Raw genomic sequence first — 141,211 nt, forward strand, 5'->3', positions numbered from 1 at the left:
AAGTCCTTATTACAAACATAATTCATTTATTTAACAATAAACAATAAACTCAAGCAAAGGAATCAGCCCAGCAACGGAATTTTCCAAGCCTTGAGCTATTTAGTATACAAGAGTCATTCAAATGCATTAGTGCTAATTCAATCAGCCTGACATTATAGCCCAGACCTTCACATTTTCATAAAAACAAAACGCATGGCTGTGCCTTGAGCTTAGCATTCATTGGACTTCTTGCTTGGTCTTCTTGGAATGTCATCATTACCTCAAAATGTAAAACACAATTTAGTTTTTCAGGTGATGCTATGCCAGAGTATAGGTTTAGCATATCTTAAACAGATTCTTAAATTTGTAATCCTTCAGACTGTTATTCTTACATTAGTTAACAGAGCTTTCCTAATATAGAGGTTTTGTGTGTGTGTGTAAAGATTACATTTACTTTACAAGCTTAGGCTGTTCAGCAGAGGAATCAGGGACCCCGGAAGCCAAGAATGACACAAACACAAATGAGTGCAGTTCAAACTAGACTCAAAGTTTAGTAAGAATAGAAGAAGTGAAATCATTCCAGTTTGAGGATGTGAGCTCGTGATCTGTTTATGCAATCTTCCATCGCCTCTGGGTAATAATGCAAGACAGACAAAAAGTATATAGTGTAACTGTGTACACAGAAGACAGAAAGGGGTTATGGTAAGTCTGGTTGTGGACACTAGGTCACAAGATACACAGCACAGAATGTTCATTTTGAATCTCATCTCACATATAAACAATACATTTTCTACCATTATTGTTCATTAATATGTTTTTTGAAGAAGGAATTAGGGAAAGAGGACAAAAGTAATTGTTTCTAACTGCTTAAAGATGTAAGGGGATAAACTAAAGCTTTCACGCAGGTACATATGATGAAAGGAAGTCGTCTATTCATTTAATTTTCAACTTTGAAAGCATTTGTTCAATGTGTAATTTTACTGAATAAATATTCTGTTTTGCTTAGAGCTCATTTCTGTAGCTCTGTAGTATTTTAGTTGTAAGACAGTCTCCAGTCTCTTGTAAGACAGTCTCTAGTCCCTAGACTTTTATTTCTTATTATGTTCTAAATGTTGTTGTAATTATTTCTTTTCAATAAACTGAGCTGTTTTCGGTCTGACTAATTTCTGCAATTTCAAAAATTCCAACATTTATTACAGAACAAGAACCTAGGCCTATTTAACATTTTAACATTTTCTACATTATATTCTAAAGTTCTATATTCTTTTTTTTGTCTAAAAGTGATGATATAACATCATGACACATTCAAAAGCATTATCTTCACTTGCATGCTAAATGTACTTTCAGCTTCACAATAGTTTTTCTGACTCTCTCATAGCATATACTTAAGTATTAACTTTACATTTTATATTCACCAGGATAATAAATCAGAGAACAGAAAAAAAAAGAGAAAACATGGTGAGCGTGATTTCACCAAGTACAAGATCTTCCTGAATCAACATTCTTGTTTATCCTGAAACAATATTTCATTTCAAATTTCATTTTTAGGCTTACGATTAGGGTGCCAAATCTATAATTTCTCACTGATTTTAGGAATAAATTTTGGGTAGGGTCAGTTTTAGTGGTAGGGATTGGAATAATTCTATATTTTTGGACAGTAATGTTGATCCAGGATCGTGCCTTACTTGGCAAAATCACATCAACCCCCCACAATATAAAAAATCTCAGGTTTTACTGTTCCTGTACTGTCCTTGGGACATTTAGTCCCCTCAGTGTAACATAAACAAGTAGAGTTATTGTAGTACAAAAACAAATTCCAGAAACATATTAATGATATTATTATCATATTTAATGTATTTATCAGGTTGCACATTTTGCTCAAAGCTGGCATGGAGGTATCGTCACTATCTATGACTGTTATTTATTTCTAAAGTAAGCTACTCAGATAAAAGTATTTGGCAGCATGTTTCTGTGTCTGTGACACACTGTGTGTAATATGTCAGTGAAATCTTTATTTTGTTCATTCCTTGTTGTTATATTTCATTCAGCTTCTATGCGCTGTGGAAAACTTCAGGGATATTTAAGGCATGACATTTTGGTTTGTGTGGGTGAAGAGACCTCAGCTTTTGTGCCAGCTTCACAAACTGAATATAGCCTACTGTAAAATGATATTTCAAATAATAAGTATATTCCTAAATAATGTTGCTACAATAAACTGACAATGGGCGAGAGCTGCCACTATAAAGCTCAACTATAATGTCTATAATGTAGCCTATGCATGGTGTAAAAATGTTTTCCTTTTATAATTTGCAGAACACAAAATTGTCGCTCATGCTTTATTAGTGCTGGGACATTTTTTATTGTGTGCTGTAAACAGATCAGAGGAGAGACTGTGTGGAAACAGAATTAGAGATTACTACGTGAGAAGACTAAACAATGTTTAGAAAGGTCAGTGACAGTAAATCATCTTTCTGAATGGAACACTGACAGATAATTTCATTGACACTTGAGATAAGATGACATTAGTGAACATACATTTGAGCAGACATCATTGAAAGTGCATGCTTTGATAAATACAAACCCTGCTTACCATTAACAGAAACAATTGTTTTCAGACTATTAATGCAATTGTTATTGCTATATCAAATGATTATATTTTCTTAAGCTGTGATTGCTCTTGCCATCTTTTCTGTTTGATTTACTGTTTTCAAGGCACTTTCAATTGACCTACGTATGTTTTATGTTTTTTTTTTGTTTTGTTTTTTGCCTTTGCCGAGTCTTCCATATCAACTGAATATCAAACTGAATTGAGAATTCCTCTTTTGATATCTTATTATAGCTCTACTACTGTAACAAATAAGTTGTGTGTTAATAATTAACACATATTTGCATCAGTGGTAGGTAGATCAAAATATAAAGTATATCAGGATATTTCATAGAATTCTGTTATTTATTTTACACATATTGTAGTACTTTTGTAGCATAATCAGATAAATTCTGTAGTCATTTATTGCTAATAAAATTCAGAAACCATAATAAAATCATCACACATTCACACATTTTTTATTGCTTTTTTTGTTTGCAATGATCTTTACTAAGTGCTTTATTGCTTTTTGGCTCAAAAAAGTGTTTGATTGGAGTGTTTTGAGTTGCAAAAAATAAAACAAATCTATGTTTCTTATAACCTTGAACCTTATCAGTGTGCAAAACTACCCAGTACTGTCTTATAAATGTTACAAAGTTATTTCAGTAGTCCTTTCATCTTTCATTCATCCATCCATCCATTCATCTAAATACATCAACACCCTTTTATTCGGGATTATTTGATCCACTCCATAAAAATCTACATACACTTACAACAACAGTTTCAATGAAACCATATTAAATGCTCTGATACAGATTCTCTCTCTGTCTTACACGTTCCCATTACCCTCCCATTCGTGCTGTTCATGCCTTTCCTATCCCAAATAAATGAAATATCCCATATAGTACCAGCACTCAAGAATACTCACACACATACACACACAAGCATGCACACCTCTAACATCCATATCTCTCATCCTAAGGCTAGTTCACACTCCAAGCTTCTCATCTCTTGGACAGCCCTGTAACCCAACCTACACGGCCAGATCACCTGGTCTGACTCGGTTACTACTAGTCCCACTAGTCTTGCTAAGCCGACGCTTGTCTCTGAAGCAGCCTGGTTGGGAGGATGGTGTGGAGGGGGCGCTGGGTGTCATCTCACCCGGGACTCGAGCCTCGGGGCTCTGGTAGCTCATCTGCAGGAAGTCCACAGCCGGCTCCAGATCATCGTGGCTGTGATGATGCCGCTCGGTGGCCATGTTGACGGAGTTCTGCTGGTGGGCCAGGCGGTCGGTGAAGGGTTGGCAGGATTGATGGATGTGATGAAGATGGTGGTGATGAAGATGAGGGGGTGATGTTGGACCTTGGCTTGATGCTAGGCACTGGTTGAAATCTGGGGGTGGGGTGCAGGTTTGGGAGGGACGTGGCTGAGCCGTCGCAGGCAGATCCATTGGAATACTTGTGTTGCTGTGTTGGACCATGGAACCAGTTTTGTTGGTTTTGATGTTGACATCGTTGGCGTGTTTGTCAGCATATTTTCGAAGGCATTGCTTGCACTGTTTCCATCCAAGGTGGAACAGTTCTAGCACGCTCAGAAGCAGTGATACGGCCGCCACCACCAGCATGAACACAATAAAGACGTTTTTCTCAGTTGGACGGGACATGTAACAATTGACACGGTTGGGACAAGGTGACATTTCACAAGGATACAGAGCATTCAGGAATATTCCATACAACATGTACTGGATAACAATGAAGGTGACTTCCATGACCAAGCGGATCACGATGCTCAGGACGTACGTCTGCAGCAGCGCCCCCTTTAGGCGGATCTTTTTTTTTTCATCTTCAGATCTTTCTTTCTGTTCCAAATATTCCTTCTCTCCTTTGCCCTCCTCACCCTTCTCCTCCTGCTCCCTCTGTTTCCGCTTCTCCTCCATGCGGACGGTGTGCATGGCATGGCCCATGTAGATGAGGGACGGTGTTGATACGAAAACGATCTGCAGCACCCAGTAGCGGATATGGGCAATGGGGAAAGCTCGGTCGTAACAGACGTTGGTGCAACCGGGTTGTAGGGTGTCACACATGAAGTCAGACTGCTCGTCGCCCCATGATGACTCCGCCGCTGTGCCCAGCACCAGGATACGGAAGATGAAGAGCACGGTCAACCACACCTTCCCCACTGATGTGGAGTGCTCCTGCACCTCCTCCAGAAAATTACCCAAGAGACTCCAGTCCCCCATCACTCCACGCCAATGCTAAGAGAGAGCACAAAAGGAAAAACAATTTTGGTATTAGTATACCTACTGAATAGGCTATATGATGACAAGGGAGGTTTGTTCTCCATTAATAATTATAATTATTATTATTATTATGCACATGCTCGACACACAAATCCAAGTATTGCACACACAAAATTAAAAAATTACTCACATCTCGTACAAAATGTAGCACTGCATTTAAAAAATCACAAACAGATATCACAAAAGCACTTTTGCCATAATATTAAGCCCTGTTAAAATTTAGTTTTGCGATTCAATTGTAAATTGTGCGTCGTGAAAGAGAAAGTTTATGAAATTTAACTGAATTAAAGGCCAAGAATTAGCGTGTGGTTTTGCAAATTTGGTGTATGGTTTTGTTGTTTGAGTGTCAGGTTTCAGAAATTGTATGACAATCAAAAAAAAACAAAACAAAAAACATTTTGTGTGTAACCAGTTAAAAACCCCGCTGTAGTACATGCACGTATAAATGGACCAATCTGAATGGACATTTAAATAACACAAGGAAAGGCACGAAGATACAAGTAGGCGTGATATTATTTTAAATCCTGCCTTCAAAAAAGATTTTTATATAATATTGTATTTTTGTATTGTAAATGTATTTAGTTTTTTCTTTTATTAAAACGGTTTAAACATAGTTTGCTGCTCCTATATTTGCCATTCACTAAAAAACAAAACAAAATAAATAAATAACAACAAAAAAAACTATTTCATAACTAATCAAAGTGAGCGGTAAGCATACGGACCAATCAGCTTTTAGAATAGTTTGTATCGCGTCAAGCCTACTGCTCTAATCACGTGGAGAGTAGTTTTAGTCCGAATGGATGAATTCCAAATCAAAAAAGAATCTGAAACCAAGTCAAGTGAGACTGAACGACAGGGATTTGTTTTTCCTGCGTGGAGAATGGAGTTCCTCGAAAGCATGTGAGTAGACGTGCTTGATGGAATAGGGCTTCGTTTCCTGATGTCTATTAAGTGTTTAGTCTGCAGGTGGCACTGCTCTGTTGGCTTTATATGCGGGCCGTGTCTCAAACACACTCGCATTTGTAGGCTGCATGCGTTATAAAGAAAATGCGTTATATTTTAGAATAATAACAGTTATACATTTGACTATAATTCTTAATTCAGTGAAAAATGTTGTATTTTGCTTATGACTCGCGAATATAACGCTCAGTTAACTGAAATAAAGCCATTGTGTTGTTAACTGGAGAGATAATAATGCGCCATTCCTCAATCAATACTTTTTTTTTTTTTTATGTCAAAGGGAGTCTTCCCTCACGGGCCTACAAGTGTCTACAAGAGTAATTGAACTAAATACATCTACAAACTTAGAATTGTTATTATAGCCTACCTTAAAAGAAGGAAAAGAAAAAGACATACTTTTTGTATTATTGTAGTTCAATGTTAGAATATAGCCTATATATAAGCGTCTTAACTTCAGTTTTAAAAGTCATGAGCATTATCCACAGTCCACGTTTGACAAAACGTGTCCATATGCTTTTTTGTCTTTCTTTTGAATTATATAGCTTATTATTTATTAAAAAAAAAAAAAAATATATATATATATATATATATATATATATATATATATATATATATATATATATATATATATATATATATATATATATTTACAAGCCTTTTTTGTGAAAAAGTGTGCTTGCTGTTAATGACGCAGCATCTAGACTGTTCTTGTGATCCACTTAAACATTTCACACACCGTGCGTCATGTAGTATTGTATATTTACAGTAGGGCCTGAGAGGGGACCACTGCTCTAATTTTAGTCTGGCCTGCCCCATTTTTTTGGGGCAGGATGGGAACAGTGGTCTTGGCAGGGTAGATCAGGGCAAGGTGATGCCAAGGGCCCTGAGAACTGCCACTCTGAATGACCCTGTCCAGGCCTAGATAGGGTGAGCATTTTACCACAATACAGATGTCTGCCAGCTACATCACGTGTGCCAGCCGTTGTGCTTCTGTTTTTGTTTCTGGGTGAATAATGAAGCTGTTAGGATGCTGCATGAACTAACTGAACTTTTCAACACAGAGACAAATCAAACAAGATGACGGGGTCAGTGTTCCATGTTCAGACAGGCTGAGAAACCAGACCAGTTTTTACACGTAAACTTTCTTTGCGATATTCAAAATCTGTGTGACGTAGCAAAAATGTAGGGAAAAAAGTACACTCTCAGAAAAGCTAAAAGTCTATTTTGGAACCTGAAAGGTCAATATTCCTACTTAAAGTGTACATGTTCCAAACTAATATATAACCTATATGAAATAAATGTTAATATATATTTAAGTTTTCTTAAGCTATTTTGCACATTTAATAAAAAAAAAAGGTTTTTTCATTTCGGGAGCACAAAAACTTTGCTAAAGAAATGCTTTTTATAGTATTGTATATACTATATTACCTAAATGGAGTAAATACTCAGAATAAACTCCTTGACAAGTTTCCTCTCTGTTGCTCTAAAAGGTGTCAAACATGAGCTCAGGTGTATTAATCTTTGACATTAACATTAACACAGTCCAGTGATGCTCTGCTTCCCAAAATAACATCAGCGAGCACTGCCTCGTTTCCGTAAATGCCAGTCCAGCCACGTCAATCTCACTTTGAATAAATCGCTCTAAATTCCAGTCAATCCCTAAAGCGTCTTGTTCGTATCTCTTAAAAGAAATTGATACAACAGCGTAAAAGGAGTAAAAACAATGCGAGAGTGTGTTTTGCATATTTTGCTCTCACACACACCTTTTCTTAGGGTCTCAATGTGCCTGTTTCAGTTGTTTTCTTTAGCACCAGTTAAGGTAGCCTCGGAAAGGGCTTTCGATTTAATGCTATTTACAGGATGCTGTCACTCGAATATCCACTAAACCTCACAGGTTTCATGAAGCACAAATGCAGCCTCACTAGAGAGTTATCTTTTAAAGTGTGTGTGTGTGTGTGTGTATGGGTCTGTGCCTGCTCACACCCATCCTGTACCAAACCCTGTTTTGCTAGTACCGTTCTCGATAATCTCCTGTAGAATGGCCAAATATGGACAGACAGGTTTGAGGAGAAGCTATCCTATTTTTTGAGCAGAAGTATAATAGTCCAAATGTCTGATTACAAGTGGGCACTCACTTTAATGTATATAATTTACAGATTTTTTCTATCTTGTTCTTTTTCTTTTATCTTTTGGGAAATATATTTACGGAAGTTTAAAATTGTCCCGAATGTATACGTATTCTTGACCTGATCAATTTCTTGAGCGTGTCCGATTCTGAAAAGGGCAGTGAGCAGCTAAATGAACAATTAAATCTTACTATTTGTCAAATCTCATAATGAAAATTGATCATAAGCAAAGAGGAAATTCAGTTAGCTGTCTTAAAGGGATAGTTCACCCTTATGTTGACCTTTATTCATTTTTGGAACACTAATTAAGATATTTTTAATGAAACCCGATTCTGATCGTTCATGGACAGCAAGGAAACTAATGGTAAAAAACTAAAAGTAAAAGGACATCATTAAAATAGTCCATGTGAATGTGGTTCAACCTTAATTTTAGGAATTTTGCAAGATTGCTTTTTGTGTGCAAAGAAAATAAACATAAGGACTTTATTCAACAGTTACTTCTCTTCTGTGACAGAATTTGACAAGCGTGTGATTTCCTCCGTTTGGAAACAAGCCACAGGTTGTACATCAGTAGCAGCACGCGTATGCATTGTGTTGATGACTGGTGTGAATGCGCAGCAGAAACGGACATGGAAGAAAATAAATTGTTGAGTTTCATTGTTTGGGTCATATAGTGCATTAAAAATTAAGATGCCATGAGAAAAGTTTGTTAAGAGCCAAACTCTTAAAGGGCATTAAGATATATACTTTTAATACTTTTTTGAGTTACAGGCCTGTAAACGTTGGAGGAAAAAATTTACAAAGTACCTTTTCTCCATTTTGAACGGTCATCATTAGCACATCATGCATCAAAAATGGCTAAAGTCAACAGATTTTACTAATAGACCTACTAATCTTTCTGTAAAAGTAACAAAAACAGTTTAATCAAATTTAGGTTGAACCACTGATGTCACAACCACTTTTTTAACAATGCCTTTCCTTACTTTTTGGGTCTTGTATACTCTCGGAAATAAAGGTACAAAAGCTGTCACCGGGGCGTTACCTTTTCAAAAGGTACAATTTTTGTTCAAATATGTACACTTTAAGTGCTAATATATAACGTTAAGGTACCAAAATGGATTGTTTAGATACATACTTGTACCTTTTGTAAAGCTACCGCCCCAGTGACAGCTTTTGTACTTTTATTTCCGAGAGTGTATGTGGTACATGAGGTGAGTAATTAATGAGAATTTTTGGGTGAACTGTCTCTTTGACCCTATGTGAAGCAAAGCACAGGCTTTATGAATAATACTTTCTGCTGGCATGTAAAGTTAAACATTTTTCACAAATTTCTTTTATATTAGAACATGCACATTTGTCAAACATGCAGCCTGGTTCATTTTTTTGTTCAGTTATGATGTTGCTTATGCATGCCGTCCCAAAAAGGTTTTTATGTGGCAGTGGCACGGTCTCACACAAGATGCTTTGGATGTGCCATTCATTGAGGGGACTCAATAAACTCGTGTGTGTATGTTATGTTGGCAAAGGCTGTTAGGAATGGCATCGGTGGGAACGGAATCTTAAACATTCAAAAAAGAAAAAAAACAACAAATGAGGACGGAAATACCCGTCTGATTCACACTGACTGGGCGATCTCTGTCGCCAGTGTGCTCTCTCTTTTTCATTCTGTCACTCCATTTTCCTTTTTTTTTCCATCTTCCTTTTCTTCTTCTCTTAGGAAGCAATTTCAAACAATATGATTTCCTCCAGACTTGCTACTTTAAAGGAAACAAGTCTCTTAGGGTCTACAAGTGCAAGGGTGTTTTCTTTCCCAAACAGAGCGAAAGAATGATAAGAGTTCATTTGTGCTGCTTATTTTGCATCTGGTTAATGCACAAAATCATAAAAACGCACAAACTCTTATCATGAGGTATTATTAGAGGTCAAAGACTGCTGTATTTCTTGAAGATAGCAAACAATGGGACACATACAAGGGTTGGTGAGATGAATGACTAGCAGGAAGAACTTTCACCTGCTCTCATATGATTTTCTGCGTGTAAACGGAAAGAGCTGACATTGGTAACTGACCCTAAAGGACCTTTAATGTATATTCTCATACACTATTGTTAACATTAAATTGAGGGACGTTTACCCCTCAGTACACAAAACCAATGTATGCTTAATTTTAGATTAATATTAATTAATTTATTTATTATTAGTATTTAGTTATTTTTTAGATTTTAATAGCTTAATAGATTCGTAATGTAATGATAATTTATGTAAACTTTTAAATAGATACCGAATTTATGGAATTTAAATATAAAGCAAGAAAATATAAACAGGGTTTAAATCACAAGATGAGTAGTGACTTGGCCTTTAATAATTTGATTTCATTCTAGTAAAAAGCCGCTTATGGATGAGGATCTGAGAAACTCTTCTTGAGCTTCTTTTAAATTGTTTGTTAGGAATCATCAGAGCTTCCCTTAGCCCTCAAGGATTCTTCGTCTGTTCTTTATGACTGTAAGCCACTGTCAAACATTCAATAACAAAAATAAACTTAGAATAACATGCAGCCTTGTACTCCCATTTGCATCAGTTTAACAAGCTGGGAACATTGCCACAACACCTTTGAAACATTCTAGTAGCACTTCACAAAGGTGCCAGGCACTGTTGGCAAGTGATGGCATGCTGGTTTTTGTCACAGTGATCATGTTGCTGTGGGCACACTGATACTCACACCATAAGAGGCTCTGCAATGCCCACGCAGGAGACCGACCCCTTAACTCTGAATAAATATTTATTTAAACCCTTTCCCCTCACCCTGATGTCAGGGACTACCAGAATCAGCCCGACACTACAGACTGTAGTCACATCTTTGTCCCAATATACCAGAAGCGTAAACTAGGCAAGACACAAAGACAAACACTGTGGTTTATATAGTTATAAGTTTATCCTCTGCAGTATCTGCATGATGTTTATCTTTTTTTCAAATAAAAGGGATCATAAAAATTGCATATATGAATATATGAAGGATGAAGCTATTGGCATAAATTTACAGTTTAAAAGTTTGCGGTTAACTATTTTTTAAATCATTTTTGAAAACAGAATAGCTTTATTCAGAAGAGTAAAACATTTATAAGGTGAAAAAAGGTTTATAGCTCAAATATGTACTATTCATCATAGAAGCATGAAAAAAACAGCACAAATGTTTTTAACATTAATAATAATAATAATAATAATAATAATAAATATTTAAAACTCTGAATAAGAATATCTGAAGGATTGTGTGACTCTGAAGATAAGAATAATGGCTGCAGAAATAAATTACATTTTAAAATATATTAAAAACAGTTACTTTAGATTATAATAATATTTCGTAATATTGTTTTTTCTTTATTTTTAATTGATTAAATTGTACTAACCCATTAAATTGTAAAACTTTTAAATAGTTTAGCCTAGTAAACAAGACAAACTAATATATTATAAACACAAATATGTGTATTTACCCCTGGCTATTAATATAATGTGTTACTTCCTTAAACATTTGTTTTTCTGGTAGGAGAAAGTATACACAATTAATAGAATATTAATTTAAACATGCTTCTGTTTTTTTAGTATGGTGTATAAATACATACATTTGGTATATTTTTCTTTGTGAATCAATGCAGTACGTAAACGTTACAACCAATCATAACCTGCCTCTGCGTACCTCATTCATCATGCATCATGTGAACTATTACTGGACAAAGAAAACAATCATCATTTCCAGCTGAAGGCTAAATGTGTATACGCTAAATGTGTTACTGGACTTAAACTTGCATACCGACGCTAAACGCATGCTTTAACAAAACAAAGGACAGAACAACTGTTTAAGCCAGGCATTCCAGGACCGACACAGGGCATTTTAATGGACGTAGAGGTCAAGGATGAGACTCAGAGTTTAGCCATATGAAGTGACTCGGCCCAATGCAGAACCCCATTATACAAAGACCTGCCATCCGGTGGGATCCCTCACATGGGTCATGAAGGCGATCCTTTCTCTGCCTGTCAGGCTGCTAACAGGGTGATGTGTTTCCTTACATGGCGGTTCTGTTTCTCTCTTCACTGTCAAAGCATCTGTACTGGTCAGCCAATGTCTTAATCAAGACAGGCACCAGTTGACATCACATACAGGTTTTTTGCCCTTTACTCTTAAAGTGTATTTGGACACTCAAGCCACACTCGTATGAATGCTACTGCATTAAGAAACAAAAGCAAAAATGGAATTAGGTTTAAAAATTTAATTGAACATCAAAGCATTTGTAAGTATAGGTTAAGTGGGGCCACTGTTTCTAGTTATGTGAGTGAAACTTGCACAAATCTTTGCACAAGTGATCTTATTCACTTTATACTTAAAGTAGACGTCTTTGGCTTTAGTACTAACTACCAAATCGGCTGATTTAATTCTTTTAAATACAGAACTGTACAATGTGCCTCAAAATTATTTCATAAATAATTGAATATTTACATATAAATGAACACATCAATTAGTAATAAATAACAATAAATAAATAATAATAGTACCAAATCATCTGTTGTTTATTTTTAAAATGACAAACTTTTGCACTACTTATCAAAAATTAAACATGAGAAAATGAAGGAAATGGGGAAAGAAAAACTCCCACAGACCTCCTAAACAATTAAAGTAATAGTGAATTACCTGTCTGACGCCTGACTTATGAGACGGTCTTTGGTTGAGTCTTCTGTGGTCTTGTCCTCTTCAGATGAATGAGCGGGCTGTTATTCTGTGGCCCGGGGGTCCTGTAGATGTAGCCCAGCTCTGGTGTCTGTATGACAGTGGGGATATACTGAGCAATGGAGAAAAATGGCAGCGTATCTCTATAGAAAACACTCCAGAAATTTCTGGAGATCATATAAAGCACAGACCCCCTGTGCCCGTCCCACTGTGGGAATAGAGCACAAGTGTGGGACACTCTGAGAAATACTGGGCCATCTCAGGGAGTGTTTCAAACCCCCCTCCACTCTTCCTTTTCCTCCTCCCCCTCTCTTCCTCCTTCCCACCCTCCTCTCTCTCTAGTTGCCCCCCATCCCCATCTCCACCACGCCACCCGCTCCCCCCTCAGAATGCACTTGGTGGCACTCTATTTCGGTGAGAAGAATACCACCGTGTAGAGAGGAAGTCAGATTGTAATAGAACACAATGGCTTCTTCTCAAGCTGTTTGTTGGTGATGTGATGCTTGTGTCACTATATGTGTTTGTTGAAGCTTGAAGTTTTACCCCCTGCCCTGATCAATAAACCTTTTCATGCAACTACCATACAAACATATCTACACCACACATGCGCTTCCACACGTAAGCTATGGTCTCCATTTTAACAAGTAGTTCTCTCTCTCTTTCTCTTTCCATTTTTCTTTGTGTATATATTCATAATTGCTTTATGAAATAGCATTGTAGTGCAGTTTTTATATAGAACGCAAAGGCACACTAGTTCGACTCAAATTAAATTAAAATGATTTTTAATAGATAAGGAACATTTTATCTGAACCAGATAACCAGTGTTTACTGTTTGATATTTTGAACAGTTTATAATTTCCGTGTTGTAAAAAATGTTTCTTTACAAAAAAATAACTCTATTGTACTCATTCGAAAGCATTCCACAATACTGAGGTGAGCTACTGAGCAAGTTTACTACATCAAAAAAGTGTGAACCTTACAGAAATAAGAATTTACTGATTGATAATCGGGTCTGTAATCATAATACGTGTGGGAAAGGGTCAAATTTATGTTTTACTGCAACTGGTTGACCTTTCAGCTGGAAGACTGCAGTGAATCGTGTGTGAATTCTTTGGAGTTGTAGATGATTTTGGAGCTTTAAAAGGTAGGTAGAGGCCTAGGTTGGCCATTATGACAATTAAAGCAGATGTTTTTGCCACCTGAATCCAGTAGACAAACATGGGTTGTTTTTGGGATCAGTTTGGCAGTTTAAAAACATATAAATAGTATAGACTAATTGGTGAACAGACAAGCCCAAGTATCCATGTCCTGCATCCAATCAGTCATCTTGACGTTACTGAACACACACTCAAGTTGATGTTGCTTCTCAGATCTGGTTTTGAATGTATATCTGTATAAGGACCAAAATGGCTAAATAAAAGTTACATGGTAAAGAGTGGGAGAGTGTTTTAACTCTCAAAATGTGAAGTACACCTGTTTAGGGAGAGGTATAAATACCACTGAAACTACGAAATCAGAGCACAGTTGAATGATTTAATCAAAATCTGTTTATATTTATATTATCCTGCCTTTTGCAAAGTTCAAAAATGATCAAATTACATTAGCTGTTCTATTCATTGTATTTTGTTGTCATTATTTCATTTTAATGATTTAAAGATGGCTCTTATCAACCTTGATTGACAAATTAAATCAAATTATTTTGACAGTTAAGGTTTTTTGTTGGAGTGGGCGGGTTTTTGTGAGCTTTTGGACTGGAAATCATCTATCCAATTTGGCAACACTGCCTAACTCACAAAATGGACATTGAGTTACACTTTGACAATCCCCACAGCATCCTTACATCCACCCACATTATATACACAAAATGCACAGGTGTAGTAGTTTTTCTCCATGAGCTTAACAATATCATGCATCAGAATTCAATGTACCATCAATGATTGTATCAGCATATATAGAATATAAAAATGTTGTACCTGATTACATGATCCCTTTCTCTTCTTCATCCAGGTGTCCTTCTCTCTCTCCTTCACACAGTCTTGGTAGGCTACTGTATCCTAGTGAGGATTTAACCAACTTCACTAATTTAAAGAGAAGCTTGAGCTATAACATCTCTCTCTCTCTCTCTTCACTTCTCTTTCATTGCTTCTGCTGCTCATCAGCTGAGAGCCGGAAGATGTATGTCAGCTTTATATAATGGCAATCTTTTAGGTTTTGTTCCTCCTTGCTCAAGGGTCTGTGTGTGTTTGTGTGCATGCTCATGTCTGTGTGTATGTGTGTGTTGTGGGAATCCTTTATATTTGAGAACTCCTTGCTGCTGGGTCTGTGTTTGTGTGTGCGTATATATATATATATATATATATATATATATATATATATATATATATATATACATCAATGCGCACAATGCTGCTAATTTGGTATAAGTGACACCAAAGGTTATTAAGGGCTGATGATGACTTTGTGTCATTTAAAGGATTAATTCACATCTAGAATAAAAAAAACCTGATAATTTACTCACCCCAATGTCATTCTTCAGTTCAAAAGAACATTTCATAATTACGTAAAATATGTTTTTGAGGAGAACATTCAGGGTTTTCTCGATATAGTGTTCTTTGGTGGGAGCCAATGGGTTGAAGGTTCAAACTGCAGTTAAATACTTCAAAGGGCTCTTGTTTAACCAAAAATGCAAGGCAGATCATTTTACTAGATAAGACCCTTATTCCTCAGCTGGGATCGTGTAGAGTCCCTTGAAGCTGCACGAGTTTAGTTGTTGATTTTGGCTGTTTCTCTCTCTTCACACACATAAAACCAGGATTAATTTTTCTAGTTTCTAGTTTCTAGTCAAGAGATGAGAGGTTGCTCTGGGATTTAAACAGGGCATTGAAGGCATCCTTGGCGCTCTCTCTCTTTTTTTTAAATAATTCTGTTTGGGCATGTTTAATGTTTGTTTGAGATTCATCCCAAAGTTGTTTCAGTATAAAAAAGCATTTTAAAGCTGTGAGGAAATCAGTGAAAAATACAGTGAACTAGCTATTTGTATTTGTATAACTAACTTTATTTCTTTTTCAAATAAACAAAAAAAATTGAGTTTCCATAAAACTAATAAACAGCTTTACCAACATAAATAATAGTTTCTTAAACAAGAAATAAGCAAATTTGAATGATCTCTAGATGATCGTGTCACACTGAAGAATGGATTCTTATTTATTTTGATAACTAATGTGATATGTAAATAATAAATAATATGTATTGTATTATGAATGCTGATTTAGTCTGAAATACCTTATGTTTCTTAAATTCACAATGTCGAAAGTCAGAAATTTAAGACCTAATAAATTTGTTGGATTCTGTTTGTATCTATGCTGTGGTGCGTCACTAAGCAAATCCTCATTGCCATCAGCAGACTGATGATAACTGTTGCACGTCGTACTGATGTCTGGAGAGTTTCTGTGAGCATCATTAAAATGGGTTACACGAGCACATGACATAGATCGTGCTTTGTTCCAATTGCTAACACCCACCAATCACTGACTGAAACTGAAGTCACGAGGGCATTATGCGTGTGTGATAGATAGATTTGTTATATTACACAAATGTGCTGATTTTTGTTTTTTTTCTGAGCAACACGATAAATGTACATCAAATGCATCTGTTTTATGTGTCAGTCCCTTCAATTTGTTGAAGTAATTTCTGCATCCCCTTTTTTTGTTTTAATTCTGTCATCATTTACTAACCATTATGTTGTTCGAAATCTGTATGATTTATCGTTGTTTTCAGAAGAAGATATTTTAAAAAAGTTCTCAGACTTTTTTGCCCATACAATGGAAGTCACTGGACTCCACTGTTGTTTGGTTGGGAACCATAAAGAAGAAGGTATGGTCATTAAAATAAATTTCCACAGAGTGCCTAATTCAAGCCTCTTCTGGTCAGCTTTAATCATCCCTATTGCTATTCTGAATATGCTGAAACCTATAGGCAAAGCAAACAGAGATGTATAAAGCACTTTTAAAAGCACACTCCACCGCAACAGAAACACCACAATCAACACTTTCAAAACCGGCCCAGGAAAGGAGACTGACAGACGTTATTCTGAGAGAAAGGGGGAAGTTGGACGTGTAGATGTTCTGTTTTTCTGCACTGGAGCTGAAACGTTGATTTTGGTGGACAGACAAACACAGGAAAGGAGCCACCCTGAGACAGCGACCCCAGACATGTCAAAAAAATGTGTGCATGTAGACTTTAGCTAATTTCATTGTCAGTTCAGCTAATTTAATCAGAGAGTACTCTACAACTATTAAAGAATGGCACCGGCCATGCCAAGGTCATGGGTTCGATGCCTAAGGAGCAAACAAACAGACACAATATATACCCTGAATGCACTGTAAGTCACTTTGCATAAAAGCATCTGCCAAATGCATAAGTGTAAATGTCAAATGAACAGGCCCTGCAGGCTAGTTTATCCTGATTGTAAACTTTCATTTCCACAAAGGTTTTACCTTTTTTAACTAAATTAGTTTTATTTCAGTAGAAATTTTTTTTTAAGGTGCAAGAACTATAAAGACATTTTATGAAAGACAGAGACAGAATGACAGAAAGGATAAGTGAGAAAATAAGACAAGAAGTGGAGAGAGAGAGAGAGAGAGAGACTGTGCGAAATGGAGAGAAAGATGGAGAGTGTTTTTCATGGCATTAGTTTGTCACATCCTCTGATAACATTGTTTTCTGCAGTGGTCCAGTAGTGGGATGAAATCATATTTTGACGCTCAGCCTCTTTTCCTTGTATATCCTCTACCACTCTTTTGACCCTTCTCCAGCCGTTATTTATATTCTCTATTTATTCTCTATTATTTATAATTTCTAAAATAAACATCACTGTTACAACTCATATTGAATATTTGGGGTTTGTTCCAAAGAGCTATAATGACTATTCACAGTCGCTTCCACGTTAGTCTCAATGATCACACTGCAGCTTCCAGTTAAGAGCAGTAGATAAAACTGTGGCAAAGTTGAGCCCAAAATTAATTCTTGAGAAAGTCTCTTGAAGATGCGATCCACCTTCAAACTAAAGTTTCTTGAACAAATATTCACATTGTTGTGATTTAATGTGCTAAAATGTTTTATTTAAGTTACATTTTAGTTACGTTTAAATTATGTTTATGTTTAAGGCTACAACAAATTACTTCCCAGGAAACTATTTTATTGCTATGAGAAAATACTATGCCAGAAGCTTATGTGCATTAACTTTTTTTTCCATACTATGGAAGTCAGCGGCTACTTCAATTGTTTGGTTAACCACATATTTTCTTTTTAGCTCAGAAGAAATAAACTCTAATGAGTAAATCGACAGAATTAAAAACTAGGGGTAAACAATACCATTAAACCCCTACTAAAATGTAAAATTTCTACAGCTTTTTATGGCTTTATGTAGTCAGTGTTTCTTGTTGCTCTTCAGTACTTTCTTCTGCTTATTCTGTTCTTGATTCCCCCCCCGTCCCCTCATCTTTTGCTTCATCCATTGTTTCAACAGCATCTCAGCATTGGCTCCCTAGAGTGACCAGTGCTATGCTTACAGGAAATCCAGCGTCTGTTTCCTGTCAGGTTGAAGAGAACAATCAATCATTTCCTCCTTTGACCTTTACAAATACATTTTGCCAGTTTATGTGATTGCATGTTTATAGTAGTTTGTACATAACAGGGCTAGAGAACATTTACACATCTGAACCAGACTTCTTGACCGTTTACAGGTGGCTCTTATTGTACCTGGTAACCCACTTTTTTTTTCCTGTTGAACAGCAGTCAAGACAGATGTATGATAATAAGCAGGGTTATATGTCACAGTCTGACTGATAAAGTGTAAAAGATAATTTGGGTAAAAGACAATCGGTTGAATTTTATTTTACAGTATGTGTACTTGCACTGTAATGTGTTTAGACCAGACCGTGACTGTTCAGACCGGACTTGAAAAGTGACCAGTGACTTGCTGGAGCAGGGGGAGAGTTTGCTTAAGGATCATAAAAGGCCCTTGCAGACTATACCAGCTATCTGAACAACATGCTCTGCTCTTTCTGTGATACAAACCTTAACACCAAATGGAGAGCGCTGTCCTCCGAAGATGGTCGTCGAGCAGAGTCCTGGACTCTGCCTCCAGTGTCCTCTCCACCATGACCTGTCAGTCCACCAGCTCCTTTGTCCCTCCGGCTCCACCTTGGTATGTTGTCGACTATCAGCCGCCTCAGGATTCCACTCCTGCAGCTACGCCTACGTGCTCCTTCACTCCAGCTTCAACTCAGTCCTCTGTCGCTCTAGATTCACTGCGGCCTTCCAGCTCTCCATCTCTGCCTTGGGCTCTGCCACCATTGGTCAGCCCCCTGGAGTCGGCAGCAATTCCTCCACAATGGCTTATCATTCCGTTGGCTCCACAATGGGCCACCATCATGACTGTGGCCTGGGTCCCACCTGGCTCCTCCTGGTCCAAGTCCCTCCTGTCACCTCCCTAGCTCCTCCCTACATTTGAACTACCCTGAACTTTGTTATGGACCCAGGTGTCCATCCTCCACTAGAACCTTCTCCAGTGTTGTCTACCTACCTTCCTGCCAGCCCTTCCTGGTCCCCTGTCACCATCCCACATCTTCTCCTTTTTTCTCCTCCCTATTTCTCCTCGGTCCCACCCTTCCGGGAGGGGGATGAAATGTCACACCCCTGGACTATTTTGTGTGTGTTTTCATTCCCTATGTTGTCAGTGTGACCAAGTTTCTGTCTTGTGTTAATCAGTTTATTTTGTTTAGTTGTGTCATCATTTAATTAGGTCATTACCTTTACTCTGGTTAGTTTGTTCAGTGACAAATTGTCTGGTCTTATCGATACTACCCAGTCTGCCAATAGGGAGTTTACCCTATTGTGGATTATTAAAGACTAATAATTGTGATCGATCCTCATCATGTACTCCTTCCCCAATCACACCATGACAGTACACAAGGAAAAGAACTGTAAAATAAAGTGCTACCAGATAATCATTAGATTTGCAAAGTTTACGGGATTGGCTGCATTAAATCTTTTTTTAATTTAAATTTTTTAATTGGTGTTAGCAAAACAAAAAATATTAAATATTATAATTTGTCATTATATATTTGCTATTTTATTTATATTATGAAATATTTTTTTGCATTTACAAATATATTACTTATTATGGCTGTAAAAAGTGTTTACTTTTGTAGCACCACAAACCATACAAATTAAGTCAGACGTTAAAAAACTAAATTAACAAAAATATGATAGCTGTATGACCCATCAAGTACTTTAAAGGGTCACACACACATATAATCTCTAACAATTCAAAAATTCAAAAGACATGAGAAGTCGTAATATTATAAAATTACCGTTACTGTAAATAACTGTTAGTCTCCTCTGTGCAAATGCAAAATGAGATTACCGGAATGAGCATGTACAAATTCAGAATGCACTAACATAAATGTTAAAGTAAAAAGCCACACGCAAAGATCTTCCTCAACATTAGAATAATTGTCAAAATTGTGTTTTATAAATTGTAGCTAAATATTGACCTAGCATTTTATTTTTTTATTGTCTTATAAAGTATGTGACAAAACAAATCAGTACAAGAAACAACTTTTCAAACGAGTCAGATGGCTCAAAATGAGATGAGTCAAAAACATCTTCAGTTGTGTCCCGAAGATGAACGAAGGACTTGAGTAATAGTCAACACAGTGGTGGACTGATGACAGCTCACTCAGGGCGGTCTAAAGCCCCATTCACACCAAGGAAAAAAACTATAAAGATAACTATAAGGATAACTGCAAAAGTGAATTTAGCATCCGATGACCCATTTAAAATCTCATGAATGCCCACAGATGCAATATTTATCAAATACACGAATGTGTAGTTTAAGCAACAGAAACATTTTTCCTTCGATACATTATGTACTCTTACAGTTCACATTTATAGATTAAAGTTTAATATAAGCCTATACGGTTTATGTACTATTATAGTGAGGTCTATTTTTTCACTTTTTAAAAGTGCCTTGAAGGCATAGATCACAGTAATGTAATGCTGGTGCCTTTTCAAGTCACATTATTAGCGAGTGGCTATATTGTTGTCTCACATTTCATATCAGTAGGTTCAGTTAAACACATTGGTCCGAGAGATCAGCATATCAGCAGGTCAGCAGAGGTGAGGGTGTGTCAAATCTGTCTAGAGGAAGAACGGAGAAGGCCAGGCCTTTCACCTCCGTCCAAAATCAACATTTGCTCCTGTTGCGTACACAATTGCGGCTGGGCAGCGCCGGCTGTCACACCCATCGAGGTGTTCTTTATGACCACAACCGGTCGACCAGCACAATGACCTCAGTGCAGTTACCTGCTCCATACACCCATAAACACGCCACACGTAATCATGCGAACACACACTTATCGGGAGTTTAGGTTGGCTCGGACTGATGTCCGCTTGGGTGAGTGAAAAACTCAGTGTGTATAAACTGTGATCGCTGAGAACGGTTTTGTGTACACGGAGGGAAGTGAAGAGAATGCTTTGTGTATTCGGATAAATTAATTAAACAATCATTGGAAAGGCTCGAAAATATAATTCCCAGAGGAAGTGAAGCTCAGTTCAGGAATAATGAGGAGAAATTAAGAGATGTTCTGTAGGTGTGAACAGGGCTGAGTTCATAGGGATTAATGCCCATTATGTTTTAAAACTTTAAGTTTTAAGTGCCCCTGTTATGAGTTATGAGAGGTTTGTGATTTGGTTTTTAGAGTCCCAAACAACAGGCTGACACGCATGCAAGGTCAAAAAACACTTAATTCTTTTATAATATACATTTATTATAATATGTATTTATACAATTTAATTTTCTAGACCCTTCCAGTGATTATACGTTTTCATTTAAAGCAGTTTTTGTGAGCTTCTAAGGCTCCAAAAGCGGCACCTAATGGCAAACTATGAATTTGCATTTTCATTCAGACCAGTGGGTGGGTAATATACTCATTTTCTAATTTTGAGGTCTTGGTAGTCGTTTAAAAAACAGCTTCAATAATTCAGAGTTGGCTCTTTCTTTTAGATACGGTGCACTTTCAGATTTAAAACCTTGCAGGATAAAGTTAAATTTCAAAAATCAATACGGGGCACTTTAAAGGTTTTAAAAAAATATATGTATAATAGGTCTGCTTTTCCTTAACGTCCAAAAGCAGGACAAATATGACAGAATTTCTGCTGAAAGTTTTAAATAAAATCTTTACTTTTTCATTTTCACTTCATCATCCAGTGTCTTTTTAAATGATAATTCTATTTAAGTCATCCCTCCTTAGCATCCTCATCCTCTTTAGCAATGAAGAAATGCTGAAGTCTGGATTCATTCAGCTGTAGGAGATTTGTCATGTTAGACAGAGCAAAAAATTGCTTTGACTTAAACTCAAATGGTTGTATGACACTTGAATGTTGTTAGGGGATATTTAAGGCTTCATTTACTAATCTTCAAGCATACTTAATGTTCTCTTTAGCCTGGACTGTGTGTATTATCAGGCACTGTACTGTACCCAAAGTACATTGGTTTAAAATGCCTAATTCAACTTTGGAGTGCCCCAAAATATCATTTGGCACTTGAGTCTTGCTTGTCAAAGATGCAATTTAATACATTCAATAAAACATCCAACAAAGTTTCATTTGAAAACAAATAATGCCAGACTGACTTTTTGTTGAGTTTCTAACAGTAATTGTGTTAGCAGAATTCAATGTTTTAGAAAAGTAAATACATATATTTTCATTACATCTAAGCATAACTGTTCTTTTTAAGGGAGAGCAGGAAATGTATTGCGAGCCGATTAGCATTTAATAGTTGTGTTATAGCTTCATGAGTGTCTGCTGCATTGGCACAATGTGAGCTCACGCCTGACTGCACATGCTCCATAGGCTCAATGCTCTAGAATGACATCATGTCTTTCTGTGTCATCCTATCACTATTCACGTGGCTTATCCTGACAGTGTCCACTATATCAACACACAAACCCCTCTAGGGCAACATTACCAGGGTCTGAAATGCAGAGTATACCATGAATGAAGGCAATGAAATATTATATAGCATTAGTCTTTCCCAGTTTGATATTAAGACTTTTTAGTTTTTAATGAATTAAAGATGGGTTCATGTGTGTAAAATTAGAATATTATTTTCTTCCTATCACAAATTACATTATTACTATTGTATTGATATAATTCTAGTTCAACTTTCGGGAGTCTCAATAAAAACCAAATCCATACAAGGCACACTTTTTTTTTCCTGTGCACATAAAATAATTTATTTACTTTTAACTGAAGAAATCACATTTTTGATTTGCAACATACTATATTTAATGGCAGATTATGATTAATAAGATGGCAAAATAGAACAAAACTTGATGGCATCATAATATCATTAAAGATTTAATCCACTAGGAAGTTTATTTTTATATAGCCTTTCACACACACAAGGACAAAATAAGTGACACAGACTTCAGTCTTCTATTAAGCGGTTAGTTAATTATGCTCTTCTCTTTATCTTGATGTTTAGTCCTAATGTACACAGCAACTAGTCAAATGTTTATGAGAGATACTGTGCAGAATGGGGAAATGAATTGTGTAACGTGGAATAAACTCTCTGTCTATGTGGCATATAACATTGCCCATTGACTGTCAGTCATATTGTTTTGCCTCTGAAAATTGTAGCACAGATTGTTTCCCTTGACAACAATAATTCAACAGTTTAGATAAGTGCTAAACAATGCCGCACTTTAAATAAACCATTCCCGAGTCGATAGGGATTTGTCAGCTCGCTCAGGACCGCTACATGCTAGCATGGTAGTAATTTTGGGGTCTCTGAGACCCCGAACAGGACAAATACACACATTTTCTGACCTTTAACTATTTGGATTTGTGTAATGTTTAAAATCTTGGTGTGAACCAACACTGACAAGAATGTGTCTGGCCAATGATTCAGCTGCGCAGGAAGTTTTTTAACAGGGTATTGTTGAAGTTTATTCATGTGTGTATGTGTGTTGGAGCTTCCTGGCCGATATCATAAATATGCCATTGCACTGTTCTCCCGTTATCACAAACCATTAAACCTTATACCTCCAACACCCAGCTTTCCTGCATGTGTACGTTTCCTAAGGCTGTCTCCCTTGTGAAATATCGCTGTTGTCGTAAGGTCCTTGGTCTCCAATATACCAACAACTTTTTGTTGAAGATTTGTGGATGGATAATTTACTGTGTGTATCCCACTACAGTGAAATGCAAACACTGAAATACCAAAACGCTGCTCCACCTAATATGAGAAGCCATGTCATGAAGTCTATGTAACAGTTTCCAAATTTCCACTGATGTACAAAACATAATTTTTAAAACAGGAAATATTTTATACTTTGTCTGTTTGGGTCAACATTCATTTCACTATATAAAATATATACTGTTTAAGAAGTATTTTAATAATGAAGTGAATATATAATATATAATTTCATACTATTATTAACCACAGATTGGTTTTCTTCATCTGATGTATCCTTACAGCGTGTCATGATGAAGTAGGCCATTGCTGTGAAACTCATGACCCAATTTTATTTAATTTTTTTAAATGTGTACTTTTGGTTGGGGCCTGTGGATGGTGTCCTGTCCCTCTGGCCCCTCTGGCTGCTGTCTGTTGATCCTATTGTCTTCTGCATTAACACTCGTGGTCTGGTGCATAAAGGGCATCTGGTTAGCAGCTTAGACTCTACAGCAGGCATGAAAAGCAGCCATCATAGCCCATTCGCTCACATCTGCTCAGTGGTGCGACAAGGACGTGGTCTGAGTCTGGGTGACTGGGGGACAGGAGTTCAATTCGCCCCACGGGCCCCAGGAGCACAGACTGAACTGGACCGCACTGGACCCTCCGCTGTGCAAAGGTGACCATTTAAACTCAGCTCACTTTGGCTTTATTTTTTATGCAATAGCTTTTTTTTGTCCAGATTTGGTTTATGTCTAAGATAGCTTAAACCATTGAATGCGAGTCTATTGGTTACATGTTTTGGCAATGGCATATCTGAGTCTTGCAGTTGTTTCCTGATCCTTTTTGTAAATGGTTTTGTTTTTAAAGAAGTTTACTGATTAATGAGAAGGTTCATTTGAAAAATATTTTTTGTAACATCTCAAGAATAACTTTATTATGAATCTCTGTATATAAAAAACAACCGAAAGCGTATATTATTCAGGTTTATGTAAAATAACTTAAAAAGACGCGGACCATCTTGTTTCTCCCTAATTCCCATTTGTCTTTCTTGTGCACAGCTAACACACAAACATGGGAGACTGGAGCTCCTTGGGTAATATTTTGGAGGAAGTAAATGAACACTCCACTGTGATTGGCCGTGTTTGGCTCACAGTTCTTTTCATTTTCCGCATTTTAATTCTGGGAACGGCGGCAGAGTTTGTTTGGGGAGACGAGCAGTCTGATTACGTATGCAACACTCAGCAGCCAGGTTGCGAGAATGTGTGTTACGACGAGGCCTTTCCAATCTCCCATATCCGTCTATGGGTGTTACAAATCATTTTTGTGTCCACTCCTTCGCTCGTATACGTCGGCCATGCTGTCCATTACATCCACATGGAGGAAAAGCGAAAGGAGCGTGAAGAAGCCGAGGTTAGCCACCAACAGGAAATAGGCGAAGAGCGTCTTCCGCTTCCAGATCAGGGAAGTGTTCGGACCACCAAGGAAACTAGCACAAAAGGTAGCAAAAAGTTCAGACTCGAAGGCACTCTACTCTTCACCTACATATGCCATATAATCTTCAAAGCTCTTTTTGAAGTAGGCTTCGTAGTTGGACAGTACTTCCTCTATGGTTTCCGCATCCTACCACTGTACAAGTGCAGTCGTTGGCCCTGCCCCAACACGGTGGACTGCTACGTCTCCCGGCCCACTGAAAAGACCATCTTCATCATTTTTATGCTTGCAGTTGCTTGCGTTTCACTGTTCCTCAACTTTGTGGAGATCAGCCACCTCGCCTTAAAGAAGATCCGATTTGTTTTTCACCGACCAGCTCCGGCACAATTGGAGTCTCTTGGACCACCTGAGAGGAGCTTACCGTTTCTCCTGACCACCCCTGTTGAAAAAGCCAAGGGTTACAGGCGCCTTGAAGAGGAGAAGAAAGATGAGGTGGCACACATATATCCACTAGCTGAGGTCGGTATGGAAGAGGGCCAATTCTTCTCACCTCAGCTGGAGAAGGAGAAGAAAAGGAGTCAGGAGGTGGTTATGCCAACAGTGCCACCTGTAGAGGAGACAATTATATGCGATGAGACTCAACCCTACTTCATTCAGGTCACTGAGACACTGTCAGAGCTTCCACCAGAAGAGCTACTTCGGGAAGGAGATGAGGTAGACAGCATAAAGACTCCAACAGCTTTACCAGAAGTACTGGAGGAGCGTTCAGAAGTGGAAAGCATGGAGGAAACGTATTTAATATCACTTGAGGAGAGTTTGGATATAGATCTAGTAGAACTGGTCTGTAGAGAGGTGACTGAGGAAAAGTCAGCGAAGGAGAGTAGCTTGATAGATGTTGAGCAAACACAAGAAGAAAAACTTTCAGGATCTGAAGAAGAAAAGGAAATCTCACAGGAAATTGAGGAAAAAGAGATTAACACCTTTGAGGTCCAGGAGTTGAAGGAAGAAGGGAGTTTACCTGATGTGGCTGAGGAAGAGACAGCAGGTGAGGTGTCTGATGAAGAGAGAGAATTTTGTGAAATTGAACCTTTTGTGAATGAGGACATTTTGGAAAAGGTGAAAACTTTAGATGCTGGTGAGATAACTGAGGTTCTGGACGTGTCTAAAATATCTGAGGGCGAGCAAGAGTCTGAGGCTTTTGGAGAGGTTGCAGGGTCAAACTTATCTGACATAGAGCCCATTGAGGATGAAGTGGATATGGGAGGAGACACATCTAAGGGGGGTGAAGAAGATCTAGAAGGGGATGGAGTTCAACTGGATGCAGTAGACTCAGAAGTGGCAAAAGCTTTAGAGGAAGTAGTAGATATTGTAAAGGATGAATCTATAGAGGGTCTAGTGGATCCAGGAAGAAGTTGTGAGTTACAAGATGTATTACATACAGGTAAGGATGAAGATTTAGAAAATCTAAATGAAGTTAGACCTTTTGATACCGCAGTCAATAAAGGTGAGGAGGTTTTAGAACAGGTGGAAACTTTGGAAAAGGAGGAGGTATCTTTGAGCATAGAAGATCCAGTGGAGGTTCAAGTCTCTAGGGAGTGTGATGTGTCAGGGAAAAAGGATTCTGTGGAAATTGTAGACCCAGAAAAGGAGGAATGTTCTGAAGAAATTAAGGCTGTGGAGGCCACACAGGAGATGACAGATGTTTCTCTGGAACTAGAGAAAACAGAGGAATCGAGATCATTAAGTCGTCTCAGCAAAGGTAGCAGTAGAGCCAGGTCAGATGATCTTACAATATGAAGAAGAAACTTGACATAGAACAATTCCCAAGTGCCACATTATCAGGTGAATCATTGCACGTGCATGTTTTCTTGATCAGGGTTTTTTTTTCATGAAATGCCCAAAGTATGATCATCCCCTTGCAGAGGAATCTCATACTGGATGTATATACTTTAGGTATAAAAACCCATTTATATTGTATGAGAAAAAATATTAGGAATATCACTGTGACCACCTAGGAGTTCTGAATACAAATTTATTGTATCCAGAAATGTATTATCTAGTAGTATTCTAGATGATACAAAATTAATCTAAAAAGAAAGCCAAAGGTACAAAAAAATCAAGAACAATTAATAATTTGTATATTATGGAAATAAAAAATTACAATCTTCATTCTAAAAGTAGTAGCTTATTTCTCACAGTGGAAAATATTTTTCAGTGAAAGGACATACTTTTCAAACACAATTTAAATATCCTTTTTTTAATCTTGCTTTTCAGAAAGACCCTTCGTTTATTTATTCCACTTATACTGTAAATCAAATGCAAGATAATAATAGAGAGTGGCATTCAGAATTTCTATCTGTCTATTGCTTTGACTATTTATGTTAATCTATACATTTGCCTATTATTGTTTTATGATTATCCTGGGCCATAATAATTGTGTTGTTGTTAATATCTCTTATCTACAATCAATTTGTTTACAGCATTTACATTCCTTTCCAGTAACATCTGAAATGCTGACACAAAGATCATTAAAAAGACAGAATATTGTAAATGAGAACTGGTAGGGTTTGAATGCAGGTAACAAGACTAATACTTATATGGACTGTATCACCAAAAAAAATACCTGTTTTTTTTTTTTTTTTTTTTTGAAGATGCTAAATAAAGATAGCACACTGACTGATGACCACTTGTGCTGTTTGTATTCCTATAAATATGACATCAACTACTTTTTTTCAAAGTGCAATAAAACTGTATTTGCAGAAAAAATATAAACATAGTGACATTTTATAAAAACTACATTTGTGACATCTAGTGGTCATGCACTGAAAGAATAACAACCTAAAGAAAATTACAGTACAAACTCAGGAGAATTGAAAGTTGAAGTTGAAACGTAAAAAATCTCAAAGCAACCCTTCTTCAAACCAAAACAAAACAGGAAAAAGAACATGAAATGTGTCAAAATATTTTTTTAGTATGAGTGTGACATTGTGGGTGTTTGCAACTTCAGACACATATTTTGCAACCTTGACACAAACAGGTCCATCATACATTTGCAAAGTGTGTCTACTGTGCGCTGACATATTAGTTATACAGTGATGCCAAGGTGAGGATTTGATAATTAGGTCTTTCAAAAGATGCAGTTCAACTGATGATTGTCAACCTAGAAATGGAAAGAAAATATAGTCACTGAAAACAACCTTCTACTGTTATTTTTCCTTTCCCATGCTTTCTTCGGTTCTCTTTCCAGATGATGAAATGTTTCCATATGAAGGAAGAATTTCAACTCTCCCTTTCTTGTAAATGCAGCTTCTTATGCTTACATGAAGTGTGAAATTACCTATAATAAATTGTCCGCAATTATATAACATTTCAAGAGATAAGGCTGATTGTCACCAAGCCAGCAGAGGGAGCCCTTACCTCTGGATGACCTGTGTTCACTCCCTCTGCTGCTACTTCCTGTTTTGAGACTAGAAATTCTGAAGCGGGCCCCTCACTTGCAGGTTGCATTGTTTGTTTGTTCATGGTTAGTCTAGCCTTGTGTTTCCCTTGTCGTAGATTCTTTGGTTTTGACCCTGCCTGTCTTTAATCTCTTTGATCGTTTGCTGCCTGACCCGACCTCTGCCTGTTTTTGAATTCTGTTGTTGCCTTGCCTCTTATACTCCTGTTTGCTGTGATTCGACGCCTGCCTCCTTTGACCATGCCTTCATCCAATAAAAGCCTGCGAATGGATCCGCACGCCTCAGACCCCTCAATCGTTACACTGATTCACTATTTGTCGTTTTGAATGCATTCAATTTTTTATCAGTAAAATTAGCTAAGATGAACCAAAGGTCTAAATACAGATGCTCCCTAATTGGTCATCTTGTTTCATTTCATATAAATGAACATTTATGATCTTAAAACACATGATAAATTATAATACATTTGAAAATCTATGATAATTTAACAGGTGAACATTTTTTTTAAACTCCATTTTTTTACATGAGATCTTAAATCACTATTACCTTGCCTAAGATGTTCTTGTATTTTGACATCAAACATTTCTGCTCTTTAGACCATCTGAAAAATAAAACCTTTACATTCCTCTAAATTCAAGTCATCAACCACCCTAAAAGATTGGGATTGTCCAGAAACCTGAAATATCAAACAGAAGAAAGATGTACTCATTCACTGTCTAGACAAGAATGGCAATGTAGATAATCTCTCAACTGCTCATAACAGATCTATGTCAGGACAGAGATGACAAGAATAAAAGGTTATCAGCAGAAACAATAGTCTACCTTTGTGGTGACTCTGTTCAACTCTATTACAAGTTCTATTATAAAGTTGAACGTGTCCAAGGTGTTTTGCTTCTGTGTGGATACAAAGACATAGACACATGTGTATAGATGTCATTCAAAACAATTTTTTTTTTTACAAGCCACAAAGTTTGTGAAAGAAATCTTCCCAAACAGCTGCAGTTTTATTTTTTAATGTTAATGAAATGCAACATTTTTCTTAGCTTCTTGTGTGTTCAGAATGAAATGTGTGTCAAATTACTAATTATCCATGACCATGAAAACAGTAAGAAAAGGCTACTTTAAGCTTGCAATCTTCCTACTTCCTTGTAGGTCAGACTAGGGATTAAAATGCAATTTAAAAACTGTATATCTTTGTTGCTTCATCACAAGAATAGATAATCTCTTCCTTATGTCACATACAGTTTCCTGGCTTTTAGAAATGATGCTGCATATTTTAAATTAAGGCAAACACTTTGTAAATATAGTCAAATAAGTTTTTCTGCCTATTTTTTTTAAACTACATATGAATAAAAACATTTCTATTAAATTTTCTAGTAAATTTAATTTAATTCTCTCCATGTTAATCTTGTCTCGAGGTAATGCCAAACACTATAGCATCTCGATCTAGATCAGCCCCAAAAAGAGAAACTGAAAGTACCAAATTGTTGTAAACAACCAGGCCAAAAGACCACATATATAAAGGAAACAAAAAAAACACATCGTGCACTGGTACTATATTTTTCACATATTTATTTCTGTGTAGTCTGTCAAACTGCTAGCTGTAAATTAGTAAGTGCATAAATTCTCAGTATACCTGAGTTTAGCATGACTGTGGGTGTAATGCAACACTTCTTTGACCTCAATGCATACACAAACACATTATTGGTTTACAAGTATAGAAGAGTAGATAATACTTTATTTTGATGGTCCCTTATGAACATTCTGTTGATAGTTAGAAACTTTGCACCTATCTGTCAACTAACTTCCATTAGACTGTCTGAAAATGATGTGTTAACTCTTTATGGTGATGATCTACCAATAGACATTTACTGACCATACGTAACTTTCCAAGAACATGTCCACCTATTCTAACTCTAACCCTACCAGTCTACTAATATTCTAATGAAAGTTAGTTGACATGTAGGTGCAAAGTAATTTATTGTGAACATAATGCTCATAAGGGACTATCTGCATAAAGTGAAACCAAAGAGCAATACATTGTTTACAGGAAACCAAGCATGATTCAAAAAGTGTATGAACAAAAACAAATTCATGCATCCACATTTGGCTTTTCTTTTATGTGCATTTGCACTATGCACCAGTATGTTGTCTGCATATTTCTACACCTAAAACATTCTATTTTGTGAAAAAGTCTTTGCACAAAACTGTAAAAACAAAAAGAAGAATAAGCCTCATTATAATGAGTTTAATGAGTCTCTAAAATTATTTTCTCCGTTAATTTCTCTGGTAATATTTATTACATTGTACACAGCATAGTTTATATACAACAGTTTTTCCTGTAAATGGTACCAGTACACGTGAGCCTAAAAATAAAATAAGAACGTGTGTCATTAGAATAAAGTTTGGAGACATGGTCTAGAATTTTCTCAACAAGATCATACTGAATATTTTTTTCCAAAAAAGTTTCCCTTCTTGGTTTGTTTGTGTTTCATTAGGAATCTCTTAATCTTTCAGTTTTTTTGGAAATGCACAACTTCCGTATGTCTACAAAAGAGACAACCCACACATGAAAATTAAAATTTTGTCTATGATGATTTTGCATTTCCTATAAAAAAGTTGCAGGCTCCCTGGCATTTTATTGTCTGACCATATATAATGTTTACCTGTACAAACAGATCTATTTCACCTTGTCTTTGTGGTTCCTGTACTTTAACAGCGAAGACATTAGCTCTTCAGACCATTTGACAATAAAAACTTCACGTTCATCCAAACTCAAATCATCAATCATATGTGTAAGCTTGGGAATTTCCAAAAACCTGAAACAGAAACAAGAATCACTCAAAGAGTTTCTACACAAGAAAAAGAATGATTCAGACTATCTCTTGCTCAGTCACAGTTTAGGCATGTATAGACAGAGATAGTTGTTTTGTTTCTGTGTGGTTGTAAAAACATGGAAATAAATTCTTAAGTGACAAGCCTTAGCATGTCCTTCAAGACAAAGCAGAGTGAATTTGTAGGCTCATTTAGAAAATAGCGACAAGCCTACATAAAATGCTCTCCTTTGAACCTAATGTAACCCTTATCTTCTTAAGCTGTTAGAAAATTTGAAAAGTGACCAATATCATGGGGATATTCAAGGGGATTTTTATTGTGTTAGAATGCAATTTAAAAAATGGGCATGAGTTTAAATATTGCATTGTATACACTGTACATGTGTTTTTACAGGATCGAGTCAGCTATGGCAGAAACTCTCCTGAACTGAAGCAGGATAAGCTCACCACAGATCCGGCATCTCTAGCTCTATGCACAGTGTGTGATGTTGTTGAAACTTGTTTGAAATGAGGAGGAAACATATAAGATACTAGAGACCACCAGATACTCTAGCTAAGGGGAAGTCTTTTGAAAAAGTTTCAGATTCAGAAAACTCAAGAAGTCTTCACGTAACCTAATTTTTGTCTAAAATATTTGAGCTGGTTAAAGAGATTAGATTTTTTCCTTTCTCCGGGAAGTCTCCAATTAAACTTAACTTCATTTACATGCACAACAAAAAGGACTGTATAAAAACTTTTTTCATGCTAAGGCAACAAAAAATGTTGGACTAATGTTACATTTGTTAAAAAGAAAGTGTGAGATATTCTGTTCTTCGATTAGAAAGAACTGCAGCTATTCCAGAGTGAACATGTTCACTCTCAAAGTTTATTGATTGGTGTGGATATGTACAAAACGTAGGGTGTGATTTGAAATTATCAACACACAACAATACCACACAATAGAAAACAGACTTAACAGAAATAAACAAAGCCAGGGAAACTCTGTATTACTCCGCTATTCTAGATGCTGGCGAACTGAAACTTTTTCTCGCCTGTACTAGTCCGGAAAGGTTCGACTCGCGCAAGCGTGCAGAAGGGAATTTTGTACAGAAAGTATTGATCTTTATACTAAATATCTTGCACTTAAGTCTTTAGAAATTGTTCTGCGCATACAACACTGCCAATGAAGATACTTCCAAGTCCACTTTTGCTATTTTAACGCCGGGCTCTATTGTCTAAAACCGTTTTGAAATTTACGTTTTTGCATTTACAATATGAAAAAGGTTTTACTGAAGGTTTATCTGAAGATAAAGCTCATATCTCAGTGTGTTATGGTGTGGTTGCACAATCACTTTTAACAGTCTTTAATATTCCAATAATAAGACAGACAGACATATACATAAACAAGACCAAACAATTTAACATGAAACTAACAGGAACTTATACAGGAGAAAGGAAATTACTTAATTAACTAGACACACCTGATCACAATGAGACAATCAACTGAGGACAGAAACTTGGGCAAAAAAACAACAACAAACAGTCCTAGCATGTGACACAGTGAGACATATAAAAGTTTGACCTCATGTGCTGTTTTTTTCAGCAGAGAGACTTGTCCCGTGGTCTACTTTATGAACATCCCTTGGGTAAACAACAACTTTCCAATGACAATGAGTGTGATGTGTGTGCTCATTTCTTTTATTAGTTTTCTTAGTTGTTAAATTGTGGCTATTTTATTCATTCGTTTCTTAAGTCATTGCAACATATTCCCACACTTACTATATTTAGATACAATCTTAGCATCTTAGCAATATCTTTTAGAGAAACAGGCTATAGATACTCATATCATAGTTATGTTTTTAGATGTAAAATAAGCCTGAAAGTATGAGTAATAGCTGGGGGTGACTCACTCTTGACGTACACTGAGAACTGATCAGTCCCAAGATCAATAAGGGAGTTTTATAGAATATCCTGGAATTTTGAAAAACATCATAGCCTCTCTTTTCAATGAAACCCTTTGTCTCTCCCTACAAGGAACCAGGAACAGGGAAGTCTGGGCTTTAAATGAATTGTGTTTAAAAAAACCCTGTAATTAGTTTTATAGTATTTTACTCACATGGAGTAAAGCTAAGACTGACCAAGCGTGAGATGTTCTAGAAGGAAGTGTAATACGTCAGGGCGACTGATCAGTGCCGAAGGAGTTAGGATAGACCCAAAAGATCTGGATGCTGTGTGAGCACATTTATTATAACGTCCACACATAGTATTCAAATTGGGATCTTTAATATTTGCTTGTTTAAAATGCTTCTCTTCTGCTCAGTAAGGCTGCATTCATTTGCAAAATGGTCAATGAAGTGACGCCAACATTTTTAATGTCAATGTACTTTTTTAGTTAAAAATAGGTTTAAATGGATTGCATTGCATCATATACCGATTTGTTAAAGACTCACATAAGCATCAAGCAGGCTTGTAACTTTCTATCAAATATGTGTATGTATATATATGTATATAAACATTTTATTGGCTGGTATGGGTATCAATTTTGGGCTTCAGAAAAACATTGAATATTATGTTATTTCTACAAGTGTTTATTTTGATTATACATTTCACAGGAAGCTAGCTTGTTTTGTTCAGGTGACTAATTCTGTGCTTGTAAATTCTGATTGAACTTCAGAAGATCATGTGGTGCGACCAAATATCATGTACTGCAACGAGTAACGTAAAGTGTTTCTTGAAAGAGTACTACACAGAATTCCAATTAAGTAGAGTTTAATTGCAACAAAAACAGCAGTCAAAAAGCACACATACTTTAGTTATTTTAAGGATGAACAAAAATTATTAAACAGAAAAGGCTGAAACACAATTAGGCAGAACAGAAACAGGTGGGCAGACATGGGTGGAAACTCATTGGTAAACAAAATAAGAAAAAACAGGAACATAGGAGAAAATGAAACCAAAACCAACAAAAACTGTAACACAAATACAGAAGTTTTCCATTTGAGATATATGTCCCAGATTGGCAGTTTTCTGTGCATTTATATTCAATTATGATTTATATGTGTAATTTACTTTAGTGTCATTTGGAATAGATTTTTATGCAATTTGGGTAATTTTTTATGTTCAATCCTTGTACAATGTAATAAAATTGCAAATAATTTACAGCATGTAATTTTTGACAGGTAATTTTACATTTATCAGTAATTTATTAATAACTTTTGTAATCTATTTTACTAGATTCAACTGCCAAGCAAAGTAAAATAAATGCTCGCCATAGGAAGCACGTTAATTCTGACCCTGCGGTCAAGCTCAATCGCCAGATGTAATTTTCTAATGTAAGGATAATTTTTTATGATTTCATTTAAGAACCTGAACCAGCAACCATATGCTACTCTAATTATAGATAGCTATTTACAATCAGATGTTGATTTGGCAGCCCCAGAGCCACCTCACTGGCATATGACACAGGTGCATTTTCTACTTAACACTCTTTAAAATAAGAAAAAAATACTGCGCCATTGACTTTTGACCAGGTTTGAGTTGGTCTGTGGCGCAGTCTATTTTAAGTTTCTCAAAATAGAAATGTGCCATCAATACGCCTGAACGCAACTTTTTTTTTTAGACCAGCACACCCACAAATGGTCTCAGATACATTTGCTAGTTAAATTACGTGGCCGATCTGGACTGGAAAATGAGAACTGCCTCGGAGTGAAACGAGCACACATGCTTGCACTGCGTCTTGCATCAGAGCCCTTAGAGGGCCCATATTTTTTTTTATTTTTTGTGGTTTATATTTAGAAATGTATTTAATGATGAAATAACCAATGCTGTGTCTGTCTCAACAGTGCCAAACATTGGGTAAATCTTTTCTGTCCCACTAAATTCTGTCTTAAAGGTGTAGATATGTTGTCTTTTCTGTACATCATAGAAGGATACATGGCCCTCTTCTATGTCAAGATAAACTCCTATTTTACATGGTTTCAGCATATTGAGTTTAGTGACGGGTTCAGTCAAAGCTATTAAAGTTCCCAGCTGCAGACGCAGATTCCAGTATCCTGCTTTTGTATTCATTGTGACATACCCATGCCGAGGGGCAGATTCCTTCACCACTCCCACACGCCACTCACATTTGCCCTTTACATCGACCTCCCAGTAATGTCTACCTGCATTATAACCCTCCTTAGCTTGGACACAAGTCCAACCATCAAATTTACATCGCTCTCTTTGAAACCCTCTCCAGTAATCCAGACCTGTGTGTTTTTTTGCTATTAAATATTTCCCATCTTCAGAGACTTGGAGGTCCGGGTTGGCTGTGTTTGGATCCAGAATGACATCAGCTTGAGAAACAGAAGAAAGAAAGTTGAATAATAGTGCTAGAAAACCTTTAACCTGTATAGAAAATTCATATTGTTTTACATTTATTATGAAAAAAAAACTGTTATATCAGATTAGTTGTACCTTTTAATTTTGTAATCCAATTCCAAACTGCAAAAATGAAAGTAACAGTGACAAAAAGAACCTAACAAGAAGTTTATGCCAAATTTTATAGAGTGATTAAATAATTTAAACTATGGTTTTATAAAATATCTGACAGTACCTGCGTTAGGAATGTGCAGTCCAGCTACAGACAAGACCGGAAAGACCAGAAAACTTTGTAAAGTTTTGCAAGTAATACAAAATTTATATGTAAGTCAAGTTTCTTAAGGTAGTTCATATTTTGCTCAAAAATCCTATTGCAATAAAAACTCACCTGAATTTTTTGAGCCCTGTTTATTCTTCACCCACTGTTTAGGAGCTGAATTCTTCAATTCAAAAGAGAAATATTTTATTGGGACAACTTAAATAAATAGTTTCTAAAGTTTCTATATTTAATATATTGGTTTAAAAGACAATGGACCACCGTCTCAATTATATAGCCAGTTTGATCAGTTTTTTTACATAATTCACCTCAGAGCTTTTTGACTGCAGCACAGTCCACATCATCCAGTCCATTACTGGAAGTATGCTGGATTCTCGCTTTTTCCACTGTCCGTGAAGATCCCTCAGAGTTTCTTCACATTCACCCTCCAGACATACTGAATTCTAGACAAAAACATGTTTACGAGATTCCTTTTTTAGATACGCCATGTCTGAGACAGTATGTCTTCATCTGATCTCTTTACAGTACCTGTTTCATTTTTTTTAGCTTCCAAGACCAGTTGCACAACATTTTTTTGGCTCTCTTTACTTTCATTTCTCTGTCCCAAACATTCTCTGAAAAGGTTTGTGGTGTCTGTTGTAAGAAGAAAAACATAAGCAAAAACTGAGAGTAGCATAAAGGGCCAAAAGTCCAAGAGCGAATGAGCTGTTTTTATTTATTAACTTAAACTTGTTACAACAAATTTAGTACAAATTTAAAACCAATATAAGAAAAACCATCTAGAATCAGTTTGAAAAGGTAGATCTATGGGAAAATGGTGACCTACAAGAAAAATGGTATGTATTTGTATTGGTATGTATTATGGTTCAAAAGTAATTAGCAGAAATATGAGTACAAATGTAGGCTGTTGGTGATAGAGATACTAGAGACAATTGGGAAAATGAAAGTTTGCATTTCACAGTTTAAAAAAACCACACCAACCTGTTCTTCCTCTATTTCTTTTGTTTGCAAGTGCTCAAGCTCTTCTGCCCACTGCAAAAAATAATACTGCTGTTCCTCCTTGGATCCTTTATTTCTCAACTTCCCTGACATCAAGCGGCATTTCTTTCTCTGTTGGTGCAGTTCACAGGTTTTGGTTAATCTTCTTTTTTTTTAATTCTCTTAAACTCTAAACTCATACAGTTAAACTTGTAATAATGTCTCACATCTACCTGTATCACTCTGTCCAGTTCAGCAGCCAGCTCTCTGATGAGTTGCTTTGACTCATCAACAGTTAAGGTGTCTTTCTGCTCAGTACTTTTGCAGGCACATTTTTTTAAACTCTGTATAAATTTTACATTCATATTTAGTGCATGGTGATTCAATTTCATTCATGATACTCCACATATATTATATATAGGATTCATGCTTTTACCTTTAGACAGGCTTTCCCAAATGTTTTGAATATTTCCACAGAGTCCTGTGAGAAAAAAACCTGAGAATTCCAAAAAAACAAAATTTCATTTCCTCGAAAACATGCCCTGAAACTAGCAAGAATATCTGTCTTTTTAATATTTAGCTATTTATTTATAAGCTATTAATAGTATTTTCCTAAATACCTGCTGTTGCTCGTCCCTTAGATTTGGCTTCACAAATGGGTAAGAAACTGTAAATAGCACGTTCTTTACGTGTGGCCCCGGGAGACTGCGTGCACTGAGGGCAATGGTTTGTTCTGCAAATATAGTCAGAGTCTCTCTGAATTTAACTACACAACATACAAAAACTGACAGTTTAAAATATTTGCCACACTACCACAAATCTCTTATACAAAGAATATTTAGCTCTATGATAAAGACATAAAAGTTAAATTAAAAAAAACATACCAGCTGCAACTGCCATATTCGTTGTAAACAACAGTCCAGTACCAGCGCTTGTAGCGCTTCTGAGAGAAGAAAAGGAAACGGTCGGTTTACACGAATGAAATGAAAGCAGGAAGTGTTGGGTGTGTAACGCCTCTGCTGTTAAATGCCACACACAGTTACTGCGACACTTGTTTAACTGAAAGATTAGCATACAACTGATCGTTTGGAGGACAGCTACAATAAAGGCACATTTCTCAAAATTTCTCCCAGATTACTTGTTGACATTCAGTGACAGTAGACCTGCACGTCTCTCTTGAATAAATACGTTTTTAAGTGTTACGTTTTTTATGTGTATGATGATTTTGTGTTTTCATAAATGTTTGCACACATCCTCTGAAGCAGATCGATGGGTTTTGCAAAGAAAAATATTTATAGTTTTAAAATTATAATGTAATTGACTGAGAGCCAAGACCTCATACGTTTGTACGTTGACGTATATATATATATATATATATATATATATATATATATATATATATATATATATATATATATATATATATATATATACACTATGTTTGGTGGGTCGCCTGATCTCTATTAAACCCTAGAAAGTCAACAGTTGCAGTGTGTTATTAGACCATATGGGATGATCACATCAGAGCTCAATTAACATTAGGCAAGCCAGAAGAGGGAGCTTTTACCTCTGCATGGACTACTACTTCCTGTTTGTGGACTATATAGTCTGAAGCAGGCCTTTCCCTGGCATGTAGCGTTAAAATTAGTATAGTCCTTGTTTGTTTTGTGGATATTCTCTGGACTTTACTCTGCCTTGTTTCTGGGTTTTGTTGTTGCTTTCCCTCTGATATTCCTGTTTGCTGTGTTTTGATGTCTGCCTGCTCTGACCATGGCCTTTGGTAAATAAAAGCCTGGGAATGGATCTCCTCATTCATAAAATCCATCCAGCTGTTATGACAGTGACATCTTTTACATTAATGAAAGAATGTATAAACTAATGGATCTTTAAAATCGTCATGAAATCATGACGTCACCGCACCTTGCCATTTGCTGTTGTACACATCTTTGGGCAATAAATAATTAGTTCATCACATAGGTAAAACATTACATTCGTGAAGCGTTCAAAATCTAATAAACTGTGGTAATGTGTTAAGATTATTTGTCCTTTTGATTTTTGTTCATTGAACAGAACATCTCTCACAGACGTCTGGAAAACATTTTCAACCACAGTATTGGATATGTCCTCTACATCTCTGTTTGAGATTAGAGCTACATTCGTGGCAAAACAAATCCTTACCAATAATATAATTTAGGGCACAAAAGGTAGCTGTCATTAATAAGATTAGAAATTGGAAATATTACAACAGAAAATGCAAATAATAACTACTACACCTACTTGTTGGATTGATATAACAGTACGTTAGTTGACAGCAGTGAAAATTTAAATTTTGTCCATGTTCTTGTTTAGTTTTGAGCTGTATAACATTACAGTGTGTGTGTGTATGTGTATATGTATAGATAGATAGATAGATAGATAGATACATACATACATAGATAAATAGATAGATCAGCGTTTTATATAATTAAATTATAATATTTTTTAATAATAAAAACTCTTGATACTCTTGATATAAAGAGAGTGTAGAGTGTAAATGGTCCGTTTAAGCGACAGGTGGCGGTAGGAAGTCCGTGAAACACCGTAAAGCTACAAGAAGAAGAAGAAACTCCAAAAACCACGGAAGTAGACGTGATGAACTGTTTTGCTTGTTTTTTATTCCAGAGAACATCTGTTATAATTTCTGTAATGACAGAACAGGACGAATTATCGATGTATTTAAAATATGCTAAAGATGCATCTAGATCAAGCACACATCTTCAACCAGTCTTTGTTAATTCGCTGAGGATTCAGTCTCATATGTTAACAGCTAACCATTGACTGTGAGTGTTTTCACGTTTTAGGTGTCATTCGTGTAAATGATACTCAGTGTTAATGTACTTTCATAATTAATTTATTTCGTTCGTCAATTAAAACAAATCTTTATTGTCACATCACCGTAGCCTGAAATGGTGGATGGATATTTAGCAGCAGTTACCGTGCTGTAGTAAAGTTTTCAACCACAATATACTGCACTCTTTATATAATATGACTGTTTTGTCCAGAGGTTCATCCCTGCTTTTGAAGAACAGAGCACTGAAGACTTCACCTCACCATGGGCCACAGGAAGAGAGGTCACACACATTCACCTAAAACCCCTTCATCTTTGGACCCGTCCCGGCCCACTGATCGCGAGCAGGGCATGAAGCACAGGATATGTATGGTGTCAGACTTCTTCTACCCAAACATTTTTGCTATTTTATCAACAGGAAAGAGGTCTGTGCGCATAGTCAAAGTTAGTTGTCCCGATTCTCTTAAGTAATGGGTGTTTTTTGGGCGTAACGTTTAATAAACCAATCAGAGTGTCGTCTCCCATTCCCTTTAAATGGAAGTTGTGCTTGCACCATGGCAGATAGCTATTTACAATCAGATGTTGATTTGGCAGCCCCAGAGCCACCTCACTGGCATATGACACTGGCATATGGTGCATTTTCTACTTAACACTCTTTAAAATAACAAAAAAAAATACTGCATTTGCTAATACATTTGCTAGTTAAATTACGTGGCGGAGCTGGACTGGAAAATGAGAACTGCGTCTTGCACCAGGTGCATGATAGAGCCCTTAGAGGGCCCATATTTTTTATTTTTTGTGGTTTATATTAAGACATGTATTTAATGATGAAATAACCAATGCTGTGTCTGTCTCAACAGTGCCAAACATTGGGTAAATCTTTTCTGTCCCACTAAATTCTGTATTAAAGGTGTAGATATGTCTCCTTTTCTGTACATCATAGAAGGATACATGGCCCTCTTCTATGTCAAGATAAACTCCTATTTTACATGGTTTCAGCATATTGAGTTTAGTGACGGGTTCAGTCAAAGCTATTAAAGTTCCCAGCTGCAGACGCAGATTCCAGTATCCTGCTTTTGTGTTCATTGAGATAAAGCCATGCTGAGGGGCAGATTCCTTCACCACTCCCACACGCCACTCACATTTGCCCTTTACATCGACCTCCCAGTAATGTCTACCTGCATTATAACCCTCCTTAGCTTGGACACAAGTCCAACCATCAAATTTACATCGCTTTCTTTGAAACCCTCTCCAGTAATCCAGACCTGTGTATTTTTTTGCTATTAAATATTTTCCATCTTCAGAGACTTGGAGGTCCGGGTTGGCTGTGTTTGGATCCAGAATGACATCAGCTTGAGAAACAGAAGAAAGAAAGTTGAATAATAGTGCTAGAAAACCTTTAACCTTTATAGAAAATTCATATTGTTTTACATTTATTATGAAAAAAACAGTTATATCAGATTAGTTACCTTTTAATTTTGTAATCCAATTCCAAACTGCAAAAATGAAAGTAACAGTGGTATATTAACCTAACAAGAAGCTTATGCCAAATTTTATAGAGTGATTAAATAAATTAAACTATGGTTTTAGAAAATATCTGACAGTACCTGCGTTAGGAATCTGCAGTCCAGCTACAGACAAGACAGGAAAGACCAGAAAACTTTTTAACATTTTGCAAGTAATACAAAATTTATATGCAAGTCAAGTTTCTTAAGGTAGTTCATATTTTGCTGGAAAATCCAAAGCAATGAACAACATCTTATTGCAATAAAACCTCACCTGGATTTTTTGAGCCCTGTTTATTCTTCACCCACTGTTTAGGAGCTGAATTCTTCAATTCAAAAGAGAAATATTTTATTGGGACAATTTAAATAGTTTTTAAAGTTTCTATATTTAATATATTGGTTTAAAAGACAATGGACAACTGTCCCAATTATATAGCCATGTTTTATTTTACTTTCTTTCCATTATTTGATCAGCTTTTACATAATTCACCTCAGAGCTTTTTGACTGCAGCACAGTCCACATCATCCAGTCCATTACTGGAAGTATGCTGGATTCTCGCTTTTTCCACTGTCCGTGAAGATCCCTCAGAGTTTCTTCACATTCACCCTCCAGACATACTGAATTCTAGACAAAAACATGTTTACGAGATTCCTTTTTTAGATACGCCATGTCTGAGACAGTATGTCTTCATCTGATCTCTTTACAGTACCTGTTTCATTTTTTTTAGCTTCCAAGACCAGTTGCACAACATTTTTTTGGCTCTCTTTACTTTCATTTCTCTGTCCCAAACATTCTCTGAAAAGGTTTGTGGTGTCTGTTGTAAGAAGAAAAACATAAGCAAAAACTGAGAGTAGCATAAAGGGCCAAAAGTCCAAGAGTGAATGATATGTTTTTATTTATTAACTTAAACTTGTTACAACAAATTTACTACAAATTTATAAACAATATAAGAAAAACCATCTAGAATCAGTTTGAAAAGGTAGATCTATGGGAAAATGGTGACCTACAAGAAAAATGGTATGTATTTGTATTGGTATGTATTATGGTTCAAAAGTAATTAGCAGAAATATGAGTACAAATGTAGGCTGTTGGTGATAGAGATACTAGAGACAATTGGAAAAACAAAAGTTTGCATTTCACAGTTTAAAAAAAACCACACCAACCTGTTCTTCCTTGTTCCTTGTTTGCAAGTGCTCAAGCTCTTCTGCCCACTGCAAAAAATAATACTGCTGTTCCTCCTTGGATCCTTTATTTCTCAACTTCCCTGACATCAAGCAGCATTTCTTTCTCTGTTGGTGCAGTTCACAGGTTTTGGTTAATCTTCTTTTTTTTTAATTCTCTTAAACTCTAAACTCATACAGTTAAACTTGTAATAATGTCTCACATCTACCTGTATCACTCTGTCCAGTTCAGCAGCCAGCTCTCTGATGAGTTGCTTTGACTCATCAACAGTTAAGGTGTCTTTCTGCTCAGTACTTTTGCGGGTACGTTTTTTAAAACTCTGTATACATTTTACATTCATATTTAGTGCATGGTGATTCAATTTCATTCATGATACTCCACATATATTATATATAGGATTCATGCTTTTACCTTTAGACAGGCTTTCCCAAATGTTATGAATATTTCCACAGAGTCCTGTGAGAAAAAAACAGAATTCCAAAAAAAAAATAATTTAATTTCCTTAAAAACATGCCCTGAAACTAGCAAGAATATCTGTCTTTTTAATATTTAGCTATTTATGTATAAGCTATTAATAGTATTTTCCTAAATACCTGCTGTTGCTCGTCCCTTAGATCTGGCTTCACAAATGGGTAAGAATTTGTAAATCTCACTTTCTTTACGTGTGGCCCCGGGAGACTGCCTGCACTGAAGGCAATGGTTTGTTCTGCAAATATAGTCAGAGTCTCTCTGAATTTAACTACACAACATACAAAAACTGACAGTTTAAAATATTTGCCACACTACCACAAATCTCTTATACAAAGAATATTTAGCTCTATGATAAAGACATAAAAGTTAAATAAAAAAAAAACATACCAGCTGCAACTGCCATATTCGTTGTAAACAACAGTCCAGTACCAGCGCTTGTAGCGCTTCTGAGAGAAGAAAAGGAAACGGTCGGTTTACACGAATGAAATGAAAGCAGGAAGTGTTGGGTGTGTAACGCCTCTGCTGTTAAATGCCACACACAGTTACTGCGACACTTGTTTAACTGAAAGATTAGCATACAACTGATCCTTTGGAGGACAGCTACAATAAAGGCTCGTTTCTCAGATTACTTTTTGACATTCAGTGACAGTAGACCTGCACGTCTCTCTTGAATAAATACGTTTTAAGTTTTATGTTTATGATGATTTTGTGTTTTCATAAATGTTTGCACACATCCTCTGAAGCAGATCAATGGGTTTTGCCAACAAATATATGTATAGTTTTAAAATTATAACTGTTAGATTTGAACACACTCTCCCCCTTAGACTCTTTCTGTCTGATCTTTCTCCCTCCTCCTAGACGTGATTGTCTTTTTATCTCCTCTAGTGTTCTGTAGTATGTATGATCTATCCATCCTTCTACATGTTAGAAGGGTTCAGTCGGTCATTGGTTTGTGCGCTGCTCTGGGTCGAGGGGTGAAGGAGTTTGCTGTACACTTTTGATACTTGACAAGAAGAAGTGTTTTTCAGTGTCCAAAAGTATTCCTTATATGTTCATCATTTCCTTTATCTTATACAAGTACATATCTTTTGGCATGGATACAACCCGCGTCATCTTTTGTTTCATTGTCTAGAGGGGTAAAACTCCCTTCTGAAAATGCCTATATAAATCATTGTATTCTGGAAAAAACTTTGGAGTAAGGAAATATACGTCTCTGTGTGTCTTCTTGCTCCCCGGCCATTACAGCCTATGAGATCGAGAATTCGTCTAGAGGTATTCTACGAGAACAACGGGACCTTAAACTATATTATTATTTAACAATAATGTAATTGACTGACTGAGCGCCAATTCAATTTCAATTTCAATTTCAAAAAACTTTATTTGTCCCCAAGGGGCAATTTTAAGACATATTGAGCAGCACTATAGAATACATTTTAAATACAAATAAATACACAATACAGTTTATGAATTAATTACAAACAAAATTACATTTTAGAGTTTAAAAGCAAAATAGATTTGGGAACAAAAGTAGCCCTCCTTCTCTGAGTTCTACAAACAGGACAACGTAATCGCCGCCCAGATGGAAGCCATTCAAATACTGGATGGAGAATATGTGAGGGATCCTTAATGATCTTATTTGCTAGCCTAAATATCTGCCGATCATATATACATGAGAGGGATCTAACAGGCAGGCCAATTATTCTAGAGCACACCGTAACAACACTCTGCAGCTGATTTCTGTTCTGTACACTAATAGAAGAAAACCAACAAGACAAAGAAAAAGTGACAATGCTCTCTATAAAAGAATAGTAAAAAGTCAGCATAATGTCTTTACAGACTCCAAATGAGCCAAGTTTCCTAAGGAGATACTGACGTTGATGGCACCTCCTAAGAATGTCCTCTGTATTGGTTGAAAATTTCAGTTGATTATCAAAAATAGTGCCCAAATATTTGTATTTCTCGACTAGACCTATGACTCAAACGTTGTACGTCACATATATACACAGGGAGTGCAGAATTATTAGGCAAGTAGTATTTTTGAAGATTAATTTTATTGAACAACAACAACAACAACAACCATGTTCTCAATGAACCCAAAAAACTCAATATCAAAGCTGAATATTTTTGGAAGTAGTTTTTAGTTTTAGCTATTTTAGGAGGATATTTGTGTGCGCAGGTGGCTATTACTGTACTTAAGTATTTGGCAACTTAACAAAAAAACAAATATATACCCATTTCAATTATTTTCACCAGTGAAACCAATATAACATCTCAACATTCACAAATATACATTTCTGATGTTCAAAAATAAAACCAAAACAGTGACCAATAAAGCCACCTTTCTTTGCAAGGACACTCAAAAGCCTGCCATCTGTCAGTGTTTTGATCTGTTCACCATCAACATTGCGTGCAGCAGCAACCACAGCCTCCCAGACACTGTTCAGAGAGGTGTACCGTCTTCCCTCCTTGTAAATCTCACATTTCATGATGGACCACAGGTTCTCTATGGGGTTCAGATCAGGTGAACAAGGAGGCCAAGTCATTAGTTTTTCTTCTTTTAGACCCTTTCTTGCCAGCCATGCTGTGGAGTACTTGGACGCGTGTGATGGAGCATTGTCCTGCATGAAAATCATGTTTTTCTTGAAGGATGTACCACTGCTTAAATAAGGTGTCTTCTAGAAACTGGCAGTAGGACTGGGAGTTGAGCTTGACTCCATCCTCAACCCGAAAAGGCCCCACAAGCTCATCTTTGATGATATCAGCCCAAACCAGTACTCCACCTCCACCTTGCTGGCGTCTGAGTCAGACTGGAGCTCTCTGCCCTTTACCGATCCAGCCACGGGCCCATCAAGACTCACTCTCATTTCATCAGTCCATAAAACCTTAGAAAAATCAGCCTTGAGATATTTCTTGGCCCAGTCTTGATGTTTTAGCTTGTGTGTCTTGTTCAGTGGTGGTCGTTTTTTCAGCCTTTCTTACCTTTGCCATGTCTCTGATTGCACACCTTGTGCTTTTGGGCACTCCAGTGATGTTGCAGCTCTAAAATATGGCAAAACTGGTGGCAAGTGGCATCTTGGCAGCTGCACGCTTGACTTTTCTCAGTTCACGGGCAGTTATTTTGCGCCTTGGTTTTTCAAATTTCAAAATTTTCAAATTCAAATTCAAATTTTATTTGTCACATACACATACATACATGGTACGACATGCAGTGAAATGTTCTTTACAACCGTCCAGCATCAAAATAGAAAACAAAATTTAAATGTATATATAAATATAAAATATAAAAAAATGTATAAAAAGAAGTGTGCAAAGTAAAATATAAAAATAAAATAAAGTATAGAATATAAATATAAAGTGTAAAGTGTAAAGTGGCTGTGCAAATGTCCAGTGCAAAGTGACTAGTGCAATTGTCCAAATGTAAGTGGCAAGTATCTGGGGAAGAGGGGTAAACATGGGAATCCCGGTGATTAGGTACTGGGTGTTCTCTGGTTCAGACTCTGAATGGCCTGCGGGAAGAAGCTCCTCCTCATTCTCTCTGTGTTTGCCTTCAGGGAACGAAAGCGGAGAAAAGCAGCAGAGAAAAGAGTCCATTGTTGGGATGGCTGAGGTCTTCCACGATCTTCCTGGCCCTGGTACAGCACCGCTTGTTGTAGATGTGCTGCAGCACAGGGAGCTCAGTGCGGATGGTGCGCTCAGCTGACCGCACCACCCTCTGAAGGGCTCGCCTGTCCTGCATGGTGCTGTTCCCGAACCAGGAGGTGATGTTTCGGGGTCCCGTCGATCATGATGGGATGGTAAGAGCGCACCTGCTTCGTGCTGAAGTCCACTATTAACTCCTTTGTTTTGCTGACGTTCAGGAGCAGATTGTTCTCCTGACACCATCTCTCCAGGTTGTTGATCTCCTGAAGGTAGGCCATCTCATCGTTGTTAGAGATCAGGCCCACCACGACAGTGTCGTCAGCAAATTTAACGATGGTGGTGGAGTTTGTAGTGGCCACACAGTCATGTGTGTACAGCGAGTACAGCAGGGGGCTCAGAACACAACCCTGAGGGGCTCCAGTGCTGAGAGTGAGGGAGGATGAGATGTGTTTTCCCATCAGTAAGGCTTGTGGTCTGTTGGTCAGGAAGTTGGTGATCCAGTGACGCAGGGATGGGCTGAGTCCCAGGACCTATAACTTCGAGGTGAGCGTGGAGGGAACTATGGTGTTGAATGCTGAACTATAGTCCACGAACAGCATTTTCACATAGTTCCCTTTCCTAAAATCCAGGTGGCTTGTGGAGGTGTGTGATGGCATCCTCCGTAGACCGGTTTTGGCGGTAAGCAAACTGTAGTGGGTCCAGTGTGTCCGGTAGTGATGAGGTGATGAAGTCTCTGACGAGTCTCTCGAAGCACTTCATCACTACAGACGTCAGAGCTACAGGGCGGTAATCATTAAGGCAAGATGGTTGAGGTTTCTTCGGCACAGGAACAATGATGGACTGTTTGAAACACGAGGGGACTGTAGACTGTTTCAGGGAGAGATTAAATATCTCAGTGAACACCGGTGCTAGCTGGTCAGCACAGGCTCTCAGAACCCGACCTGTGATGCCGTCAGGTCCTGCTGCCTTCCTGGTGTTCACTCTCCTGAATGCCCTCCTTACGTCGTGCCCCGAAATGGTGAACGCGATTTCCTCTCCGGCTCTCTCGGCATGCGTGCTGTTCATCATGCCCGCTAGCGGTGCTAGCGTGATTAGCTGCAGCCTCGAAACGAGCATAGAAGTTATTTAGCTTGTCTGCCAGAGAAGCATCCGCGCTCTCCACTCTGGAGGTTGGCGTTTTATAGTCCGTGATGTTTCTCAGTCCCTGCCAAAGGCTCCTAGAGTCACTGTGTTGAAACTGTGACTCTAGTTTCCTCCCGTAGCGCCTCTTTGCCTCCTTTACCACTCTGCACACACTGTACGACGCAGCCTTGTATTCAGACATATCCCCGGTGACAATCCCCGTATTATAGGCTGCGGACCGGGATCTCAGAGAGTCGCGGATAGTTTTGTCTACCCACGGCTTCTGGTTGGGAAACGTCCTGATGACGGTTTTCTCTACCGTGTCATCCTCTAGTTTCCCGATGAATCCTCGGAGCTACACCTGAACATGGCCCAGTCTGCGTCATCCAAAGCGTCCTGCAGAGCGGCCACCAAATGGTCAGACCAGCGTGACACCTCCCTCTGTACCGGGGCTTCCTGTTTCAGCCTCTGTTTGTAAACAGGTACGAGGAAAATGGCGGCATGGTCCGATTTACCAAACGGTGGGCATGATTTTGACTTGTAGCTGTCTCTGAAGGGTGTGTAGCAGTGATCCAGTGTCCTTTCGCCCCTGGTGGGGCAGGTGATGTGCTGGTGAAAGTTCGGCAGTGTGCGCTTGAGGTTTGCACTGTTAAAATCCCCCAGCACAATGAGTGCGGCGTCCCGGTGCTGTGTCTGGTGTGTTGTGAGGTGGTCATGTAAGTCCCATATTGCAGTGTCCGTGTCCGCTTGAGGTGGAATATAAACGGCGCTGACTATGACAGAGCTGAATTCCCGTGGAAGATAGAAAGGGCGACATTTGATGGTCAGAAGTTCCAGGTTTGGTGTGCAGGAGCGTGAGAGAGGAACAACGCTCGCGCTGTCGCACCAGCGGTTGTTCACCATCAGACACACTCCACCTCCCCGTGTCTTCCCCGACTCCATTGTTCTGTCCATGCAGTAAACAGAGAAAAACTCGGCCGGTTGTATGGCGTGGTCCAGTACCGCTGGGTTCAGCCATGTCTCGGTGAAGCAGAGGAGGTTGCAGTCCCGAATGTCTCTCTGGAACTTGATCCTTGCCCTGAGGTCATCGAGCTTGTTTTCCAGAGACTGGACGTTGGCTAACAGGACACTAGGTAGGGGAGTGCGGTGTGAGCGTGCCCTCAACCTGTTCCTGACACTGGCTCGTTTCCCTCGTGGACGCCGGTGCGGGTCACATCCTTTTGTCTTCGACAGGATCTCGCTCAGCCAACATGGGTCCGGGTTTAAAAATGGCGAAAGTTGGGTGCATTGTACACCAATAGATATAAGAGTGGCTCGGTCGTATGTAGTAATAGCCATCTTATATAAAGAAAACCGCGCAGACTATCCAAAATACTAACAATTAACAAAAAAACCAAAAGTTTTGCAGGAGCGGTCGTGACGGCAGCCAAACTCAGCGCCATCTTTCTACACGCTTCTTGCGACCCTGTTGACTATTTTGAATGAAACGCTTGATTGTTCGATGATCACGCTTCAGAAGCTTGGCAATTTTAAGAGTGCTGCATCCCTCTGCAAGATATCTCACTATTTTTGACTTTTCAGAGCCTGTCAAGTCCTTCTGTTGACACATTTTGCCAAAGGAAAGGAAGTTGCCTATTAATTATGCACACCTGATACAGGGTGTTGATGTCATTAGACCACACCCCTTCTCATTACTGAGATGCACATCACCTAATATGCTTAATTGGTAGTAGGCTTTCGAGCCTATACAGCTTGGAGTAAGACAACATGCATAAAGAGGATGATGTGGTCAAAATACTCATTTGCCTAATAATTCTGCACTCCCTGTATATATACTATGCTTGGGGGGGTCGCCTGATCTCTATTAAAGCCTAGAAATGATGAAAGTCAACAGTTGCAGTGTTATTAGACCATATGGGATGATCACATCAGAGCTCAATTAACGTTTGGCAAGCCAGCAGAGGGAGCTTTTACCTCCGCCTGGACTACTACTTCCTGTTTGTGGACTATATATTCTGAAGCAAGCCTTTCCCTGGCATGTAGCGTCCTTGTTTGTTTTGTGGATATTCTCTGGACTTTACTCTGCCTGACTTGTTTCTGGGTTTTGTTGTTGCTTTGCCTCTGATATTCCTGTTTGCTGTGTTTTGATGTCTGCCTGCTCTGACCATGGCCTTTGGTAAATAAAAGCCTGGGAATGGATCCGCCGCCTCTGACTCCTCATTCATAACAATTACCATCCAGACCACAGCTGTTATGACAGTGACATCTTTTACATTAATGATAGAATGTATAAACTAATGGAAATGTATCAATTGAAGTTAAAAACATCTTCATCAGGATCTTTGGCATCGTCTTCACACCACATCACCACACCTTGCCATTTGCTGTTGTACACATCTTTGGCCAATAAATAATTAGTTCATTACATACGTAAAACATTACATTCGTAAATCGAATAAGTTGTGGTAATGTGTTAAGATTATTTGTCTTTTTGATTTTTGTTTATTGAACAGAACATCGTCTGGAAAACATTTTCAGCCACAGTATGGGATATGTCCTCTACATCTCTGCTTGAAATTAAAGCTTTATTTGTGGCAAAACAAATCCTTAACAGTAATATAATTTAGGGAACATTTTGGCACAAAAAGTAGCTGTCATTAATGAGATTAGAAATTGGAAATATTACATCATAAAAAACATATTGTTGGATTCATATAAAATTACGTCAGTTGACAGCAGTGACATTTTTAATTTTGTCCATGTTGTTGTTTAGTTTTGAGCTGTATAACATTTCATATAATAAAAAACCTTGCATATATATATGTATGTGTATATGTATATATATAGATAGATAGATCAGCGTTTTATATAATTAAATATATAACATTTATATAATAAAAAAACCCTTGATACTCTTGATATAAAGAGAGTGTAGAGTGTAAATGGTCCGTTTAAGCGACAGGTGGCGGTAGGAAGTCCGTGAAACACCGTAAAGCTACAAGAAGAAGAAGAAACTCCAAAAACCACGGAAGTAGACGTGATGAACTGTTTTGCTTGTTTTTTATTCCAGAGAACATCTGTTATAATTTCTGTAATGACAGAACAGGACGAATTATCGATGTATTTAAAATATGCTAAAGATGCATCTAGATCAAGCACACATCTTCAACCAGTCTTTGTTAATTCGCTGAGGATTCAGTCTCATATGTTAACAGCTAACCATTGACTGTGAGTGTTTTCACGTTTTAGGTGTCATTCGTGTAAATGATACTCAGTGTTAATGTACTTTCATAATTAATTTATTTCGTTCGTCAATTAAAACAAATCTTTATTGTCACATCACCGTAGCCTGAAATGGATATTTAGCAGCAGTTACCGTGCTGTAGTAAAGTTTTCAACCACAATATACTGCACTCTCTATATAATATGACTGTTTTGTGCAGAGGTTCATCCCTGCTTTTGAAGAACAGAGCACTGAAGACTTCACCTCACCATGGGCCACAGGAAGAGAGGTCACACACATTCACCTAAAACCCCTTCATCTTTGGACCCGTCCCGGCCCACTGATCGCGAGCAGGGCATGAAGCACAGGATATGTATGGTGTCAGACTTCTTCTACCCAAACATGGGTGGTGTGGAGAGTCACATCTACCAGCTCTCGCAGTGCCTCATAGAGAAGGGCCACAAGGTTGTCATAGCAACTCATGCATATGAAGACCGCCGTGGGATTCGCTACCTGACCAACGGCCTCAAGGTGTATTACCTACCCCTGCAGGTGTGCTTTAAAGTATATTACATTGGTTTACGAAGGTCAAATTACACATGTAAAACGTACCCGTCCTATCCTGATTTTTTGTTTTAGGTCATGTATAATCAGTCCACGGCGACCACCTGCTTTCACAGTTTGCCGTTGCTCCGGTGTGTGTTTGTGCGTGAACGCATCACGATCGTGCACGCCCACAGCTCCTTCTCCGCGATGGCCCATGATGCTCTGTTCCATGCCAAGACTATGGGTCTCAACACTGTATTCACTGATCACTCTCTCTTTGGATTTGCGGACCTGAGCTCTGTACTGACCAACAAGCTGCTGACTGTCTCTCTGTGCGACACCAATCACATTGTGTGCGTGTCGTACACTAGTAAAGAGAACACTGTGCTGCGAGCCGCTCTCGACCCTGAAATCGTCTCCGTCATCCCTAACGCTGTCGACCCCACTGACTTTACCCCTGACCCCTGTCGCCGTGACAACAGCAAGATTACCATTGTTGTTATCAGTCGACTGGTTTACAGGAAAGGTAGGTAGAGGATGGTGTTTGGATTTGCTTTGCAGAATAATGTATTAACGTAGTTCTGCTTGGAGGTAAAGATCTTTTTTTTGTTTGTTTTTAATAAAAGGTTATAAAAAATTCTAGTAGCTGTCAAGTAAATAAATGCCTAATTACTCGAATACATGTAAGAGTAAATCAAATTCTGATTTTTAGGGGGAGATTAAAACGTTTTTAAGTTTTTTATTTGTTTTTTTGTGCTCTTAATACAAATATATTTGGAAAAACAATAATAATAAAAGCTAATACAAAGCTACTTAAGGTTTTTTTTAAGAATTTAATTTGTAGGCATTTTCAAATTATAATATTAGGACAGTTCTTTCATCCTGAATTGTTTTCCAAAAAACCCAAAAATTTTTATTAAATAAATGATCAGTAATTAAAGATAAATTATTCATTAATTATTATAAATTATTCAATTATAATAAACCAATTAAATTATAATTTTTAGAAAAGAAAAATCTGTCTTGCATTCTTTGTATAAATTGGATTTTAAGAATTTGTAAGGTAAAAAAAAAATAAATAATTGACCCTCTGATTGTTTTGCAGGGATTGATTTACTAAGTGGAATCATTCCTGAATTATGTGGAAAGCATCCAGATCTTTGTTTTCTGATTGGTGGAGAGGGACCCAAAAGAATCATACTGGAAGAGGTTCGAGAAAAATATCAGCTTCATGACCGGTAAGAAAGCCAGTGTGTTTGAGAGCGGAGCTTTAGATGCGAGTTTGTGTATAATTTCTTTACTCTCCTTTATTTTTCTACATGTAAAGGGTTCGTCTGCTGGGAGCTCTGGATCATAAAGATGTGAGAGATGTCCTAGTTCAGGGTCATATCTTTCTCAACACTTCTCTCACTGAGGCCTTCTGTATGGCCATAGTGGAGGGAGCCAGCTGTGGGCTGCAGGTATGAAGAAAATCACATAATAGAAGTAAAATTGGTTGCAAATGACATGTCATGTAAACTGCAAGCTGTACAAATGTTGTGTGACTATGCTCAATATTGGTTAGATGCGTATATGTTTTACATGTCCAGGTATTAAGTGGTTTATTTGAATGAAAGTATCTAAATAGCCTACATTGTACAGGACAGGCTAGAAGTTTAGTTTTCTTTCCTACACTAATAAATATTTTCTTTCTTTTTGCTGGAATTGTTGCTATTATTAATCCACTTCTCTTTCTTTACAAAAAGAAAAGAATGCCGTCCTTGTTGTTGAGCCCTGCTCTCTGTATGTTCATCAGCGATCAGATCTAAATATCCACTGTTGTGAGTGTACAGGTGGTGAGCACCCGTGTTGGAGGTATACCTGAGGTCCTGCCTGATGAGTTGGTGACTCTGTGTGAACCATCGGTCCGTTCGCTTTGCGATGGCTTGGAAACCGTTATTGCTAGAATACGCACAGGAAACGTGGCGTCTCCTGCCACCATCCACCGCAGGGTCCGAACACTGTACACTTGGAGAAACGTCGCTGAGCGCACCGAAAAGGTGAGTTTTAATACCGTGCTTGAATTATTTGTTGGGTGACCCTATTACTGATTTTTGAAAATTTCGTGCATGCAGTGTGTAACACAGCTCTAAATGAATGAAGACATCCTGCAGAGTTTTAAATCTGAAAGTGCACAGTGTATAAAGTTATTGTCTCGTAAAAGAAAGAGTCAACTCTGAATCACTGAAATGAGTAGTTTTTAAAAAGAGTCCCAAATCGTTTCGTGTTGACGTCAAAATATTAGCATATTGATGGTCAAGTTGGTCTTTTTCCACTGGTCTGAAAAGAAATTCTGAACAATTCAGTCTTTGTCACTAGGTGGAGCATTAAATCAGTGGTTTAATCGTCGACCAATCACTGGAGGGGTTTGAAAAATGAATCATTAAACTTGAATTGAATTGAATTGAACAAATAAATGCATATTATAAGAAATGTTTTGAAAGTGTTTTTGACCTTGCATGCATGTATGCCAACTTGTTGTTTGGGACTCCAAAATATATAACGGATACTACTGAACCAAAAGTTGTGAATGGCAGCGTAATTTATTATTGAATGTAGAATAATTGTATAATGTGCCTACTCTGTGTGTTTCAGGTGTATAATCGTGTGTGCAGGGAACCCGTTTTGCCGTTGTCTGAGCGCCTGCACAGACTCCGCTCTCACTGTGGTGCTGTGGCAGGCTCCATTTTCTCCTTCGTTGCTGTTATTACTTTCCTCTTCCTGCTTCTCCTGCAGTGGCTCCGCCCAGATCATCTGATCGACGTCGCTATAGACTCATCAGGTCCCCACAGCCGCATGGGGCAGCAGCTTAGTAAGAAGAAAAGTAAAACACAAACCTGACCGTGTACTGACTAATGATCTAACACCACCTCACTTTACTCTCACGATGGACTTCAGAAGGGGAAGGAAGCAAGTAATGAACTAAATTAAATCTCTTGTACCATACTAGTGTACTATGGTGCATCAAAACATGTACTGACTACTGTTTACATTCCTGTATAAAACTGATCTCAGGTGAAGAGAGAGCTTTTAAAAGCTGTCCTCAGACACTCCTATAGTCCAGCCGCATGCTTTTGCGCATTGAAAAGCTGCCTTTAACACAACCCCCGTCAGAAAATAGTCTTAACTTGGTGAAATTATTTCACAAATATGTTTTAATGTCTAGATTTAAGATAGTTGATAAACAGTGCCAGCTTTTCCTGTATCACCTTCACATTTTTTTCTAACAGCAAATCTCTACGGTGTAGATGTGGTTTAAATTGAACTGAAAGCTTTTATGCCAAATACAGTTTTTGAGTTCTAGTGGAGCTATAAAATGTAAAATGCATCATATCTGTTCATTTTTTTTTGATCTGACAGCACTTGTTTTTCTTTAAACCACTTCTTATTTAAATTGATTTTGAATAAATGCATTTATTTAAACCCAAACATGAAACTCAAACGGGACACTTGATTTTGGGCACTGTATTTCTTTGCCTGTTTTATAATGACCTTCTCTGTGAGTATTGTGAACGTGATTATAATGCACAAAAGTTCATATTACCTGAAAAGGGAGTGGGTTTGAATTATTTTTGTTGACACCGTGTACAATAAACTTTTTAACATATAATAAGTATAAATAATTTTTTTTTTTGTTGTTGACATGAATGCATTTGTGGGTGCTATTAAGATAATGTCCATACAATAACAAAATCTATTTAAAATTGTACTCTAAATGTGCTGCTGTAATGTAATAAGTGTAACTGTTGAGTATAAGTTTGGTACATTATGGTAAAGCAGTTGTCTGTGTTCTAGATAACCGCCAGCGTCTCTCTGGATCAGGAATCTAATGCTAACACCCAAACAGGGCAGATAATACACACCCTCACCCATTCAAGGCTAAAAGCAGGAGCCATTAACACGCACTTATCGGCCGTTCTGGCTGCTTTCACACACATGCACATTCATTTGCCGCCCTGTCCAGCTTGGATGGTCCTGTTCCTGCATAACACTGCATGTAAATCATGTTTTGCTGGACTGGCAGATACTGTATCACCGTTACATTTGCAATTACATTGTCTTAGGTTCATGGCTCATAAGTCTTTTTAGCTATTTCGCTTGCTGCATATGCAAAATCATACTCGTTTTTGAGGTTGTAAATCAAAGTTTGTATTTTAAGATAAACTAATTGGCTTGGCTTTCTGTAGAATCGAATTATTCTCTGAAGAAATGGGTTAAAGGGGTTTGTGTATGTATGTTTTTGACTCGTTTTTTAGGTTGTGGGGGGTGCTCACCTCACATTTGAGAGGATGGGGGTGCAAACACTGATAACGGTGGGAGGTGCATTCTTGCCAAGGGGGGTTCTTGTTTCTCTGAAGGCCATATAAACTCCTCTGAAGAGTTTCTCTGCGCTCCATTATCTCAACTGTTGTCTTCCTGCGAGGTCTCTGAGTTGGCTTTTTGTGGAATTTAAAGATGGCTGTGGTTCATGCTGAAGTGAGCGTTTGGAGTAAGCTATGGGATCACAGGTTTCAGCTATATGGAGGACATGTGTGTAATACGCTAATGGCAGGTAAGTTTTCATCCTCTACCTCTGTTGTTCTCTCTCTTCCTGAATGTTTGTAGTAGTCAGACTTACAATGTTCACCACACGGACCATGGTCCGCTTTCACTTCATTACATTTTTTTGTTGTTGTAATATCCACTGAATGGGCCTAGAAAGATGTACTATGATAGCAATACCAAGTCCATACAATTTAGTTATTATACACACTTAAAAAAGAAAAAGAAAACTGGTTTTAAATGCTTTTAGGGGATACATTTATTCAAAAAAAGGATGGATTGTGTGTAGGTTTACTTGGCTATACTTTGGGGATGAAAAAGTCTCTGGATGTTTGCGAGTTTGACCTCTTATTGAGGTCAGAGTTGTGACTCAGTGGGCTATTCAATGCTCAAAACATGTACAAACCGTTGGCTTTCAGATGTAAAATTTTGCCCTTGGACATTTTCCAATTCCAGTCCCCCCAACTCAAGCCAATTTTCCTGACTATACGTTAATAGCAAAAATCAGAATAATTATAACAGATGGAATAACAATAAAAAATGTCATTATAATAGTTGCCTTTTTCTTTTTACATATTCTTAAAGAAACAGTACACCCCAAATGAATATTTTTAGCATTGAAAAATCTGAATATGAAAATCAGATATTTTGAAGAATGTTGCAACCAAACATTTGATGGTATCCTTTGACTTGCACAGTATGAAATAAATGCTAAGGAAATCAATGGTGTCAAGACAAAATGTACTTTTATTAATTGACATAAGACAACAAGGGTGTATATGGCACATCTTCATTCAAATCCAAATATATCCATATAAATGTCCATATCTCTGCTCTTTTAGGTTCTTGGGATGACAGAACACCTCTACATGATGCTGCTTTGCAAGGAAGATTGCTGCCACTGCGAAGACTGCTTTCACAGGTACTGATGCAAAAACACTGGCAGAAGATTTTACAAACCGAATAGTTCAAAACCATATCTAAAATATCTATCATAACACTGTAACAAAAATCAGCCCTTAAAAACAGACTTTGCGTGAACTGAATGCTACTATTTATGAATATAGTAAAATAATTGTGTATGTTTGCTTGTGTACAGGGGTACAATGTGGGAATGGCTACATTAGATGGAATCACACCATTGCATGAAGCATGCGTTGGAGGCCATTTCACCTGCGCTAAACTTCTCCTGGAACACGGTGCTGATGTATGTATATACCTTTCTATTTACTTACAGTATCTGGCTTTATGCTGCTCACTGCATCTGCATAAACACGCTTTAACGGTTAACACATGTATGCCTTCAGGCCAATGCTGTCTCTTTTGATGGAGCCACTCCTCTCTTCAGTGCATGCTGTAGTGGAAACCCTGCCCTCGTCAGCCTCATTCTTCTCTACAGCTCCGTCCAGCATCCAGCTCATCTGCAGAGCTCACCTCTCCACGAAGCAGCAAAGAGAGGTATGCATGATGATTTGTGCGAATTTGCAATGCACTGGAAACATTGGGACGTCAGTAAACCGGATGTCTTTATGTTTCAGGTCACACAGCATGTGTTGAAGTGCTGCTGTCTCATGGTGTGAATGTGGACACGGAGGTTCCCAGCATAGGAACGGCTCTGTACTGTGCATGCGAGTCCAAGGCAACAGAATGTGTACAGAGCCTGCTGATCTCAGGTCCGAATCACACGCACACAACTCTTAGTGGGTTGTTAAATACATTTAAGGGCCAGTATGATCATGAAATACAGAAATATAACTTTTTGCTTTGGTAATGCACGTTATAATAACACAGTGTTTAATTTTGCATGCTCTCAAAGGTTCATTACATTATGTAGTATACAAAAAAAAAATTCTATTGAGATCATGTTTTCTCTCTTTGTAGCCGTAACTAGAATACTAGATTTTCAGTGTATATTTTAAGTTGGAAAACTTTTCTGTTATTTAAAAAAAATATATTTCAGTATTTAGTATGTACTTAGCTATCATTAGCTTCATTTCAATTGTTCGGTTTTCATCAATTGTTAGGTTTTCATTAAATATTTATATATGTATAATTACTATAAATGCATATATTCATATAAACATATGGTCATATATTTCTATTTATTCAAACTTTACTTTAATACCTAAAATGACTTTGAATACCTTTAGCTTTTAGTTTTTTTTATTGTCATGTGTACAGCTTTTATTTCAATGCATTAACACTGCTTCCTGTCTCTCTGTAGGTGCTGATGTGCAGTGTGGACGGGGTCTTGACACACCTTTACATGCTGCAACCAGGGTGGGCGGGGCAAAAGAGGTGGAGCTACTGCTAGAGCACGGGGCTGATCGGACCTCAAGGAACTCTGAAGGAAAGAAAGCTCTGGAGCTGACAGCAGATCAGAGCATCAAGCATCTCTTGCAGACTACAGGTAAACGAAAACAGGGTATCATATGAAATCTGTTCACATGATATATCATGCAAGTGTGCCCCATGTGTACTGCGATACTGATTTTGGCTCGGTTCTGCAGGTCCGTGCTCCCTGACTCAGCTGTGCAGATGGTGTATTCGACGTTCCCTGGGACAAAAAGGACTGAACAAAACCAAGAAGCTTTGTTTACCACATATCCTGAACAATTATCTCCTCTATCATTAAAACACACGTAAACATTCCCTGTCTAGAGCACAGACATGGTTCACATAGTAATCTTCTTCTTTTTGAATAACATTTTGTACACATTTTTTATCTGTAAATAATCTCTTTTTTATTGTGAAAGTGTATCTTTTTTGTTTTGTAATAAATATTTTTATACATTGTATACAAAAATGCTATTAATCTGTTGAAATGAATGTGTGACTATATACAAACACACACATATGATGAGTTTCCATATCTAATGTACCATAGTTGTACATTATTATAACACACAAACTGTATTTTCTATTCCCTTACTCTAAACCTACCTTCCCATAATAAAAACTCAATTTTCTCCCCACAAGGTAAAAATTGACTGATATTACTGTAATTGTGGGGGTCGCACACACATGTCTGCATGCTCACATGAACACTCACTATGCCTACTAATTCACACAGAGTGAAAACCTGACTAAATTGATTATTACATGTGTTTTTAAATGTCGAGTATTGCCTGAACGAACCAGCAGGTGGCATCTTTAGTATAGATTATTCTAAATCACAGCCCCTATGAATGGCTTTCCACAAAATATTATTCCTATTTTCAGTTTGCATGTGTTTAGTTCGCTGTTTTTTATGCAATGTAGTGTCAATACAAAACAACAAACGGTGACTCCGAAAACAGAGAGCAGTAAAACTATAGGCTAACATGCATTAAATAAAAAAAAATCCATCTATTGATCTGTCTAATTGTCTTTCTATCTGACTGACCCGCTGATTGAACATATGCTGACAAATATGGTGAGGATATTCCCTCTACAGTCTGAGAGAAAGATTATGGCACTCCTACGATGCAGACGCGTAGAAGATTGTGTGTGTGTGTGTGTGTGTGTGTGTGTACTCGGTCACGGGGAATCCGTGGGAGCGCAAACTCCGCCCACGCCATGAACATCTCCAGCGGCGCGAGCGTGGGGGGGTTTGCCTCGCGCTCGGAGCTCGCGCTGCATCGAACACGCCGCTACGAAGCCGCTCCTGACCATGTAACGGGACTGCAGTTCGCGGGATATTCACGAGCGAACGCTGCGGCAGGTAGGACGTCACTTTACATCCTGGTGTGTTTCATGTATGCGGCTTGAGGGAATAAACGCGGCTTTACGGTGAGATGGACGCAGGAACTTCGGTGCTCCCATTCTGTCTCCTCTTCAACTGTCTGTTTCTTTTTTGTACATCGGTTACATCACCCTAAAACAGTCTAAACCCCACAAAAGTCAGTATCAGAGGATGTTCCCTAGCAAACAAGCCTGTTTTAACGCTGTTTCTGGCATTACATGTAACGTCGTCTCACCAGGTGTTTGAACAGGTGCAATGCAGCAGAGCGTTTTTCTATTTATCGAGGTAGCCTGAAGTCGTTTTCATATCTTTGTATAGGCAATTTTGTGAAAGTTTAAAAGTGTCACCACCGTTCAATCCGTGTTTTTTATTGCACATGTTACGTGAGGCTAGTCGTCCCACTTTTTTACTTCAGTGAATATCAATAGGGTAGTTTTATTTTTGAAATCTGTAAAGATAAATGCCTTAAAGTCTTGGGGACAAAATGTCTTTTGTGTCTCGTGGGGGTTCTGTTGTGTTCACCTGACTGCTGTTGAGAAAATATGATGATATTGACATTTTTTTTTTGTTGTAATTCAATTTAATTACTCAATTTATTTTTATAACAACACACACACACACACACACAAACAAAACTGTGAAATCAATTTTTGCAGATATGAGGATAGCTAACATATGGGCTTGGATATAATTCATGATGATTTTTGTAGTCGGCAGGATGCTCTTTAACATGATTACACGGCTTTATGCACTTGCCAGGCGTGTGCTGTGTTTATCCTTTAGTATGATTTAGTATCCAGTGCTATCATGCCGTCATGAATGGCAAACCGGCCCACTAGTAAGTTGCTGCCTGTGAACTATCATCTGTCTAATTTGGTTTACTCCACCCCTTTTAATATTTAGAAACACAATTTGTGTTAAAGCTGTTAGAGCGATATTCACACTGAGAACCAGAGCAGGCGCCCTACTGATGTACAGATTAAACTCCGCGGCTGCTCGCACGTGTGGAAGAATGCTGGTGGAAGTTATACACACGGATTTGAGTCCTGTTTATTTGCTTATCAAAGTGATGACACACGCAGAGATGGCCAAAAAACACCTCTCGGCATTTAACCTATTGTCACATGCTGGTAGGTAACTGTTTAAGATGTGATGTGTCATCTTTTGTTTACTATGGGCAGCAATATACAGTAAATCACTTTGACTTTTCCAAAGCATTAGCGTTTTATTTTACATTGTATAATGCATGAATCAATGGAGAAATGATGCAGTGGTATAATGCAGATATAAATAATATAAGCATTTAAACCATAAAAAAAAAAATCATAAAACAAAAATGTTCGCGTATTTGAAGTGAAATTTTACCCCTATAAGTGTCTATGCTATTTGTAACAGTGATTGATACTGATACACACAGAAGATGTTTAATATCTTCCCTCTATGAAAACAGAAACACTGACTGTTAACTATACGGACAGGAAACATGAGTGGCAGCTGGCCTGTAAGAATTAAATCAATTACTTTAAAAAGACTGAAAGCATCAAACTTTTAAGCCCTTTTTGGCATTTTAATAGGCACCGGTCCTGAAAAAAAAGAGAGTATGGGTTAAAAAGTAATATTAGCATCACAGAAAAATCATCAAACAAAAATCTTTAATGTTCAGACAGTAGAATACATTAAGTGCTCTGCCATACGATTAACTGCACAGATCAGTGCACTTTTTGACACTCGTTCGCTCCGTAATTGACATTTCGTATTGATTAGAGTATATGTGTGTTTAAATAAGATGCATGCATTAAAGATTCAAAAGGGGCACAGCTGGAGAGAAGGACAATAGTAGATTACGTTGCATGTCGTTGGTCCATTAGTCCATGTTATACTTCATAATTGGTCTAAATGTGTGTGGCAACATCATTTCATTTATAACTGTGAGTTTTGAAATAGAGTTTATTTTCTGATTTAAAAAGTTGTTCATCTATGTGTTAGTTTGTGTAATATAATACAATTTCTGACATTATATATAGTAAACGCGTACATTGGCAAAATATTGATTCTTTTCCACCTTGCTTTCTAGATTTTGGTGTTTGACGTGAATACTATACTTACTACCAAGACCCAGTTTTTGCCTCGCTAATCTGCATTTCATAGCTTTTTCTTCCTTTTTCATTATGCTAATACAGCCTCTCTACAAGGCATAAAACATGTATGAGTCTAATCTCCATTAAACCAGGTGTTGTTGGTGAATGTGTCTCCATCATTAAATGAGTAATTACTGAGCTGAGAGCTGGACTGGCTGATTGTTGACTTGCTCTCTTGAGATTTATGCACCGAACTACATTTCCCATGGTTCTTGCAGCATTCTTCTCATCTTTAATGCTGCTTTCAGGTCATGTCGGGATGATCGTATTTACACATGAATGGCATCACGCTGTCTAAATTACCAGAGGGAAAAATCTGGATTGTGAGGCGCGTCACGATTAAAACGTGCTGAAAACTAACTTTCATGCATTCAGCGTACTGTAGATGAAAAATACAAATAAGGCTTAGCCATTCGTGAAGTGACAGGCTTGTGCAACTACGTTTCAGCATGAGGAAGATAAAATGCACAGATAAAGAAGCAGTTTTAAATCGAATGTGCATCCAGCGCTCTTTATTAGGTTGCGTAGAGCGGAAAAGCTTTGTGTGTTGTTAATGGTGAGAAAGAGAGAAACAAATATGAAACGCTATCCATTTTTCCCAACAATCTGATCTCGCATCAAACCGTAATGATGACGTCTGAGCTAGTAAATAGGAATTTCCCAGGAGGACTTGAAGGCAGCATCATTCCTTTCTAATGTCTTAATATTCACTAGAGCCTGGGGTACCAATGAATTAGCAGTGCTGTGGGTGTTGTTGTGTCTTTTTAATTAGTCCAGGTATATGGCTGTGTGGAATGGATTTGACTGTTTTCTTGTTATTTAGATTTAGTTTTCAAATGAAAATTTGAATTTGAATAGAAAAACATTTTTCACCTTCCTGTTATTTAACGGTTCCATGGTGTACACTTTTTAAGATTTATTTTAGGCTTTGGGTGTGCTGTTCACCTCTGAGAAAATGAAAGCTCAGTTAAGTGTGACTTCAGCACTCCTAGCACCAGGTCCTGGAGAAACGTTGTCTCATTTCACTATGTACTGCACAGCTATATGTGGTTGAAATGACAATAAAAAGCCACTTGACTTGACTCGAATCTTCACTTTATGTCATCATACGGGGAAAGGTTACCTCCCCTTTCTCTGCTTTGCCTGCCTAGAGAATTTAACAGACAAAACCAGACTTTATATTCTCAAAGGTGGACGATCTGACAGGATTGTTACTATGAGGTGAATCAGTTCTCATGTAACTCACAGTGTCTGTCTAGTCATGATGAAGATAAATACAGTTCAGTTTCATCAGGCAACAAATTTTATTATTCCACTTAAGTCCATCAATGCATCTACAATAACACATGATTATATATAAATCGTTAGTTTGTTAGTAGTTCGTTAGTTTTACACACATGCACACAGACGTTATTTCATAAACCAATCAATAACAAAGGACAATACTTTATTGAACCTTTTCTGATAAGAAGTGTGCAAACTCTAGCATTTTTGACGATCAGGCCGCTTGTTTTATAGTGTTTTACCACAGCTGTTGTCTTTTTTCTGTCAGACAGTAACATCCGGTATGCGATCATATTTCTAATTTGAGGCGATTCTGGCACCCAGCTCCTTATGTAGCAGGATCTGCTGTGTTTTGAAAGAGCCGCTTCACGTCTTCCCTTTGTTTTGCTTCCAGCTAGCATTGTTTTATTTGATTTGCTTAGTCGTGCGTCACACAGAAAAAAATCAGGAGAGGCTAATCAGGAGGAGAGGCTCATGAATAGTAATTAGACAGGCCAAAATTTACCTGTTTTTGACAGAGCTCTTGAGAAAGATGCTGCAAAAACATATGGAGAGGGTTTTTGTTACCTATAAGAAAAGGGCTTGGTTTACACCTAGCACCATTTCTGGCCATTGTGGTACCATAGGTATATTAATCATATTAAAGTAAAAAAATCTCATAAGTGAAATTTTCATACCATGGGACCTTTAAAATCCATATGGTCACAAAAGATGGAGGCATGGATGCTATTAAGATTTTCACTTTGATAAAGAGAGCAGTGTGACCATTTATCTAAGCATGTCTTTAAAAAAAATATTTAGAAAATAGATCATCATACTGTATTTTCGATCAAATAAATGCAGCCATGGTGAGACTTCTTTCACAAACATTTAAAGTCCTACTGGCCCCTGACTTTTGAACAGCACTGTATAGTGTATAACAACATAAGGGAACTGTGTGTTGGTGTATGTTTATACAGGGCTTTGTGTACACTAATGTGTGTGCTTAGGGTGGGATCCAGTGAGTTAACGCACCTTTTGTAACCCTGTAATCTTTTTTTTTTTTTTTTTTTTTTTTTTTTATTAAAGCAGCTCAGCAGTGTACATTTTGCTCAGGAGTTTGATGAACAACCAACTTTCAGACTCAAACACATGCCAACAACTGCCTGACAGTGATAGAAGTAAGAGGGAGAAGAGATTTTTTTTCAATTAGTGCTGCTAGACATTGCTAGCCCATGCTGGTTTTTTTCTCAGCGGAGAAACTGAAGTTACACTTTCAAAGATCATAGACTTTGTGTGTGTGCGCGCGAGCGATTGTGTGTCCCTGTAAACAGTTCTCGCATGAGAAATTTAAATTAATTTTGCTCCACGTCTTCCTGGTGAGTCAGACACTTAATGGAGCAAGAACCTCAGTAGCACACAAATACACGAACATACACAGTTTAGCTTAAAGCAATTTTTGTGCTGTGACATTACAAATAATTTGTCACCTGTGTGTGACACACAGACGTACGTGTGGGGTTGTGTCACCAACGGCAGGCACATTTCTAAGTGTAAATGATGGTGTGAAAAACAGCTTTTGAAGGTTCTGATTATGTAGGCTGGCCCTGTCAGACATCAATGTATCAGATTCTGTCAGACAGACAACAGAATATAGGAAAGCAAGTCATGCCCACACACACACACTGGAATGCATATTTTCTGTCCTCCCCGTTTGTCACTCACTACTGATTTCAAACGAACCAGGAACGAAGATAAGATGGCATATAGTAACTATGCAGTGACTGTTACATATTAACCCAGATCATGCACACAGATTGTGCTGGATGTTGGATATGACCCATAAATCAGTGCTTCAAACAGGAAATTAAAGTCGGTCAGAGATCCAAGCCAGTACAATTCTTCAGTCTCGATGGGGCTTCCATCAAAGACATCTGAACATGAATGAAATAGTTACAGATCAGAGTTTGCACCGTCTAAGAATACAAATTTGCATCCTATGATGTTTCTTTAAAGCAATAATTGTGAAACGTTCTTGCAACGCTCGATATGATATTCAAACTTGTATGTTTGATGTATAAATTCAGCATATTGAACCTTTTTAACACGGTCTTGACTGCAATTTGTCAAAATAATGACATGCAACTTATTTTAGAATAGTAATAAAATGACTATCCTCAATATTAACTAATAATCTAAATTATATAATAATAATATGCATTATGAATTGTAGTAATGAATATCTGCTAAATATATGTAGTTACTGACATAAAATAGTTAATTAATAAATTGTTTTGTTTGTAATTATCATTAATAGAAGAAAACATTGATTAAAATGTACTTGTTGACATATTCCACATGAACAATGTTCAGTTAACCATTTTATAGCATTTACTGTATTTATTTAAAAAAGGCTTATTTATTTATTAGCACTAATAACTAAACTTGTAAGAAAAAAATAATTGCAGAACAGAAATTCCAATTCTGATGTATTTTTATTTTATTAGAACATAGTTTCATTATTTAATAGACTTCAAGCTGTATTATCTACCCTATTAGTGGAAAGTGTCAGCTATTAATGCAAAGGTTATAGGTTCAGTCCCCAGTATGGCTGATGTACAGTGATTACTGTCCTGTTCTATTACTCTCGTGCTCTCGAGCGAGCCACTTCACCCCAGACTGCCGCTGGCACACTGCCACTGCAATTAGTGTATTGTCACTTTAGATAAAAACCTAAATGATGACTTGTAGCTGTAGCTGTGTCGGTTTGGCTGGTCATTCACTGGCATCTGGACTGTCAGTCTATTCAAAAAGCATTTAATAAAGATCATCATAAGCCATAATGTAGTCTGTCATGCTGAATCACATAAAAACAGCTTTGCTTTAAAATTGTTATTATATATTATTTTGACTTTTTATACATGTACACTGTAAAAAAAAAAAAAGTTTCACCTTGGCATAACGTCTTACCCTACTGCCTAAAACCGCCATCTACGTTCCGTCTCATTTAGATATTCATTGTGGTTTTAATTGTTTTAGTATTTTTTCCCCTCTCAGGTTATTTGCTAGTCAAAGTTTTTTGTTTTTTTTCCATTATCATTTCTCTTCAACCATCGCTCTGTGTTTTAACCTCATTCAACCATCTCTTTCTCTGACCCTTTGGTTTCTATAGAACATTTCTTAAATGTATTAACATTAACTCTTTTGATTAAAACTAGGTTATAAGGTGAATCATGATTGTTATACAATAATAGACTTAAAATACACTGATTGATCACTGCTGGTTTTTATATGGATTTTATGCTTGTAGGTATTCAGCGGGTGAAAAGGTTAACAATGCACTGACCAATAGGATCACAAGACCTGCCACAATTGTCAAGAGATGAACGTTATCGTCTGAATGTCTGGGCAGATGACCTTTTTGGGGATGTGCAGACGAACCGAAGCAATCCTTCATTCTGACTGAGGATTCCAGCTGCATTCATGAAGCATAATTGTTATTGGTTTGATTGGCTGAGTCTTCCTGGAGCTCTGTGAGCAGTTCTTTAAATGGTCATGGCGAAGACGACTGATTCCCTTAATCTGTCCTTCCTCCTGGAGCACGAAAGGCAGATGATCTTGGGTGTTCTCCAGAAAGACGAGAAACTCCGCAAACGAGAGGAGAAACGCATCAGGTAGCGTCATCATAAACAGTTATTTTCCTGTGTATATATATATATATATATATATATATATATATATATATATATATATATATATATATATATATATATATATATATATACGCATACACATATACACACACACACGCACGCACGCATGCATACGTACATACATGTATGCACACACAAGTATTTAGATACTGGATACTAGATACTAGCTAATTTAATTTGTAGTAAATACAACAACAGAAAAGCTTGGAGGCTACCATAAATTATTTCTATAACTGATTTGAACACAAAGGTTGAAGTAAATAGTGATTGAATCCATGAACCATCTGTATATTTACAAGGAGCATTCGAATGAACAAATCCACTAGAATGAAGCACTTTCTAGGACTACATTATGTGTCAGTGAAAGCCACGTTGAAAATGGCATTGAAAATGTGTTTTTGAAATAGATGAACTGTGCTCAAAGCAGCAGTCCTGCTGTAGTTAATTTATAGGGTGAATAGATTTAGTTATTCCCCAACAGTGATGCCAGTTGTGCCTCTACAGGAAACTGAAAAATGAGCTTGTGGAGCTGAAGCGAGCCGGACGGCGTTGTTCAGCGGATCAGCGTGAGTGTGCTGTATGTCTTCGTGCTCTGGGTCTCATCCTGCAGAGGGGTAATGTGTGCACCAACTGTCATCGACGCATCTGCAACTTCTGCACTGCTACGCCTCCAGACAGCAACTGCAAATGCACTGTATGTGCGAAGACTGCGTGAGTCGCACACAACATACACACTCTGGTCTGCAACGGTGATAGTAGACACCATGGAATGTTTTTTTTTTTTTTTTTTTTTGTTTCAATAGGAACTGTGTCAACAGTTCATAGGCTCTTTAATAGGTGAACCAATTAGGCTGTGATTGGCATTTCTCTAATTGGTGCTTACACAGTGTTGCGTGTGTGTGACTGGCTGATTTAGAGAGCTGAAGGTGGTTACAGGAGAATGGTTTTTGGAAGAAAGATCCAAGAGGTTTCAACATGCCAGTATTGCCAGCAGTGATGTAGTCAAACAGTCAATCCTCAGCAGTCCTCCAGGTGAGACCAAATCAGAGTTGGTGTCAACACAGACATCCATCAAGCAGTGCCAGTCAGTGTTGCCATATATATATATATATATACACACTGTCAGCCCTGACATAATGGAAGATTTTCCTCTTCGGGCTCTTTTTAATGATTTGCACTAGAATATTTATGGTTTTCACTATATCAGTAGCTGACATATAGAAATTGGACTGTGTCCTATGGTGTAAAAAAATTAACATACAAATAACATGAAAAATGTATCAGTTTGTTCAGAGTTGCTGAAAATATGAGAGAGGTCTTCAATGTTACCCCCCATTTTTACACATTCGTATGTCAACTATCCCTATACAATAATATATTAGCTTTGCCAATAAAAATAATACTTCTGATCAGGTTTTGCATTGATTAATGGTCAAGTTATAGAAAATAATGATTTCATAGAGAGTTCTGGCAACTGAACATATTAGGGTGAAACAGATTTTCATTAACAGGCTAAATATTTTTGACGGATGAAATCATTGAAAACACAGTGGCGTTTAATTAGTGCTTCTCCAATTCAGTAATTTACTCACCTTCAGTCTGTCCAATAGCTTTAATTCTCTTTCACAATTGATTTGGAGAAATTAAACATTACATCTCATTCTCACACACGTATCCTCTGCAGTGAATGGGTGCCGTCAGAAGGAGAGTCCAATAATAGTTGCAATAATCCACAAGTAATCCACACACAACTGCCTGTTTTAATAAATAAATCCATCAGGAGATTTTCAAAACCAAGTGATATGAGTCTTCTGTATATACATGCTCTAAATACCATGTGTTTTTTTTTATTATGAATATCTGTTTTTGTTTGTGGAGATGGAGGCTCTGCTCACAGATCATCAGAGATGGAGAGATCGTCCACGCCACAGCCTGAGAGATCAGCTACGCCCCAATCCCAGAAAAGCACAGGGAAGAACAGGAAAGGGTGAGGGGCATCATTTACAGTCCATTGAGTTGGCTATGCTTGAAATCACTTACTGCGATACGGTTCCTGCAGTTAATAGTATTTGCCCTTTTACGCTTTCTTCTGTATGCCTGGAACATTTGCTAAAATGTAGCACTGTAAACGCTGTATCCAATAATGCAATGCACTCAACCATTTACAATTTGACAACTGAGCCAGGACTAATAAAACTATGATTCTGAACATACCGTATACTTGGTGGGAACAGTATAGCCTCTTGCTGTTTGAAAAGAATCCTGTTGCATACTGTTTCACATATTCATTTGGAAATGATAGGCGTTATAAACTTGAGTGCAGTAAGATGGTATTTCATTGTGTGCCAGCATGTGTCTGCTCATTAAGACTGTCTGTGTCTCGCTCTCATTAAGCGTCTGTGTTTTAGGAAGAGAGCGGTTGCAGTAGAATCATCAGGGTTACCAACGGTGCCCAATAACATGAGAGCACAAATGGTGAAAACACCCACCCAGACGGAGGCAAGAAACAGGGTAACACATGATCGCACAATTGCATTGCTGTATACTGATTTGCGTGCATGACAAGAAAGCAGTGTTTAGTGTCTGTGTGCGTGCATGTGTTTATTCAGCCGGATGGGGCAGAGAGCGTGTCTAGTATACAAAGCAGTGATAGCATCCCTGAAAAGATGGCGGATGGGCGGAGACAAATGGATTCTAGCACACCCTCTATCGCCGTATCCAGAGCCTCCCTCTCATCAGGTATCACCATGGCAACAACTCCACATATTTACCATTCCAGCCAGTGACACCAGTTATGACATTTGCCCTCAAAACTGTCCTTATATCAGTTCAGTAATATTAAAAACTTTGAAAAGTCGGAGACCACACTGAAAATGTGTGCTTCAGAATGTAAATGAAACATTGGAATAAACGGTTACATCAATTTAAATAGAAATATATGTGGAAGAAATGAAAATGGAGTGAACAATACATTTCTGTGAACGTGTGAACCTATACTTACTTAAACTGAATGTATGCTCTTTGTCCTACTGTTTTCTTTTAAATATATATTTTCTGGAAAAATCAATAAAAAACTAAGTAAAGAATAATAGAAAAATACATATGTAGAAATATTTAAGACTATTAAATTTTTAATGTATGTAATATTTAATGTGCTATTGCTTAATATGTTGCACTTTAGGTCACTTCTCATTGTTCCTAATAATGTTTAAAAAAACCCATTATATTTTGAGTTTTACTGGATAATAATAGATTTTTTCTCCTACCAGATGAAATATTTTAGAGCTTGGCATAACTGTAAATATAATTATAAAATGTATGAAGAAACCTGTGGAGTTACAATTTTATTAATTTATATGACTTCTACAAGTCTAGAAATAATATTTATTTTCACACTAATTAGGCTGCCTTTAGGCTGCCAGTAATTATCCAAGTTTTCCAAGAATCTGTTCACTCAAAGAACATCTTTTTACTTATATTATTTTTTTTTGTCTTATTGTCCATTTATGTCTTCTGTGACTTTTTTTTTTAAATTCTAGTCTCTGACATTTCATGTTTAGAAGTATTATAAAATCTACAAAAAAAAAGAAAAAAAAGTAGCTAGAACTTTGGTTAAGCACAGCATGTTCCTCTCTTCACAGATCGCAGTCGCTCTGAGGTGGACCTCAGTAATCCTGGTGAGGGGTTCAATGAAGATCCTCTAAATAGTCGATGCCGCTCAGTCCCAGGCCTGAACGATGTGGTAGATTTCAGACACAGCCTCTTAAATCACTGCTCACTTGCAATCATTTTTTCCTGTGTGCAGAATATGATTTCCAGACAGGAAGTTAAAACGATAAAAAACAGTCTTCTGTAATATGAATTTTTTTTTTTTTCTGATATCATATCACCAAGTCAAGTGATCGCACCAGTGCTGTTTTCAATGTAATATTCGCTGAAGGCAGCATTTGTGCTCTAGGACTCGGATGAGGACATCGATGCGGTGTTATCAGCACACTATAAAACCAACCGGAGTGTCTGCAGCGCCCAATCAATGGTATAATGATTTGCACAGAAACACACACACGAAAAAACACTATAATCACAGGTGCTTTGCTGCAATTTGTGTTTGCTGGCTTTGTGCAGATGTCTGACTGCAGATTCCTCTTTCCATGTTTACACTTTTATTTGTGTAGCTAATGGCAGGGGAAGCAGAACTCTAACTCTTTACATCCTTTTTCTGATATTAATGTACACCACACGCTCTAAAACTTGTTCCAGCTCATGCCTTATGGTTATTAGCATTTTCTCCTCCTGGCAAAATATCCAGTTACATGAGATCGCTTAATTTGTTGACTCACCTGGCAGACCCACGCATGAATTTTTTTTTTTTATCGCCCAATCTTATATACACACAATTTAGCGTAGATGAAACGGGCTGAAACTACCGAAAGTGCATCATTGTCATATTTCTCGGTTCTTGGCCACACATACAGATGCAGGTGGTGCATTAAGATACAACAAAGAGAGCTAATTCAGGCAAACAAGAAGACAAGTGGCCTCTTTCAAAACAGCTGACATAACTCGTAGCTCACACACAGTCTCTAATGGCTAGATGAGTCAGATGTGAAGGGTGCGGAATGAAGAGGGAACGCAAGGGAAAAAAGCAAAAAGCAAGCAACTAACGGTCGTATTTTTAAAGAATAAAGGTTCTGTCACTATTTACTCACCCTTGTGTCTTTAGAAACCTACAGAACATGCTGATCTTTTGTTGATTTTTTTGAAGAATGTTAATGCTGCTCTTTGACATACAATGAACTCTCTTGTGATGTATTTCAAATGTAATATAAAGATATGCGATTTCCCTAGTGAAAAATAAATATATTGAAATGGATTTAAAATACATTTATTTAATGCTAAGTATTTTACAAGTACATTTACATTTGTTATGTACTCAATATAAATACCCCGGTTTTAAAGACAAGACTCAAGCCTAGTTCTAGACTAAAATGTAAGTCTTAGCTGTTTCAACTGAGATACACTTGTGCTGACTGAACGCACACAACACATTGTACACAAGTAGTACTCCAAATAAATAAATAAAATAAATAAAATAAATAAATAAATTTTTTAATGAAATTTTAAAGCTTGGAACGATATTTCAGAAAATGTTAATACATTTGAACTGTACTTACGATGAAATACATGTATTTTAAATATATAACTTTTAAATAGGGTTATTATTTGTAATATTGCTCTGTGCCATAGCTCTCAAATATTAAAAGACTTCATATAAATTCAAATGTGCCTTGACAAAATGTATTGTGCCTGAGATTATATCTATTTTACAGAAGACCTATGGAATACTTATGGTGCTTTTTGTCATTTTGGAGGCATTCAGCTCCATTGCCTGTTCAGTTTTATTAAATGGAAGGGAGTAGTGATGCATCAAATTATTATTATTATTATTATTATTATTTTATTTTATTTTATTTTTTCATAACAATGAAACCGAAATGAAAGCCCAACGAAAACTGAACATAATGCTTGTGTAATTTAATTTGGGTAACTGAACTCTATATGCAGTAAATGAAACCGTAGCAAACATCTTTAACAGTGTGTCCTCAATTCAGCCGAACTAATTGTAAAACACATTTATCTGTTATAGCTTTTCCATGTTGTGTGCACCAAATAGACACTGACGTGGTTAAACACATCCTCTGAGAAGTGCTAATGAAACACCACTGTTCAAAATCGTTTTTTTGCTGTTTAAATTGAATATTTTCGGTTGTCGAAATTCTTCACCAGAAAAGAGCCATGTGAATGTTCTGATAACGCACTCCTTTTTTGGAGGAAAAAGGTCAGATGGGTTTGAAATTACATAAGGGTGAGTAAATACGACCACGGGGTTTATTTTTTGTTCTGTGACATCTACAAATAATCAAATCGAAAAAAGCTCCTTCCTGACTCCTGCCATCTGTCTCCTGTCATATTATCTATGTTTTTCATGTTCTGCTTTCCTGCTTTGTGTTTTTCCCGCTATCAATCTTCTCTCTTTCTCTCTCTCCTGTCTTATTCTAGTCTTCCACACCTGCCTCGGAGAGAAAGTGGGGTTTCCTTAATGTACCTGACTCAGATGCTGACACTGTGAGTGTTGGGTGTGTGTTTTGAGTGCAGATGTGTGTCTGTCTGTTGCTCTGTTGGCTTCAGTTTCTTTCACTTGCCTTTCTGTAACACTGAGGAGTCATGAATGCATCCAAACAAGAGCTTGTGAAAGACGCACACCCAAAGACTCTGCTTATGTTCTCTCTCCAGACCAGCATCAACAGTATGATGAGCGTGTACAGTGAGACGGGGGACTATGGCAACGTGCGGGTTTCCGGGGAGATCCTGCTCAACATCTCTTACAGCTACAAAACAGGGGCACTCAACGTGCTCGTCCGCGAGTGCCGCTGCCTAGCAACCGGGGATGAGAGGAGACAGCGCACGGATGCGTGAGGCCACACACACACACAGCTATAGACTTCACTTTGGGCCCTGGCAGGCCATCTCTGCATTGCATGTACTTGGGATGTCATTATGTTAACATTAAATTTATCTCAATTCGTTATTTTATTAGTTAATTTAAAGGTATAGTTCAGAGGATGCCAATCCTCAGACAAAATGCCGAATTACCAAATTTTCCCACCATAAGTTAAATATATTAACTTTCTACAATATATAGACACACACACATGCATAGATACATAAATTGCATAGATACATAAAGTGGAAATTTAATATCCTATAAAGCTGCTTTGCAATGATTGAAATTATAAAAGCTCTATATAAATAAACTTGAATTGTGTAGTTCAGTCAAAAATGTAAATTTTGTAAAATTTACCCACGAGCAGTATTTTTTTTTTTTTTTTTTTTTTTTTTTTTTTTTTACAATTTTAGTAATTATAATATAATAATAATAATAATGAATTTGCTTTTATTTATTTTACTTTTCTTTCTTAAATTGAAGTTTTAGTAATTTAGTTATGTGCTTTTTGTAATTTTTTATTGAATATTTGTTTTGTTTTTTTGTTTTGTTTTTTTGCTTCATATATTTTTCTTTTGGTTTTAATTTGAGAAATTAAAAAAAAAAATTGTACAACTTTAGGGCAATCTAAAGGTATTTTATTACACTTGGTTCAATATTTGAGGTTTTTATGTTTTACACCAAACAAATTATATATAATTTTATTTAAATTAATGAAAACTTTTTAAATATTTTTTTAGGTTAAATGTTGATAATGTAATAATTTAAATGAAGCCTGTTCCTCAAAAAGCCATTTTTAAATAATTTTAAGTCTTATTGGCTTAGTTATATGCTTTTGTCTTTTTTTTTTCTAATAAGATGTATTTTTATTTTCTGTTTTGGTTTCATGTGTTTTATTTCAATTAGTATACAAGATAGCATTTCTAATTTTTTTAAATTAATTTTATTATTTATTTTCAGTTAATAAAAAAACATGTTTTTAAGGTAGTTATAGGTAATATGACTTAAATTTCAGTTTGTTCCTTACATAGCCTTCCTTACCCTAACCCTTCAGCTTTAGAAGACGTGTATGTAAACAATTTTATATACTTTAATATTATCAGTGTCCTCTGGAAGCCACCTTCTACTTTTTTTAAATGGTCAAACATTGTTTCAGATGGTAGAGAAGTGCAGTCCAGTATCCAGTCATATACTATAAGGTTAATCACTGTTTATTGACATTGAATTATTGTAGTCCTTGACTGCTCTAGATTTATTACATAACTTGTATGAAGTTACTCAATTGAAAATATTAATACAAAGATTGTCAAATGCTGATATTGCACAAAAGCAAACTTATTATTTGATATTTGCATTATTTTTTTGATATTATACTTTTTGTTTGCAGCTATGTTAAAACGTATCTCCTGCCGGACAAGTCCCGTCAAAGCAAGAGAAAAACCAGCATCAAAAGCAACACCACTAACCCAGTGTTCAATGAAAACCTGAGGGTAAGAGGACGTTCATGCCTGCCTTACAAAGTTTTGTATTGAGGTCGGTGAGATATTGCAAATGAGATATCGATTTAAGGACTCTTATCTGTCCCTGTGTCTCGGGATAGTACGTTGTCAGTCACTCTCAGCTGGAGACGCGCACGCTGCAGGTTTCTGTGTGGCATCATGATCGCTTTGGACACAACAACTTCCTGGGGGAGACGGAGTTGACCTTTGACTCCTGGGAGTTTGACTCGCAGATAGAAGAGTGGTTCGCTCTACAGCCCAGGGTGAGCTGAGCTGAACACACACAAACAGAGAGAGCGAGTGATGAAGAGGAACGTGCTGACATGAGTAAGTGTGATGTTGATATGTGTGTTTGTGTCAGAATGAGTGCTATGTGGACTCAGTGATGCACTACAAAGGAGAACTGACGGTGGTCTTGAAGTACATTCCCGCAGAGAGAAATGTCTCGCTGCCTCTGGACCAAGTGCAAGGTATGATTTCAAATGAGAAATTATATTATTTCTACACTTTCTCATTGTTGTTAAAATGTGCGTTAATGGCAGCACGGTACTGAATATTAATATGGCGCTCATTTACTCTCATGAAGAGGTAGGTTTGTAAACTGAACTATGATTTGGGATTATTATTAATTAGTTCCAGTTAATTACAATTATTTTGAATGTGTTAATTACGATTATCAATCAAAAGTATTTGTTTACGTAATATATGAATGTTCACCGTGTATATTTATTTATTATCTACATGAAATTATCATTCGACTAATCGTTTGACCGCGCTATTATTAATATATTTAATCTTTTATTGAAAATTTCAGTTTTCTGTCACGTTGTTTTTGCTACTTAAAAACAACACTTTTGTGTTAAATATTTGAAATACCATAAAAAGTAGAATATTTATACTGTAAACTTGCATGCACATATGTAATGAAAAGTAATTAAATCAACATTCGAATGCAAAATTCATAATTAAATTACAATGAATGTAAAATTCATAATTAAATTACAGACAACGCCAGCAAACGCCAGTCTGTTGGAGTTGGATCAGTGTGTGACTCCTGTTAGGGCTTGTTTGGAGTTTTTCACCCAACTGAAGCAACCACGGCTTCACCCACCACCTCTTTTGTTTTATTTGCCGTCTTCTCATGCGTAGATTGTCACACAAAAAATATGGAATGTGGATATAGGATAATCCATTTTTTTGTCTTGGTCGGTGTCTGTTGAAACAGTGTGAACATGACCATTGTTTTTCTTAAGATTTCAGATCCAGCTGCCAACTTGTTTGTTGGAGCTGGTTGGCGTTTGTCTACACGGTGTGAATCGTCCTTCGCTTGTATTTAAGATCACTTTTGTTTTTAGTGAAAAAAGGATTTCTGAAAGGAAAGAAGAAGACCATTACTCTTCCTAAAGGAGGAATGGTGGAGCTGCTGGTTAAGGAGGCAAAAAACCTGACAGCCGTCAAAGGAGGCTCCTCTGACCCGTTTGTCAAAGGGTGATTGATTTCTTCCAATTTCAAGAGTGCGCTTTGTAAACTCCCACTCCTTATACTTCACAACCTCACATACACGGCCTTTTTGTTCTCGTGTATCAGATACCTGCTGCCTGATGACAAGAAAAGCACAAAGCACAAGACCGCTGTGGTGAAGCGCACTGTAAATCCACGCTGGAATCACACCTTCACGTACTGTGGCCTGCAGCACGGCGATCTGAACAGTGTGTGTTTGGAGCTGACGGTGTGGGACAGAGAGCCCTTCGCCAGTAACGTCTTCCTGGGGGGTGTGCGGCTCGGGGCAGGGACCGGTGAGTCTGACTTCAGCTCAGCCTTTTCAGTTCAGTCTTTAACTATGGGATAAGGTCGGTCAGAAACTCGGAGCATGCGTTTCAAGCTTTGCATTTTCTGCAAAATTGCAGTATTGTAGATGTAAGCCTTTTCGGTGTTCATTTTAATTGAGTAATATTATTTAATCATTATTATTATTATTATTATTATTTGTGTTTTTACAATTTTTTTAAATTTCTATATTGCTTTACTATATTTTAATTTTACTTTTAACTTCAGTTAATTTTTTTTTTCTTCCAATATTTAATTATTTTATCTCTATTTAAAACATTTGAATAGTTTTGGTGCTAGATTTAAGAATAGGTCGCACCAGCGCAAACCCAAAGACACCCAGTGAAACAGTAGAGATAAAAAGACATGGATACAGTTATTTTTGCAACTGACCTTATTACATATGCATTTTCCAAATGTAAAATTTATGGGAGGAGAGCATTTAAATTCAGTTACACAAAATTCTCAGGTTCTCTCAGGAATAGCAGTCATGTTTTTTTTTTCATTTAGATCATCTGCTTCTTTACCATTGCTTCCTATCCCTGCTGGATTCTGATAATTATATATTTCAAATTGTGTTTCCCACATTAGTAGCACAGATTTGTATATAACGCCTTTCCTGTGAAATGTTCTCAGACTCAAATTAAAATAATCATTCAGTCCCAAATGTTCTTGAATACAATTTCCACTGTAATGTTCTTTCCAAACGTCTCCTTAATCAATCATCAATGATGCATGAAGCTCTACTTTGTGCAGCACATTTTATATTCATGCTGAACTAATTTACTGTTACCAATATGTTTTATTCATGTCTTCACTCACTCATGAACCGATCATTTGTTTACTCATTGATGATTGTGTATTAAAGAGGTGTCGTGGCAATTTTAAAACGACTCTCATGTATGGTCTTGGACGATTTTAGGTCAGACAGTCCTCCAGAATCCATGTTTGCTGCAGAGAGCGACCAAGAGGGAGAGCAGTCTTCCACTTTATCCCAAGACTCCCATCTTAGTCTCATAGATTTCTTTTTCAATTCTAAATATTTAACAAATTCTTTTTAAATTTGTCACTGTTTTCAACATTTATATCAAAAAAGTTTCAAATCAGCATATTAGAATTTTAGACATTAGAATAGTTTCATTTTTAACTATATTAAAATAGCAGTTATTTGATATAGTAAAAATCTTTCAGAATTAGTTTTATTGTTTGTTTGTTTTTAAGGAAGACTTGAACATGAGACTTCTTTCAAAAATGCTAAAAACACATAACATCTAGTGTATTCATAAATTCATTCACTCATCTATTCATCCGTCCATGTCCACTTTATCTATCTCCTAGAATGTAAATAGAATGTAAATAGTTGTAAAACCATTATAAAATAACATTGTTTGTGGTGTTTGTTGTGATACTATTCTTTCAAAATAGCATAACTGAAGCCATTTTCATTCTGAATATTTCTCAGAAATACACTAAATGGTCTCTTTGATTTGAATTTCAGCCAAACAGGCAAAAAGTTACCTATCTAGGCACAACAAGTATATTTGATTTCTTTAAACGACTGTTCAAATATTTCCCCCTGTGAATGTCTGACTTATAAGTAGCAGGACTTGGATTTTCTTCTCTTTTGATCTTGCATACAGAGCAGTTAACTGACCTGTTTGTGACCCGCAGGTCTGAGTTATGGGAAGGAAGTAGATTGGAACGATGCCTACGGGGAAGAGCAGCGGCTATGGCAACGCATGATTGACAACCCTGAGGTCCCACAAGAGTGCACCCTGATGCTGCGCTCCAGCATGGCCAAGAGAAAGACGTAGAGAGAAAGATGGAGAGTTTCCCTGGCAATACTCATCAAATCCAGTCACCTCTAGACACTTTAAAGTGCTCTTTATGTTCTTCGGCAGTACTCACACTACCCAGATTCTCATTGCAACAGACGTATGCACTCTGAATTCTCAAGACAGGTATATATACACACACATATGGCCCTCTACGGTCCTATTTACACCTGGTATTTAGATCCATCTCGACTGAGTCGGATCGCTAGTTATACCTAATGTTAACATATTTCTAAAATGTGACTCTCTTGAGCGCTTAGGATCTGATTTCAAGAGAAGAGACTTTGATTTTATATCTACTTGCATCATTTATGTCAGCGTGGTACTGCATGTTGATAAAGCACAAAAAGTGAAAATGAAAAGGACAGAGGAAATCATACAAAATCTCTCCTAAATATACAAGCACATGCGTGAAGTTTAAGTTTAGCTTAGATTTTTTTCAGCCAATTTTTTTTTTAATTCTTACATTTCAGGAAAAAACTGGTAAAAATTAAGTATGTTTTTGCTTGAAAAAAGCATAATAATCAGCCAATGGGACAAGCAAAATAATCTTGTTTTCCTTACCCCATTGGCTGATTATTTCACGTGTTTCAAGCAAAAACATACTTAATTTTACCAGGTTTTTTTTCCTTTTGAAAACAAGACAGATTTTTTTATTGTCTAGAAAATCCTTTTTGATTTAAGAGTTTTTAGATATTTTAACCGGAAACAAAACAAACAAACAAAAAAATTCTAAGCTAGAAAATCATTGTATGCAGTGTAACTAGCAGGATGACAGGCATTTAGCACTGACAGCCTGATCGAACCACTGAGATGTATCTCATACCAGGTATAAATGATTCAACACACTACTCCAACCCAGGTGTGCTAATATTTTAAACCAAACGCTCACTGGTCAGAACTGTGAATAGCACATGAAGACTATTACAAAAGAGCACAGTGAACATGAGCAACAATCAAAGGTCACATTTGTCCTGAAAGAACAAAGCACAAAGCACTTCCACTGAACACACACTCACAAAAAAGAAAAACAAAATCCAATTTGCACAGATAGCACCTGCATATAACGCTTGCACACATGGATGTGATCAGTCATTTCTGTACATTTATAAAGACATGCACAAAAGATGTTATGATAATCGTTTCAGATGCGTCACATACATGTACATTTGGCTGAAGATAGACTGATGCTAACTGTTACATTTCATAGCTGGTTTTACCACAGTTTTCATGTAAAAACAGAAGTGTGGTGTAAAAAAAAAAGTTGCGTGATTCATTATATTGAATTAGATTTACAAGTGCTCCAAAAAAACTAAAAAAATCCTATGTTTTAGGTAAAATGATAGGCTGTAGAGTAGATCAAGTAGGAAGATTACATTTTCTATGAAAACTAGTCACAATCCAGCATGCAAATATTAGATTCCTCCATCTATCACAGATCTATCATATTCTACCTAAAGGATAAAAATGCTATATCATATAATTGTAACTAAAAACACACCATCTATAAACACTGAATTTAGCCATAATAAGGATAGGGATAGAAAAAGAGGGGGATTGTAATAGAGAAAAGGCTCACAAAACACACTTGAGTTTTAAGGCGAGTTTCTGGTTAATTCCTCGGTTGATCCTGCTGAGCCGTCATGTCACTGTGAGGTCTTCATGAATAACGTGTGCACCCCCTTTATACCTAATACTTTTGTTAGCATCAGTCAAGTGAATAGACCTTTTAGACAACTTGCTGTTAAATTGAGAGGTTTTGTGGCATGTATATGGCTCAATGTTTGACATCCAAGTGTTATGTCTAATATTGTCTGAAGCTGTTAGACTCGCAGCATGTTTGGTGTATGTGAGCTGTTTCCTCTTTCTCATCAGGAACACAGTGTTTAGGACTGTTCTGTACTGTACTGTCTCATCTTCAGAAAGAGAATAAACTATTATTAAACAACTGTTGCAGATTCATTTCTTTTTTTTGTCCTCGTCTTAACCATTTTATATACACACACACTCTCTCTCACTGGCCACTTTATTAGGTACACCTGTCCAACTGCTCGTTAGCGCAAATTTGGCAACATGGCAGCAACTCAATGCATTTAGGCATGTAGACATGGTCAAGACGATCCGCTGCAGTTCAAACCGAGTATCAGAATGGGGAAGAAAGGTGATTTAAGTGATTTTGAACGAGACATGGTTGTTGGTGCCAGACGGGCTGGTCTGAGTATTTCAGAAACTGCTGATCTACAGGGATTTTCACGCAAAACCATCTCTAGGGTTTACAGAGAATGGTCCGAAGCAGTCGAACCTTGAGTCGGATGGGCTACAGCAGCAGAAGACCACACCGGGTGCCACTCCTGTCAGCTGAGAACAGGAAACTAAGGCTACAATTCACACAGGCTCACCAAAATTGGGCAATAGAAGATTGAAAATACATTGCCTGGTCTGATGAGTCATCAACAACATGAAAGCATGGATCCATCCTGCCTTGTATCAACGGTTCAGGCTGGCGGTGGTGGTGTAATGGTGTGGGAGATATTTTCTTGGTACACTTTGGGCCCAATAGTAGCAATTAAGCATTGTGTCAATGCCACAGCCTACCTGAGTATTGTTGCTGACCATGTCCATCCCTCTATGGCCACAGTGTACCCATCTTCTGATGGCTACTTCCAGCAGGGTAACGCGTCATCTCAGACTGGACTCTTGAACATGACAATGAGTTCACCGGATTCAAATGACCTCCACAGTCACCAGATCTCAATCCAATAGAGCACCTTTGGAATGTGGTGGAAAGGGAGATTCACATCATGGATGTGCAGCCGACAAATCTGCAGCAACTGCGTGACTCTATCATGTCAATATGGACCAAAATCTCTGAGGAATGTTTCCAGTACCTTGCCACGAAGGATTAAGGCAGTTCTGAAGGCAAAAGGGGGTCCAACCAGCAAGGTGTACCTAATAAAGTGGCCGGTGAGTGTGTGTGTGTGTGTGTATGTGAAATATTTTGGTTTAAAAAAATATATATATTTCTGTTACAGCAAAGTAACATTTTTAATTACATGATACTTCAGAAATTATTCTAATAAGCAGGTTTTTTTTTATTTTTTGTTTTTTTATCTTTTTTTTTCTTTTAGTATGTGACTAAAAAGTATTTAAATACTTTTCCTAAAATAGTATATAAAATAAACTTAAATATGAACTAATATTAAATGTTTACAATAGCTTTTAAATATTAATAAATGGATAAATATATAATAGATATTTTCAATATATAATTCTTATAGGAAAATCCTAAACCAGAAAGCTTTCAACAATATTAGCCTTCTCCCTTTTTTTCCACTGTGACATCGAATATGTCATTCCATACATAGGAAAAAATATTTATCATACCTCTATTACACTCAATTCAGTTTTATCATAATATTTAACAAACAGGGAACCAAGATAAACACGACTGGCATTTTAAGAAAGCTGTGTCCCATGCTCTCATATCAATCATCAAACAGGCCTTTATTGCATTAATATTGCTTTGACAGTATTTCTCAGGAAAAAGTAGACCATCCGCTCCGATATAAATAGAAACACCAGACAAATAAAATAGAGTAGAGCATCGTAAAAAAGACGAACAACAGAGACTCATTTTTAGAGATGTGTGTGTATGTTTTCAATATGTGTCAAGATGTAGCAGCTCTATCCAGACTCTCTCTCGTAGGCTGGTAGCTTTATAACCAGTAGAAACAGATGTGTAAATGTGTGTGTATATATATATACATCTAGCAGCTATGTCCGGCCTCTTTCTGTAGAATGGCCTCCTCGGTGCGGAGGGGAAATGTGTCGATGGTGGTAAAGATCTCCGCTGCTGTGATGGGGAAAGTGTAGCGCTGTTTGTCCACTCCCTGTTTGTCCAGCAGCACCATGTTAAATGAGTTCTGAGACAGCTGCAGCTGCAACCTGCCCCACACAAACAAAACACACTTTACTACTGGGACACATTTACTAGAGGTTCCTCGTAAGTTCTTGAAATGATATACACAGGAGTGTTTGAATAACATAAATCAAGTGACTGAAATACAGGAATGAAGCACCTGAGTTGTAGAGCTAGTCCTGGAGGGATGAGTCTGTGTCTAATGCGGCCAATCTGAGCTGGATAAACGCCCACCAGCTCGATCACTGTCACATGTCTCAAGTCCAGACCGCACTGGGCATGCTGAACCACACAAACAATACAGATCATTCCAGTTTAGATGCTTTTCTTTGTACAAAGTATTGCAACATCATTCATATCTCTCTCTATTTATATACAGATACGTGTGACTCTGGACCACAAAACCAGTATTAAGTAGCAATAACCAAACTTTATGGGCCAAAATTATTAGTATATTTTGGGTTTTTGCACCCTTAGATGCAAATATTTATAGTTGTATCACATACAAATACATAGATATGAATCTTTCCACAATTTGTTTTTTATATTAATTTTTCCATAATTTCTCGATAATATTTTAAATTTAAATTGTGAAATTATTTTAAATGTCAATTTTAGAAATGTATTTTCTTATTATACAAATGATTGATCAATATTGTAACATTACACACAAACAAATACATTTATGTATATGAAATACATACACACACACATATATAGATAGATAGATAGATAGATAGATAGATAGATAGATACTGGTCTTGTACCTGTAAATTAGTCATCTGGAATCTGTAGTAGTGATTGGCAGCTGAGGGGGCAGAGATGATCAGAACGCGGCGTTTCTCATAGAACTGGTCCAGTAATACAGCAGCGGATCGCACACCAACATTAATATTCATGGCTTTTAATAAAACAAATGATTAGGATGTTATTCACCAGAGGGCAGGACAGGATGAGCAAGATCATGAATTTTACATGAATTCTGAGGTTTAATCTCAGTAGAATAATTCTGTCATGAAAATTCTGCCTTCGTTTATTCTAACGAGTTACAATATCTGCTTTCAATATTAGATTTGAATATTTTACCTGAATCGGCAGCATCATTCTTTCAGGAACGCTACGTAATCTTACATATAAGGAGGCATAATGTACAACGCAAGGAATTCCTCTAAACCGACTGTAGGTGTTTGTGAGGTGTGTTTTTCTCCGTACGAGCACAGGAAGTCTCCAGGCCAGACCACTCCATGTTAAACTGGCAGACTCTGGCAGCGCTGCCCCTCAGGTCGTAGCCGCCCAGACAGCGAAATTCACATGTGGCCCCGTAATTATCACCGGCACTGTCGCATTTCATCCAGCCATTGTCAGGGACGGAGAGAGGAGTACAGCGGCGCACTGCAACAAACACACAACACACATTTTTCAGTAACGTGACCTGCTATCTGTTATCAAACCGGTTTCGCTTTTACAGCTGCCTACATCATATAATCTGACAGCTACACTATTGCTTACGTTTTTAAAAACTACATTCATTTAGCAAGAAATTGACACATCAAATATGCAAGTAAATACATTTATAATGTTACAAAAGATATCCATTTCGAATAAATGATGCTCTCTCGAGGCGTTTATTCTTCAAAGAATCCAGAAAATTATCTAGCGATGTTTCCGCTAAAATATACTGTGTCGCATAACTTTTCAAACTTTATAAAAAGAAGAGATTCAGAAACATCTCTGAAAAATCACGACACACAAGGCTAAAGTAACGGCTGCTAAAAATTCAGCTCTGGCATCACAAGAATAAATTACAATTTCAATAAAGTGTAATAATTCAAAACATTGCAGTTCGACTCAAACCAAGTGAAATAAAAGTGAGCGTAAGAGACATTTTTAAAGAAGTGCTTGATTGTATTTTGAATAACACATGAGTGAGTCGCAGCTTATCTAGCTAAAGTTTCAAAAGAACTCACCTCTCACTCGAACGTTGAACCGGCAGGACGCCTTGTTCTCGGCTCGGTCAAACACGGTATATGATAATTTGTGATTTCCTTCTGAAAACTGTGAGCCTGAGGGCTTTCCTTTCAGTATAACGCTACAACGCAAATAAACAATTTCAAAACGACAATCTGGGTTAGATTATAAATGTGAATTCGGCTAGAAATGACTCAATTATCGGTTGTGCCACGGCTGCTTTAACATATGTGGAGGTTAAACTGCGACACTGACTCTGTCAGGATGCCGTCTGCCGTGTCTTTGCCCTCTGGTGTGTCCCACGTCACTTTGGCGGTGAGTTTTCCCGGTTCTGCGGTCTTCTCCTTTATATTAGGGCACTTAATAACGGGGGGATCCACATCTGAAACAGAAAACACCCTTACACGCCTCTCCACCTAAATGCTTTGTCATGAATCCATAATATTAATGAGTGCTCGGTGACTGTTTAACTCACCTACGCACACGCTGTTAGCACCGCTCCACGTTCTGCTGCTTTGGCAGGTGGCGCTGTGGCCTCCTCGAAGCGTGTACCCCGGTGAGCAGAAGAACTGGCAGCGGGAGTTGAAGTACGATCCGTCTGAACACTTATAACCTCCGTTAGACGGCATGGCCAGTTTAGGGCAGCGGACCTCTGTAAACATAACACATGCCCCGGTGAAAAACTGCTTGTCAATGGACAATCACTGCTGTCAACTGGTTGTGAGTAGTGCTTGAGATGTCTAGAGATGCCTTCAGGTTTGAGTTGAACTGTGACCCTTAACGAACATTTGAGGAATCGATCGATTACAAATCCAGTGAGAATCAGTAGATTAATAAATACAAATGAATAAGGCAATCGGACTTTCAGCACATGGCTAAACAAATGAATGAAACGGCAGTTCAATAATTAATAAAAAAAGTAACCTAATTGTACATTTTTTGTTTTATCAAAAAAAGATGCATATGAACCAATTTTCAGAAATCATCATCCAGTTAGACTCAAATTGCAGTTGAGTTATTTTGATTAGGTTACAAATAACAAAACTAACAGCTAAACTTTTAATATAATAAAGAAACTGGAAAAGCAATTTTAGGTTGACCGATTACTAACATAGAAATACTAATAAGAATTACACTACTTTTCAAACGTTTCATACTTTTTTTCCAGTATACTTTGTTTCCAAAAAGATTATGCAGCATTTAATAATAGTAAAAATGAAGATCAGCAAAATTTTGTTTTTAAATGTTGTCTGTTGTCAAAACTAACACGAATTTAGCTTTCCATCAAAATAATAGTTTACATGTTAAAATATATTCAAATACCAAACTGTTATTTTAAATTTCAGCGATATTTCACAGTATTACCGCAAATAAATACAACCTTGGTGAGCATTAAAGACTTTTAAACATTTAAATATGTTTTAAAAACGAGTGTAAAATGCAGCAAACAGCAAAATATAAATAAAAACAACATTCCACATTATGTAATGTTTGCAAAACGACTGCAAAAAAATCTAGGATTGAATATGCACTAATTAATCCAGCGAGTCAGCGTTCATATGCGATGTGATCTTATCATGAAGTAATGTGAATGTCAGCGCCAGACCTCTGCAAGCGTAGTTTCCAGACCACTGTTTGCTGGCCATACAGAGGATCTCGCTGCTGCCGTGCATCTCGTAGCCTGTCTTACAGCGGATCTTGCAGCGGGTTCCCAGAACATTCTTATAACGTTCTCCACGTGGTGTCTGGCAGCTGATGTGACCGTGTTTGACTTTCACTGGAGCACACCACGGAACGCCTAGAAAGAGACGCCTTATCACGCACGTACGCAAATACAGCGAAGAAAAACATAACAAAGCACACATAACACACGTTCTCATGAACCTACCTTGACAACTGGCATCATCCAGACATGCATGGAGAAACATGAACACAGATAAAGTAGCACAGCCGCGGAAGAAGAGGAAGCAGTCAGAGGCCTGAGGCCTAAGCAGGCAGTCAGACATGTAGTGTCCTCTGTGTCGTGAATCTATGTGCTCTGACGGCAGCGCTCATGTGTTATAATGTGCTAAAAGTGTTTTACTGAGCGAAGATGGGTTTGAGTTGTGCGTAATGGGGTTTTGAGATCAGTGTGTGCGTTTCATGTGATATGTCCTTGCGTGCGATCACCTGTGTATCTCACATCTTCATCATCAGTGTATGGCCAGTATCCAGAGCCTGCAAAACAGTTTAGGACAGCAAAAGCGAGAAAGAGTTGGCATTACCGCAGAATTTCAGATTCAGCTGTGCTATCGCGCGTGGATGTATTAGAACAAAGCAAACCGCAGTTTGTTTTTTGTTGTAATACCTTGCACTGTTTTTAAGTTCAGTCTGTTAACATGTGTAAACCTCAGAACAAAAATCTGTCAAAAGTCTGTTCAAGAGGACTGTTTTCAGGACCGATAATACAACGAAATATTATCTGAACAACCAAATCAGCATAATCATTTGTGAAGAATTATGTGACACTGAGAACGGCTGCTAAAAATTCAGATTTCCATCACAGGAATAAATTACGTTTCAAATAGAGACGTGTTAAATAATGTTTTTTTGTTCAGTAAATATTTCCTTTAATCTTACCGTTCCCTATTTGTATTTATTTATCATTTTGTAGCTTAATATTTCACTTATCTTGACCTTTTTAACTTCATAAATGTGAATTTATTTCCTTTTCCAAACCTTCTTGCAATTATATTTGCATTAATATTATTTTATTTTTTACTCTGAGGCTTACATCGCTAACATCTGAAATCTGGGTTTGTTGCATTTATAGCATGGCATGAAATCCAACAATGACCCCTGCAGGTAATGTAATGAATTACAGTGTGTCACAGAGAGATGCAGTGAAAATGGCAGCCACGTAAAATAACATATAATACTATATTAGGATAACATGCTTTGCATGGAAGGAATAGATGGAATAAATGTTGCCGTGGCTTCGTTCAGAGGTCAGACTAGTAGCAGCTAATTTTACATTCTTTATTTACTTTGAATGTCATGACAGAAGTTATTTTACGACAGTCAACGTGTAATTTCGACTTCCATCAATCATGCTGCAGAGAAAAAAACCATGAATGTTTTCCAAAAGAAATAGGTTTTGGTGTTCTATTCCATCTAATTCTGTGACTTGTACTTACTGCAATCCGAAAGTAAGTGATCCAGAAACTTAAAACAAGGCCAGCTTCAAAAAACACGGAAAACTCCATTACCCACAGATCGCTCTCTTAGACTGGGATCAAACACAAAAAACAAGAGCCTGCATTCAGTGCATATAAATTGATGCTGATTCGCTTTTTTATTCCCTCTAGTTCTGTTCTTTTGTCTCTTGTGTGTGTGTAAGTGTGGGGATGGCAGATCACACAGCAAGTTAGATCAAAGCTCCCTCTGATGCAGTAACAAGAACTCAAGAGACTCAGCACACACACACACACACACACACACACACACAATGTAAATGCAGAGCTAAAGGCGAATCATGACAGGACCACAGTTTTCCAACTTCTATCATGGAAAACACTCCACAGGGATCATGTGTGTGTGTTTGCTCCATTTGGCAGATGAGTTTTCCTGTTCCATTCTGTTAAGCTCAGCAGAACGTTGTGTAACGCAGAATACTCACTGACTTGGCTCAGTTCCTCTCTCTCTCTCTCCTACACACACTTACAAATAGGGAGTTTCCACTTAAGAAAACTGTACGGTAACTAAACCATATAGCTTCTGCTGCACCTTCTGTTTTACTCCAGTCCTGGAAAGGATTCTTCACAACTATGTTTAGCATAAAACCGGCTCACTCTTGGATGGACGTTCTGCAGTCATTAGTCATCAGAAAGTAAGATCCCTCGGGCTCCCTGTGTTCAGTGTCTGCAACAGTTCCAGCCTCATAGATTCACAAATCCAACATAAGTACGGTCTGAGAGTCAAGTACAGGCTTTACACAATATCAGTTCCTTCGCAAACATCCAGATCAGAGTTTGTCTTCATAAACATCCCTTTTCTATTTCGATTGTTTACATAATGTTTACATAAAGTCACAACTTATCGTTTTCTCTTATAATGCAACAAGCTAGTTCGCTTTTGTAAATTAGAGCTACTGGTTTATCATATTAGTCAAAACAGTTAGTTCAGACAGTTTGAATAATTTACATTTGAGTATGTGGGTATTTCACAACTACATAAAAGCACATGCAACTCACTGAAACTAGTTCTCAGGTCAGGACAGTCTTAATCTTGAAACATGTGTTCATGTTTTAACCAGCGTGAGTCTGTGTTTGTGCTCACAGGGCCATAAAACACAAACAACCACCCAGTCTTTGTGAATAAACAACGTACAGCATTTGAGGTCTTTCGCCAAAATGTTGTAAAGCATCATTTATTTTACCGCCGTTTACTTTACACATGCAAATAAAGCCAGTATGCGAGTCTGACGATCTGTTGAACTCGTAAATTGGACCTCCAGTGCATTTACAAATTGACGTCTGGACCGCAACCACAACCTAAAACCCAATGACATGAGCCACAAGCTCACACAGTCAACATTTTTCTGAATCCCAATTCCAGCACTTTAACTCTAACGGTCCCCGAAGTGAAGATGAACTGGTCATTTAGCAATCGGTTCTACCACCGCAACACGCACATCTCTGCAGCTTCTTGAAATCTGTTTCCAGCAGCACAGGAAATTCACATGTCTGAGCGAGTCCGAGCAAGACTCTTTGCTTTTTTAAAATTAATTCACTAAACAAAAAAAAAAAATCTTGGACAGAGAAACCAAGGTTTGAGGGGATTTATTCTGCTTCTGCTGGGATATAAACAATGTTTTCTGAAAGCAAAGTGTACTTTGTGTGCTAATATACACAGAACACTCCAGAAAGAGTCCCCTACAAGCCAACTGGCCTGATGCAAACATAAACCAGATTAAAAATGCTACAAGCACCTAAAAAGAGCTTGTGATTTAGCTGAATATGTGGCATGAGGCTACATACACATCAGGCATCAAGCAACCATATCTGGCAATGGAAATGTGGAAAGAGCCTCCAGCTCTGAACTCCAAGTTTTTTCCCTCTAAGATGTAAAAAATATCAAAACATCAGTGTCATATTTCCAAAAATCCGATCCAGACCCCATGCTAACCGAAGATGAAAAATAAAAATCATTCTGGCAGAGGAAGATACAGCTATGTAGCAGTGTGTCAAAGTCTGAGGGAGAGCACAACACCAGAATATTAATACATGCCTGGTGATTTATTACTAGTTGATCCAGATTTTGCATGCAGAATTTCTGTAATGTAAATACAATGTCACTGTATCAATTTATTTAAGATGTGAGATTTGACTTGGCCTCCAACTGACTCAACAACACGAGAATAGGCACTTAAAAATTATTATTTGTACAGTCCACATCTTGTTAACTTAGAGGATGGAGAAACATCATTTATGATTTATGTACAACAAATAATTTATGTATGTGTAAGGTATTAAAGATCAAATGAGAGGATAATTAATATATATATAACAGTTATATATAATTTAGTGTGTGTGCAGGGTTTGTATATATGTATGTATAATATGTGTGTGTGTGTGTGTGTGTGTGTGTGTGTGTGTGTGTGTGTGTGTGTGTTTTGATCCACTCTTCTTCTTAGAAATATTGTAAAGATGACAATCATCCCAGCAATTTGGTGACTATGCAGACACTCTGCTGACCCACTTCCAGAAGACGTTACATTATTTATGTCACTAATCACAGACACTTTAAAGACGACGCGTTCAAAAGATGTCAGACTCATCATTTTTGCGCAGATCGCCCGGGAGCGCAGTGTCCTAGTGGTGACAAGTCATCAGTGCATTTTCATATGAAAGAGTTCAGTGTATTTTCCCTGGATTTAGGGAACTTACCCCCTTCTTTCCCCCCCAAACAGCCCCAAAGGCGTCCACGTAAACACTTTGAGCTCTGTTGTACTGCACTGTGCCTAATACAGAAAACCTAGCAGAAACAGCATGGGACAGCTCATAGACGCACAGACACTTTATTCATTCAGATGTTTGTTCTAGTCTGCATTAGTTTAATCAGTCTTGCACAAAAAACACATTTAACTTATCAAAGCTCGCAGCGCAGGACGCAACGGGAACCGTGTGGATGGGTCTCTTACCGTCATACGCGAAACTCCCGCACAGCTGAAGTCCCACTAACATATACACACACATCCAGGTGTCCATCTTTAGGAAGTCCAGGAGCTGCTGGGACACCTCGAGTGCATTCCTAGGCGAGAATCAGAGCACAAGCCCGATCCCGCCTCCTCTCCAGAAATACGAGAGCTCTTCATCCAACGCGAGCGAGCGCGCGCACGGCGCGCGGCGCGTGGACAGTTGGCTCCGCTTAGATAAACCGAGTGTTTATTACAGCGACGCCGAAAAGTAGGCTAAAAGTGGCACGACGCTAAATTGCCTATCTCTTATTCATGACTTGTTATTAAAAATTAACTGAGAATTCCGTTTAGGTTTTTTTCCTCTCAAATTATGACAGAAATGTTCTTTATTTGAGCTTAAAGAGATGTTTGTCTTCGTTTGTAGTGGGTTTAATTCACGTAAGAGCCTTGTATAAAGGTCGGAGTGAGAGAACACTGTGATTCATAATGTCTTCACTAAAGAAACAAACAGCTTTTTTTCTTTAGCAACAGCTCTTACAAATTCGAAATCTGATTAAGTGTTAAATGGTAGCACGTAGGTGCGTGACTGTCTGTTCTCTCGCACTTTTAAAAAGCAGTAATCATTCACAGTAAGTCTGGTATGCTGTTAATGACAGACCAGGTCTCGAAAAAAAAGGGAATGTCAATATCACCAAAGCAGTGTTTTACTTTGTGCACACAGAAATAAATACTTCACACACTTGCGCTTGAAAATTAACATTCATATGAACACTATGAAAATATTCAACTGAATATGACTGAAATCATTTTAGTCAAGGCACTTGCTATTCAGTAATAACCATGAAGACATAAGTAACAACCAGCTCTTTAAGAGATATATATATATATATATATATATATATATATATATATATATATATATATATATATATATATATATATATATATATATATATATATATATATAAATAGCCCTTAAATCTCCCTTAAATAGCAAACCAAAATGTGTTAACCTCTCCAACATCCATCGAGCACATTCTCTGTGTTTGTGTATTATTTAAGGTTTAGATACTGTGGCAGGACATTGTTCCAGAACTGAGGGTCCTGAGCACCACTATCTGTTTGTCTCTTCTCTTTGACATTCTGTTGATGTCTTTGTCTGCTCTTCTGTCTGTCTCTCTGTGAACTCGTCTGTCTTCGTGGAGGTAACACTTCTGGTTTGGCTCTCTGCTTTGGTACTTTTTTGGTCTTTTCTTCTTCCTCCTCCTCTTCCTCGCCTTCTTCTTCCTCCTCACTTTCTTGTTCTTCCCCTTCCTCCTCCTCTTCCTCAGTATCCTCTTCATCCTCTTCTTCTTCCTCTTCACTGGTTTCTCTCTGTTTCCTCTCATTTGTCTTGCTTATGTTCTCTTTTTTCAGCTCAGCTTCTTCCTCTTCCTCTTCTTCCTCACCCTCTTCCTCCTGTTCTTCTTCCTCATTGCTTCCATGTTTCTCTTCTCTAATATTCTTTTTTTCATGCTCTGTTTCTTCCTCCTCCTCCTCATCTTCATCACCTTCACTCTGTTCTTCTTCTTCCTCTTCACTAGCTTCTATTTTTATATTCTTTTCTTTCTGCTCTATTTCTTCCTCCTCCTCTTCCTCACTCTCTTCTTCCTGTTCCTCTTCCTCTTCACTAGATTCTCTCTGTTTCCTTCTGTTTGTCTCTGTTTTTATATTCTTTTTTTCCTGTTTGGTTTCTTCCTCCTCTTCCTCACTCTCTTCTTCCTCTTCTTCTTCTTCACTAGATTCTCTCTGTTTCCTCCTGTTTGTCTCTGTTTTTATATTCTTTTCTTCCTGGTCAGATTCTTCCTCCTCTTCCTCACTCTCTTCTGCCTGTTCTTCTTCCTCACTAATTTCTTTCTGTTTCCTTCTGTTTTTCTTAGTTTCCATATTCTTATTTTTCTGCCCTATTTCCTCCGCCTCCTCCTCCTCCTCCTCCTCTTCTTCTTCTACTTCTTCACCTCCCTCCCCTTCTTCCTCATTAGTTTCTCTCTGTTCCCTCTGTCTTCTCTCTGTTGTTTTATTTTCGTCCCCCTTGTCTATTTCGTCCTCTTCTGCTTCTTCCTCATCTCCACTTTCTTCTGCATTATTTTCTTCCTCCATTTCATCATCTTCATCTCCTCTCTCTGTTTCCTGTGTCTCTAAAACGTCAAGATTCTCTTTTTCTCCAAACTTTTCTTCACCTGTATCAATTTCTTCCTCTTCCTCAATCTGTTCTTTCCCTTCTTGTTTTTCTCCATCTGTCTCTGACATTTTGTCCTCATCTTCAGCTTCCACCTCATTCTGTTTCTCTTCTTCTTCTTCTCTCACTCTCTCCTCTTCACTCTTGTTTGTGACCCCATCTTTCTTGTCTTTCAATTTTTCATTATTTTCCTCTTCATCCACCTCCTCTTCCTTGTCTCCATCACCCTCTTCATTATCGTTATTTTCTTCTTCCTCTTCCTCTTCTTTTGTCTGATCTCTGCTTTCCTCCTCCTCTCCATGATTACCCTCTTCTTCTTGATTTTCCTCTTCATCCTCTTCCTCACCATCTTCTTCCTCCTTATCTTCCTGTTCTCCCTCTCCTTCCACTGTCTCGTCCTCTTCCTCACCATCTTCTTCCTCCTTCTCTTCCTGTTCTCCCTCTCCTTCCACTGTCTCATCCTCTTCCTCCTTATCTTCCTGTTCTCCCTCTCCTTCCACTGTCTCGTCCTCTTCCTCACCATCTTCTTCCTCCTTATCTTCCTGTTCTCCCTCTCCTTCCACTGTCTCGTCCTCTTCCTCACCATCTTCTTCCTCCTTCTCTTCCTGTTCTTCCTCTCCTTCCACTGTCTCATCCTCTTCCTCACTTTCTTCTTCCTCCTTTTCTTCCTGTTCTCCCTCTCCTCCCACTGTCTCATTCTCTTCATCCTCTTCCTCAATCTCATCCTTTTCTTCACTGTCTCCTTCCTCTTCATCTGATCTCTCACTTTCATATTGTTCATCAGTTTTCTCTTCATCACTGCTCTCTCCTTCCTGCTCCTCCTCTGCATCTGTTTTCTCCTCGTCTTCCACCTCACTCTCCCTCTCCTCTTCCTTGTCTTCATTACCACTCTCTTCATCTTCCTCCTTTTCATCAGTTTCTTTGTCCTCAATCTCCTCTTTCTCTTGTTCCTCACTCTGCTCTCCTTCTTCTCTTTCAGTCTCATCTCCACTTTCTTCACCTTTACTCATCCCTCCCTCACTTCTGCTGCTCTGTCTGCTTTTGCTGTCATCCTCTTCCTCTCCTGCTGCCTCACCTTCTTCTTCCTCCTCCTCTTCTTCATTTTCCTCCTCTCCCTGTTGAGTATTCTCTCCTTTATCTTCATAATTATCACTCTCTCTTTCTTCTTCCTCTTCAACAGCACTACTCTCCTCTCCCTGCCCAACCCCCTCAAGTTCATCTTCTTCCTCAGCGAGACTCTCTTCTTCACCTCCCTCTTCCTTTCTCTCTGTCTTACTATCCTTGACATGTTCTTCTTCCTGTATTTTTTCATCATCACTCACCCACATTTCGGTTTCTTTTGAAACTAGCTCATTTTGTTCATCTTGTGTAATCTGCTGTTCAATTATGCTGTCATCAACTTCCTCGATTGCTGATACATCCTGAACGGTGCTTTCCTGTTCCACTTCTTGTTCTTGCAAGATATTGCTTCCTGGTGTTTCCTTGGACACTAATGCATGTGAGGACATTTGAATACTTGGTTCTGGTTGGGGTTCAGAAAGAACTTCAGCTGCTTTTATCAGAAGTGGTGCAGCACTTGCCATAGCCATGGCTGGTAGTGAGGAAACTACACTACCCATAATGCTCTGCTCTGCATGTGGCTTCCTGTCTGGCTCTTTAGGTTCAGCTGTTTTTTTGGATAATTTATTTATTTTTTGTTGTGACTGCTTGTGGTGTGATGAACTTGATGGACTCAATAACTTACCAGATGATGATTCGGTTTCTTTGGTGGCAGATTTATTGGTTGCCGATTGGTTATTGGACCATAAACTGGAAAATGAGTGGCCTCTTTCTGGAGCTAAGCTTTTAATAGATGGAAATTCATGTTTCTGTTCAGTAAGCACTTTATCAGTGGGCGACTGACTATTTTTTGCTTGGAATGCAAGTTAGAAGCTGATTGTCTTTTTTTTGCAGTTCTTCCTGATTTTTGGTTCTTAATTGGGGGAAATGATATATCAGAGTTCTGAGGTATTTTACTATCATTTCCCTTTTTGAGTTCAGTTTTCTCATTTGCTGGAATTGCATGTTTAAGCTCAAATTCTGAGTTCTTAGACTCCACAGGTTTTTGCTTTTCAGCTTTAGATGTTTGTGTGGGGATAGAAACTGATTGAGGGCTGGATGTTTTGGAAGCTGTTTCTGATTTTGGGGCTCTTTCTACATCTGATCTCTTCTTTTTTGCTTTCTTTGGTGCAAGTTCACTTAGTCTTTCTTCTGTGTCAACATAAATTTTTTCTTTTCCTTTTTTTGGGGTGCTTTGTATTTTAGCTGGAATCTTGACTGGTGTTGAGACTCTCTTTTCTTGTTTGTTTATCGGTTTTGTTCTGACCTCTTGAGCATTTCCAGGGGATGGCTTGATGTCTCTTTGAGCATCTGCCTGAGGCACTGATTCAACTTTGTTAACCTCTCTAGCGCCGGAGGACACATTTTGAACCTTGACTGGTGACTTGACCCTTTTTGTAGCTCTTACTGGAATACCCATCTCTTTTATTTTGGGAGTTTTCACCTCTTTTGTGGACGTTGTTCTAACTTGTCCAACTTCCTGAAATGGAGAACTTCTGGAGAAAGTCTTTTGACTTTTAATTGAGCTTGTTTTGGTCTTCTTCTCAATCTCAGAAAGAGCAGAGACCTCTTGACTTCTGGACTCTGCGTGTTGAACCGTACTATATTTGTCTGTTTCTGAAATGTTGTCCCTTGGATCAGTATTAGTACTGCATGTTTCACTGCTTCCCTCATTTTCCTTAGCTGATATTCTATCTGAAGATAATCTGATGTCTACTGCTTGACTTTTAGATTTATTATTTGTACTCTGGATGGTTTTTTTGTTTGTTTTGGTTTGTATTTTGCTTTGTGATGCTGTAAGAGAAGAATGTTCTTCCGCCATGGCAGGGTTCTTTAAATCTCCAGACTTGGCCTTCTTGCTTTTTAGATTGCTTGATGGTGGAGAAACATAAGCACCATGTACTTCGGTGGGGGGAGCATGTTGAGGGATATTCTCTACCATGCCAGAATGCTTATTTTCTTCATGTGTCTATGAAATCAAACAGTACATCCTATAATTATACAATATACATTAAACTCAGTTATACGTATTATAAACAGCATCTTACGCATAGTGAGTTTTTCTGCACATTGTCTGATATGCTGTTTTCAGATCTTCCAACACTATGGCAGTCATCATTCTTCTTTGTGATTTGTGTGACTGTATTTACAAAACAACAATCATATTTTACTGTTTTTTGGGGTCTTTTACAACATATTTGTAGTATATATATATATTTGAATATATATATATATATATATATATATATATATAAGAAAGGTATTGGGAGAACATACAAAATTGTAAAATAAGAAATATTTACGTGGTGTTGTCATGACAGGCAGTGTGATTGAGGAAGAATCAGATTCAGTTTTGAAGCGTTTAGGAGTGTCTCTGGGAGATCTGGGTTGTATGATGTTGCCTGTCAGGGCTAGTGCAGTAAAGCCAGTTGTAGGAGGAGGGAGACTGCAAAATTCTGGGCCAAACTGTGCAGGTGAGCTCTCCTGAAACACACACATCAAACAAATTTTCACACTCTCATTGCTTTCTTTTCTATCCAGAATGTCACACACAATTTTAGAAAATCTTCATACTTTTGCACAAATTATTAAATCATTTAAATATACAGCTTGTTTTAATTACACATCACGTCTCATATTTCATCATGCTTCTTGGTAAAGTAATACATTATATAAAAATAGCTTAATTTTTCTAATTCAGTATCATTATTTCTTTTCTAATTCACCCAGATTTTCAGGCTTAAAATTTGAAGGCTTGAACTACTTGAGGGAGAGTAAATTATGATTTCTTTCTGAGTGAACTATTCCTTTAACATCTTAAAAACTTGTTTAACTCAGGTGATTAGCTTCTTACCCTCTGTCTTCGTCTGGCACGTGTTGATAGGCTCCAGCGGTGAGAAGTTGGAAGAGATGAGGGGAGAAAGGTGGGTTGTGAGACTAGAGCAGGTGCTGGGTCTGGAATATGCTCTAAAGGTTGCCCCTGTAACATTGAGGTGTAACACCTGTCCAGGTAAGAGTAGGTAACATCTTCATCTTCTAAACAAACTTCTTCACTTTCCTGTTGCCGTGGCCGTGCGAAAACCAGCATGTGACTGAAACCACAGGCCACCTGCAGCACAAATGCAAACCAGCATGTGACAAAAAACCACAGGCCACCTGAAAAACATGATCATAAGAAGAAGGTATCAGAGAACGTACAGACATGACTGAGTAATCAAAGAACCTCTGGCATACAGTTGGACTGAACTGATTGGTGAAATTCTCATCTCCAAGGCCCAACTTCCCATAACGGCCATCTCCAAATGTATATAGAAGACCACTGTCTTGAAATTTCCTTGATAAAAAGTGTAACTATATAAACATATATATATATATATATATATATATATATATATAAAACATGACAAAATTGTTGGTACCCTTTGGTCAATGAAGAAAAAGTCACAATGGTCAGAAATAACTGTTATCTGACAAAAGTACGTAAAATTCTATAAATGTTAACAATGAGTCAGAATTGTTTTCAGAATTATTAAAAAATAAAAAGAACAGGCATCAAAAATGATGGCTAGAAAACACTGAAAGTTGTGACTGGACTGTTAATTGTGTGTCCACTAATTAGCATCAGGTGTCTACAACCTTGTAATCAGCCATTGGGCCTAATGGCTCCAGGTAATCACTGTGTTGTTTGGTGATATGGTGTGCACATCTGGACCCAAATGTATATAGAAGACAAGCTGTCTTAAGCTAAAGAACAGCATATTAAGTTTAAGATCCATGGGACTGTAGCCAACCTCCTGGACGTGTTGCTTGATGACAAATCTAACGGAAATGCATTTAGAATATTACAACCTCCTGGACGTGGCCGCAGGAGGAAAATTGATGACAAACTATATAGAAAGACTTCTAAAGAGATTCAAGGTGAACTTCATGCTCAAGGAACATCAGTGTCAGATCGTTGTTTGAGCCAAAGTGGACTACATGGGAGAGGCGACCAAGGAGGACACCATTGTATATAAAAAAGCAAGACTGGAATATGCCAAACTACATGTTGACAAGCCACAAAGCTTCTGGGAGAATGTCCTGTGGACAGATGAGACAAAAATAGTTTTGCCAAGGCACATCAGCTGTATGTTATATATCAAGAAAAGAACACTGTCCTAAACATGGAGGAGGCTCTGTTAATTTATGTCTGGCACAGGGTGTCTTGAATCTGTGCAGGGTACAATGAAATCTCAAGACTATCAAGGAATTTAGAGAGAAAAAGTGTCAGAAAGCTTGGTCTTCGCAGGTCTGGGTCTTGCAACAGGACAATGTAAAAACACCCAAGAATGGCTAAAACAATTGGAATGACCTCAATCCTATTGAGCATCTTTGGAAGGAGCTGAAACAAGAAAGGCACCCTTCCCAGACACAACTGGAGCAGTTTGCTCATGAGGAGTGGGCCAAAATACCTGCTGAGATAATATTGACAGTTAAGAAGCGTTTGAGACTCAAAAGGTTGCGCAACAAAATATTAAAATCATTTTTGTCCAGGTCTGTTTCATGAGTTTATTTTTTTAATAATGTTGAGCATGGTTGAAAAACAATGTCTGACTTTGTTAACATTTATAGATCATTGTGAGTTGAGTACCAACAATTTTGTCCACGTCTATATATATATATATATATATGTCATATGTTCCTTTTTTTGGAAAAGTTCCTTTTTCTGTTAAATGTGAATTAAAACAATGGAATGTGAATAAAAGAAAGCTCCCCAGAAAGCGATAAAGCTGCTGAATAATATTGAAGAGAACATTGTGGATCATGAGAGTCACTATGACCTGCCAGAACCATCACTATATTTGATTCGTTTTCATACCACTTACTTTCATTACCACATACCATTTAAAAAAAACTGATTGCACCACATTTAAAATATATTTAGATTCAGATTTAAGTAAATGATATACTTTATATCACTTTAACAAAATAATTAATTAGCTGATAATGATAATTATTTGAATCCTCTAGCAGCTTTGATTTAACAGCGTGTATATTTTACCTGTTATTAATGCACTGTGGTTTTCACCACATGTGACATGACTGACCCTGCCTTTCCTGAAGTGGCCGACAGCAACAGGTGTGTCTGCTAAAAACATAAGTGTCCCCAAGCCCAGCTGCCCAAACTCCCCACGGCCAAAAGAATACAACTCATTCTCTACAGGAAAGAGAGTTAAAAAATAATTAGCATCAAAGCAAAAAAAGTAAAAATTGTAATTGTATGATATCATATGGCATGTATTTAGTGTACAAGAAGTACCTGGAAACCTATTTAGATTTATCACTGCATTAGATAGCAACATATCAAGATTTATTAGATTTTGCAATCTAATGAATAATAACATTTATTTCATTGATTGACATTTCTATCACCTGTAAGAGCTAGTGTGTGCTTGTCTCCACATGCCACCTGCAGCACTCCGTGCAGAGATTCAACCCGCTGAGGATGACTGTGGTTGGCCAGCTGATGAGCAGAAAGACCCAGTCGTCCATCTGCACTCTCCCCGAAAGTGAAAACATCACCGTTATCTGAAACACACCAAATTCCCCACATTTTATTTAGCTGATTTCTAAAGTAATTCCCTTTAAAAAAAAATAGCAGCATGGTTTTCATGTTTGTGAATAGTGTTTGTTTGACAAGCGCTCACCTGTGACCAGAGCTGAGTGTCTATATCCACACGAGACCCACTGAATTGACTGTTTTAGTTTCAGCTCTTTAGGCAATAAGGCATGGCTGTCATTCCCCAAACCAAGCTGACCAACAGAGTTATCACCCCACAGAAAAAGCCTGCCATCCTCTAAAAATGTACAGATTTATTATTTAAATCCGTATCGTTCATCAGTGCGTTTGACTTTGTCTAGTATAGGAAATAATCGGTTACATATCATTGTTACCTGTAAGTGCAGCAGAGGTGTGGCCGCCTGCAGAGAGCAATTTGATTGGAGCATTGTCACAAAAGGGGTGGAGCCGCTGGAAAGAAACGCTGTCGTTACAGTGGCCCAGTCCGAGCTGTCCATCACTGTTTCCTCCAGCTGCAAAAATTTCCCCTTGTGCTGGAGAAAGCCCACAGATATATTCACTTACCTACTTCATCTCCAAAAAAAGTTGTTTTAACTTGAAACCCTTTGTTATTCCACCAACTAAAAATATTTAGTTTAGGCAACTTGAAATTTTAAGTTACTCAATGTTAACTTAAATGACAACTGACATATTTTAGTTAACTAAACTAAAAAAACTTGAAACAACATTTTTTTACAGTGTATACTCTGCTATTATAAGAACAGAACACTTTTTTTGAGATATTAATACTTTTATTCAGCCCTTAAATTGATTGGCAGTAAAGACATTTATAATGTTACAGAAGTGCCTCTGAATAAAAAACTTTACATACAGGTGCTTACGAGTGTGTGAACAGTCCCACAGGCAACAAACTGAGCTCTTTCCCCTTTAAGAACTGCGTGGATAAATAAAAAGGTGAATAAGAAAACCGAGAGTGATCAGTTTTTCAAATGCTTGGGTTCAATTCTCAAATTATAATTTTGAAACAATAAGTTCAGATCTTGTTTAGATCAGATTGGAATTTCTTATTGATTTGAGCAAATAGCAAATGCTTTGGCAAATGTGTGCAAACAGTAAGTACAATTATCTGCGGTTTGCACCAAAACTAATTGCATATGACTTATTGATCAAAACCGATGAGTCGATTCTCACTTCAATTCATTGCATTCAAAAAAGATCCATTCAATTCTGAAAAATTGGTATAATATGCATGTGTATTCTGTAAATATCTGACATTAACATTGTTTGTAATGCCAGCTAAATTGGCAAATTACCTATTTCTTTGTATTTGTGGTAACATCGAAATATGAAATGTACAGTAATTGGACAAGCAAGATTTCACTTTACATGTACAGTAAACGGCTTGCGTGCATGTCTGTGCCTCACCTTTAACACAGGTCGGTTTATTCACCGGTCCTTTGGTTTGAAGACCGAGCTGACCTCTGTTATTATTTCCAAACACAAACAAACGGCCCTGCTCTGAAAAAGAGTTAATTAAAGAGACTTTTATTACAAAATAAAGCTGCAGTTACGAAATTACAAGGTGAATATAGAGAGATTACAACCTGTTACAAAGGCAGAGTGTGACTGTCCACATGAGATTTGCACAGGTATATCATTCTTTAGCCATAATCTGCTGGGTACATTGTTTGCTATTTTACTCTTTCCAAAGGTGAATACAGCACCTGTTTCTGCAATAAGGAAACATAGAGGTTCAATACAGCATATGCTCTCCGTAACGGTTGTTCACACGGAGCAAAGAGCAAACCTCCACGCTCAGCAAGATGGTCCGTTTAAATCCTTAGAAAGCTTCCAGCTTCCCAGAATAGCCTGTGTGTAATGCTCTAGATGTGATTATGGTGTCACATACTGTAAGTCCTACAAACACATGCTTGTAAAACACACTTACCTACAAGACAGACAGATAGCTAGATAGATAGATAGATAGATAGATAGATAGATAGATAGATAGATAGATAGATAGATAGATAGACAGATAGACAGATAGATAGATAGATAGATAGATAGATAGATAGATAGATAGATAGATAGATAGGTCAGAGTAAAATCGCAGTTTACCTGGTATTTCTGTGTCTGTTTCTCCTGTCATCACCTCCTACACCTTTGTTCTGCAGATGACATTCCTGAACTGTCAACTGTTCCCTGTTGAAGAGTTACCGGAAGTAAACGTTGCCCTGGCAACAGAAAAAAAGAAAGAAAAAAGGTTTGCACTTTTTGTCAATTTGTCAGTTATTTGATTAATTTTAAAAAGAAACATATATTATATTAATGGAATATTTTAACGAATGTGTAGAGAGAGAGAGAGAGAGAGAGAGAGAGAGAGAGTTTTTTCATACGATGACAGGGTTTGTGGAAGCGCGTGAGATAAAAGAGTACGTGCACGAGAGCCGTCACTCATCACGCACTGTTACTTGCCCGCCCCTTTCCGTGCCGTTGGCCACGCCCCCACGGCCGCATGTCAGGGAGTGATTTGATTTGGCGGTGTCACTTAGAGGTCTGTATGCATAGGCCTACTTATGTCAGTAAAATGTTTGCATTCAAAAACATTATATATTTTGGTCTGAAATCTGCTAAATGTTGCCAGAGCAGGAATTTTAGGTGAGTTGGAATTTTTGCTGCTGTATAAAATTTTGAGTGACGCTGTGTAATAATTTTCATTGATAATATTAATTCTCACATTGCATTACGCTTAACAGAGAATGAATTAATGATATAATCATGGATGTAAGGAAAGTTAAAAGCTGATCGCTTAAGCATAAAAAAGAATACTTGATGGATAGGATATTTTAATTAATAAAAGAGTAGCTTAGTTTACTAGTAGTTTAATAACAGGGCCTTTTTAACATGACACATTTACATTTACATTTACATTTAGTCATTTAGCAGACGCCTTTATCCAAAGCGACGTACAAATGAGGTAGGCATATAGAAGCAAATTAATATCAGCAAATAACATGTATTCTTTGGATGCAGATTTTATTTTTTTAAATGGCCATTTTATATAATTTGAATTGAGCTTGTACAATTTTTGAATATATAAATACACCATACCTTCAATTTATAAAGTCATAAAATCTGTGTTTATTAGAATTTTAAAATGTTTTTTAAAATGTTATTTTGCTGACTTTTTTTAAATAAAGGGTATGTGAGTTGTAATGATGCTCAAGTCATTTTCCATCTGTATCACGTACGTTTTATGTCCACAGAGTGGGAAAAGCAGCTCTGGACAGTGTGAACCTGAAGGGCCGCAGCTTTCTAACACTAAAGGATTTTAATGCAGAGGAAATTAAACATATCCTGTGGGTTTCTGCTGACCTTAAGCATCGAATAAAACACAGTGGAGAGGTACAGCAACATATACTGCAACTAATTTACTGTTCAAGTTACTGATCAATAATATTCCCATTCTCAGGACTGATATAATGAACAATGTTAACTTATTCCTCTTTTTATGGTACAGTATGTCCCGTTACTTCAAGGCAAATCTATCGCCATGATATTTGAGAAGAGGAGCACTAGGACCCGCATGTCCACTGAAACAGGTGCCATTCAAAGTCTGAGTCTGTGAAAGGGCTTACATTTTTTAGTGCGGTGCCTGAACAAAATGAATGAATAGGGACGGGCACAGAACAAAAGATTTGACACATAGACAGTTTTTTTCTCTCTCTCTTTTTTTCTAAGGGTTTTCTCTGTTGGGTGGCCATCCATGTTTTCTCACACCCCAGGATATTCATCTAGGAGTCAATGAGAGCACCACAGACACGGCCAGGTCTGGATTCACACAGACTGTAAACACAATTCTCAGAGGCTTTAACAGGGTCTAATGTGTGGGTGTGTTTGTATGGCAGGGTGCTCTCTGGTCTGGCAGATGTAGTGTTGGCTCGGGTGTATAGTCACTCTTCTCTGGAGCACCTGCATAAAGATGCTAATATACCAATCATAAATGGCCTATCTGACCTTTACCACCCCATACAGATTCTGGCTGACCTATTGACACTACAGGTACTTACTCCCCGACACACAGACACTCATTCACTCAAGTACATGCACTCAAATGTGCTTTTCACTCTTTCAGGAGCACTATGGCTCATTAAAAGGCCTCACTTTGGCTTGGATAGGAGATGGAAACAATGTTCTTCACTCCTTTATGATGTCACTGGCTAAACTAGGTGTCAATCTAAAAGTGGCCACACCCAAGGTCTGCCTCCTTCAGATCTGTTTTATATATATATGTATATATACACACACACAAAGGCCTATTTATGTATATTTTATTTAATACTTTTAATTAACCTTTTGTCTTTAGGGTTATGAGCCAGATGCTAATGTCACTAAAGAGGCTCAGCTTCTGTCCAAACAGGTATGGACCGAGAATGATCAGTCTTACTCATAAGATCTACAATATAATTAAGCATCTTTTCATAATGTTTGCTTGGTAACACTTTATTTTACGGTTACACCTATTAGTTATACATTTATTGTACAGTATAATCCAATGTTTGATATCCATGCTGCAGTTCGGTACCAAGATGCAATTCCTGATGGATCCAATGGAGGCAGCACGGGACAGTAATGTGCTGGTTACTGACACTTGGGTGAGCATGGGCCAAGAGGAGGAGAAGAAGAAGAGACTAAAAGATTTCCATGGTTACCAGATTACTATGAAGGTAGAGAAATGGCCATTAGCTTTGTCTGGTCTGATCTAGTCTATTTTTGATAACAGACATGCTTTTAATTCCATTATGCTAGTTTTTATTATTTCTGTTGATTGGTTGACAGACAGGAAGTGTGGCTGCACCAGACTGGACGTTTCTGCACTGTCTCCCACGTAAAACAGAGGAAGTTGACGAAGAGGTTTTCTACTCACCACGGTCCCTTGTTTTTACAGAGGCTGAGAACCGCAAGTGGACCATTATGGTAAATTGCATATTATTATGAGTATTATTAATGTATTAATGTATAAAAGTAATAGTTTCTCTGTTTTTTTCCAGGGTTTGATGGTGTGCATCCTGACAGACTATAAGCCACAAATTCACAAACTCAAATTTTAAAAATCTGTCTGTCATCTATAATTGTAATTTATCATATGTATCATTCTACAAACCAATAGGGGTTTAATAAATTAATAGGAAATTCAGAAATTAATATATTCTTTTATTAAACCTGTGAAACAAAAATTGCGTACTAATACTTTTTACAAAATAATTTAAATATTTTAGCAATGCAAATACCTTTAAGACCTATAGAGGGTGCTGTGACATTAGTATTCGAAATAGTATTTGTTTTCACATTTGATATATTCAGGTTTATTTAAATTACAAGGGGGTTGGATGGACATGGCAAATAATGTTATTTATTTATTTATTTATTTTAAAAAGAAAGGGGTTGCAGTGCATCAGACTATTTATATTCAGTCTCTATAAGACTTTAACTGTGTCTCTAAAGGTTTCTATGTCACCTCCAGTCACTTAGAAACGTTTTACAACAGACTCTTTTAGGTAATCATTTACATGTCTAACTCTGCAGAGCAACATGACTCAGAGTAAGTAGTTGTGTGTGGGCATGCATTTAAAGCCACTATGGTATTTTCATGTTATGGCTAGGCTACTTTGTTTTAGCATGAATGTGGGGTCAGCATGCTTTCATTTTTATTGTTTCACCGTGACCTTTCGTTGTCTTGACTGCTGCCTTCTAAGCAGTATCAGATCAGAGTGAGATCAGACTGATATGCATTACAGTCAAAGGATGTTTAGAGACGTTTTCCGACTGTGAGTGAAACTCTCAACGACTGAACTGGGGGAAGGCACGCTGCAAAAAAAAAAAAGTCAATGTTATTGTACAAAGAAATCACTTCTGCAATGCGTACATTTAAATGGTAAAAGAGAACAAGAGATTCTCAGGGTGAGGCAGAGAAGAACCTGGAACAAGGGTGGAGATTAGAGGCAGAGCAGAAGAACAGGTTTCTAAATCATCCAAGACATTCTCGTCATTGCAAAGGTGTTTCAGCTTCCCATTCTATGACTTGGTATGTACGATTATTTAAACTGAAACTTTGCTGTGATCTTATCTCATCTAAACATTGTTTGACCCTCTTCAGCTGTGACCTTATTAGGCCTGTGTGTGTTTTCATTTTTGTACTGATTGGGATTCAGACATGACTGCAAGATAGAAAGTCAAGAAATAAGACACATTTACTCATGTTGATAGTAGGCAACTGGGGTCCTAATCGCTTAAAATTAGCATCTGAATACATATTGTGATCCTCTTGTGTTAATTTGGACAACAAACCAAATCCCCTGTGGGCATTCAGATTAATTCAACAAGCCAGAAGGGACAGTTTCAGAGCATTTTACATAAGCATTTTAAAAGATGTGAGTAAAAGACATAAGTCCATAAAAGAGAGGAGAGAAACATGCCCCTAAAACCCATTTTAAGGAACAAATAGTCATCTAGTCAACTTTTCAACTGTTTCAGTTTGCATGTAAGTTTGGCCTTCAGACCACTGAATTAGTCTTTTTTACAAAAGACATAACTGAGTTCTTAGTTAGGTCCCTGTTACAGTTCTCTTAAATATCAGGTTTTAGATGTTTCTTCTTAAACATATGAAGCAATCATTGACAAAGAATGAGCACAAAAATGTATGTGGATTTTGGAAAAGAAAATCAGAACAGAAATCTTCTTCATGTTGAGACTTCCAATTAAGCACCTTAGTAAAATCTGAACAAAGCTTGAGATTCACCAGGAGAAAACTGTAACAAGCCACAAGAGTTAAACAAAATGATCTGTTTTCTTTATTTGATCTCGTTGCCACTTGAAAGAAACAACTGAGATACAATCTCATATCTCATTTGTCTTTCCTGCTGGGTCCATTCATATTTTGCTTATGTGGCATGATAATGACTTTAAACATTCATAACTCAAGCATGTAACGTTTGGCCTTAATGTTACTAATCAGCAAAGCATTTGAAGATTAGATTTTGTTAACATTTTATTTACTCAAGTCAAAATTATTTACCCTTTTACCTAAACTTCGTTTTCATACACTTCAGCCATAACACATAGGCCTAGCTATTATTTTTCGTTGTGTTTGAAAATGATTTAAAAAGAATCAAAGTGGCATGTGTTGCTTTTCACATGGATTCAGATGTTCTTTGTTATTATTAGGTTTCTATGTAGCCTGATGTACATTATTATGCAACCAATCGATCGAAGCACTTTCGTGCCGCTCCCTGAGCGTTCGGGCAGTGCGGAGGTTGGTGTCTTGCAGCTGGAATCTGGTTGTGGCCGATCCGACATCCCAGACCGGACCGACAGGTTTCGGTGACGCCCAGGAGCAAAAGTAGTCGGGTATAAATTCAACGTAAGCACAGCATTCCTTCAGAAACAACTGAGCGCACGAGAGGCAAACACACTACTCTCGAATCAACCCTCACAAACCAGCACAATGCAGATGTCCGAGCCCCTCAGCCAGAAGAACGCTCTGTTCACGGCAATGAACCGCTTCATCGGCGCCGTCAACAACATGGATCAGACGGTCATGGTGCCCAGTCTGCTGAGAGACGTGCCGCTGGACATAGAGAAAGAGCAGCAGAAACTAACCAACGACCCGGGCAGCTATCTGCGGGATGCTGAGGCCGACATGTACAGCTATTACAGCCAGCTCAAGTCCATCCGGAACAACATCGAGTGGGGCGTCATGCGCGCAGAGGAGCAGAGGCGCAAGAAAGACACGGGAGCGCCGGAACCAGCGCGCACGGAACCCGAGAGCGACACGGACCTGGAGCAGCTCCTGCAGTACCATCTGAGGGGCCTGCATGGGGTGCTGTCCAAACTCACCAGCCAAGCCAACAACCTGACCAACCGCTACAAGCAGGAGATCGGCATCGCTGGCTGGGGACAGTGAGCTGCATCGTGGTCTATTGGAAGATGAAGATGAACTATTCTGATCTAATAGGATCTATTTTGCCTTTGTGGAAGAGCCTACCGAAGGGACTGAGCGAACTGAAGTTAAACTGTCAAAAGTTAAAATGCAAGACAAACCGAGAGGGGAAAGTGGGTTTGTTGTAGACTAGTATTGGTTTTGGTGTTGATCACTGATGGGCTGCTTCTTGTCTTGTGGCATTTTATTTGCACTGACAGTTTTCCCTTTAAAAAACAAAAACAAAATCCGTTCAAATGGCTGGTTGCCATGCCTTATCTTGTATTTAAATCTATTTATGTGCTATGTATAATTGAAAGCTTTTATTTTTCCATTCTTTTTCATTTTGTGAGAGGAAGGTTGTTGTCCTGTGACGTTGCCGTATGCTCCGGAGGACTGATAACTTGAAGAACTGATAGTCTGTACGAGTGAGAACTCCTATTGATGAAACAGAAACCCTGTAGAAAATCCTTGGGAGTATTTCCTGCTAATGACCTGAAACTATTTGTGAATTATACTTTGAGTCAATGACGTGCATGGCTCTGAAAACCACTCCGTGTGTCATGAAGAGCAACATGAGATTCTGTGTTAAATTGTGCCTGAAGTCCAGCATTATTGTTAAAAACATTTGCTGCATTTTGTACTGAATTGTTTTTTACTACAAAATAAACTTTTTTTTAATTTGAAAACACCTAATGTGTGGTTGTTAAATCGTAATCATGCTCAACAGTGCTTAATCAACACGACTTGCACACACCCTGGGCCTGTTTCACAAATTAGCCTCACACATACTCTTCATTCCTTAGTGCTTTTAAAAGTTCATAATTTAAATAACTTTCATTTCTGAGACTGCCGATGGATTAGACTTAATGGCATGAAAAAAAATAACTGCTTCTAATCAAATTACATTCTGTAATCTTTTCAGTTCCCATTTATTCTTTATTATCCATTATCCTATTTAGCGTGTGCATACAAGTAAGAATTAAAACATCTCTTTTATTGTTTTCTGAATACAGATATAGTCTAAAAAGAGGCTATATATTATACTTGCCCATGTAAGCAGATGAGAAGAGAAAGCTTACAAGAAATGTGTGATAAACAATGTTCTGGTCTGTGAAAAATACCATTGTCTCAAAAATTAGGAGTGTGAATAATTTTGATCAAAATGTATACAATCATTTATAAAAAAATCGATATTATATTTAGGCCTATATTAATTTTTATATTTATATAAACAATAGACATTATTATTATTGAACAATGCCTTCTAGGATACCAAAGATTCTTCTTTTTTGGACCTACACCTAAATAAACATTTTGACAAAAGGCGTTAACTGTCACACCATGTTCCCTGGATGTACCTGAACCACATTGCCTTCATGTTTCTTTCCATACTATAGTAACTTAAACAACACATAACACTACTTTTAAAAATAAATAAACACATCAGAACATACTGTACATACATTACTTTAAAGTAAACCTCATCTATCCCAAAACAATTTAAATAAATGATCGACACCACTTTATTATGATCTCGCTGTATAAACAACAGCGTAGTGTGCTGAGGTAATAGCTTCAACGCGTTTCGTCTCGCCGTGTTGTTTGTCCCTCTGCGCACTCCTTACGTGTCAATGTGGCTGTGGCGTCTCATGATGTGCGCGCTCCACATCAAAATATTAGTTAGTAAAAAGAAAGAATAATTATGGGAGATGAGCATCCACTCCAGGTTAACAACGACAGCAGCTCCCGCTGTGCTTTCCTCAACGCCGTGCCCGACGACTATCGATGTGTAAGTAAAAACGCGTTTTAAAAACTACTGTAATGCTAACTTGTTAGCGCTCATGCTAATCACAACTTGACGTCATCCATTTCCAGGCATGATGATGTTCACTAATGCTTTTACTGGAAGAAAAACGTGAAAGTAACAGAGAGTGATTCATGACATCTTAATTTGAGTTAAACATGGTTGTAGGAAATTGGTAGGGTGAGGCACGGTGAGATAAGTTCAGGAGGAAATGAATCATTTATTGATCTGTGAGGGAACCCAACACACGGGGAGCAGGAAAACTACTTGCATTTCCTGATGAATAGTCAAAGATTGCCTAAATCAGTGGAGTGTAAGAAAAACATTTAAAGCACCAGGGCATTTATTAAAACAAACAAACAAACAAACAAACAAACAAAAAAAACAAATGTGAAAGTGCTATTGAAAGGGTTATTAAATTAAAAAAGTTGATTGCACTAAATGTTATTGATTTTTTCAGCATGTACTTTTTCTTCTTGATATTTCTTTTTAATATTTTAATTAGGTTTGTTTATGTTTTTAATTCGCAGGATGTGATTCTTAAAGTGAAAAGAGCCACAGGGACATTTTCTCTAGTGGCATGGTGAGAAATCATATTGCACATTGCTTCTTTGTTTTAAAGTGACTTTTGAGCATTTTTAGCTTTTTTTTTTTTTTTTTTCTTTTGTGTAGCTTTTTCATGATGTTTGCGATGTGGCTGCTCCGCCGATGTAACTCTTTGGCACAGGTACAGTGTGTAATATGGGTTCAATGTCAGTGGCCAGTTAACAGTAATAAGACATGTATCTTAAGGTTTCTTAAATAATTAGCATAGTAGAATAATTTCAGAATTTCATGTGAGACTGATCAGTGGACTAATGGCTGCTGAAATTATTTTCAATTTTCAAATGCAGCCCTGTGTGAACATAATATTAGCAAAATTGTTGTAGATTTATGTAACTCATATTCAGTATAATTATATTCAGTGATATTGTTGATTATTATGAATTGTTTGGTGTAATATTGAATCTTTTTATCTGTATTTCTTACGTGTATCTATCTCTCTTTTACCTTTGTCCTTCAGAAAATGATATTCAGTCTGACAGTAGCTGCAGCTTTTGACAGTGTTGCGTATATTATGGTGAGTTTCACTGATTCATTTCTGTGAAAGAGGCATTTTTAAAGAGTATTTATTCGAGCCAATGTATGTTGGAGAAAGGGAAATATTAAATACTTAATTTTTATCTCACCTGTTGCTTTCTTCTTATCTACAGGGAGAGTCTCATCTAGAGGGATCTCTGTGTAATTTTCAGGCCTGGTGGCTCACGTATTTTGGTAAATTTGGCAACTGATTTAAAGATGTGTGCAATCTTGTGTAGCGGTGTTCTCTCTCTCTCTCTCTCTCTCTCTCTCTCTCTCTCTCTCTCTCTCTCTCTCTCTCTCTCTCTCTCTCTCTATATATATATATATATATCATTCAAATACATTAGTTTACAAATATATATGACTTCACATAGTCTAGTTAATCAGTTTCGTGTGAAGAGTGCCTTTTTTGTTCTAAAAAAAGATAATGGTTACAAATGTGATATTGATTTTTACAATAGTTCAGAAAACAAGAAGTTAAATAATAGACACCATATTTCCTGGTTTTGCGCAATTTTGGCAAGACACAAAAAACACACGCATTATGATATTTCTGAGTGAAGTAATTTAAGTAGAAAGGAAGACACTTTAGTGTATCAAAACAGAAAGATGAAATCCTGTACCGAGACTGTGTCATGATAAACTGTTGTTTTAGTAGTTTTCAACTGTTTGTTTCAGACTGGACTGCACTGATGTGGGTTTGTCTTATTACGTTTAATCTGTACCTGAACCTGGTGAGAGAAATCAGAACTGAACATTATGAGATGTGAGTCACTACTCGCGCACACACGTACATTTAGTTGTGAATACATACAAATAGTTCCTAACATGTGCGTGTGTTTCTCAGACCATATCATTTGGTGGCTTGGGGTATTCCTCTGCTCATGTCCACCCTCCCCCTGATGGCTGGTTACTATGGTCCTGCTGGAGCCTGGTGGTGAGTGGCCTTTGACTTTTGATTTATTCCTAATTGCAATCATATCACTAGAGCCATCATCACTTCTTTGTGCCTTGTTGTTGTCTTGCAGTTGGATCACAGATAATCACGTTGGGTGGAGGTTTGGCATGTAAGTTCCATATATATTCAGCATGCGTGTGAGTGTTTGCGGAAATGCTTTTTTTTTTCTAGGAATGAATCTGCGCTGGTCAAATGAAACTATTTCGTGAGTTGCATAATTTTTTTTCAGAGGGTCACACAGCTCATGCTATTTGAATTTCACGAATTTCCGTTCCCATTCTGGCAGGTTAATGTTGCTGGAGTTCTTTGCAATATGTTTCACTTTTAATTATGTCCAGTTATTCCCTGTTAAAGATTGTTCACACTGGCGACAAGTGTATTTGCTCGCCTAAAATGCTCGAATGCTGTATTATATTTATATGAATGCACAAGATATCTGTACTGTATTGATTTTCTGACTATTTTTAATTCATCAGTATCAGAAGATAATGAATATGTTTTAAGTGTAGATTATGTTTGCCGTCTTCCAACAATCACTTTAAAGTAATCTTTAAGACCTTGTTAACAAAGTTAAATGAATCCGTTTTTCATACTCTAATTTTTCAATTATTACAAATAAGATATATTTATGATATAATTAATAGCTTATATGTATATGTTTTTGTATCAGTTGTTGATTTACTGATTAACTTCAGCCAGTTATCAGCTGGAGTTTTAATATTTAATATTGTTACCTTTAGTACATCTAGTTAGCTAATGTAACTCATTGATTAAATGTACATATAATTACACTGTATTAGTGTGTAATCTTATTTTACAGAAAGATAGTACAAGCACCCTGTCAAGTGTCTAAATACTTTTTGAGGTCACTGAGGCAGTTTCCTCGCTTGAGGTGTAAAATGTTGTTTGTTTGCAGATGGTATGTTCCTCTGTTTAGCCTGATTATCCTCATGACCTGCTGTTATGCTCGAATCATCTGTGTGGCCAACGAGAGGGTGAGTGTGTGAGATGGTGAAAAATGGGCTCACTACGTTCTAAATTCAATTTCTTGGCAAACTGCTGTCTGACTTGGGTGTGTAGTTAAACAAAAAGCCTCGTCACCTCCATGATCTCTGTTAATGCTGACTTGCCACAGTTTGGCCGAAAGTGACATTCCACATTCCAGAAGATTTTGCACGTCTTGCAGATTCTGATGAACACTGACGCAATAAATCAGCCCATACATGCTCTTGTACGTGCGGACATGTGTGTAAAATATCTCGAAAGAGTTGATTGGATTTGTGCCGGAACAGCGCCGCTCAGTCACACACACTATATAATGGTCTGTGCATAAAAAGCCTGTCTAAAATGACTGTATTTATTTCAGATGCGTTCCTGGTTAGGCACCTTTAATCCAGAAAGAGAGAGGAGGAAGGTATGCGTTTGTGTATTTATTTGTGTGTTTGCGGATATAGAAATACTGCCATCTACTGGTTGAAAACTTGATATATTATGACTTCTTCCTGCAGATCTCTCTAGCTGAAGAGATCAGACCGTTGAAGTGGTATCCCTCTGTCTATCTGCTCGTCTCTATATTTCCTCTCATAAATCGGTAACTGCATATTTTTCTCCCCACATTTTATAGTGATCTAAATTTCCTATATTAATACAGATTACCCATTTTTTTGACCTGAAGTCTGAATTTGTAATGGAGAATCATTTATAAATTAGTCAACTAAGTTTTGTCATTTTTGTATTATTGTAAATATTAAAATTTTACAAAAAGGAGTTAACATTGCGATATTAATACATTTCTTTTTCATTATTTTTTAAATAAAATAATTGTGTTTTTTTTTTTAATTGTTATTGGCATTTTGTTTTCTTGTTCATCTTTTTTGGCTCGCATGCCTCATGGCTGTGTGCGCACCTCTGTGCATGTGTTTCTGCAGACTTCATAATGCTGCTTACCCAAAGAACCCTGTGTTTTCGCTGACGTTACTGCACGTGCTCAGTGCACCCTTGCATGGGCTTGCAAATGCTCTCGTCTTCGGTAAGGACACCTGGAGTCAGCTGAGTACAACAGGAATAAAGGTACGGTTCACGCTCACTGGCCTCAGCTGTGATTAGTTACCTTAGGATGCTTTTTGATTCGATCTCTTGTTTTCTTCAGGTTGCTATTCAGTCTCGACTGTGTGCCAGCACAAGAATTAGAGAGTACCACGCTGCAAATGTAAGATACACACATGACCTTGATACACACTCCGATTCTGACGATGAAGACAACAACATTCTATTTTACAGCCCAGACATGACCTTAAAAGATAGGGGACCCTGGGAGAATGTTTAGAAAGTGTGTGTGTGTGTGTGTGTGTGTGTGTTCGTGCACATTTTTACATTCTTTGCCTTTTAAAGAATTTCTATCAGTGTTTCCGTGTTGCAGCTTTCGTGTTGACACTTTAATTATAGCAATTATTATTATGCACCTTTTTCCTCAAAGAGGAAAAAAAGCCTATGGGTGAGGAATGTGGTTTGTTAGACGGCATAGGTACATAACGTGGAAAATAACAACGTGCATAAAACAGTAAAACTGTTTGCACTACAAACCAGTGTGTTCATAATGAATGATGATACATTTAAATAACATAAGACGCTTATTTTCAATATCAAGCAGAAAAATGAACTCTTGAACAGTTAAAAATAGCTGGACGTGGTTGAGACCTGGAGCTAGATTGGTGAAATTTACAAATGGTGCCTATTTTTACATCAAGAAAAATGTGGATAGTTGGAAAACAGGAAAGAAAATGGTTGATAGTATGTCTTTCTTTGCTGTTAATGACGGGTAAAAGCATAAGTTGTTGTTTTTTTTTTTGTACTGTATTAAAGTGGAAAAGCTTTAAATCGAGCAATTCACCACTTCAAAATAATCTTTGTTGTATATAATGTAATTAAAGACTGCCTTTTCCAATTCATTCAGCTGAGTATTTCAGACTTTTAAAATGTTTGAGCATGTTTTAATATTGTATTTATGAAAATGTATGCTATATTTTTGTATTGTTTGCGGACTCAACTAATTTTAAATACAAATCTAAAAACATTTATGTCGTGTTTGTGTCTTTTGTCTAGTAGAAAGAGCTGGCACTCATTAACTTCAGTTAATCAGCTAATCAACTTTGAGTTCAAGTTAATTAAGTCTAAATTTTGAGTCTCTTAGTGCTTAAGTCAGGATGATTAACCAGAAAGCCTTGTTAAGTAGGAGCTTTCCCATGAACTGCTTTATAAGAAGGTTATAAAAGGTCAAATTTAAATCAGTGATTAAAAACGCCAAAGTGTTTTTATTTTGCAATAATAAAACACTTTAAACTATAAAGCTACCGACACGAGTGGACAGAAGTAGAAGTGTTGTCAGAAATGCACCTTTGTACTTTATTTTCACACAAATGTAGTGTGAAAATAATATTTAGATGCAAATTTATTTAAATATTATTTATAGTGCTATAAACAAACGATATTAGTTTTTCACCCGTTATTTATGTGTGTTTTCCTGATTGGCCGTGTTGTCTCGCGTCATCTCAGCGCGTTTAATCGCAATTGGTGAACAACTCGTGACGAGTGGCAAGGGAGCCAATCAACGAGAAGTACGTTGTACGACTGATGAGAAATGAGACAGGAACCTATGCATAACATATTTTCATAACAGCAGCTGGAAAATGCAGGGCGCCTCCTGAACAACAACATTTATAGCTCGTTTAAAAGACGCTTTTAAAGACGTATTTTCTGGGCACGAAACAGATACAGTAGAAACTACGATCTGTACAGCATGGTATGACTTCTGATAAACGGTAATATGTAGTTATTTAACGTCTTTAACATTAGAAAGGAAGATTCAGACCTTTTAGTTTCAGTTTACGAGATAAGCCCCGCTAATAAAATACATAGAATCATTTTATTTGGTCTTATCGCTGCTTGTTTTATTTTTAATGCATATACACATTTATATACAGCATGTAGAACATAACGCTTGTTAAAGTGAAGGATAGCAGTTGTATGTATATTATCCACAGGTGTATGTTAACTTACTGGTACTTAACCACAATTAACAAAAATATATGACCTTTTTTGACACAGTACTGTATGTATACCATGGTATGATCATTTCTGAGGTGGTGCTGTGTATATACCATGAACATTCATTGCCATTGTTCATTTTAAAGTGTTATATCACCACACTGAATTTAGAATTGTAAAAATTATTAGGTTTTAATGAATATGAAATATATATATTTTTTTAAATAAAATAATTGTACCTTATGCGATCACCTAGTGAATTTTATTTTGTGTGTTTGTATCATGACTGATGTTTTGTGAACCGCTTACGTATGATTTGTTACATTTTTCCATACAGCCGGTGCCTACGTGGTGCGCAAGATCCGCGCCGCCCTTACAGAGGGAGAGCAGACAGAACAACCTGTGCTCACACCATGTAGTCTGGCTAAAGGTGAGTTATACTCTTTCTCAGAAACCAGAGATGTAAAGAAAGCGCAAAGCGAGTGACGTGTTTGTGTTTCCAGGAAAACAGCGCCATGCGGCATTGTCCGCTCCAGAGCCTAAGGGTCCTGCTGGGTCATCTGCATCTACGGAGACAACTGTACAAAAATATGGTTCCCTAGGGTAAAGGTCACGCAGAAGCAAATCTGGGCACAATGGAAGATGAAAAAACAGCATTGCTAGAGTTTTGGATGCTGGATGGTCATCTAAGCTTGTCCTTTAAATTTGGATTTTACCAGTAGAAGGGATTGTGGTAGAAATCTGACATCAGTCCAGTTTTGCTCTGCGTGACCTTTTGTTCTTAGATGCAAACACTCGCTCTTCATTTCCCTTTGTCTCTTTCTCTCTTGTTTCCCATCAGCTGTAGTTTGTGAAGGTCTGTTTATCAACCTCTTCTTCAGGGGCGATTCAGATCTGATGTTTACCTGCAGCTTTTGTGTTTATAATCATCAACTAACTGACTGTACACTAGCTGAAGACATATCGCTGTCAGTAACAGTAACAGCTGACACTCTTTACAAGATTTCTTATTTTGTAATGGCAAAAAAAATTAATAAAACAGTCCAGTCTTTGTTTTGTTATTTTCTCCTTAAAAAACAACATTACATTAGCTTTGTTTTGTAATCTACATATACTAACCTGTCCTATCTATCTTTATTTAAATTTCTGTATTTTAACGATGACGTAATTACAGATTACAGTGAAATAAATCCGCAGGATAAGAGATAATCTTTACAATTAAAGAATTTACTTATCATATTTCTTATATATATATATATATATATATATATATATATATATATATATATATATATATATATATATATATATATATACTATATACACACACACACACACACACACACACACAGAGTACTGTGCAAAAGTTTTAGGCAGGTGTGAAAAAATGCTCCAACATCTTGGAGAACTAACCACAGATCTTCTGTGGATGTAGGCTTTCTCACATCCTTCTGTCTCTTCATGTAATCCCAGACACACTCGATGATGTTGAGATCAGGGCACTGTGGTCCCACTGGTTCTGAGCTGATGGCATTGATGGACATCTTCCGATTTCGAAGGGTAATAAGCTTGATGTGTCTTTCATCTGCTGCACTAAGTTTCCTGGCCCGACCACTGTGTCTACGATCCTCAACGTTGCCCGTTTCTTTGGTGCTTCTTCAAAAGAGCTTGAACAGCACATCTTGAAACCCCACTCTTTGAAATCTTTGTCTGGGAGAGACCTTGTTGATGCAGTATAACTACCTTGTGTCTTGTTGCTGTGCTCAATCTTGCCATGAAACTGTCTTTCACAACCTCTCCGTGGGAGCAGAGTTTGGCTGTACTTAGTACTAGCCAATACCTGGCTACACATCACAGCACTTTCACTGTTGCACAGTATAGAACTCTTTTAGCTAAGTTTTGATATTTTACTGTCAAAGAATGCAATAATACATAATAGTAATATAGGTTTGGTAATGTTGAAAGTGCACAATATTTTAAGTGTTCTGCATCATTTTATATCACTAATGTGAAACCTGGCCACAGTGTTTATTACTTGTAGTGTCATGCGTTGAATATTAAATATATGTTAGTAACATTTTAAAATCTGTTTTGACCCTATAATGCATGTTAATTAATTAGTAATAAACATTTTAGCTTTGAAAGCGAAGGATGCAAAGAGACAGACAAAAGGGGACAAAGAGGGTCAACAATGGTAGCATTTTAACAAGATCTGAACAATCTGATGACGGGCTTCAGTGAAAAAACCTGTGAAGTTTCTTCTCGACAGGTGAGTTAACATGGACTTTGATTAAACTTCAAATAAACCGTTTATTAAAAGTAGTCTACTTTTACCTGTTGAGACTTGCCCTTACTTTTAGATCAATACAATCTGTGTTTGTGGTGTTTAAGCAGAGAGAGGATAATTAACGAAAAGGGCTCTCCTTTGCAAAAGTGAAAAACCCCTGCTGAAACCAGCCAGGCTGGCAGACCAGTCCTTCCAGATTTAACCAGCTAAGACCAGCCTACCAGCCTAGTCTGGTTTTAGCTGATTTATTTCAGCATAGAATTTGCTTTATTTTTGTAGTTCGCTAGAAGACACTAGTAGCACAGAAACCGTCCGCTCCACCTTTAAAAGAAAAATAATCCAGGCATGAAATAAAGCAACAGAATATCAGACTGCAGCATGACATGCCACTCTACTGACACTGGCGTGAAAATGTAAACCAGAACAAAGCCCAGGCCTGACACACATTTAACGCCTTTGGGATGAATTGGATTGCTGACTGTCCGTGTCTGACCTCACGGATGAATGGGACCAAATCCCCGCTGCTGTTCCAACACACAATAAACCATCTTTACACGAAGAAGCTTATACAGAGAACTGGCACCTTATAATGTCAATGTGTATGCTTTTAATTATTATTAAGAAATGCTTTGAAAACAAGCACCGACGTGTTTGAGAGGATTGTTTTCGGCCATCAGTTTACCGAGCGTGTTCTTCGTGACGCTAGATGGCGCGCGCTACCTTGATAGACACGCGCTTCATAAAGAAGAAGAGCGCGCGACTTCCTGCGAGTGGCGGAAGTTTTTGATCGAGGAATATAATCCCAATATTCATGTGCTTGTTTTCTGTTCTGCAGCCGAAATGTCTTCGCTCACCATGCTCTACAGTTTAAATTGACTCCGGAACTTAAAAAAGTATGTGTAATATTTAAAAACTGAAGCTAGAGGAAGGTTTAACAGGACATTGTCTTTAGCTACAGGTCAGTTAGGAGCACTTTTAATATGCATGTGTGCTGATGTTGTTTTACTGCATTGACAAATAATAACATTTATATTTTGTAGTTAATGCAACTAAGATTTTGACTCAGGCTATTAGTAAAAACCATCTAATGATATAATGCGTCTTACTTAGCTCTTTTAGGACTGGTTACAGTGCTATTTTTAGGTTTTGATGATGTCTTTGTCGCTTTTCATTGCTTTATCTGCGATTTGTTTGCAGAATGCCACATGAAAAAAACCGTAGCAGCCTTTTTTCTAACGCCTGTCATTTTCCCTGGACCGGAGGAGAGCTCTGACCCTCTCACCTGAGATCAAACGTGACAGCTTCCAGGTAAGGCCATGCTTGAAAGGGTATGCTATATGAAATTGTGGTGTTTTACAGTGTTTAAATGTTTTTACTTAAGTCCAATAGATTAAAAAAACGTCTGTTAATGTGTCCCAGACCGAAAGTCCTCTTAAGATCCCCAGGAGAGTGCCCACAGCTGAGGATGAGTGTGTGGATACAGGGAAGGTGACTATGATTTGTTGACAAGACTTTTTACATTTGAGACATTTAAAAACTGCATACAGCAATATGATAAAATACATCATAAAATACAGTGTTCAATGAAATGTTCAATGAATGCTTATTAATAGAATTAGGAAAAAACATTCTTTAACCTAACTGTTTAGTTTATTGTTATAACTATACTGCCACCAGGCATTGAATTTATTTGACATATATTAACAGAGAACATGTGTTTATTTGTTTTAGGATTTATTTTATATTTTTTTCTGTTCCAGCGAACAGTTTTGACTACTGGAAACCTCAGTTAGCAATTCTGTGCTCTTTTAAAGTTTTGGTAATTTCTGATTGGCTTTGTTTTCTGTACTGCTAGATCCACTGGACACAGTTTGCCTCAAATGGTACAGCATCCCAGTCAGATCCAAAGTCACAAAAAAACAGTGATCAAGAACATACCGTATGGCAGGAAATCCGCAGGTAACGTGCTCCTCACGTTATCCGTCAGATTCTGACAGCAAAGCCTGTTCTTCATTGCTTATAGTAAACAACATGTTATGTAATCGTATAAACATCTTATGTACCCAAGTACAATATTGTTTGCTTTACTTTGCATTACATGATACATGTTGTTTTGAATTACACAAAGGTTGGCCAACTGACTTGCATATGTGATATTTTATGTGAAGACTCTCAACATTGCATGTATTTAGGGAAGAAATGCAGATTTTAGAGGCTTGTAACTGAATATTTTTACATTCTTGAGTATCTACCACCTGTTTCCTGACACAGGAAGTGATGCATCGAGCACATTTAACATACTTCAACATTGATTTAAGCCTGTAGTTTTTAGGACACCATACAAAAACTACAATGACTGTTAATTTTTTGGATGTGTTTTACTGATGTATTAAAAAAAAAAAGTATCTCCTGAATGTACTGGTCAAGTACATTTACATTTAACAAATGCTTTTTACCTAAAACGGCTTACAAATGATGTCAACAGAAGCAATCGAAATCAACAAAAGGGCAAGTGCTATAAAAGGTCTCAGTTACAGCTTGATGCAGTACACATAGCAAGGATTTTTTTAAAATACTCTAATAATTAAAAGAAAAGAGAGAATAGAAAAAAACAGAGCAAGCCAGTCTTAGAAGCCTTTTGCTTTTGTTAATTGTATAATACATAAAAGAGTATTAGTCTTAAATGTCTTGTGTAGATTCTTTTTAATAGTATGACTTTTGTTATTTATTTTGTTAATGCCGTGAAGATAACCATGTGCTGACATGGTATTAAAAAATAAATAATAAAATACATATAAGGTATCTTACGAAAGTACAGACAGAACTGAAGTGATCTGGCTTTAACAAATTCACTCGCAAAAAAGCTATGCTTGTAACTTGTAACATATAGGTGAGCTGTGGAGGGTGTTTTGCCTTCTTAATATCAGAACATAAATAGAAAATAAATTTTATATCAGACTTTTATTTCAAAATAGAAAATGCAAATCCTGTTTTGCACGATATAGCGCACATCTACACTGCCCCTCTATACAGCTTTGCTTATCATTGATGGACCATCTGTGCATGTTGACCCGTCTCATTCCAAGCCCGCTCTGCTAGTACTATAAATGGTTGCTGTGCCATGAGTTAACAAGATAAACAGCTGTGCAGAATGTGCCAAATGTGTTTAAACGAACAGTTATGGACCCACAAGTAAAGTATGTGCTGTATGTTTAAGGAGCTACAGTGTTTGTTAATCTTTGAGTTATATTTGCTGCTATTATATTTCATTCGTGTATGTGCTTATTTCGTACAGGCGTCAGGTTAAGGTGGTTTTAGAAGATGTCCTTCATACAGAGATCGGGCAGAGATTGCTGAGATGTGGCGGGCAGAGTTTCCAAAAGTCAGAGAGCAAAAGACCGAGTGATCGCATCGCAGCAGCTGAGCTCAAAGACAAGAGGAGGAGAAGTCTAATAAAAAGAGGAGAAACAGACTCTACTGGACCAAAAGCCACTCCACTGTCCCGTAATCAGACTGAGTCATCCACTGAAAATGATTCATGTCCACACAAAGAAATCAAAAATCAGGAATCCAAACAGCTGAGCTCATCACTGAAACTATTAGAGACATCTAAAGTATCGAGTAACTCCTGTTCACCCAGAGAAAGTGACTCACCACAGGCTGATAGCGAGGTAAGATCTGTACACCTTGGTAATAATGAAAGAGTCCTGAAAAAGCGTATCCACAAACCTTGGTAATAATATCCTGAAAAAGCGTATCACAAAGCTATTAAGCAGCACAACCGTTTTCAACACTTAGAACTGAGCACCATTCAGCATATAAGAATGCTTTCTGAGGAGATAAGAATTCAGCTTTACCGTAACAGGAATAAAATACATTTGAAAAAATTATTTAAATTATTAAATAATTTATTGCTTCATCAAAGAAACCATAAAGTACGATGTGGAAAGTTTGGTACATCTGTACTGAATTCATATATTATTATATATCTTTTTTTTTTTTTTTTTTTTTTTTTTTTAATTTTGATTACATAGCACCTACCCAATAAAAAAGAAAGGAGAGAAACGCAAGAGTGCCCAAAACATGCTTTAGAAGATACAGAAAATCACTTGCTGAGGAATGGAGAGGTGGTGCAGGAAATGGATGGAACCAGAGGAAGTGTGTTACGCCTCTCCGTCGGGGTTGAACATGTTTCCAACTCAGACTGTGCCTCTGGAACAACAGAGGGGCGGAGCTACAGCACGGAGTCTTCTAAACCCACCCCATCTGAACCTAGTAAGTCATTTTTCAGCATTTTATAAATCAAATAAATACAGCCCTAGCATGCATAAAAGACTTTAAAAACATAAAAAAAAAACTTACCCACTCCAAACTTTTGAACAGAAGTGTATGTAATTGATAAATATCACTTCACTAATAAATATCATTTGGTTTTTACATGCAGCGCAGATATACCAAAGCATTTTTTCTAACTTTGTGTGATTGTTACTTGAAGACAGTAATTGCGTTGTTGCTTTGCTTAGTTGTTTTGTCCAGTGAAGAGGAAGAGGAAGGAGAGGAAAAAGAAGAGGTGGAAGCCTCTTCCCTAAACATCCAGCCACTGGATGGTGCAAAAGACATGAATATAGAAGATAAATTGGTAAAACACTTGAGTGTCATTCACACACAGGTGGGTTGGTGATCCACCTACTGGACCAAAAGAATCCATTTTATTTACTAAATAATTACTATATAGTATATGACTGATTAAGATGTCTCATAATAGCTTATCTTCCAGCCAGACGCAGGTGCTGATGTGTGTATGTTATGTTTTCATTGTCAGTGTTTAACTGTGGTGGAGCTACAGCTGTCTTCCCTTCACATGGGTGGAGTCAGTGCCACTTGTGAGAGTATGAAGGTGAGAATGCCAAAAATCATTAGGATGTTAAGTAAAGATAACGTTCTGTGAAAATATTTCGTAAATTCCCTGCCATAAATATATCTGAAAGTTTTTGAATCCATCACTGACACTTATTTTTAATATATTATTTTTCAGGTCACTACAGAAAACATCACCTTTTCATTAAAAGGTAAACATGTTTTAAGCAAGCATTATTATTAGATATATTCTGGTGAAGTGAATATTAAAAGCTTGCTATGCTTTCTTTTGTATATTATTTAACTTTAAAAACCTATATTTATATACCTATATTCTATAACCTATATTTTTCCATACATTTTATATTATGTGTTTTATATATTTTTTTTGTATTTTATAATATCTATTTGTAATGTATATGATTATACCTCTTTTCTTTCTCAGATTGTTTAAAGAACATTTCTATATCGACACCTAATGTGTGTAAATACAGCGTATGGGATGAGCCCATCTTGAGTGGGTGTGGCCTGGCTAAGGACAGTCAGGTCCCACCCCCTTCTCTGGTTCTCTTTTGGCTGTCTGATGACCAGGCACAAGGATTACGCAATGACCTGTCCCTCATTCGGCCAGGCACATGTCCAGGTCAGCTACCTGTCTGCTTTCTTGATTACTGATAATACAGTTGTATATTTGTTAATATTGCTAAAAATTGTTTTAATATTAATCTTATTATTGTTAAAAAAAAAAAAAAAAAAAAAAAAAAAAAAAGCAATGACAGTACTTTCTATATTCTCTCTCCCTATGTTTTCCGTGTGTGTTCAGCTGAAGGCAGTACATGTGTGTTGCTGTGTTTGGCTGAACCTGTAACTGGTGTTGAGAGTGCGCTCTTGGCCTCTTTAATGGACCTGGTTCAGATTCAGAGCAGCTCCGAACTCCTTTCCCTCACACAGCCAGACAGTCTGAAGGAGCTTCAGAGCTCCCAGGAAACACACCTTCTCCAGCTGTTGACGCCTGAAACCGATCCTCAAACCAGCGCTGCAGCGCATGCAGCTGGATCCGCTGTGAAGGTTCAGACAAAATATTCCATTTTTTTGCAATTTGCAAATTCATTTCTTTCCTGTGGTTAACTTAGTTACAAATTATTATTAGGCTGATAATAGAATTTGTAATTATATCCGATTATTGAATACAAAACGCTGACCCTCTGTATGTCAGTGTGGTGGTTTTTGAATGATCGGTTATTCCAGCTTAGTTTGATCAAGGTGGACTAGGTAGAAAATGAATATAGGAGAAAAAAAACGAATCGTTTTCACAATTTTATGGATTGAACGTGTGTTTGCAGTCTCAGGATTCTGATGTTCAGTTGCAGCCGGTGTACACACTTTGCCACAGTAGAGCTCAGGGTTCATACAGTGTTACCCTGGCACCTGCACTTGGGGCAGAATGGACACCGTACAGACACTGTGGTCCGGCACGCAGGTGAAAACATTTTTGATATTTTAATCTCTTGCTCACCAATGCTGTATTTATTGGTTCCATAGTACAGTAAAAACAATAATATTACATCATTACTCCAGTCTTGTGTTCCTTCAGAAATCATTCTAATATGCTGATTTGGTGCTCAAGGAACTTTCCTTATTGTCATCATGCTGTAAACAGTTCATATTCTTGCAGAAAACATGATGGTGTTTTCAGTATTTACAATGAACTGGAAGTTTAAATAAACAATGTTTATTTTAAATAGAACTAGTTTGGAACATAACAAATGCTAATTTCGACCAGTTTAAATCAGTCCTGATTCCCTTTATTCACCTCTGTTCAGATTGATTCAGTTCCCTCCTCCACCCACGAAAGGAGCCATCACCGTGACGACGGAGGACCTGGAGTGTTTAGACAGTGGCGAGTTTCTTAACGATGTCATCATCGACTTCTACCTCAAGTAAGGAAACTAAAAGGATTTCTTTTGGGCATATTATATCAGTGGAAGGAGTTGCGGTCAGTCCATCATGGTTTTTATGGAAAGGAATGGGAATAAGAACAGGAAGAGTTTTGACTATCAGCATGAAGTTTGATCTAGTTTGAAACCTGTTCTGATTAAGAGCTGCCTGTATGCACCTCTGATGTGGAAAAACAGCTAAACATTGGCTGCTTTTAACAATACATTACCATTCAAACCTGGGGTCAATATGTCTTGAAATTATTACTTATTAAACTGATTTATGATTTATTTGAAGGATAATTAGGACTTTGATATTTTTTGACCAGATAGCTAATTACAGACTTGATGTGCGTAATAAGCATTTAAAAAAAAGGCATTACAGACCCCAAACGTCTGAACTGTAGTGTATATAAACCTAAAAAATCACTGAACCTCTAAAGATCTATTTGCTACCAAGAGTCTTAGTCCTCTTTGAATGTTGATTACAAACGTGCAAACTGAGGTTGTGTTTTGAATGTATGCTTTTTTTAATTTATTTTTATTTTTTTAGGTATCTTTTTTATTTATTTGTTCTATAAACAACTTTTTTAGGTATCTTCTTGTAGAAAAGGCCCCGCAAGCATCTGTAGACAGATCTCATGTTTTCAGCAGTTTTTTCTATAAACAACTCACACGCAGAGACAATGCTAATGAGGACAGTACAAGCACACCGTGAGTATTTGTTCACACGCCGCCAGACCTGGCACCACGCCCCTCCTCTCACACACACACACACACACACACACACATATATTATATATATATATATATATATATATATATATATATATTATATTATAGAGATGCTGATATACTTTATTTCTTTTTTTTAAATAATGCTTATTCTTCCAAATGATTTTTGTTTTTACAATTTTGGTTATCCATCAGAGCTCAGGTCAGAAGGCATCAGCGTGTGAGGACATGGACACGTCATGTAGACATCTTTGACAAAGACTTCCTGTTTGTGCCAGTCAATCAAGAGTGAGTATTATCTATATAAATACAGTATTAATTTAAGCCATACATACTTTATAAGAGCCGTTGTTTGCTCTAATTTTTTTCTTGTAATTTCATTCAAAATGTTTTGCTTTCTATATTCATTATAAAAAGTTTAAGCTTTTATTTGCCTTGAACATACAAGTGTGTGTCATATCATGTTTATAAGTGTCTTATATCACGTCTGATGTTTGTTTCAGAGCTCATTGGTACCTCGTGGTGATCTGTTTCCCCGGGTTAGAAGTGCCACGGTTTGTGAGGAGGGACGGACTCGAGGGAGACTCTGTGCAGGGTGATGGAAGTGAAGGTTTGGGTGAGTCTGAGGCAGCGGTCCAGGAAGAGAATAGATCCAACAGTGACGAGAACAAAGGTAAGATGCGTCAGTTTTGAACATTTGTAATTCTATGCTCACGACTTTTAAAAAAATCATTTGATGATTCTGGACTATTCTTAATTTAGATGACAGTCATATAAAGTCGAACGTGTCTCATCTTCCTGTAAGTAAAATTATGTTTAATAACAGGTCTCGCTAGTAGGAAATCTTTAATTTGAAAGCTTGATTTGTTGGATTGCATTCGATTTGATATAATGTGATGTGCACAGATATTTTGCACTTGCACAGTTATAGCAGAACCTTTTTCCTCTGTAGAACTGTACAGAAAATACCTGCAAGAGACCTATCGTATGTAAAAGGTATGTGTGTGTTTAAATGAACTGATTTGTTTGCCATGATGTAGGAAATTTAGCTTGGGAAAAGATAATACTTAGTTTTCTAATAAAAAAGCTTTTGAGCTGCATACATAAGATAAAATTATAATAGTACTGCATAATGGATTTTAGATATTTTCTGTTATTTTTACTATAGAAGTATTTGAAGTATTCTATTCTTCTATTTGTTGCTTTTTATTCACACACACACACACACACACACACACACACACACACACACACACACACACACACACACACACACATATATGGAAAAGGATTTCACTGTTAATGTATCACACAACAAACTACTATTTATTTTTAACTAAAACTAACATTCTAAACCAAAAATAATTTTACCATGTGTTTTGAGAATAATTTTTACTCTATTCTTTTCAGACCATGTATTCTCATCATGGATTCCCTGAAGTTGTCGGTTCACGAACGTATCTTCAAACTCTTGCGAGAGTGAGTATCACATTACATTACATTACATTAAGTTGCACTGTTGTTTTGCTCTCTTTAATATTATTGTTATAACTATTTGTTTACTAGTATTATGTAAATGTACTGTGTAATAAGATATTTTGTCTGTAATTTCATTCTATGTATGTATGTGTGTATATATATGTATGTATATATGTATATTTTTATATATATATTTTTAAAAATAAAAATATATATATATATATATATATATATATATATATATATATATATATATATATATATATATATATATATATATATAAAAAAATATATATATATATATATATATATATATATATATATATATATATATATATATATAACTTATTTTGATGGGGTTTTTAGATACCTTCAGGTGGAGTGGCACACTAAAAGAGGTGGTCATCGTGACTTTAGTGTTGAGCACATGGCTGGATTCCACTGTACAGTCCCCCTTCAGGACAACAGCAGTGACTGTGGCCTTTACCTGCTACAATATGCAGAAAGTTTTTTACAGGTAGAATAACAGCCGTTTTTTTTTTTTTTTTTTTTTTTTTTTTTCAATTTCAGATCTGCTTGAGAGTCTATTTTGACAGCAATGCTATTTGTATAACCCTAAGGACCCTGTGGTACACTTTGACTTGCCATTGAGATTGGAGCACTGGTTTCCACGGCAACAGGTGCGAGGTAAACGAGAGGAGATTCGAGACCTCATCCTACACCTGTACAGATTTCAGCAAGGACATGAATGTTCAGAAGATAGGACAGATCATGGAAATGTCATTCAGTGATGTTAAGCTTTTAGGTTCTTGTGGTTCATTTTATGCTAGATATATTTATATTTTAGCTGATCTTAAACCTTTTATATGCTTTTGTATACACTGTTGGAAAAACTTTAGAAATAAATAAATGTTGATTTTAAAATGATAAATTGTTTTAAATTTCTCTTGTTTTTCTTTGTTTTTATCGAGGTAAGTAGCACAAACTTTCCTTAAAGGGGACATATGCAAAAATTGATTGTACAAGCCAAAAAATAAGAAGACTGTTAAAATCTGTACTGTGTTTATGCTCTTTCTTAACAGTGGCTTCAGTTGTGATGAATGAATGTAGGAGAAACCTGCCTGGACACATGATTGGATAAAGAGCTGGTGTGGCATGAGTCCTTGTTCTGATTGGCTAATTCAGTAGTAGTGGCCAAGTAGAGCATCAAAAGGCCAGGTGCCTGCAGGGATGGTATAGGTTTAACACTAATCAGGCAGTTCGAGATTAAACTGATTTGCAGACCACCCATCTTCTTGCTGTAATCCCAGCATTCCAGTGTGTGTACGATGATGGTCTCTGTTTGCTTATTTAATCTAGTAAATACTAGCTGGTAAACTGTGTTTACTAATCTTAAAGTGTGTAGCAAAGTAGTTTGTAAAACCTGGTGGAAGCAATATGGTAGCATGTCCTGCCTATTTTTTTGCAACAGCATCCTTTCATATAAGCATATTTCAATTTATGCTATATCTGTCATATGCACCTTTCATTTCCAGTGTGGTAAATGATTTGGAAATATCAAATATTGAACAGTTTGAGCAGGCTAACAAAGGTAAGTGTATGTTTTGCACAAAGTGGAAAGTACAAAGTATACACACTACAGAAACAGTTGCAGTAATACAATAAAAAAGTCTTAGTATGAAAGTCTGGTACTTTGTAATGTTTTGGTAATTAAAAAATAATCTGCTTAAAAACATGGATAAAGTCCTGGCAGAAAATTGCAAGTCTGTTTTCTTAACATTTATGAGCATTCCCTCCAATCTTCAAATACAACACAATTCAATGCAATTCCACAAAACAATTAAAACACCTCCAGAGCAAATTCCACATTGTATTTTGTATTTTTACAAACTTTCTTTACTGTGTATGTGGTGGTTAATTTCTAAGGACACAGACACTAAGCCACCTGTAGGGTAATTGTATTGTGCTAGTTAAATCAGTGTGTGAGCGCAGGGGGTACAAAATCCTGTCTTAGCCTTCAAGTCACGCACATAGCCACATCTAAAATAAAATCTTATTTAGAATGAATTGTTTCCTAAAATGACCTTGATTCTGAAAAATCACACCGGTCTCTGTGATATCCTTATCAGTCAAGGTTTTAGAGGGCAAAAAAGGTGCTTGCAGGTCTGGTGTTAATCTGGTGTTAGCTATTTTCCCCAGATGTGAATACAGCAAATTCTGGCAATAGCAAGGGCTTTGATTTGATGAACATTGAGACATGCTTTCGAGATGGCAGATAATTCTAGTTAACATTGTTACCAGTAATGTTCCATTTATATGCTTACGGTAAAAATTGTTAGCTGTGATGATTAGTGTTGATGACAAGAGGACAACTATGAAAATGGCTGATCACCCATTAAGTGTTCTTAATTATACAATGGCTTTACAGTCTTATCAAAATAGCTGATATGACTATAACACTTTTAATGTTTGCATAGAAAATTGTGAGTGATTCATCCACGGAAATACTCGCTCTATACTTTTTCGGATCTTCTGGTAAAAAACACAGGCTTCTCTCTGGTGATGTATGTCAGGCTTTTTCAAACATTTAGTCCACTGAAACCCTGCCTCTTTTTCACATTCAATTGAAAGTACACATTCAGATCTGCCTCCACTGGATCAACAATAGATGGATTGTACAAGTCCCCGTCCTATTGCTTTATTCTATTTTGATAACCCATTTCATTTGGGTGCATATCACAATATGGAAGAAAATATCTTGTCAAAACTTCCATTTCATTGCAACTAAGTAGTTGGCCATGTAATTTATTTGTACCCTGCTATATTGCATTTGTTCTTTTGACTTGATTGTTTCAGCCCATAGTAGTAGTGCTACTTGTTCTCGGTCTTAATAAAGCATTGTAATTCCAGTTCTGTTACAGTTGTTGCAGACTTTTAACAGTCAAATCATTAATACCTGTCCTTAACCTTACAGGTGGTCAAGTGCTCAGCTGAGCAGTGATTACGTAAGCGTCACGTTAGTATGCCTCCACTGAGAACTGTATACTGGGCTCAGATTATTTTGGTTTATGGAAATCTGGCAAATCACCTTTTCTTGTTTTCTCCTCAACTCCTCATTTCCAGCACATGTATATTTGGTTTGCGCTCTTGTTTAACTCCAGCTCTTCCAGTTACTTCTTGATTAGCTGCTCTACAGGATTACTAAACAAGATTAGAAGAAAAAAAAAGGAAAATCCCTTCCATCTGCCTACCTGCCAGAAGATCGTCACAGTTATACACCTGCGCTTATCTTTGACAATCTGGATAGCACTTTTTAACAATATACTATCGTAAGTATCAGCGGATACTGTGTAACAGGTATGCACAGGTATAGGAAGGCTTGGTCGCATCGTCCGAAGTGAAGCGAAGATTATCGCACAACAGCTTAATTTTCAAGCTACAGGAAGTCACTATGTGGGCGCTCATATGGACATGTATCTTGTGCTGGTTAGGCTGTATTTTTGCAATAGGCCAGCTGGATATATCTGCAGGTGTGTATGTGTATTTGTGTATGTATGTATTTTAGGTGGGAATGTGATGACTAATGGTTATCTCCAAGTAATTTGTATATTTCTTTTTTTTTTCAGGGGAGTTTGACCATATTCCAGTGTTTGGACATCCAGATAAGCTCTCACAAAGATTGTTTCAAAGGTTTGTGGAAAATCCTGGAGACCAGGGACTCTTGCCAAGACATAAGCGTAATGTTTTTCTGTCCAGTGGAGTACGCCTCTGCAGTCAAGAAACAGTGCAGCAAGCCATCAGTAACCACCTCAAATACTACCAGCTCAGAGGTGAGACTCTATTTCTAATTCAAATGATTATTTTTTGCAATAAAAAGCATTAATAGTAATAGCATTGTGTAATGTATAGTATTGCTTGCACATGCATTAATTTACTATATTTATACAAAATTTAATGTCAAAGAACTGAAACGTTAGTGTCTTAAAGATTGCATAATATTAAAATAACACCATTTTGTCACAAAAACTGAATAGAAATTGTTTGCAGGGTTGAAAAATATTTTCACTGCTGTGGTTTGAATTCATTTTTACATTCTGTTGTTTTGGTAAAGCAGAAGATAGCCCTTAAATGACATCATTGTGCAAGGAATTATAAACCAATAGCAGAACAAACATGAGCCATTATTAGCTCTGGAGCTGTTGATTTATCGCATGCTGTTTTTGTCTCGAGCTATAATAAAGTTTACTGCCTGATCTCACAGATAACAGTCTGATATACCCATTTATAGACATTCTTATATTACAACAAAGCATACTTATTTTTAAGAGTTACAGAACTCAAAAGATACTGCATAGGAGGAATGACTCGAGTACTCAAAGCCAAGGAGTGAATCTGGACTTGTAGCTAATGAAGTACTAGCTAAAACGTTTTCTGACTGCTGAAAGGTGTAAAACAAGGCACACTGCTGTAAACTGGCCAATAAATAATTAGTGCCTCATGAAGGAGATGGGTAAATTTTATTACTAGGTAAGAGCAATGACAGTTGGCAGAAGTCTCGACCATATATATTGCTAGATATGTTAAACGCTATGGCGAATCATAAAGTTCTTGCAGATTCTCTTCTTGCGCCAACCTGCGGTTACAATAATCTTCATCATTAGCACATTATAAAAAGACCACATTATAGACCATAACCTAAAACTCATACCAAAATCTTGATCCAACCAACAAGATTTAAATCCAAGCCACATCAAGATCTTACAAAAATTGTTTAACTTCCATTAAATAATAATTAACTAGTGCAAGCTGTTTTGTACAGCTGACAGCTGAGTATATAACAATGAGATCTCATTAGCATTTGGCAGTCAGGTGCACTCTGAGGTCTCGGGTTAGTGTTGATGGACCTCAAGACAGCCTTTCACAGTTCACGTGTGATTTCTCCCTTAACAAATTAGACGGCAGTATGGTGGGGTTAAAAGTCATCTAACACGTTGGATTGGGGCCAGTAAGGCCAAAGCCTTTATATCCATGACAGAGATTGAGGGTGTGAGCGATCTTGTCTAAGCACACCATTGAGACACTAATTGTAAAAGGAGAGTTTGTGAAATGCACCTATATGTGTGCAAACTGTGGCACAGAATTTCAAAAATTCTTGCAAAATACTTTGGATGAATACTGTGGTGCAGGGATGTATCAGGTGATAAATCCATGGTACTTTGACATATACAGTGCTATATACAGTGACATATACAGTGCAGTACTGATTAATTACCATTTTCACAGTATTAATAGTGTCTGACAAAATGAGGTAATTCAATAGTACTATACTGCTAAAGTACTATGTCTAAACTAATGTCTATTAGACTATTGGATTATGCTGAACTATGTTTGTTTGTGTATGCTTTTGTTTTTTTTTTTAAACACATTTTCAGCCATATGTTTGTTGTGGGAAGATCCTGGCTATAACCAATAAATTAGAAAGTTGTTTCAGTAATTTAACTGAAACAATTAATGAAAGAAATGTAAGATGCAATACCAACCGAGAGAATCGCAACCTTATGAGTACTGTCAAGTAAAACTGATTCAAGAATTTGAGTGAACTTCACAAGGAATGGACTGAGGCTGGTGTCAAGGCACCAAGAGCCACTACACAGAAACATTTCAAGGAATTTAGCTACGGTTGTTGTATTCCTCTTGTTAATCCACTCCTGAACCATAGACAATGTCAGAGGCATCTTACTTGGGCTAAGGAGAAGAAGAACTGAGCCCAGAGTCCTTTTTTCAGATGAGAGCAAGTTTTTTATTTCATTTGAAAACCAAGATCCAGAGGAAGGGAGAAGAAGCTCATAGCCCAAGTTTCTTGAAGTCCAGTGTTTCCACAGTCTGTGATGATTTGAGGTGCAATGTCATCTGCTGATGTTGGTCCATTGTGTTTTTTGAAAACCAACGTCACCTGCACCTGTTTACCAAGACATTTTGGAGGACTTCATTCTTCCTTCTGCTGACCAGCTTTTTGAAGAAGTTGATTTCATTTTCTAGCAGGATTTGGTACCTGCACACACCGCCAAAAGCACCAAAAGTTGGTTATATCACCAGTGTTTGACTGCCCAGCAAACTCACCAGTAACTTTTGTTATTGTCAAAAAGAAAATGAGGAACGAGACCAAAAATGCAGATGAGCTAAAAGACACCGTCAAGGAAACCTGGACTTTCATACCACCCCAGCAGTGCCACAAACCAATCACCTCTATGCCACGCTGAATTGAGGCAGTAATTATAGCAAATTAAGCCCCTTCCAAGAATTGAGTACATGTATAGTAAATGAACATACTTTCCAGAAGGTCAACAATTCACTAAAAATGAAGTGTTCTAGTTTGTTGGGATAGTGAATTGATTGGTGGGTTTTTGTTAAATGTGAGCCAAAATCATCACAATTAAGAGAACCAAAGACTTAAACTATTTTTCTGTGTGCATTGAATTTATTTAATACATTAGTTTCACAATGTGAGTTGAATTACTGAAATAAATGAACGTTTCCACTACATTAAAATTTATTAAGATGCACCTATAAGTGCCCAATCTTCACTTAACTTGTAGTGTCAAGACTGAGACCAGAGTTAAGGCTGAGTTTAAAAAAGGATTGAGTACAAGTCAAGATCAAGACCATAGAAGGGTCTTGGTTTTGTCATTGACTTGGGAGCATGTGGACTCATTCCTGACTTCTCTTCTGGTCAGATTTCAACTGTAACACTGGTAGCTGAGCTTTTATTTTAGAGTAAAGGCATGTTAATTTTTTTATATTAAAGGCATGTTGAATAGACAAAAGAGCAGCCCCATTGTATTACTTGCCGTAGTGAGTTTTGTTGCACTAATACAATATTGTTGTTGCTTTTTACAACAGCATGTCAGGAAATCGTATGGGAGGCTTTCAAAATCTTCTTGGATCGCCTCCCAAATCAGGAAGAATACAAGAGCTGGATGAGCCAGTGCCAGACAGAAAAACTCTCTATACTAGAGATGGGCTCTGTCTTCAGTCAGTCAGAAGAACACTTAGCACTTATCCACAGAGTATGTAGCATAAGATTAATATTGTACTAATTATGTTAGCTGATACTTTTGGTATGGATAGAGCATCACTGGATGTGTGTATCTGACGTCTGTCTTTTGAATCTTTATGGTCCATTACAGAGACTTGTACAGAGTGGCTTGAAAAGGTACAATAACATTTAAAAAACCCACCCATCCTTTTACAAATACCCTCTTCCCCTAAGCCATTTATTTATTGTAATAGATGAGTTCTGTCTTACTGAGTCGGTTTTTATCCTCACCTTTCGTCTTCCTCTTTCTTCTCAGTAATACACCTACATACTCAGTATGCAGGTATACACCCTTCATACCTGTTCTTACGTTTTATTTAATTAAACGTACGGTGCATTAGAGGAATTGTGTGTGTGGTCTAGTAGTTAACTTTTATGACAGAAGTTTGTATCATTTTTAGCTACCCGTTTTAATTTATATTTTAATCTTTTTTTTTTCTTTCTTTTTTTAAATACAGATCTGAGGAGTCCTCCCAAGAGCAAGACCATGTGTCACCAGGTCTGTATATTGTTGTTGCTCACAGTTTCTTACATAAATCTATAAAACCCTTGCAAAGCATTTTTGTTCAAATCTCATTAAACTGTAAGACACATGTCCACACATTTTTTTATTTATAATATATATATATATATATATATATATATATATATATATATATATATATATATATATATATATATATATATATATATAAATTGAGCCATACTTTTCTCAACCATTAATATTATATTAAATAATGTTGCATTATGAAATATTTTTGTAAAATTTGTAGCCGCTGTAAAATCACATACTGACACATTTGTTGTGGCAGAATAGAAATGCAAATAGATTTAAAATAAAAAGGATACTTGGCTTGTAGGGTTTGGTTTACATTTAATTTAAAACTAGACAATGTCTAAAATAGACTATTTCTAAAAAAAAAAAGAAAAAGAAAAAGAAAGGTTGTATTTTGATGCACACTTAATGTGTGCAATTAAAATTTAAATGCTGTAATTGGAAATACACTTAAAACATCATAAAGTAATAGTTCACCCAAAAATTTTAATTCTGTCATCATTTACTCCCCTCCAGTAATTCCAAACCTATATGAATTTCTTTGTTCTACCAAACACAAAGGAAGTTATAACAAGGTTATACCTTGTTTTGGGTCACCGGTTACTTCCATAGTAGGAAAAAAACTATGGGAATCAATTTATACCCAAAACAGCCTTGTTACAAACTTTCTTCTTAAGAATTACTTAATGGGGAGTAAATGATGAGGGGAATTTTTTTTTCATGTTTGGGTGAACTATTCCTTTAAATAAGCTTAAAAAGATCATATAACATTTGCCTGTACCCAACGACACAAATAAGTATCTTCAAAACTTGGTAGGTGATGAGCTTCCAGCAGTGACCACGGTAGTTTCAGATGAGGTTGTCGCAGAGAGCGTGAAGGAAGTAACTGCAGAAACACCGTTTGCTGGTATGACAGTGGAAGTGGATCCTGAGGTAGGCTGGCAGGCTGAAACACACTGTTCATTCTGATATGAAGTCAAGTCTGGTTCTAATCTGGTGTATTCACTAGTCATGATACATGTAAGAAATATCCATATAACTTGAATTATGAACACCGAACACCTGCTTTGTATGTTGGGTTGTCTGTGGTAGATCACTAATGAGATTGAGCAGGAAGCAGCTGCTTTTCCTTCACGTCCTTTGGTTGAGCAGAGGGTGGAGCTGGCTATGTTACTGACTGGAGAACCGTGGAGTGAAGAACTGCTCAACTCCACCAGCAGTGAGCATGGCAAACTCACTCAAAAGATCACAGAGAAGGTGCAGCAGTCACATACTTGTTTTCATTTTAACACAAATGTTATGAATAATGGTTAATCTTTACCAACCTTAATTACTATTGTGTATCATTTTGGTTTGTCATTTCATACAGATTTCAGCTGCTTTGAAGAAACTAACAGAATTTAAGAGTGTTTCAGTATTGAACATCAGGCGAGTGCATGTTTAAATGATAAAATAACTTTAAAACATTATTTTAAATGGAAGAATAATAATAAGTCAATAAACAAAAAACAGATACCCTATAAAATGTACAGAACCTATGGATAATGAATTAGACAATATGCAGCATTAGACTATGCTGCGATAGAGGTAATTGTGCTAAAATATGATTTTTTTCTTTTCTTTAGGCCACAAATGGATCCCTCAAGGTAAATAGACTTTATTGCGTGCATGAATACAGGTTAGTGAGTGAGAGAATGTAGCAGTTCTTTAAATTAGAATAAACAATCATGTTTATAATCATGCAATTACTATGGAAGTCTGTGGGGCAGGAAATTCTGACAGAAACCTTAAATGACATAAGACACTTGTGATATTTACTTGCTAAGTTATATCCAATATAAACCCATAGACATCCATTGTAAGTGCAGTTGTTGTCTTTTCTCTGCAGTGGTGATGAGGCAGTATTGGTGGAATATGTTGTGTCCCTCCAGACCAGCAGTGAAGAGATCAGCAGTGAGACACTAGACTTCATTAATCTTCAGTCCAACATGGTAGAAGGCACCTTCAGTTACTCAGAAGGACCCACTGTTCAGTACACCATTATTGACATCCACCCTGACATCACTGAGGCTCTGCATGGTATTGCTCTATCTGCTTGTAGCTACTAGTCCTCTACAGTACATATCAGCAGTCTCTAATGGTGTAATGTTCTTATGTCAGTGGAAATCTCTCCAGAGGAAATCCATCCTGCAGAAGAATCTCTAGACGTGGATCAGAAGGTATATTACATTTCTGTCATGGTGGCAGTGAAGTGACCAATATTAATTACATATACAAGGCTCACAACATGAGATGGTATTCTTGACACAGAGGACAGAAAATGTGAGCAAGTTTTGTACCTAAGTTTCAGCTAACTCTATGAATATAAAGACAGGAACAGTACAATTGTCTTGCTAACCTAGCAAGAATACTACCAATAACTTCAAATAAGTCTGGAAATCAACTGTTTTATTTTGACTATTGCCTAGGATGATATTTTACCAGTGGAAAAGCCATCTGAGCTGCCTGGAGAGGTGATGAAGGAGGTCTTTACTGTTGATGACCTTTTGGATTCTACAATGTCAGTACAAGGTATGAGAGGGCAGGATGTCATCATACCTTATAAACCATCCCAGCTGTAGTTCCTCAGAGGATAAGCACCAACATTCACATGTACAATGATTTACAGCAGAGTTGTACAGTCCTGTTCTTGGAGGGCTTTTGTTCCAACATTCTGACACACTGGAATGTTTCTAAATTCTGCAGTACATGGTGGTGAAAAACTAAAGATGATTGTTTATTTCTACTTTCAGACCTTCAAGACAAGGATTTGGTGACTCAGTTTCTTCCCAACCCAACTCTCGTTGTGGACAGTGAAGCTGTAGGTTCCATTATTGATGCCAAGCAAGACAGTGGCTCGACAATTGATGATTTTAATCCCGCCTCCGGATCTGGTGCAGAAGACGATTGGGTAACTGTATTTACTAGCGCTCAAAAGCCAGTTGGAGAGACAGAAAGTGAGGAAGAGGTTTTGATTGATGGAGACACATTACAGATTGAAGATTATGAATTCTCCACAATTACAACAGTGGTTGAGGAGGACCAGATCTTGACTGAGGAAACCCCTGAACTGATTACTGTTAAGGCTGGAGAAGATGGAAATCTACAGGTTAGTAGCGAAGTGCCCAAAGTGGCTGAGGCAGAATCTACCCTAAAACCAGAGGAAGACATTATATTACCTGCAGAAGAAGAGTGGATGGAGGAAGACCACGAAGAAGAAACTGTTTTAACAGAAACGCGAATAGAAACTGAAGTTGCTGTGATCATAAAGGAAAAACCAGAGGAGGTTGAAGAAAAGGAACAGGAAGAATCTGTTGACAGTACCACAGTGGTACAGGAGGATGATTTTGTACTAACAGATGTTTCAACAATACAGTTTTCAGAGGAAGTTCTAACAGAGGACGAGATCCTTCTGGTCAGCATTGAACCAGCAAGCCCAGTCTACCCAACACCTCTTTCACCTGAGAAAGAACCACCCTTCTCCCTAATCACCACTCTTACCCCAGCCGAGGTGGAGTTGGTGCATACCTTGAATTCAGACATCATGACTACATCTCTAGATGTCACTCATTACAAAGAGGAAGAGGGTAGTGGCATCTCTGGTGTCATCCAGGGTGATGACATTTCCAGAATAGCCTTGCCAACTAACCCTGGGCGGTCTTTGATAGTGTTTTTCAGTCTTCGTGTAACCAACATGATATTCTCAGAGGATTTGTTCAATAAGAGCTCTGCAGAGTACAAAGCCTTGGAACAACAGTTCCTTGAACTGGTAGTGTACCTCCTCTAAAGTACTACCATAACTTGATATTCCTCTTCAACCACATATCCTGTCAAACCTCCACTCATCAATCCAAATCAGGAGTATCCAGTCCTGCTTATGGAGGGCAACCTGTCAGCAGTGTTGGAAGGTGACCCTTTCAGTAGCAGGAATGGACATTCCTGATCTGGATAAAATTATTAAATAATTCAACTCCAGCCCTTGAGGTCTACTTTTCAGTTTGATTAAGGCTTGCAGGAAACCCTGCAGGAAAGTGGACCTTGAGGCCCAGAGCTGAAAACCCCTACAATAATTTGACATGGAGTACTCCCAGCTCTGCACATTTTGTGTTTTCCTTATCAAACTCACCTAAACTGTGTCAGATAAGAGTGGCGTCCACCAAACCACTTGGAAACCACTTTTATATTCCAGGACTCTTCAACTCCAGTCCTGTTGGGCCAAACAAGCATATCAAAAGTTCTTGAAAATGGTGGACAGGTGGGTTAGATTGGAATTATTGCTATAGTCTGCAAGAAACTGGCCCCCCAGGAATGGAATTGAAGAGTTTTATTTTATATCACTTATGTTTGTGAGTTTATGAACTCAATGTTGATATTGTATGTCCCCCAGCTGGTGCCATATCTGCAGTCAAACCTCAGTCACTTTGAGAACCTGGAGATCTTGAACTTCAGGAATGGAAGTATTGTGGTGAACAGTCGAATGAAGTTTGGGAAGCCTGTTCCTCGTGGTGTCAATACTGTTGTTTACCTCATTCTAGAGGATTTCTGCAACACTGCTTACCAGACCATGAACCTTGCAATTGACAAATATTCATTGGATGTTGAATCAGGTCAGATAACATCAGAAAACCTTTGGTCCTACAGTATGTAAATTATGTATTTTGGTACCTCATCACATGCTGTGCCTTATCTATGTGTGTATATGTATGTTTGTTTTAGGGGAACAGGCAGATCCGTGCAAGTTTCAAGCATGTAATGAGTTTGCTGAATGTACAGTGAACCAATGGTCAGGTGAAGCTGAATGTGTGTGTAATGCTGGTTACTTCAGCGTGGACGGACTACCCTGCCAAAGCATCTGTGACCTTCAAAATGACTTCTGCTTGAATGATGGGAAATGTGATGTCATTCCAGGGCAAGGAGCCATCTGCAGGTTTATTTAATTGATTGCTTAAGAAATTTTGTATGTATACTTGCACATTTAAGAAAACTGATTACAGATCACGTATTGTACATTGAGGTCTGTTCTACATGGAGAATGGCATATTTAGTTATTGTCATTCAAGCAGACTTTGACTTTGACGTAAGTTTCAAATTTGTAAGTGTAAGTTTGTTTGTCTGCACTGTAGATGTCGTGTTGGGGAAAACTGGTGGTACAGAGGAGAACATTGTGAAGAATATGTTTCCGAACCACTCGTAGTTGGCATCGCCATAGCATCTGTTGCTGGGTTCCTTCTGGTGGCATCAGGCGTAATCTTCTTCCTAGCAAGAACTCTGAGAGACCAATATGACAAGGATGAAATGGAGGACCCAGTACGGTAAGACAAATACTGTCACAGTCAGTCTGGTAAATCACGGCTTCATCCCAGCTCATACACTTTCACTGCACATCATTATATTCTTTCTGACATGGACTTTGTCTTATGTAAGGGAACTCCAGTTCATGAAAGCTTTACCTTAGAAGTCTGAGCTTTCAGAGCCGATCACCTGACACAAACCCTTGATTAGAGTTTGACCTTGAGTAAAGCAAAGCAGAAAGGTGGAAAGGTGCTACTTAACTAAAACCTATAAAAATTAGAATAAAAACATATTTCAATCAATTAAAATTTAAGCATTGAATTGTAACATTGATGAATGAGAACATGCAAATTTAAATAAGCAAATAAAAGTTTTCATTTGCATAATATGTTTGTTCTGTGTGTATTTGTTATGTATATATAAATATACAAACATAAAGAATATATTTAAAAAAATTAACATGTATTTACTGTCTATTTTCATATAATTTATATTATAAATCATTATATCTAATATATACATCTAAAATATATAAATATATCTAAAATAATTTTTTATTAGATTCTCTTTTGTTACTCAAAATGTCTTTACTGCATGTGCAGCACCTGGGTATCTTCAGTAATTCCATTATGAGATTTTCTTTAATTCATCAATGAGGCTGATCTTTGATCCCTTGACTCTTTAAGTCATCACTTCTTAACCTTGCAGATGTCTGTTGTGACTTTTTTTGTGTCTATCCATGTTTGTATGTAGGAGGGAGGACACTCCACCATTTCTAGACATGGCCACTAAGTATAACCCCATGTTCGAGAGTGATTTAACTACAGGCTACAGCCATTACTACCAGAGGTATCCCGAGCCCCCAGTCCACAGTAGCGCCAGTGCCGAGGCATCCACAGAGTTCAGCAGCGAAGAGATACGCCATATATATGAAAATAGTGAGCTCACTAAGGAGGTATGGGTCTGTGCATGCCTTTGTTTACAACAAATCACTTTGTATACACCATGTCAGATGTGCAAGTGAATTTTTTTGCGAAAAATGTAAGCGAGAATGTTATGCATGTTTCTGGGATTTTCTCTTCCTGTCCTGTCCGTTCTATAGGATATTCAAGATCGCATCCGGATCCTTGAACTCTACACAAGAGATCGTCAGTTTGCAGATTTTTTGAAGCAGCATCAAATGTGAGTTTTTTTTTTTTTTTGCCTCATTAATAACCCATAGCTTTGCTTATTTTCACCCCTCATGTCATGTTATTTAT

At 37.3% G+C, this 141,211-nt stretch overlaps 13 protein-coding genes and 1 long non-coding RNA gene across 25 annotated transcripts in view; 9 read left to right on the plus strand and 5 right to left on the minus strand.

Moving 5' to 3' along the window:
• Positions 1-2,329: 2,329 nt before the first annotated feature.
• On the minus strand, positions 2,330-12,897 carry gja5a (gap junction protein, alpha 5a). The gene is made up of 2 exons (XM_043248260.1): positions 12,627-12,897; positions 2,330-4,817 (listed from the first exon to the last, which is right to left on the minus strand). The coding sequence occupies exon 2, from the start codon at positions 4,800-4,802 to the stop codon at positions 3,597-3,599; it is 1,206 nt and encodes a 401-aa protein (XP_043104195.1). The 5' UTR covers positions 4,803-4,817; positions 12,627-12,897; the 3' UTR covers positions 2,330-3,596.
• An 11,390-nt stretch (positions 12,898-24,287) lies between these two features.
• On the plus strand, positions 24,288-28,973 carry gja8a (gap junction protein alpha 8 paralog a). The gene has a single exon (XM_043248209.1). It carries the CDS (start codon positions 24,979-24,981, stop codon positions 27,133-27,135), a length of 2,157 nt encoding a protein of 718 aa, XP_043104144.1. The 5' UTR covers positions 24,288-24,978; the 3' UTR covers positions 27,136-28,973.
• Positions 28,974-34,361: 5,388 nt separating this feature from the next.
• Positions 34,362-38,256, minus strand: LOC122351801 (E3 ubiquitin-protein ligase TRIM39-like). Of its 2 annotated transcripts, none has more exons than XM_043249100.1 (11): positions 38,108-38,256; positions 37,844-37,956; positions 37,660-37,704; positions 37,457-37,567; positions 37,227-37,355; positions 36,774-36,878; positions 36,554-36,688; positions 36,357-36,408; positions 36,204-36,227; positions 36,065-36,091; positions 34,362-35,943 (listed from the first exon to the last, which is right to left on the minus strand). In XM_043249100.1, exons 1-11 carry the CDS (start codon positions 38,121-38,123, stop codon positions 35,381-35,383), a joined length of 1,320 nt encoding a protein of 439 aa, XP_043105035.1. In that variant the 5' UTR covers positions 38,124-38,256; the 3' UTR covers positions 34,362-35,380. The 2 variants fall into 2 exon arrangements, with proteins under 2 accessions (XP_043105035.1, XP_043105034.1); XM_043249099.1 differs by having other exon boundaries at positions 37,660-37,719; positions 38,108-38,255.
• Positions 38,257-39,801: 1,545 nt separating this feature from the next.
• piga (phosphatidylinositol glycan anchor biosynthesis, class A) lies at positions 39,802-55,368 on the plus strand. 3 transcript variants are annotated; one of them, XM_043249107.1, is made up of 8 exons: positions 39,802-40,042; positions 40,265-40,446; positions 51,596-51,745; positions 51,833-52,265; positions 52,845-52,977; positions 53,067-53,199; positions 53,572-53,778; positions 54,374-55,368. In XM_043249107.1, the coding sequence occupies exons 2-8, from the start codon at positions 40,315-40,317 to the stop codon at positions 54,617-54,619; spliced, it is 1,434 nt and encodes a 477-aa protein (XP_043105042.1). In that variant the 5' UTR covers positions 39,802-40,042; positions 40,265-40,314; the 3' UTR covers positions 54,620-55,368. The 3 variants fall into 3 exon arrangements, with proteins under 3 accessions (XP_043105042.1, XP_043105043.1, XP_043105041.1); XM_043249106.1 differs by lacking the exons at positions 39,802-40,042; positions 40,265-40,446 and adding an exon at positions 50,958-51,198 and having other exon boundaries at positions 51,414-51,745; positions 54,374-55,367; XM_043249108.1 differs by lacking the exons at positions 39,802-40,042; positions 40,265-40,446 and having other exon boundaries at positions 50,957-51,745.
• On the minus strand, positions 40,092-43,740 carry LOC122351802 (E3 ubiquitin-protein ligase TRIM39-like). Its single transcript, XM_043249101.1, has 11 exons — positions 43,597-43,740; positions 43,332-43,444; positions 43,150-43,194; positions 42,947-43,057; positions 42,720-42,845; positions 42,266-42,370; positions 42,046-42,180; positions 41,830-41,881; positions 41,658-41,681; positions 41,520-41,546; positions 40,092-41,402 (listed from the first exon to the last, which is right to left on the minus strand). Exons 1-11 carry the CDS (start codon positions 43,610-43,612, stop codon positions 40,840-40,842), a joined length of 1,317 nt encoding a protein of 438 aa, XP_043105036.1. The 5' UTR covers positions 43,613-43,740; the 3' UTR covers positions 40,092-40,839.
• A 637-nt stretch (positions 55,369-56,005) lies between the features above and the next one.
• Positions 56,006-59,560, plus strand: asb11 (ankyrin repeat and SOCS box containing 11). Its single transcript, XM_043249110.1, has 7 exons — positions 56,006-56,330; positions 57,163-57,242; positions 57,420-57,527; positions 57,628-57,778; positions 57,859-57,993; positions 58,545-58,730; positions 58,831-59,560. The coding sequence occupies exons 1-7, from the start codon at positions 56,234-56,236 to the stop codon at positions 58,953-58,955; spliced, it is 882 nt and encodes a 293-aa protein (XP_043105045.1). The 5' UTR covers positions 56,006-56,233; the 3' UTR covers positions 58,956-59,560.
• A 312-nt stretch (positions 59,561-59,872) lies between these two features.
• Positions 59,873-81,257, plus strand: sytl5 (synaptotagmin-like 5). Of its 3 annotated transcripts, none has more exons than XM_043249096.1 (17): positions 59,873-60,023; positions 66,756-67,119; positions 67,663-67,869; positions 68,075-68,190; positions 69,037-69,145; positions 69,567-69,669; positions 69,768-69,897; positions 70,800-70,900; positions 71,117-71,194; positions 73,219-73,284; positions 73,453-73,631; positions 75,051-75,153; positions 75,264-75,425; positions 75,524-75,632; positions 76,518-76,650; positions 76,750-76,958; positions 78,661-81,257. In XM_043249096.1, the coding sequence occupies exons 2-17, from the start codon at positions 66,995-66,997 to the stop codon at positions 78,801-78,803; spliced, it is 2,073 nt and encodes a 690-aa protein (XP_043105031.1). In that variant the 5' UTR covers positions 59,873-60,023; positions 66,756-66,994; the 3' UTR covers positions 78,804-81,257. The 3 variants fall into 3 exon arrangements, with proteins under 3 accessions (XP_043105031.1, XP_043105033.1, XP_043105032.1); XM_043249097.1 differs by having other exon boundaries at positions 59,899-60,091; XM_043249098.1 differs by lacking the exon at positions 73,219-73,284.
• Positions 81,258-82,304: 1,047 nt separating this feature from the next.
• On the minus strand, positions 82,305-91,253 carry srpx (sushi-repeat containing protein X-linked). Of its 4 annotated transcripts, XM_043249105.1 has the most exons (10): positions 90,893-91,231; positions 86,881-86,928; positions 86,318-86,509; positions 85,187-85,363; positions 84,967-85,093; positions 84,711-84,832; positions 83,956-84,135; positions 83,511-83,644; positions 82,904-83,025; positions 82,305-82,769 (listed from the first exon to the last, which is right to left on the minus strand). In XM_043249105.1, the coding sequence occupies exons 1-10, from the start codon at positions 90,957-90,959 to the stop codon at positions 82,592-82,594; spliced, it is 1,347 nt and encodes a 448-aa protein (XP_043105040.1). In that variant the 5' UTR covers positions 90,960-91,231; the 3' UTR covers positions 82,305-82,591. The 4 variants fall into 4 exon arrangements, with proteins under 4 accessions (XP_043105040.1, XP_043105038.1, XP_043105039.1 ...); XM_043249103.1 differs by having other exon boundaries at positions 86,318-86,928; positions 90,893-91,253; XM_043249104.1 differs by lacking the exon at positions 90,893-91,231 and having other exon boundaries at positions 86,600-90,863.
• A 633-nt stretch (positions 91,254-91,886) lies between these two features.
• rpgra (retinitis pigmentosa GTPase regulator a) lies at positions 91,887-102,018 on the minus strand. The gene is given in 16 exon segments (XM_043249095.1): positions 91,887-92,785; positions 92,846-93,300; positions 93,691-95,022; positions 95,025-96,156; positions 96,275-96,345; positions 96,509-96,689; positions 97,060-97,314; positions 97,404-97,528; positions 99,247-99,402; positions 99,618-99,773; positions 99,893-100,042; positions 100,140-100,298; positions 100,637-100,699; positions 101,191-101,283; positions 101,370-101,495; positions 101,884-102,018. Coding segments are annotated over 16 exon segments (5,328 nt in total). The 5' UTR covers positions 101,915-102,018; the 3' UTR covers positions 91,887-91,942.
• A 334-nt stretch (positions 102,019-102,352) lies between these two features.
• otc (ornithine transcarbamylase) lies at positions 102,353-104,948 on the plus strand. Its single transcript, XM_043249109.1, has 10 exons — positions 102,353-102,423; positions 103,032-103,170; positions 103,286-103,367; positions 103,507-103,594; positions 103,674-103,827; positions 103,901-104,023; positions 104,132-104,185; positions 104,343-104,492; positions 104,605-104,742; positions 104,817-104,948. Exons 1-10 carry the CDS (start codon positions 102,353-102,355, stop codon positions 104,874-104,876), a joined length of 1,059 nt encoding a protein of 352 aa, XP_043105044.1. The 3' UTR covers positions 104,877-104,948.
• Positions 104,949-107,191: 2,243 nt separating this feature from the next.
• Positions 107,192-108,434, plus strand: mid1ip1a (MID1 interacting protein 1a). The gene has a single exon (XM_043249111.1). It carries the CDS (start codon positions 107,270-107,272, stop codon positions 107,726-107,728), a length of 459 nt encoding a protein of 152 aa, XP_043105046.1. The 5' UTR covers positions 107,192-107,269; the 3' UTR covers positions 107,729-108,434.
• Positions 108,435-109,347: 913 nt separating this feature from the next.
• Positions 109,348-116,725, plus strand: si:dkey-100n23.5 (cyclic AMP receptor-like protein A). Of its 2 annotated transcripts, none has more exons than XM_043249271.1 (15): positions 109,348-109,535; positions 110,081-110,133; positions 110,223-110,277; positions 110,614-110,670; positions 110,804-110,864; positions 111,351-111,438; positions 111,520-111,609; positions 111,701-111,739; positions 112,547-112,625; positions 112,997-113,044; positions 113,139-113,221; positions 113,559-113,700; positions 113,780-115,448; positions 116,012-116,104; positions 116,178-116,725. In XM_043249271.1, the coding sequence occupies exons 1-13, from the start codon at positions 109,449-109,451 to the stop codon at positions 113,954-113,956; spliced, it is 1,059 nt and encodes a 352-aa protein (XP_043105206.1). In that variant the 5' UTR covers positions 109,348-109,448; the 3' UTR covers positions 113,957-115,448; positions 116,012-116,104; positions 116,178-116,725. The 2 variants fall into 2 exon arrangements, with proteins under 2 accessions (XP_043105206.1, XP_043105207.1); XM_043249272.1 differs by having other exon boundaries at positions 113,780-115,429.
• A 334-nt stretch (positions 116,726-117,059) lies between these two features.
• On the plus strand, positions 117,060-121,392 carry LOC122351843. Its single transcript, XR_006251805.1, has 4 exons — positions 117,060-118,854; positions 119,159-119,269; positions 119,381-119,920; positions 121,257-121,392. It is a non-coding gene; the product is annotated as an uncharacterized LOC122351843 (long non-coding RNA).
• Positions 121,393-127,757: 6,365 nt separating this feature from the next.
• The window catches only part of impg2a (interphotoreceptor matrix proteoglycan 2a), a 15,083-nt gene continuing 1,629 nt past the window's right edge, over positions 127,758-141,211 (plus strand). The window contains exons 1-18 of one of the 3 annotated variants that reach the window (XM_043249200.1): positions 127,758-130,499; positions 130,596-130,799; positions 133,870-134,036; positions 134,157-134,182; positions 134,524-134,564; positions 135,439-135,554; positions 135,714-135,878; positions 135,991-136,049; positions 136,247-136,267; positions 136,510-136,700; positions 136,782-136,840; positions 137,090-137,192; positions 137,414-138,429; positions 139,048-139,267; positions 139,377-139,587; positions 139,784-139,972; positions 140,706-140,907; positions 141,055-141,134. In XM_043249200.1, the coding sequence (XP_043105135.1) occupies positions 130,421-130,499; positions 130,596-130,799; positions 133,870-134,036; positions 134,157-134,182; positions 134,524-134,564; positions 135,439-135,554; positions 135,714-135,878; positions 135,991-136,049; positions 136,247-136,267; positions 136,510-136,700; positions 136,782-136,840; positions 137,090-137,192; positions 137,414-138,429; positions 139,048-139,267; positions 139,377-139,587; positions 139,784-139,972; positions 140,706-140,907; positions 141,055-141,134 (3,149 nt within the window). In that variant the 5' untranslated portion in view covers positions 127,758-130,420. The remainder of the gene's footprint in view (positions 130,500-130,595; positions 130,800-133,869; positions 134,037-134,156; positions 134,183-134,523; positions 134,565-135,438; positions 135,555-135,713; positions 135,879-135,990; positions 136,050-136,246; positions 136,268-136,509; positions 136,701-136,781; positions 136,841-137,089; positions 137,193-137,413; positions 138,430-139,047; positions 139,268-139,376; positions 139,588-139,783; positions 139,973-140,705; positions 140,908-141,054; positions 141,135-141,211) is intronic. The other 2 variants (XM_043249199.1, XM_043249198.1) reach the window with 2 other exon arrangements.

This window comes from Puntigrus tetrazona, chromosome 9, assembly GCF_018831695.1.
Source record: "Puntigrus tetrazona isolate hp1 chromosome 9, ASM1883169v1, whole genome shotgun sequence".
In the NCBI taxonomy this organism is placed as follows: Eukaryota; Metazoa; Chordata; class Actinopteri; order Cypriniformes; family Cyprinidae; genus Puntigrus; species Puntigrus tetrazona.

Bases quoted from the DNA above. Each gene is read 5' to 3' on its own strand.
- gja5a (XM_043248260.1), bottom strand. From the start codon at position 4,802: ATGGGGGACTGGAGTCTCTTGGGTAATTTTCTGGAGGAGGTGCAGGAG.
- gja8a (XM_043248209.1), top strand. From the start codon at position 24,979: ATGGGAGACTGGAGCTCCTTGGGTAATATTTTGGAGGAAGTAAATGAA.
- LOC122351801 (XM_043249099.1), bottom strand. The intron at 37,568-37,659 runs GTAAAAGCATGA...AAATTTATACAG, and splicing joins TTGGGAAAGCCTGTCTAAAG to AGTTTAAAAAAATGTGCCTG. The intron at 36,092-36,203 runs GTACTGTCAGAT...TCATTTTTGCAG, and splicing joins ACTGCACATTCCTAACGCAG to TTTGGAATTGGATTACAAAA.
- piga (XM_043249107.1), top strand. From the start codon at position 40,315: ATGGGCCACAGGAAGAGAGGTCACACACATTCACCTAAAACCCCTTCA. The intron at 52,266-52,844 runs GTAGGTAGAGGA...ATTGTTTTGCAG, and splicing joins TCGACTGGTTTACAGGAAAG to GGATTGATTTACTAAGTGGA. The intron at 52,978-53,066 runs GTAAGAAAGCCA...CTACATGTAAAG, and splicing joins AAATATCAGCTTCATGACCG to GGTTCGTCTGCTGGGAGCTC.
- LOC122351802 (XM_043249101.1), bottom strand. The intron at 42,846-42,946 runs GTAGATGTGAGA...CTGCACCAACAG, and splicing joins AACTGGACAGAGTGATACAG to AGAAAGAAATGCTGCTTGAT. The intron at 41,882-42,045 runs GTGAATTATGTA...TTTGAATTGAAG, and splicing joins TGCAGTCAAAAAGCTCTGAG to AATTCAGCTCCTAAACAGTG.
- asb11 (XM_043249110.1), top strand. From the start codon at position 56,234: ATGGCTGTGGTTCATGCTGAAGTGAGCGTTTGGAGTAAGCTATGGGAT. The intron at 56,331-57,162 runs GTAAGTTTTCAT...CTGCTCTTTTAG, and splicing joins GTGTAATACGCTAATGGCAG to GTTCTTGGGATGACAGAACA. The intron at 58,731-58,830 runs GTAAACGAAAAC...TCGGTTCTGCAG, and splicing joins GCATCTCTTGCAGACTACAG to GTCCGTGCTCCCTGACTCAG.
- sytl5 (XM_043249096.1), top strand. From the start codon at position 66,995: ATGGTCATGGCGAAGACGACTGATTCCCTTAATCTGTCCTTCCTCCTG. The intron at 70,901-71,116 runs GTAGATTTCAGA...TTTGTGCTCTAG, and splicing joins TCCCAGGCCTGAACGATGTG to GACTCGGATGAGGACATCGA. The intron at 73,632-75,050 runs GTGAGGCCACAC...TTTTGTTTGCAG, and splicing joins AGGAGACAGCGCACGGATGC to CTATGTTAAAACGTATCTCC.
- srpx (XM_043249103.1), bottom strand. From the start codon at position 86,717: ATGTCTGACTGCCTGCTTAGGCCTCAGGCCTCTGACTGCTTCCTCTTC. The intron at 85,094-85,186 runs GTGAGTTAAACA...TTTCTGTTTCAG, and splicing joins TGCTAACAGCGTGTGCGTAG to ATGTGGATCCCCCCGTTATT. The intron at 84,833-84,966 runs GTCAGTGTCGCA...TTTGCGTTGTAG, and splicing joins GCAGACGGCATCCTGACAGA to CGTTATACTGAAAGGAAAGC.
- otc (XM_043249109.1), top strand. From the start codon at position 102,353: ATGTTTGCATTCAAAAACATTATATATTTTGGTCTGAAATCTGCTAAA. The intron at 103,368-103,506 runs GTGCCATTCAAA...TTTTTTTCTAAG, and splicing joins CCGCATGTCCACTGAAACAG to GGTTTTCTCTGTTGGGTGGC. The intron at 104,024-104,131 runs GTCTGCCTCCTT...TTTTGTCTTTAG, and splicing joins TAAAAGTGGCCACACCCAAG to GGTTATGAGCCAGATGCTAA.
- mid1ip1a (XM_043249111.1), top strand. From the start codon at position 107,270: ATGCAGATGTCCGAGCCCCTCAGCCAGAAGAACGCTCTGTTCACGGCA.
- si:dkey-100n23.5 (XM_043249271.1), top strand. From the start codon at position 109,449: ATGGGAGATGAGCATCCACTCCAGGTTAACAACGACAGCAGCTCCCGC. The intron at 110,134-110,222 runs GTGAGAAATCAT...TCTTTTGTGTAG, and splicing joins ACATTTTCTCTAGTGGCATG to CTTTTTCATGATGTTTGCGA. The intron at 111,439-111,519 runs GTGAGTCACTAC...TGTGTTTCTCAG, and splicing joins AGAACTGAACATTATGAGAT to ACCATATCATTTGGTGGCTT.